At 48.6% G+C, this 137674-nt stretch overlaps 3 protein-coding genes, 1 long non-coding RNA gene and 1 other non-coding gene across 6 annotated transcripts; 1 reads left to right on the forward strand and 4 right to left on the reverse strand.

Moving 5' to 3' along the window:
* Positions 1-2888: 2888 nt before the first annotated feature.
* TCEA3 (transcription elongation factor A3) lies at positions 2889-38182 on the reverse strand. Of its 2 annotated transcripts, XM_090268774.1 has the most exons (11): positions 37962-38181; positions 33107-33169; positions 32259-32364; positions 31635-31779; positions 24320-24382; positions 15211-15377; positions 14974-15035; positions 12045-12194; positions 6926-7072; positions 5208-5279; positions 2889-2985 (listed from the first exon to the last, which is right to left on the reverse strand). In XM_090268774.1, the coding sequence occupies exons 1-11, from the start codon at positions 38028-38030 to the stop codon at positions 2977-2979; spliced, it is 1053 nt and encodes a 350-aa protein (XP_090124900.1). In that variant the 5' UTR covers positions 38031-38181; the 3' UTR covers positions 2889-2976. The 2 variants fall into 2 exon arrangements, with proteins under 2 accessions (XP_090124900.1, XP_090124901.1); XM_090268775.1 differs by lacking the exon at positions 33107-33169 and having other exon boundaries at positions 37962-38182.
* Positions 38183-40089: 1907 nt separating this feature from the next.
* On the forward strand, positions 40090-41060 carry LOC150014338 (uncharacterized). Its single transcript, XR_016509644.1, has 2 exons — positions 40090-40564; positions 40696-41060. It is a non-coding gene; the product is annotated as an uncharacterized LOC150014338 (long non-coding RNA).
* A 1053-nt stretch (positions 41061-42113) lies between these two features.
* Positions 42114-85166, reverse strand: ASAP3 (ArfGAP with SH3 domain, ankyrin repeat and PH domain 3). The gene is given in 25 exon segments (XM_090268776.1): positions 42114-43149; positions 44073-44120; positions 44122-44164; positions 44756-44981; positions 45804-45999; positions 46144-46251; positions 46343-46410; positions 46994-47109; positions 47228-47313; positions 48234-48411; positions 48645-48739; positions 48969-49380; positions 49489-49537; positions 50652-50739; positions 51068-51137; positions 52019-52128; positions 52298-52384; positions 52566-52641; positions 53080-53165; positions 53397-53508; positions 59301-59350; positions 60402-60476; positions 62906-63051; positions 63148-63220; positions 84985-85166. Coding segments are annotated over 25 exon segments (2802 nt in total). The 5' UTR covers positions 85114-85166; the 3' UTR covers positions 42114-43074.
* A 5865-nt stretch (positions 85167-91031) lies between these two features.
* Positions 91032-91138, reverse strand: LOC150014340 (U6 spliceosomal RNA). The gene has a single exon (XR_016510117.1). It is a non-coding gene; the product is annotated as a U6 spliceosomal RNA (small nuclear RNA).
* An 11776-nt stretch (positions 91139-102914) lies between these two features.
* E2F2 (E2F transcription factor 2) lies at positions 102915-120531 on the reverse strand. The gene is made up of 8 exons (XM_090268777.1): positions 119834-120531; positions 114321-114426; positions 112329-112548; positions 111358-111517; positions 109943-110056; positions 107759-107951; positions 105086-105091; positions 102915-103938 (listed from the first exon to the last, which is right to left on the reverse strand). Exons 1-8 carry the CDS (start codon positions 120083-120085, stop codon positions 103673-103675), a joined length of 1317 nt encoding a protein of 438 aa, XP_090124903.1. The 5' UTR covers positions 120086-120531; the 3' UTR covers positions 102915-103672.
* Between the last annotated feature and the right edge of the window lie 17143 nt (positions 120532-137674).

A 137674-nucleotide genomic window follows, 5' to 3' on the forward strand; every position in this document is an offset into this window, starting at 1 on the left:
GAGTCGGGTGCGTGCTATTACACCATTTTACAGATGATAAAAGGAGGCATGGAGAAGTTACATAAGGTGTCCAAGATACCCAGCAAGCAAATGCTTAGGAACTAAGAGATTATTATCAACAGACACTGTCATACGAAAAATTCATCACCATCATTATCATCATGGTAGAATGCGGTATCATCAGTAGAGTTGCAGGGCGCTGTGGGAGTTCTGAGGAACCATCTCTTGTGGCCAGAAGACGTCATAGTAGACATGCAGCATCTGTGAGATGAGCCTTGAAGAATGGGTAAGATTTGGACAGGGAAGGGGAGAGAGAACCAGAAGAGGAAGATCCACCAGGTTTTCAAGAACAGGGCAATAGCTCCACTAGGCTGGAGCAAATGGGCAGCAGAGGTGGAAAAAATGCCCCCAAAGGCAGAAGGCCGGTGGAGGGAGACTTTGAAAGCCAAACCAAGGAGTTTGAATTTTCTTTGGTAGCTGGTAGAGATGCACCAAAGGTGATTAGGGAAGTGATGCAGGGAAGAGGCAGGGAGGGTAGGGAGTGCTTTGAACTGGGGGACGAAATAGAAGGTCTTTGCATAAGTCCGGGAAGAAAGGCGGCCTGAAAGACCATGTTGATAGTAATGGCAATGGAGAGAAGGGTTGGACAAGTGAGAGACTATATAACTGGTAACTGATACAGTGAAGAGGGCAAGGGCAAGGGTCAAGCAAGTAACGAATTGGTAGCTGGCAAACAGAAAAAAGGCAGAAGAGGGGATTTAGGAAAGGGAAGATGTGAGTTCAGTTTCAGATTAATTGTATTGAGAGGGACGGGGTGGTGTTCTTGGGGGAGATATCCAGATAGGTACTTGGTGACTTAAATCTTCAGCTCAAGAAAACTAGGGGCTAGAGTCAGAGATTTGGTAGTCTGTGAGACTGCTAAGAAAGACTTCTCATTCCATGGAGTATTTCAGGTTCTGTAACCTTTTGACACATCTAAATTTGTCATAGGAGCTTGAATGTACTTTTATTTTCAAGGTCTTTTGGCCATACCATTTCTGGTGAGACCTTCTCTCTGCCATCCCAAGCATGATGCCTCTCTGTTTTCACCTCCCCTGACCTTGTCTTTTTCCTCCTGTAAGGCAGCAATCTCCCCTCCGCTAGGAAGCCTTCCTAGGTGGCAGAAGTTAACACTGACTCCCTCGCAGCTCATGCCCTCATCATCTTTGAGATCAGGCTACTTCAGGATGGTCGAACGTGCTAGATGTGGCTTCTCATCTTTGATATGAAGGTGAAGATGGGGTTAAATCATGTGTTCCAACCAACAGTGTATGCCAAGATGGTGGGACAAGAGGAGCACAGCATGGCCATCTGGACATTTAGATGGAATATTAGATAATGCAGAGAAAAGTCTGGATATCTAAACCCTTATTACTCAAGTGTGGACCAGCAGCATGGGTATCACCTGGGAGCTTGTTGGAAATGAGAAATCTCAGGCCCTACCCCAGACACACTAAATCAGACTTTGCATTTTAACACAAATCTCAGGGGATTCCCACCCATATTAAAGTTTAAGGAGTTCCTGGGTATCTAAGCAGCATCCCTCCACACTTCTGTGAATAATATCTGTACTTCAGGCATATATCACATCCTGTCTGGCATGGAAATCTGTGCCTGTGATTTCTTTTCCCGCCAGGCTGGGAATTCCTGGAAGGTATGCACTGAGCATTGTGCCTGGCCCTGGATCTCTCTGCATCGAGAACAATGACAGGAGGCAGAAGACCTGGGTTTCGGTCCTGGTTCTGCCATTTACAGCGTGTGTGTGTTGTATCTTCTGTGAGAGGATTTTCAAGTCTTCCGAAGGTCCCACCTCAAATCTGACTATTGAAAAACCTAAGATGGTGGCAGATTTCTGTACACAGTTTATTCACAGGCTTCATCTAGGAGGAGGTACTTGGCAGGTGGAAGGAGGAAGGTGATCACCAATTCAGAGTGGGTGATGCCCAGGGCATAGAAAGAACTTGAGCTGAAGTTCCTCCAAACAGCTGCCTTAAGGCTGTACCAAGGCAGATGGAGGAGACCCAGCAGCCTCTGCACAATCACCCGACAAGGTACTAGTATTGCTCCTGTTTCTACAGGTGAGGAAACAGCTCAGAGAAGGTAAGTGACTTGCCCAGGCTCCCAAGAGCTCACAGCCTCTTGCATGTCAGCCATTTTAGAAAACACTGCGCCCAGGAGGCTCGGGCTGGGGCTGCTGGAAGGCCAGGGACAGTTGGGGGCGGAGAACCAGGACAGGCCCACCAGACCTGCTCCCAAGGCTTTTCCAGAAGACTCCAGCTTTGCCTAAAGAGGCTTCCTATTAGCTTAAAAAGCAAGCTGATGTCATCATGGCAGATGCATGACAAGGACCCTTGCCCCACAGACTGAGGGGCCACAGAAATGAGGGGCACCACTGTACTCTTCAGGCAGAAAGACTCAGTTCAAGATGATCTGTTCCCTGACTCAAAGGCCCCCAAAGTCAACTATGAACAGAGAATAATGAAGTTTGGGAAAAGATGCGGAGAAGAGAAAAAAATCTTTCTTCACAGTACAGAAGTCATATCTGCCCGAGCCAAACTGTGCACCCAGTCTTCTGATTGTGTGACTCTGGGGTGGTGTAGGGTAACATTTGCGCCAATCTGTTATTTTTCAACTCAAAAAAGGTTGAGAGGTTTGGATATGAGGGGAGGGATACAAAGCAAAGGTCTGTCACCTACTGTCAAAGATCTGACACCTCTTAGGATGGTACCCCAGTTACGCTCCCTCTATTAACCAATCTGTATTAATAACTAATGGTTCATTTGCAAAAGGATTCTCCCTCTGATCCCTAGTACCCCATTCAGAGTGCAGCATTTTGTTTTCCATTTCCATTTTTATTTTTTCTCCAGTTATGATGGCTTAGTGCTTTCTCTTTGTTCTTCCTCAACTTGTTCACTGAAATCCTGGCTGGCAGGTCTGTCAGCAGAACTACAAAACCAAAAAGGCAACAAAATTTTAGACCTTTCCCTGTGTCACCCAAGGAGGCTAGGGGCAGAGGGAGGGGACATGAAAGAGAAGTAAGATCTGGAGTCCCACAGACCAGAGTCCAAATCTGAGCTCTGTCATTATTAGCTGTGTGACTCTGAACAAGTCACTCATCTGTAAAACGAGATAATAATGCTGGCCAATGCAAGAAGGATATCAGGTAATAAATGAATGGAAATTTGATGCCAGACATGTCGTAGGCTCTCAATTCATGGTCAAAATAACACCGTGATTATCACTAATCGCTGGATTAGAATTTAGGCCCTCCCATGGCGATGGGCACTGTCTGAAAATGTTGTCAGAAGCCATGTAGTTGCCACCTCAACTGTGCCCAGCCAGCCTCTCCAACGAACAGGGATAAGGGAGGAGGGGCTGGTTTTGCAGCAGGCAGAATGACCTTTCCCCAAAGCAACAATCACAGAGCTATCACTGACTGAGCACTCACTCCGGATTAGGCAGGATTCACATGTATGAACTCATTTCATCCTGACAATCCCCCTGGGATGTAGGCACTGTGTCACCCCCATTTTCATAGGTGAAGAAGCAACTCAGAGAAGTTAAGTGATTTGCCTAAGCTCCCAGAATGCCGGTAGGTAACAAACAGAACAATAAGAGTGATGCCTTCTATGTACCAGGAACATACGTGCCCAGGGCTTTTCCGGATGGCTGTGCAGGTTGTTCACTGCACAAGAGAGCCTGGCAGAAGGGGCTAAGTTGGGGCCGAAACTCAGCCCCTGCTCTGCTTGCCAAGCTCTATGCCCCGGTGCAAGGCTGTGTCTGCCTGGAGGCAGGGACACCTTTTCCTAATTTGACAAAGATACCACAGGAGCTTTCAAAGACCCTGGTGATGCCTCATGGACATTGCCTTTCCTAATCCCTACAACACCTCCATGAGCTAGATATAAAAACCGCCATTTCAGAGAGGAGGAAACCCAGGCCTAGAGTTCAGGTCACTTAGCCAAGTCACTTGGTAAATGATAAAACCAGGGTTTGAACCTGATGCCGAAGCCCATGCTCTGAACCACTAGGCCACTGTACTGGCCCTGCCCCTAAATGCTCAACAGATGAATGAGGGAAAAATACACGGGCGTCTGGCTTTTCCATTAAAAAGGTATGATGAGGCCCCAGGGATCTCAGGGCCCTCAGTAAAGTTATAGAAACTCAACGGATCAGGAATGTGGAGCATTGTCTTTCAGTGCTCCAAACTGTGACCTTAGGCTTGCTAAGCATTTTGGTAGCTAGGTTTCCTCATCCAAAAGTGAGAGTAGTATTATAAAGGAACACTTCTCGTAGCTGTTTGCAAAGTGCCTGCATATGCAGTCATCTTTACATCAACCACTGGAGGAAGGCATTATCATCAGCCTTTGGCTCAGGGAGGTGAGTAAGATGCTCAGGGTCACACAGGGCAGAGTGGAGACCTGAAACCAGGGCTTCCAGTCCCACGCTCAGTCTGGGGCTCCTTGCTAAGTACCTTAGGACTTCTGGAGTACCCACAGCCTGCCTGGTGGCCCAGACATCACACAGTACGCAAGCAAGTCAGGTGGTACTGGAAACTGACATTAATCACATGACCACATGGCAGGAAGGAGCACTCTGGAGGAGTTTTTGCTGGGCTCCTGTGTCTGAAAACAAAACCTCTTGCTTCACAGGAGCTGGGACAGCCAAGGGTCATTCATGTAAGCTTTTCCAGGGCTGCCTTGGGAAGGGAGGGTGATGGGGGAGCACTGAGGGGCTCAGCCTCTCTGACAGGGCTTGGCCTTCCTCATCCCTGGCTGTGGCCAGGTTCAAAGGAAATCACATCTGTTAAAATGCTTTGTAAAGAGGTGTGGTCCAAATGCAGACTGCTATTGTTTTTCCTCTGCGGGTCCGGGCGGGTGGGGTAGGGAGGGACCAATTCCATCTGTGCTCAAATGACAGATTTGTCCATCCTCTGACAAAGTGTGGGTTGCTGCTCCCATCCCAGCTGGGGGTCTTCCAAAATGAAACCAAGCACCAAGTACACCCTCTCCCTGCCCTCCCCCCCCCCCCCACAACCCGCCACGATCTCTAGCTCTGCAGACCCATTCTGCACAGGCTGGTAAGCCCCCTGTGCATGAGGCCCCTTATGGGGGGCAGCATCTGTGGCTGATGAGGTTGGAGGTGGGGAGAGGGAGAAAGATACAGACCTTCCAGCGATTGCCGCACTCATTGCATAAGACGAAGGTAGTCATGGGCTCATCAGCGCTGCGTGTCTGCACCTGAGCCAGAGAGAAGACCACTCATCAAGTCACTGTGCTGCCCTAGGACCTGCCATGGCCCCCACTGCCCACAGAAGTAGGTCCATATCCCAGAGTTGGCACTGTTATTCCCACCCCCCTCTGGCACCTCCCTGATCACTGAGAACTCTATAATGTGTATTTTCCTCTCCTCCTGCAGGTCCATTGGCTCACTTTCAGCAGCTCACTGGCCCAGCCTGACCTTTGTACTTTCACTCTTGCTCAGCCTTCTGAACTGATCTCTCTCATCTTGCCCCCAGACTCACCTCCTACCGGAAGTACTCCCTGACTCACCTCTGAACACACCCTATTGGGTGAGATGGAAGCACCCCTAGAGATCACCTAGTTCATTCCTTATTTTACAGGTGGAAGAACTGAGGCCCAGAGAGGAAAAGAGATCAGAGGATCATGGGAACTATTTAATGCTACGTTTTCTAGTTTCTCGTCCCCTTAACCAAACCGTTCAGGGGCAGGAACCGGGTTTCCCACAGCAAATCCCTGGCATTTCCAGATTTAATCATTGCTGTCCTGATGGCCAGGACACATGGCACGTTACTACTTTGCTGACACTCAGTTATGAATGATGTCAGCTGGGAGCCCATGGGGTGTGAGTCAGTCCCCCCCGCTAATGAGGGAGCATAGCCAGAATGACACAGCTGAGCACAGTCTTGCCCCTGGAGAGCAGCGGCACCTGAGGAAGTGCAGAGAAAACTTTGCCAACGGGCAGTTTACTTCTGGTGAGAGGGCAGGTGCCGGAAGCACCCCCCCCCCCACGTGGAAACATGCTTGGAGGAGAGCAGGAGCGTATACAAACATCACCAACTTCCTGGATCTGAATTCTCTGAGGGGTGAGCCCTGGGTGACAAGTGACAAGGCTGACTGTATTTCTGGTGTAGCCACAGATCACCGCTGGCAAGGTGCTCTAGATAAATCTTGCTCGCTGAGAAAATGGCGGAATGACTAGAGTTCCAGAATGACTAGGTGTCCATTAGAATCCAAGAACATCGGTGCCCCAATGTCATAATATGGGCCCCCCAGAAACAGGGGGTGGTTTTCTGGTTTTTAAACCAGAGAAGTGGCCTCCTTAGCTACGCAGTTCCCCATACAGGGGCAATGGTCTTCACTGTTAGGACTCGGGGCTAAATCCCTCAGGCTTTACATACCAAGGTGGCTGCAATGCAGGCAGAAAGGTCTAGATCTAGATTCATTACTGTCTCTGCCATTGACCATCATTGCCACCTTGGACAAAGCTGCAAAGCTTGTCCCCTGTCTGGGCCTCGGTTTCCCTGTGTAAAGTGGGGGAGCTGAGTTTTATATCGCCACATTCCCTTCCAACCGTCTGTGACTCTACAGTTCTGTGCCCTGTGAGTCTGGTTCCTCCTAGTCTTGCCTCAGGCTCAGCCAAAGCGCGCTGGCCAAGCCCCACAGCCACAAATCTGGGTGACTGTACAAGCAGAAGAACATTTTCTAGAAGCCACAGGACACATTGGTGCACCAAGACTTGCCCCTTTCTCTGCAGCCTGGAGTTTTAACCCTTTGCCCCTCTGGCTCTATTGAGCTCTCTCTGCTTCACCATCTCTACGCCCCTGTAGCTTCCTCCGCCAGGGCCCCTCCCCTCTCCACCTTACCTGGTTATAGGTACAATTCTTTTTCTTGCATTTCTTGCATTGGAAGAGGTCTGTGGTGGTGCCACCTGTTTTGGCCATCTGGTGCTCGCGGATAGCCTCCTGGGTCATGGCATTCCTCAACTCCCGCAGCTCGTCACTGGCCATTTCCTGGAGAGAACAAGTCTGCCCTCAGGGCCAGGGAGTCCCTGGGGCCCTGCCCCACACCTGGTGTCTAGAGAGCCTGAATGGAGTGGGGGTGGGGGTGGGGGGCGCAATGTGCTGGATTGAGTACAAGGAGCTGGCGGGAAGCCTGGACGCATGGCCCTGCCCCAACTGGGAAAAAGCTATATCCAGAGTCTCCATTCTGCCTTTGGGTGGAAGGGCAAACCTGGGGGGGCTCTAGCTGGGCCAAGTACAGAACAGGGTGCACAGGAGAGCAGAAGGCAAACAGCTTCTGCCCCTAGATCAAAATGCCCTTGTGTACATTTCCTCAGAGCTGGTGTTCACCCCGCCTGCCAGTGCCTTGAGCACCTGCCTGAACCCTCCTGTTTGAGCTGATTTGACCAGTGACCGTCTGATCTATGATGTTCTCCTTATCCTTCCGGTCTTATCCTTCCGGTCTGGACATGACCCAGGGCCTGTCTGAGCTGGGATCACTGCCAGCCCATTCTGCCTTGTGGGAACCGTGGTCTCACTATGACTTGCTGTTGCTGTCCCCACCCCCGCAGGACCTGAAGCACCTGGGTTCACACCCCTAACTGCTCACCTGTGAGTGCATCACAGAACGTCTTTAAGTTCCTACAGAACAGACTCTGCTGTCTCGTGCCAAACTCACTGCAGACACCCAGCGTCCACATTACCTGGGTCTCCTTCCTTTCTTTCTCCACCTCCCTTGCCATTTGACTCCTCTTACACCTCTGCCAGAGGACAGCAGAGAGGGGGACACTCAAACCAAAGAGAGCTCTAGTTAAGATTGGTTTGGGGGAAGGGGAACCATAGAGGCTAATGCTAAAACGAGCGAGGATTTGGTAGTGGCTGAACATTTCCACTGTTGCTTTCTACGCTGACTCTCTAAACTGTGGAGAAGAGTTGGCACAAAGGTCAAATGACTTTAGTGACTACTAGATCCAACGCTGATCACTGCATTGTAGCCCCTTGGGCTTCCTGACAAAAGGCAGATTCCTAGGAATCCAAAACTCGAAGGGCAGGCCCATGAATATGCATTTTTACTAGTGACCCCAACTTATTCTGGTGCACACAAATGTTTAAATCCTACTGCGTTGTCCTAGCTGGGTGGCTCAATTGGTTGGAGCATCGCCTAGTACACCAAAAGATTGCAGGTTCGATTCCTGGTCAGGGCACATAACTAAGTTGTAGGCTTGCTCTCTGATCAGGGCATACGGAAGGCAACCAATCCATGTCTCTCAGAGAGGCAGAAAGGATGTATGAGAAAAACATCAATTGGTTGTCTCTCACAGGCCCCCAACTGGGGACCTGGCCCGCAACCCCGGCATGTGCCCTGACAGGGAATCAAACTGGCGACCCTTTAGTTCACAAGCCGGTGCTCAATCCACAGAGCCACGGAGCCACAGAGCCACATCAGCCACATCAGCCACATCAATTGTTTCTCTCTTCCTCTCCCTCTCTCCCTATCCCTCTCTCTCTAAATTCAATAATAAAAAATATCCTCGGGTGAAAATTTTTTAAAAATAAATAAATCCTACTGTGTTACATTCAACAAACAGGTTCTAATCAATGACAGGATACATAGAAAAAGAAGTCAACCCAAAGCTATGTAAGTAAAAAGCAGCTGACTTTAATTTCGGGGAATTTTTCCAGAGCATAATCCATTTCTTCATTCAAAATCTATTGGGTGACAATTTATTGAATGTCTTTAACTGCATTGGTGTGCTGGGAAACTGGTTTTGACTGTAGGGGTGGTTGATTTGTAGCATTCACCAATTTCCATGGTGTAAATATTTCCATCCCGGCAGATTTTAAGCTACTAATGTGATATAACTGAATGCAGAGTTGGGAATAGCTACACACAATCACCTCTCCTAACTGGGAGGAGCTGGTTTCAGTACCTCACTGCCTCTAAGCCCTCAGGATTCAGATAAGAAGATTTGGTTCCTGTCCTCAGGTATGCTAATCTGGTGGAGCAGCCAAGCGTTTACACAAGATAGCAAGATAGCCTATGAAGTACTAAAACAAAGGCATGCGAACTGCCTAGGGACAGGGCGGGCTCATTAAAGAAGCTGATACCTTATGCAGTCTTGAAAGATGAGCAGAACTTGTGGGGGGATGGCATATTCTAGACATAGAAATAGTCCATGCAAAAGATTAGACAAAAATAACATGTTTGCAGAAGGGTATTTGGAGTGGCCTCAGGGCCGAGGAGATGGGGCTGGGATTCAGATAGGGAAGGCCGGTCTTGTGTGGCACCTAAGAAATACAAACAGAAAAAAAAAAATCTATCTGCTCTCCTACCAATCCGTTTGCCTACCTCTGCCCTGACGCGTTTAGAAGGAGGCAGCACCAAAGACACAGGGAGTAAGTACGGTAATATAGAAAATAAGGAAGAAAAATGAGGAAAATAAAGGTAGGAGATGACATTCCCCACGTTGTATATACACTGTTAGAGAAGGGCCCCAAAGGTGAATTTGATCAATATTTGTTGTACGCTCTTGACGTGCCAGGCCCTGGTCTCAGTGCTGGGTGAGCAGGGAGCAGACAGAGTCCCTCTCCTTGTGGGGCTGACAGTATGTTCACTCAACAGTGCCAGTGGGTATCTCAGCATCTACGCCAATCTTTGATAAGTCTGGGTAGAGAGGAAAAGAGAGAAAGGAGGAGGGGATCTCATGGACAAGGAAAGAGACAGAAAAGGGAGTTAGGGAGATACGGGACGCAGAGAGGACGTCCATCTGCACAGGCACCACTGTCCCAGGCTTTCCCTGACCAGAGCCGCGCATCCTCTAAGCCACAGCACAGCCAGCAGCCCAACCCCAAGCTGTTATTTTTCTTATTGGAGCAAAAATGGTCCTATATAGAAGCTTCCTGCCCGGAGCAAAAGATGACCCCAGGAAGGTCTCCTTGTCATCCCTGTTGCCTGGGTTGCTGATGGGGAGGGCGTGGTCTGCGGCAGCTGGCCCAGGCAGTCCCCTGTCCAGGGCCTCCTAGATTCCTGGCTGGCTCCCCTTGGCCTGGTCAGCCTCTTTTGGGGCCTGGGTTGATCACCCGATTCTCTTGCCCTGTTCTAGTGAACAGTTCTTGGGTGGGGCCCGACTTCAGCCATGTGTCTGGCTTGGCCAGTTGCTTTGCTGGGACTTCTGGGGCCTCTTTTTGTCCTAATCCAGACACTCAGCTCTGTCTGACCTCCAGCTTCTGGGAACTTCCTGGGTTTGGCTCAAACCTGTGCCAAACCTTGCTCCTGGTTCTCCTGGGCTTGGTTTCCCAACGTGGCTCTGGAATTGCCTGTAACAGTCTCCTGACAGCATTACCACAACACACACACAAAGAAGCAGAGGGACCTCAAAGCAACAGATTGAGGGACAGAGAGGAATAAACACAAGGCTGGGTTTCCATAAAAGTGACAGTTTCACTTTGCAGGGAAGGAGCACATGCTGTAAAGCCAAGTTGCAATTTGTAACTCTGGGCACATATTGCTATTTGCCTAAAAAGATCAGATATTTTAAATTAAGCAGAAAGATAACCCTGGTCCACTTGTGCTAAGTTTCCCTAAAGCCAAGGGTATTATCTTATTCTGGGTATTTGAGCAAGTCAGTGAACCCTCTCCTCAGAAAAACGTACATACACACTACATAACACACACACATGCACACACCACACTTCATATACCCTGCATACACTAACCACACACATTACACACACAGAGACTAAATAAACACACACACATCACATACTACACACATCATACACACCATACACATAGAGGCCCACTTGGGCCAACAGTTTCAGAGGATGTCACACATTTTCCCTCCTCCAGGACACTTCGGCTCACTAGTGCATAGTGGTGCCCCCTCCAGGTGCTTGTGGGAAATCCCTCAGTTAGCTTGGGCAGCAAAAAGCCGCTCCTACCTGAGGGCGTGCATGAAGTCTTCCCAAGATGTAGACTCTGAAATAAACAGCTCTGGGTTCACATCCTCATCTGTCACTTACAAGTTGTTTGGCCTCAGTTTTCTCATCCATAAAATGGGGATAATATTTCCTCTTTCATAGCATCGTGCTGAGGGTTACATGAAATGGTTGGTGAATGGGCCTATTATATACTAATTCTGAGGAGGATTTTTCATGTATTAACCTTCTGAACCCATTTATTGTTTATGAGATAGCCATTATTATTATTATTATTCTCATTTTACAGATAAGAAAACTGGAGGCACAGAAAGGGTAAGTGGCTTGTCTAAGATCACGCAGCTAAGTGGGAGAGGCAGAATTCAAACGCAGGCAGTCTGACACAGCCCCCCAGTTTGTAACTTCCTCGAACAGGCTTGTTGCCTTTTCCTTCCCTTACTGACCCTTTCATGGTGGATCAATCCTTCCTTCCTGTAACTTCCCATGACGGCTCTATCATGGCACTCACCACTTCTATTTTATACATACAGTATCTGTAAGTATGTCTGTCTCCCCACCTTGGACTGTGCTCCGTGGAGACAGGGACTCCTGTGAAGGCTTGGGCCCAGAGCTAGCTGGGCAATGGGATAGAGGACTGAACAAGGCAGAAGAGGGAGGCAGATAACAAAGCAGTGAAGAGTGGGTGCTCTGAGGCCCAACAGCTGGCCTCCTGGCTTAAATCCTTTCTAGCTGTGAGTATAGGCAAATCACTGAACTTCTCTGAGCCTTGGCTTCCTCATCTGTAAGACAGGGAGAGTAAACATTTCTATCTCAGTTGGTGTGAAGACAGAATTGGTCAGTGTGTCTAAAGTGCTAGCTCGGTGCCTAATATGCATTAGCCATCTTTGCTATCCTGATGGTCCAGAAGCCCTGAGAGATGGGGCATCAGAGGTGGTCTGACTGTAAGAGCCACCTGGCTATTCTTCATGGGGTCGCAAGCCCCTGCCTCTGAGGCTTGGACGAAGCTGGAAGGGCCTGGCCTCCCACCCCACCATACAGCCCTCACCTCTGCTGTCATCTTGGCAATGAGGCCAGTGGAGATGGCCCCACTGAGCACGTTCCGCCGCAGGCCTGGGTTCCTGGGGTCCTTGAGGTTGCTGATTCGGCTGCGCACGCGGTTCCGGTACTTCATGTCTGTGCTCTTGAGCTCCTGGTAGATATGTGACATGGTCAAGGGCCAGCCAGACACTCACGGAGGGGAACAGGAGGACAGGGAGCCTCTCCCTGAAGTGTGAGGAGACCCAGCTCCAGCTCTTCCTCTCCTTGCACTTGTACAGAGGTTGGGCACTTCTGTGACATTTGAGGGGCTCTCAGTTGGGCATATGGGGTCTGTCATGTTTCAGGGCCAGGAAACAGCCTCCATGGTGAGATCAGATCAGAGCAAATACTGTGGTGTCCAGGACTCCAGGAATGGGCACCCCGGGTTTGTCTGAGTCTCCTGTATGGCCTCAGGTGAGTCACATGTCCTCTTTGTGCCTCAGTTTCCTTATCTCTAAAATACAGGGCTGTTATGAGGATTCAGTGAGTTAAGCTGCATGACAACCTAGCATGGTGTCTGGGACATCGCAACAACTCAACAGTTAGGGGCTGTTAGGATGATAATGATGAAGATCACCTCTAGTTACGGGGCGGTTGTGAGTCAGTCGGCGGAGAAAAACAAGATTGGGAGCCACATGTTTAAGGTTCTAAGAAGTACGGCAATAAAAAAAAATCGCTGACCTTTGTTTAATCTCATGCTCCCAGTTCCCTAGTAATACCCTCTTTCTCTAGTAATACCTATTACCATCCCCCGGAATGTACTTGGGGAGTTGCTGGTCAGTTACATCTCTCATTAAGAGACGAGGAAGCTGAGGCTCAGGAAGGGTGCAGGCTTTTGCTCAAGATCACGGGGCAAATTCCCAGCAAGAGACAGGCTGGAAGCCAGACACCCTCCTAACGGTAAAGTTCTCTCCACTCACCCAGCAGGAAGTTGCCCCGGGCCAGGGACCACAGTTACCTCTCTATCCAGCTGTTGCATCCCAGACAGGCCTCCCAACCCCTCCTCTGGAGGAGCTCAGGGAACACAGAGCACTTTCTTGGTCTCCCAAGCCAAGGAGACACAGGAAGACGAAGCCTTTGCTGGAAAAAGCCATTACAGTATACGAGAAAGCCACAGCGGGCAATGGGGAAAAAATGGAAACAGCTGACGTGCTAGAAATGGTGGGAAGGAAGGTGGTATAATTTCTGTTTTTGTTGTTTTACTGTTGTTTGTACAATAAAAATGTACAAAGAAAGACTATGCCATAATGCATTTGAAAGAAAACATTTGCTTAAAAATCTGTGCTTAGGATTCCTGGAGGTGTGTGTCTGCTTGTGTAGGGGTAGAAGGGCTGGCAATCCTTCCCTCAGCTTCTCACTGAGATCAAGGGGAGGGTGGGGCAGAGCGCAGACCAGCGTGTCCCTGACCCCACGAAGGAGCACACGTGAGCCCCATGGCTGCCATGTTAGTCCAGGGTTGCGCTGAAGAGGACAGGGCTTTTTTGGAAGACAAACATTCAAGCCCTCAAACCCGACCTCCCACCAGCCAACAACAAAGATCTAAAGGGTTGACGCAGCTCCGATACCCTTTCCTTTGGAAGAAGGACACTCAGTGGAGGAAGAAAACAAAGAGGAAAGCCCGGGAATGGAACCATGTACCGATCATCCACCTTCGTTTCAAATTGGGCTTGAAGGTGGAAGGGACCTGTTTGGAGGGACAAGTTCCAGGGGAAACAGAAGAAGCTCGTGCTCAGTGTCCTGAATTAGTTAGAAACTATGAAAATGCATTTGGTGAGATGCTGGATAGCTCAGGACCTGCTGGTTCATAACTAAATGACAGCGGAGAGAAAATCCCAGAAGATGCATTGGAGGATATTAGCACAGGCCTCAGGCAGGAGACAGAAGCAGGCCAGTTTGCTGTCTGCAGATTGGCACCCCATCCCAGCCCCAGCTGAGCTCTAAAGGTAAAGCCTAGCAGGCCTCAGATGGGTCACTCACATCCAGACACCCTCTGTCCTGGGGATTCTGTCCCCCTCCCTCCACACCTCTTTGACATGCAAAGCATTGTCTCCAGTAAAAGAAATTCCAGCATTCACTCAGTGGGGCCCAGTGCTAAGGAATTTTTTACTTCAAGACAAATCTTTTGGTGCAATGGGCCCATGTCACGCAGGTGGTCACCTCCTCTGTCAACACAAGGCCCCTTTCAGAGAGTTGAAAGAACGGGGCGTATGAAAAGCCCAGGATGTGGAATCCAAAGATCAAGATGTTCAGTCCAGCTCTGAGACCAGTAGTTCCTGAGCCTCAGTTTCCTCATCTGTGAAATGGGAACAACAGCCCCGGCCACACAGAGATTGTTGTGAGAATTAACAGAGGTAGGCAGCATGTCAGTTGCCCATCACAGCACTTGGTACATGTTGGGGGATAAAAAATGGGAGCTGCCATCTATCTTCACAGGTTGGAAGAGGTAGGAAGGCTGAGCATGAGAAATGCTGTCCTCTCTGTCTACCTGACCGCCTGATGTCACAAACTAGGCAAGTTATGACACAGCCTTTCTGGCATAGCAGTTGAGCCTTCAAGTTCTAAAATCGCACTCTCTGGGTTCCAATCCCAGCTATGCCACTACTATTTGCTGGGTGAGCTTTGGCAAGTGCCTTAATCTTTATGAACCTCAGTAAAACAGGATTAGTGAGGAAACTTACCTCGTGAATTTTTCCCAACACTGAATGAGGTATACTGTTCATAAACAGCCTAGCATTAGGCCGGCAGGTGCAAGACTTAACAAACGTTAGCTAGAATTAAGAACTCTGGTTCAAGGGCAGAGGAGCCCCTTCCCGCCCCACTCATGGTCCTGGATCCTGTGCACTCGGGAGACCTGCTGCTGGACAATCTAGGCACCCACAGCCTTGGCAAAACTCAAGGATATGGTCTTCGATTTCTGATGCCATCTTGTCACAGTTGACTCCATAGTCTTTGTAATCATCTAAAAGAGATTCGGAAGCATGGGCGTCAGCCAGACATGACCATGGCAGTGAAGCCTGATTGTACCGGGGACTATAGGGGCCTGTACCACTTCCGTGGCACTGAGACAGACCACATCTCATCTACCCGTGGGAAGCCTTCCTCCCCGCCCCCATCTCTGGCCCAGGCCTTCTCACCATCTGCTTTCAAGGCTGCTGAGAGCATCTCCACACACTTGTCCCGGACAGAGTCCCCAGTGAGATAGCAAGGTGCCAGGAGGCAGATGGAGGGGGCGAAGGTGGGGCTCAAGGGGCTGCTGGGTGTCTTGGGGGAGGTCTCTGCTTTCGATTTGCTGCTGTTTGACCTGAGGATGACAATCCGTAATCAACATTCTCACATTAAGCAAATAAAGCATTTACTAAGCAATGACCTACTTTAATCCTCATAACAACCCTATGAGGTGGGCACTATTTTAGGTACTTGATGTGGATCATCTCATTTGATCCTCACAGCAACCCCATGAAGTTGATACTATCTTATCTCCATTTTAGAGTAGCATTTTAAAGGTACATTTTAAAGAATGTTACTCAGGTCACACATCTGGAAACCAGCAGGACCAGAATTAAAACGCAGGCAGGTGAACTCTGGTACCCACGCTCTTAACCCACCACTGAGCTCTACTGACTCCAGAACAGTGTGACAACACCAAAAACTATAGCCATCAGGCACTGTGCGAGCTGCGTGCGCGCGCTCTCCCTCCCCCGCCCTCCGCTCTCATTTCTTCACTCATTCAATAAATATTTATTAGGCACCCATTCTCAGGGACTGTGCTAAGAACCAGGGGTAAAGCAGACAAGTCTGAAAAGCTCCCTTGCTCAAGGAGCTTACAGTCCAGCGAATAGTGAATGTGCCACCCGTTACGAGGGCTGCCTTTTGCCATGTGCCAGGAACCGTGCCAGGCACTGTAGAAGCACTTTCCAATTTAACCCTCACAGCAGTCCTAGGAGGCATGTACTGTTATCATCCCCATTTGCAGGCGAGGAAGCAGACCTAGAGAGTTACCACACCGAGACTTGAACTCAGGCCTGCCTGATTCAAATCCTTACACTCTGAACTCCTATCATGCACAGTGGCCGAAGAATGATCCCATTTTGGTTTTGGCTTAAAAAAAAACAAACCCACAAATAAATATATACACATACATGGACACGCATATATGCACAGATGCTTGTAAAGATAATTGTCTTAGTCTGCCTGGGTTGCCATAACAGAACACTGGACTGGTTGGCTTCAACAACAGAGATATATTTCTCACAGTTCCAGAGACTGGGAAGCCCAAGACCAGGGGTTGGTCAGTTTGGTTTCGTGTGAGTGAGGGTTCTCCTTCCTGGCTGGTGCATGGCCACCTTCTCACCGCACCCCTCCACGCGGGGAGAGAGCGAGTGAGGTCTCACATGTCTCCTCCTATAAGGACACTACTCCTATTGGATCGCGTTTCACCAATGTGACCCCTTTTAACCTTAATTATCTCCATAAAGGCCCTAGCTCCAGATACAGTCACATTGGGAGCTGGGGCTTCAACATATGATTTGGGGAGGGAGAGGTCAATAACATTCAGACCGTAGCACCGTATTAATAGCAATGGTCTCTCTGAGGTGGGATTACAGATTGAACGTTCTTCTTTTGCTTATACATATTTCCTGTCTTCTACCAAAAAAAATGCATCTAATTTAGTAATGAGAAACACATTTTTTTTTAAATGAGCAGTGACTCTGCTGATGGCTCAGACAGGCTTCCTGTCTTCCTGTTGTCAAGCAGCTGCCAGCAAAAGATGGAAGAAACCCAGCTGTCCACTGATGGGTGAATGGGCGAACAAGATGTGGTCTATACATGCAGTAGATTGTTATTCAGCCATAAAAGGGAGTGAAATTCTGAAACATGCTACCACATGGATGAGCTTTGAAGACAGTATGCTAAGTGAAATAAGCAAGATACAAAAGGGCCAATATTGCATAATTCCACCTATATGAAGTACCTAGAATAGTCAAATTCATAGAGACACGAAGCAGGATGGTGGTTACCAGGGGCAGGGGAGGGCTTGGGGAGTTAAGGTTTAATGGGTACAGAGTTTCAGTCGGGGATGATGGAAAAGTTCTGGAGAGGCCTGGGCAATGTTGGGGGGCTCAGGGCAGCTGCAGCATGAGGGTGAGGGGCCTGGAGAGAAAGGATTTGGCCAAACTCTGGGACTTGTTAAGGATGGTAACAACAAAAGCCACCATGCACTGACTTTTGCTGTTTATTTCCCTCTGCAAGCCTGAGAGTCACAAGTGATCAGCCTCATTTTACAGATAAGAGGATGGAGTGATAGTCATATAACTCCCTCTGCTAGCTCTTCCCAGTCTTTTTTAAAAGATTTTATTTATTATTATTTTTTTTTTTTAGAGAGAGAGGGGAAGGGAGGGAGAAAGAGAGGGAGAGAAACATTGATGTGCAAGACACATTGATTGGTTGCTTCTTGCAAACCCTCAACTGGGGACCTGGCCCAGAACCCAGGGATGTGCCCTGACTGGGAATCGAACCAGTGACTTGTATGGTTCATGGCCCAGCACTCAATCCACTGAGCCACACCAGCCAGGGCTCTCTCTAGTCTTCTCTTTCAGTAACCCATCAGGATCTGCTAGCCAGCCCTCATGCCTCCTAGGAAGAACTGAGTCATCAGAGTTGAAGAAATTAGGGGCCCTTCCTCCCTCCATCCAGGGTCTTACCACACCAAACCCTTGTGGAAGGTCCCAAAGGGCCGCTGTGTTTCCTCCCTCCAAGGGGCGCCATTCACAATGTCACCTGGGTACCCCTTGGAGTTGTACAGCACACAGCCCTGGGGCTTTAAGTGTACTTCTACCCTTCAGGAAGATGACGCTGGGCTTCTGAGAAGTCAGACCCAAGGAGTTGTGTCTGACACGGAGGCTGACTGAGTAGCCCAGGCTTCCTTGTGTTAAAAATCTGGGGTTACGAGAGAATCCCATCCAACATCCCACTGAGTACTCTTCTATGTGAATTCTGCCAGGACCTTTTCATCCCCAACCCTCGCTGTTCAGCCTGACCTTGGATCCCCTCTGTCACCACAGATGTCTTTGGACCACAGGGTTGATGTGTTCTCTGAGCTTTGAAGTTCCTCCAAGGTGTCCCAGTGCTGCCACAGGAGTGGGGTGGGCTGGGGAGGGGAGACTCTGCTCTTATAAGGTTTATATTTTGAATTCCCCAAAATTTTGTCCAAAGGGATTTCTAGCTTCCATGTATTTTTTAAATGCTGTTTGAACCTTACTGTTCTAAGACCAAATTACCCTGGACTCTACTCAACCTTGCCTGACAACTGGGTGGCCTGGCAGCGGGGCACAGAGATGGGGGAGCTGCGATCCAGCCAGCTCTCTCCTGGAGTTGGATTTCAGCAGAAGAGGAAGGTGTAGGTGAGGGAAGGTTGGGAAGGGTACAAACTGGAGAGTCCAGGGGCTGCCTGCTGCCAAAGTGACTCTCCCTGCACCCAACTCTGGTCCCGACCACTGGGCTGTCCCCTGCACAGACACGAGAGCCCCGAAGCCGGTCTCCCTGCATCCTCTCCACCCCCCTCCCCTTACAATCTACTTGCCATACAACAGTTAGGCAGGGGTGAGAAAGGGCTTTCACAAACTCACACTTGATCCTATTACTCCCCTGCTGCAGACATTCCTAGCGGCTTCCACTTATTTTCGGCATAAAGTCAAACTCCTCACCACGGATAAAGTCAAATTCCTCCCCGTGGCTCCCCAGCTCCTCCATGTCTGGCCCCTGCCTACCTTCTGACCTGATCTCGTGCCATTTCACCTCACCATCCACTGAAGCCCTTCCTGCCCTCCTGCTTTCTGTTCCTTGATCACTCCTGTCCTCCCACCACAGTACCTTTGCACAGTTGGCACCTCCTCCCAGAAGGCTCTTCCTCCTCCAGGTTTTCCTATGACTGGTTCTTTCTCACAAGTCAGGCTCAAATATTACATCCTCAGGGAGGCCTTTCCTGAAGTCCCCAGCCACACAGACTGTCCTGTCCTGTAACTATCTAGTGCATGACCTAACTTATTGCATTCATAGCATTTATCCAAGTCTATAATTAACTTGTTTATGCGTTTATAAACATTGTCTGCTTCCATGTCCAGATTACAGGTTCCACAGTAGGGGGACCCCACTGTCTTCCAGCAGTGATTACAGTGCTCTAGGTAGGTACTTGATGAACCCTTGTTGATGAATGAACACAGAATGAGTTCAGGGGGCTGACCATAGAGAGATGATAGGTACATCCACGGGGGCTAGCTGGAGATGAGCCAGGCAGGGGACAGGTCCTCTTTGGAAGGCCAGTGACTTGAGAGAAGAGTCTCCCTCTGAGCCAGTGCCTGTCATTTCCTAAAACCTAAGCCCACTCGTCTCCTCCAACTGTGCTCGAGCTCCGGATTCTTCCTGGTGCCAACCCCTCACTGTTCTGTGTGTCCGTCTCCACCTCCTCAACGTCTAGGACTCAGCCGTGGGGAACCACCGGGGGAGCCTGAGGATGCTGCTTGGAAGAAGACACCATAGCAAACAACAATGATAACATTGTCATTTAGGAAATGCCTACAATGTGGTGGTGTATTTATTAAGAACCTAGGCTCCAAAGCCAAGTTCTCTGGTTCAAGGCCTGACACCACCACTTCGTAGCTATGTGACCTAGGGCGAATACCTTCACCTCTAGATGCCTCAGTTTTCTCACATGTAAAATGGGGATAACAACAGTACTCATCTTATACAGTTGTTAAGAGAATTAAAGCACCTACGAGAATTCTAGTAACCAAGTGTTAGGCAATTTACATAGGTTACCACATTAAGTATGAGTATCACTATTAATCATTATGTACTCACTGAACACTTGCATGGGTTGGGAATAGTGCCAAGCACTTCATTACCTCATTTGACCCTCACAATAACCTTGAAAGGGAGTCATAATTACCCCCATCTTACAGGTCAGTCGACTGAGACTCAGAGAGCTGAACTGACTTATCCAGGGTCATCCAACTAGCAAATGGCAGAGTCACTACAAATCTAGGGCACCTGTCTTCCAAATTCTTTTCAATACATCTCATTGTGTTTCTAAAAGGCAGTGTTTCCCAGAGTCCCCTTACCTGGGCGAGGCTAGGCTGCTTGTTGCATTTCCCCCCTCACCTTCCTGACTGGGCACTCCCAGTCCTTGTGTCTCCTCTTGGCTAGGAGCTGACTGGTAGGCTGGAATTCATTTCTAGGCGGCATTTCAGGCAGCCACGTTCATTTTGCTTTCAACGTAGAGAACTGGGAATTGAGTCAATGGCAGAGGGGGCATCACTGGTGGGAGTGGAGGTGGCAGGGTGGATTGATCACAGCTTCCTTCTGCTTTGACACCACTAAGGGCTTAGAAAATTCTCCTGCTCCAGGTCAGAGCAGAGGCGCAAGGAGGCCTGGCCTGCTACTCGTGTGCGCCACCTCGAGGGCACTTCAGTTACTGCACCGTCAAGCACCTGTACCGCTCAGGTGAAAACAAGTCAACCAATTCCCTCCCACAGCTGGGTCCTACAGCAGCTGATAAATGACAACCTTCTTCCCTGACACAGTGGTGCCCTTCGCGGTCTGTTCCCTGGTATCCCCAGCTACAGTTCCCAGAGTGCCATGCTCACTCATACTGCCATGCCTTTGCTTGCACTTGCCATTCCCTCTGCCTGGGATGTCCTCTTTCAGCTTGTCTGGCAGGAAAACTCCTATTCATTCATCTGTCAATTTTCAGCACAAATACTCTCTCTTTCATGAAGTCTCTTTTGACTTCTCAAGTCATAATGAAACACTCTTCTGATGTTCCCATTGTGTGTTATATCTCCAAAAAACAAGTATTTTGGTGTCTGCCTCTACACTAGCAATTAGCTGTATGAAGGTAGAGATCATGAGTTTGAATCTTTGCCTGGCCTTAGAGGTTGCCAACAGGAGGACTACAAATATGTGTTGTTCGCCCTACTGTGTCTTAGAAAAAGGTGAATATGCTGCCAATGTTTAAAACTGGGATTCTCATTTAAAAATCTAGAAGTCCAGTGTCCCTTGAAAAGCTGGAAGACAAGGCACACTAAGCCTGCATTTCCATAAAGTAACAACAAGCTGGGACTAGGTAGTGGGTGCCCCCTACAGACAGGCAGGTACTCTCCATTTTCCCATGGTCCCCACAAGTCACCCAGGATGCGCACATGCTCTCAACCCCTGGAGGAGGTTGTTTGCACAGAATGTGTACACAGGATGGATGGATGGATGGCTGGATGAAAAAGAGATGAGACAGAGAGGTAGAGAGTACAGGAAACAGCCTGGGTAGTGAATAAAGTGAATTTGCAAGACTTGCTTCTGTCCCTTTGGGTTGCCCATCCTTAATACTGAGCCAGCAGAAAATGGCACAACTGCCTGTCAAATGTATTCTGTTTGACCTTCAGAAAAAGAGTGCATTATGGGAGGGAGCCAGGAGACTTCAAGGCCACAGGCAAAGTGAGGAGAGAAGTCTGAAGGTATAAATCCTTCCACAAATGTTGAATGTTTGTATTACAGCATGAAACCCAGAACTGGATTAGTGGTAAGTGTTTCATTTTGGGATAGGACAATCCTTCATTACTCAGGGCTGCCCTTCACGTCTCAGGATGTGAGCATCTCTGACTCCTGCCTACTAAATGCTGGAGTGCTCCTCCCCAACTCCCACTACACACAGAATATTTGTGTCCCCCGAAATTCATATGTTGAAGCCCTAACCACCAATGTGATAGTATTTGGAGAGGAGGCCCTTGAGAGATGATTAGGTTAGATGAGGATGGGGCCCATGGATGGAATTATAGTCTTTGTAAGAAGAGAAAAGAGACCAGAGTACACTCCCCCAATCATGTGCAGACAGAGCAAGAAGCAAGAAGGAGGCCATCTGCAAACCAGGAAGAAAGCCTTCACCAGGAACTGAATCAGCTGGCACCTTGATCTTGGACTTCCCTGCCTCTATAACTGTGAGAAATAAAGGCCTGTTATTTAAGCCATGCAGTGCATGATAATTTGTTATAGCAGCACGAGCTGACTAAGATACCCCCAAGTCACAGTGATAACCAAAAATGCTTCCACAAATTTCTAAGTGACTCTCTGTTGAGATCCACTGGTTTTGGGCCAGGATGACATGGGGCCTCCTAACCCTCACTTAGGGCAGATGTTGCTAATGGACCCACAACTCTCTTCTTCAGAGGCAGGATGCAGCCCCAGACTCTCTCCAAGCAGTGCTCCGAGAGCCTCCACTATCAGCTGGAGCTGGCATGCAAGCTACCAGTTGGAATCAGGCAGCCCCTCAACATCTCAGGCTGGTTTAATCTTCATAAAGCCTTAAACAACCTAATTTTTGTGCCTCTTCTTTTTTTTCCGGGGGCGGTTTTACTGGTACAGTAAGCCTAACATAGCTGTGCCTCTGCCACTCATACTTGCCGAGAAGCCAACCTTACATCCCCGCCGTTTGTCCCAGCATCCAGCATGGCCCTTGGACACTTGTCATTTGCCTCGATCCACCTCCAAGCCAGTTTCTGGCCTGCCCTGCTCTCCCTCGGCTCTGCTTCTCCTGCTCTGACCTCTGACCTCCCTCCTGGATTACCATTCACACTCACTCCTTTACCCACCTTGTCTCCTCAGTGATCTCATCCAGCTTCAAATGCTAGCTACATGCTAATGACTCTGAAATTTATGTTTCCAGCCCAGACTTCCTTCCTGAATTCCAGCCTGGAATACCCCACCGGCTCATTCAACCTCTGCACCTGCATGACTAGTACACCCCTGAAATCCGACATATCCGAACTTGAACTCTGGGTCTCCTGCCACAGCCTGATTTACAGTCCTCCCCCTACCAATCAACGCAACCCCATCCTTGCAGACAGATGCCCATGTGAAAAGTCTTGGAGTCATCCTGACTCTTCTTTCTCTTGTGCCCCACATCCAATCTGTCAGGAAATCTAGTCAGTTCTGCTTTCAAGATATATCTGCAGCAGAGTCCGCCTCCTTTCCTCGCCTGCTGCCACCCTGAGCCACCGTCATATCTCGCCTGAATTACTGAAATGGTCTCCTGGTCTCTACTTCTGCCTTGACAATCCACTCTCGGCACAGCAGCCAGAGGGATCCTAATAAGTTTGAGCATATTATTTATAGGCTGAATACTCTCCAGTGGCTTGTTTCACTCCTTCCTCCAACTCTCCCCCCAACTTCTTCCCTTCAGCCCCACTAGTAACCTCACAGCTCCTGAGGTTTGGAATGACCCCAATGTCTGCATGGCTAATTCCCTCATTTTTTAAGTTTTTGCTCAAAGCTCACGTCCTCAGCGAGGACTCTGCTGACCACCCCGATGACCACTTTTCCTCCAGTTCCCCTCATCCTGCTCCGTTGTTTTCCACAGCACTTGTCACCTTCTAAACCGGTGTATAATTTACTTATAATATATATTACTGTCTCCCGATTAGAATATAGGCCTAATGGCTGCAGTGATTTTTGTTTCTTTCATTCGCTGCTGTATCCTTGGCACCTAGAACAGTTTCCAGCACATAGTAGGCCCTCAATAAATATTTGATGAATGAATGAATGACTTGATTAGGATATCTACTCTGGGGTAGGTATCTTAACCAGTTCAGGACCAAACCAGAGATCACACTCCAGATATAGGCTGTCAAGGACTCTGTCTTCACTGGGTTCAGCTTGACCTTGAGAACGTTTCCTGGACAGTGACAGGGAAACAGTGACTGATCAGGCACCCTAGTGAAGGAGCCATACCTCTGACTTGGGGCCCCCTTAGTCTTTTAAAAAAATATTTATTTATTAAAATGTTGTTTTCAATTATAGTTTACATTCAATATTATTTTGTATTAGTTTCAGGCGATAGCTTAGTGGTTAGATAATCGTGGACTTTACGAAGCGTTCCCCTGATATTTCCAGTACCCACCTGGCACCAACCATGTTTATTACAATATTATTGACTGTATTTCCTATGCTGTACTTTACATTCCTATGACTATTCTGTAACTATCCATCTGTACTTCCCAATCTCTTCACCTTTTTCCTCCAGGCCCCCGACCTCCCTCCCCTCCCCCTTGGTCTCACTGTGTGGAGTCTAGGTTTCGGAGGCACCACAACACATGAAGTTCCCTCCTTTCCCAGCCTCGGGCTTCCCACATTAAAGCAGAGAGAGGGCCACATGCTGAACAGAATCTCTGGGCTAGAGAAGTCTGTAGCGTCCCTTACCTTTCCATCGATGGTCTTTTTGGAGAGGAGGTGGCTGAAGACTTGGAATCCACAGAGTCTCTCCTGAAAGAAGAGAACTCAAAGATGAGACTCTCCTAGGCTGGCATCAGTACTGATCTAGAGAGGTCAGAGGTCAGGGAGAAAGCATGCTAGTGCCAGGCCTGCTGGGCCAAGGATGACAGAGCCTACCTGGACCACTGCTACCGGGAGCAGACGCTCCAGGCGGGGCTGGCGGGTCACCCTCACCTGCCCACCATCCAATGCAGCAATACAAGGGAAGGAAACCGAACATGTGCCAGATGGGTTGCATGCGTCATGTCTAAGTATGAAAAGCTAAATCTCAGCAGGCCCCTCTCCCCCTCGCTGGCAGGCAGGCCTTGGCTAGTTGGCGTCCATGGACGCTGGAATTCCTGGGACAGCTTATTCTCCCAAGGAGCTGGAGAAAAAGTCCAGCCTCCCCTACAGGCACCATAGGAGGAGGAGAGAAGCACCTGGGCCTTGGAGCTACAAGAACTGCCTTAAAATGACAAGTGAACAAGCAGGAAACAAAATTAGATACATATTGTGCTTCAAGTCTGGCAGGCTACAGGCACCATAGGAGGAGGAGAGAAGCACCTGGGCCTTGGAGCTACAAGAACTGCCTTAAAATGACAAGTGAACAAGCAGGGAACAAAATTAGATACATATTGTGCTTCAAATCTCGCAGGAAAATGCCTAGGAGGAAAAAGATGGAAAGACAATACACCCAAATGCTAACCATGTTTATATTAGGGTGATGGGATTAGAGGTGATGTTTTATCCCATTTTCCAAAAGGCACATAGCTACATGCTTTTGGATATAGAATGTGTGTTTGTCTTTTATTGATTTTATAAAATTAATCCATTTGTACATTGCAATCCCCACTCCCTGGCTCACTTACCTAGCTCTCCTGTTAGTTCCGGCACGGGTGTCATCTTCTAACAGGCTGTAATTTTATTGTCTGTGTTGTCTACCTGCCCCCCCACCACCACCACCACGACATAACTTCCACAAGAGCAGAGTGCAGTGGGTTTTGTCCACTGTGGTGGACACTGTCCTTGCTGAGCCCATATCCTCCGGGGCACTCATTCTCCCAGGGTACTGGGACACAAGGACTTTCTCCTGCAAGCCCCCGGGGGTGCAGTCTGCCAGCAGCAGCTCTCTGCTCCAGTGAGCACCAGCAGGCCAGTGGGCTGGAAGTACTGGGTGGATATGTACCCCACCTTCCTCGGCCCTCAGGTGGGTCAACCCCAGGTGTGTTCTCCACTATCACACAGAGGTCCTGAACAGGATTTAAGCCCTGGCCACCCAGGGCAGTAACCTGCTCATTAACACGCCCTCTGCCGGCTTCCTTCCCTTCCCGGTCTCCCTTCCTCACTCCTTGATCTGCACTTCCTGAAATCACTTCTCAAATAAACCCCTTGTACCGGAGCGCAAGTCTCAGGGTCTGCTCCTGGGAAGCGCAATCTAATATATTCACTGACTTATCCCAAGCAAATAGTTTAGTGCCTGGCAAAGAGTAGGCACTCTATAAACATCTGTTGCTTAATGCTGTTCAGTCAAACAGTACAGAAATATAAACACTAAAAAAAGGGGGAAATGAACCTCCCCAGAGGTAACAACTATTAAGTTTAATGTCTTTCCTTCCAGATCTTTTTCTACATGCATACAAACCTATATAACATTTATCATGACATGAGTTGTTTTCCCAGCACCGCCCTCAGGGCAGGTCATTTTCTCTGAGCATAGGGTTCCCTCACCTGTCAAATGAGAGGAAAAGGACCTATGTCTTAAGGCCATCTGGGAGGAAGACATTAGATCACTCATGTCCTCACAGCAGTTCCCAGCTAAGGAAGTCCTCATGCTCCATAATCCCAGGCATCTGGTTTCTTGTTTTCCAGATTGTGCAATGTTTCTGCAGGGATTTCCAGCTCCCACCTCATCCTCCAGATGGTCTGGGAGACAGTGGGCAGGACAGGTTTCGGGGCCAGCCCTAATTGCCCCGTGGACCAGACCCATCGGCTCCGGACCTTCACTCCGGCTTAAAGACTGGGCAGGCAGCAGTGAGGCAGAAGGGAAGTTTTGCCCTCCCTCACGTGCCCTCCAGTCCCACACGAGGCTCTGGAGTTCCTCTGCGGGGCTCCTCCCTGAGAGCACCAGGGGGATGGACAGGTGCAGACCAGAGCAGGAAGCTGGAAATCTTGCAGGCAGAGAAAGGACAGAGGACACGAGCCTTTGCCCCAGAGCCTCAACATTCTGGGGCCCTTCCTCATTGCTTTTTTTTTTTTTTTTTTCAGAACAAACTGGAAATATTCTACAGTTATTGTAAATGATCATTATGAAAACTATTCGGGAACATGAACAAAATGCCTAGGGTACAATAGGAAGAGAAGTTAACAAGAATATAATAGTTTGTATACTCCACCTACAGGAATGGAAAAATTACGCGTGAGTAGCTCAGGACCAAGAGAAAAGAGGAAAAAAAAAAAACTGTTTCATTTGTTGGAGGTGGCACACTGTGAACCAATATTTTTAATTCTTATTTTAAATTCCACTACTGTGGTTATAGTGTTTATATAGTAAATAATGATGATCAATTACTATTAAGAAAACTAAAAAAGAAGGAAGTTCACCAGTTTAGCCAAAATAAGACCCTTGCCAACGGGATTCACCCAGCAAGGTGGGGAGAAAACCACCCCACTCTCTGCTCAGATACAGTGACAGCTTTGAATCACAGAACCACGGCTGTGGAAAGTAAGCGAGCATTAACAATTCCACCTCTCAGTGAAATGTCCAGGATGTTGTTAAGTGTAAAATGCTGGTTCCCAAACCATATTTAGAGTGTGATTCCAATTTTATTAAGAAAATATAAATGTACGTATATATGTTCCTAAGAGATGAGGAAGATATGCATCAAAATGTTAACAGTAATATTATTCTTTTCTTATGTTTGCTTTTCTAAACTTTTTAGAAACTTTTTAAACTAAACACGGTTTACTGTTGAAATAAATGTGGAAAGTTTACAGAATAGTATATAGAGTATAATTCCATTTTATTAATACAATAAATACTTTATAGGCGGTGATGCATAGCTAAAAGTCTAGAAGGATATATATGTGATTATATATACTATATATGTATTTTATATACATTATTATATGTACATCATTATATATACATGTGTTTGTCTCTAGATAATGATTTTTAATTTTCCTATTTGCATATATACATATTTTAAAGATTTTATTTAGTTAGTTTTAGAGAGAAGGAAAGGGAGGGAAGGGAGAAAAAAAAGCATCAATATGCAAGAGAAACGTTGATCGGCTGTTTCTTACAGACCCCCCAGTCGGAGACCTGGGTGGCAACCCAGGTATGTGCCCTGACCGGGAATAGAACCAGTGACTTTCTGGTTCTCAGGCTGGTGCTCAATCCACTGAGCCACGCCAGCCACGGAAAATTTTCCTGTTTATATTTTTAAAACTTTCTACAATGAGTAAGTAACTACCTGTATGATAAAATAAATTTAATACAAAATAGTTAAATTAAAGCAATATAGTTATATATTACAAATAAAACATTTTGTTTTATTTTTTAAAGATTTTCTTTACTTGCTTTTTTTTGAGAGAGTGCGCAGGAGAAAGAAAGAGATGGAGAGAAACATCAATGTGACTGAGATATATCAATAGGTTGCCTCTCATGTGCCCCCAACTAGAACCTGGCCCACAACCCAGGCATGTGCCTGACAGGGAATCAAACTGGCGATATTTTGGTTCACAGGCCGGTGCTCAATCCACCAAGCCACACCAGCCAGGGCAAAATATTTCATTTTGAAGAAAGAACTGAGATAACAATGCCCATTTTTCAGGCTATAATATTAAGATAACAATGCCTATTTTTCAGGCTTAATCTCAGAGTCTCAGAGATTAAGGGTATGAGTAAGTGATCAAGTCAAGCCCAGAATTTGGCTTTCTGCTTTCCACCATATCTGTTGTCCTTATAAGCCTTTAAGAGAAACTCCTCTACTGATCATTTAGTGGGATTTGGGGATGGAGCAAAAGGAAACGCATGGGTTCAGGCTGCCATCTTTACCATGGCGTCTACACCCCTATTCAACAGCTTAGTTCGTATCCCATTTGGTTCCTCTCCCAATAGTCCAGCCTCCAGTCGTCTGACTTCATCTCACCAGATCCCTCCCTATTCTGGTCCTTCGTCTGCCACAGTGCTCAGAACCAAACTTGTGGTCCAGATGTGGCCAGACCTGCCAGAGCAAGAATGTGCACAGGGGGCCACACTGGCCCAGCTGGGCCCAGCAATATTCAGTGATGTTCACTCTGTGTTGGGCACCGTGGATCAGAGGATCCCTGCCAGCCAACCATCTAACCCCTTTGGGAAAACAAAATATACCATGTGAAAAGTTAAATGCCGATTAGGATTTCTCTGAGTGGGATACAACTTGCAAAATGATCAAGGAAAGGAAGAGAACATAGAAGTGATTATAGAACCACGTGACAAGTAGTGCCATTTTAAAAGGCAGGCTATAAAAGGAATGAAACCTATAGAAAACCAATCAAACAGAGAAAAGCAAGAAAAATTATATACCAAATAGTAAGAGTGGTTGTCTTTGGGTGGTGGGACTGTGAATGATTTTTCCCTATTTTTTAATATATTTTCATTATTTCTACAACAAATTTTTATCACTCTTACTTGCTTGTTTGTTTTTACGTGTTATTATTTGTTCTGATTTCAAAAGCAATACAGGATCATTGTGGGGAAAAAATCCAACAATACGAATACAAATTTTGTTGTATAATATAGACTATGAAGCTCTTAATTATAATCACATATATTTTCATTTTTAAAAAAGTCCCTTCGCCCTGGCTGGCATGGCTCAGTGAACTGAGTGCTGGCCTGCAAACTGAAAGGTCACCTGTTTGGTTCCCGGTCAGGGCACATGCCTGGGTTGCAGACCAGGTCCCCAGGTGCAGGCCTGCAAGATGCGGATGATCAATGTATCTCTCACACATGGATGTTTCTCTTCCTCTCTTTCTTCCTCCCTGCCTCTCACTCAAAAAATATAAATAAATAAATAAATAAATCTAAAAAATAGCTTTATTATTTTTCCTTATTTCAAAATTAATACACTATTTGTTGAAAAATAAATAGAAATTTACAAAAATAAGAAAAAATAAAATCCTCTCAATCCTTATCTATTAGAAATAATCACCATGCCCTGGCCGAGTAGCTCAGTTGATTAGAGCATTGTTCTGATGCATCAAGGTTGTGGGTTTGATCCCTGGTCAGGGCACATACAAGCGGCAAATGGTGAATGCATGGATGCATGGAACAACAAATGGATGTTTCTCAATGTCTCTTAAAAATCAATAAATTAAAATAAAGAGTTAACAAAAAAAGAAATAATCACTATTACCACCCTGGCGTACATTCTTCTCATCTCTTCTCCTGTGCATATACATAATCTTCACTTAATTTTTATAAAAATGGAATCATATATATACTATATAGTACACAGCTTCTCTTAATACTCAGTGAACATTTTCCCACATCATTAAATATTCTTCTGTCCTGCACTGCTTCTCCCTGGGGGCCCTATTGGCATTTTGAAATGATAAATGGTTCTTCAATGTGTGGGACTATTCTGTGCATTGCAGGAACCGTAGCATGTAGCATTCCCTCAACCTCACAGTTATTTTTACAACCAAAAATGGGAGGGCATATCTCCCTCCCAGTCAAGAATTGTACCTCTTACAGCATCATTTCCTACAGTGTTTTTCACAGAAGGCTTATAGTATAGGATTACAATAAACATTCATTTAAAGAGGGTTCAGCCCTGGCTGGTGTGGCTCACTGGACTGAGTGCTGGCCTGGAAACCCAAAGGTCACTGTGTTTGATTCCCAGTCGGGGCACATGCCTGGGTTGCGGGCCAGGTCCCCAGCTGGGGGCATGAAAGAGGCAACCAATCGATATTTCTCTCACATATAGATGTTTCTCTCTCTCTCTTTCTCCCTTCCCATCTCTCTAAAAATAAATAAATAAAATCTTTTTTAAAAAGAAAGAGGATTCAGAGGAAAAATATTTCAGAAGCACCAGCCAAAAAATGTTACACACAGAACATACATCTTTATGTTTAATCAGATGAATGTCTTAATATAATTTCTTTATAGTAGATATACTGGGTGAAAAGGTATGTATATTAAATATGTTGCTATATCACAGATGGCATTGTCTGGATTACCTAGTACTACCTAGTACCACCAGATACTACTCAGTGTTATCTAGTACCACCCCTTACCTATTAGATGAACAACAGAGAACCACCCACCCAAAGGGAATTTAGTAATATGTCCTGTCACAAATGGAATAGGTAGGACTTATTTAATCATCTATGAAGGCTTTTATCTATTAGGATGGATAAGGCTTCTGGGCCATATCTGAAACTTATGCAATTTTGTGGACCCTGATTGGAGCGAGCAAGGGGGAATGAGCATGGAGTTGAGACAAACAACCCTTCTTCAGAGGTTCTGGCAAAGATCAGAATCCCACTGCGTCACATAAGGGCTGTGTGATCCTGAGACCGTCCCTGCTCCCTAACTTTCAGCCTTCTCATCACTGAATGGAAATTTTGAATGAAGAGCCAGAAAACCACTTCCTTCTCTATGGGCAAGTAAGCTCCTAGCACCATTTCCCTGCAGCCCTGACAAAGGTGGAATGTCAGCTGCATTACTAGGTAACATTGTTTCTAGTACAAATGAGGCCTGATGGGTAAGTTATATCTAGACAGGAAGGGCTGTGAATGGACTAGAAATAACTAGTGAGAAACCACAGCTTTTAGGCTGCCCCAAGTGCCGTGGATCTTGGAATTGGTCAGTGCCCTTGCTGGGGTCCTGGAAGCTTTGTCTGTAGGACTGTCACAAGGTTTGGGGCATGAGCTTTCTAAAGCAGGGAGTTCTCACCCACTGTGGCCTCATTTCCCTGCACCTGGAGCCCTGGACGCTGTGTCGTCCCCTACGAGAACTCTTGCTGATGAGAAAAGCCTTGATTGTGCCAACACCACCATTTCCTGTCCCTGCATCCTTCTAGACGAAGCCAGAGCCAGGGACAGCCTGTTTGGGTCTTGCAAACCCCTCTGGCTGAGCTCCAGAGGGGACCCTGTAGGAGAATATAACCACCACCACCTCTCAGGTGATGAGCCTGCAGTGACATTACATATAAACAGATCTGCTGGCAGAGGATACAGCAAGCATCAGCCCCCTTCACTCCATCCCAGAAAAAATTACCTGGCTTTGGGCTCTTCCCCCTTTTTTTTCCTTGGTGGAGAAAGGCCTGCCTCTGGCTTCCAACTGGAACAGTCAAGTTCTTTTTCTTTCTTCTTGGCTTTTTCTTTTTCCTCTCCTTTTCCTCCTTTGGGGGGCCCAGGGGTGTCTGAAAACAGAAGGGTGGCAGTACTGCTTGCTCAGCTCTGTCTCAGTGGAACTCAGCACAGCTTGGGGGAGGAGCAAAGGACAAGGACAGGGACAGCTGCACACTTGCCCAACACACACACACATTTATTCACAGATGCATATACAATATGCATATATGTGTGCAATCCATGCTCACACATGGGGACAGGAAGGCACTTGCACACACCCCTATGCACATGTTCATACAAATATGTATCTACAGATGCACAAACACACAGGCAAACAGAAATTCACACACAGGCACACGTACACGAAAACTTACATATCTACAAATCTCGCACTTGAGTGGACAAACACTGACTCTCCCCACTAGAGACCATCTGTCATGTATTAAGTCCTCCAGCAAACATACACGGAGTGCCTGCTACGAGCCAGGCATAGTCCTGTCCTGGGTGCTGCGGAGAAAACATGGTCCAAGGCAACCCTGTCCCCTCTCACCCAGCAGCCGCTTCCATTTTTTGATGAGGACTTTGGCCAAGGACACCACCTCCTTGTCCGAGCAGTGCTTCCGGACACCGTTCACCGCGACTCCAATCCTGGTTGTCTGCAAAGCGAGAGTGTTAGGGACCGTTCTGGGAAGGAACACAAGGGCTGGCTGCTCTAATGGGCAAGGCCTGCCCTGGCTCAGCCACCCCCTTGCCCTAGTCTCAACTTCTCCAGAGCCCCAGGCCCGACCTGCAGCCGAGATAGTAACCTTGACCCTATAACGGCTGCCCTGGCCTGCCATCCTTACAGAGGGCCAGGGCCCCAGGCTCAGCCCCTGCACTGACGGGTAACTACGGCTTTGGTGGAAAGCTGAGTGGGTGGTGGTGGTGGTGTGCCTGGCTCCTGATGAGGACCCCCTCTGCATTCCCAGTCCCCTGGTGTGCTGGAGGCATATTTTTGAGCTCAAGTTTCAGCTTAAGACCCAGCTCTGGCTGCTAAAGCTTGGGTTTGTGCTAATTTTTTCAGGGCCAAGAGCATTTGGTAATGTTAGGGGGCTATAGGGGCAACACAGGGAGGATTGAAAAGTGGGTTTTTTTTCCCCCAGGTCATTGGCCTCTTGGATCCCACAAACCCAGGGCCTCGGGAATTGGGGTATTCAAGGAAAGCACATTAGTCTTCCTCCCAGACCCAGAGGGCCCCTGTGCTCGGAAGGTCCCTTGTCCCCATCTAAATGGCCTAGTCCCCACCCTCAGAGCACCTCAAGATCCCCCAGCCCTCTGCTCAGAAATTCCCCCCAGACCCCACCCTTGGAGGTCTCCCCCCACTAGCACTGTCCCCAGAGCTTTCCGCCCCCACCCCACCTGGAGTAGCTGGATGGACATCTGACAGCTGTTCAGCTTCTTCAGAAGGTCGAGGGCCCCTTCCTGTGGGAGGCCACAAGGTGAGGACTGAGGGCCGTGGGTTCTCCCCGGGTCCCTCTCTGATCATTGTATGGTCTTAAAAGGACAAAGGAGGGGAGAAAGTAGGGAGGAGACTCTTCCAGCTCCAAGATACAGGCAGACAAGTGGTTGAAGGACAGGTGAGGGACAAACAGGAGAGAGAAGGAAGAGATTCTGCCCCAGATCAGCTCTCTATGTCACCCTATTACCCGGGCTGGGTCCAAGCCCCTCTAGCCAGGCTTCAGCCCTCACCACTCACCCTGACCCCTAGCCATTGGTTCTGCTGTTCTTTCCAATGGGTATGCTCTCCCCTTCCTATCTCTTCCTCGAAAATTAATTACTTTGGCCCTGGCTGATGTGGCTTAGTGGATTGAGCACTGGCCTGCAAACCAGAAGGTCATCAGTTGGACTCCCTGTCAAGGCACATGCCTGGGTTGTAGGCCAGGTAGTGCGAGAGGCAGCCAACTGATGTTTCTCTCCCACATTGATGTTTCTCTCCCTCTCTTTCTCCCTCCCCTCCCCTCTCTCAAAAATAAATAATATAAATAAAATATTTTTAAAATTAATTACTTTGCAGCTTATTATTATTGCTTTTGTGTCTGTATCCTTCTCCTCTCCTCGCTTTCCAACTGTGAGCTTAAGCAGGGCCAGGAGTGTGGCTTTTTGTTTTTACAGCTTTGTTGAGGTATAACTGACATGCAATAAACTGGACATATCGCAGGTTACAATCTGATGAGTTTTGACAGATGTATACTCCCTGAGCCAATGGATCAAACAGAAAGCAGAGGGCAGGAGGGGAGGCTGGGAGGGAAAGAAAGGAAACTCAGATTTGAAAATCTGCTGGCTGCCTCTGACCCATTTCAGCTTTCTCCTTCCTCCCACCCATTTCCAGCCCCAGCCTCCTGTCTAGAGTTCAGTTCCCTGGGGAGCACCAACTGACCGTGAGCTGTGTGTCCCTGCCAGGCTTCCTGGACTGCGTCCTGAGGGCTGCCAGTCCTCGGCCTCCCTCAGAGCATGGGTCCTCAGTGTGTTTTCAGAGGTGTGACCTGTGGGCTTGTGTCTGTGTGTAAACTTGTGAGCATATAACTCTGCGTGTGACATTAATTAAAGGCTTACAATGCGTTGGACACTGTTTTAAGTATTTTACATGCATTATCTTTTTTAATTCTTACAATGACCTCTTATGAGGTAGGTATTCTTATTACCCTCATTTTTATAGATGATCCCATTTTCACAGCAGAGGAATCCAAGAAACAGGGAGGTTAAATAACTTGCCCAAAATTACAAGGAACAGAGCTGGGATTCAAACGCAGGCATTTCAGGTTTGAACCCCTATACAACTATGTAGGTCTGGACACAGATCTGTCCAGACTACTTATACAATTGTGGACTATCAGCACAGGTAAATGCAGTGGTATGCTGGGCAATGTTTAACAACCAGTTTTCAAGGGAAAAGAAAAACCTGATGTGTATTACTTGCCATTACTAGTGTAAATACTCCTTCCATGGCCAATTTTAAATTACCAACATGCTGTCACTGAACTGAAGGAGGTATCGAGGAGTAACACCCATTCTACAGTATTCCCAGCATATTGATGCAACAGAAGTAAATAACCTCTAGACTATAGATGATAGTAAAATAATTAGGAAATGATGATTTTAGAGTATTCATTACCTTTGTTTTTTCTAAAGAGCTTAATGCTTTATTTTATTTTATTGTTATTTTTTTAATCCTCATCTCAAGATATGTTTATCGATTTTAGAGAGAAAGGAAGGAAGGGAGGGAGGGGGAGAGAGAAAGAGAGAAACATCAATGTAAAAGAGAAACATCAGTCAGTTGCCTCCCATACACACCCTGATCAGGGATCAAATGCACAACCTAGGTATGTGCATGTGCGCTGACCGGGATCAAACCCATGACCTTTTGGTGCGTAGGATGACGCTCCAACTAAGCCACCTGCCAAAGCTACTATCTTTGTTTTTAATATAATTTATTTAACTGTAAACTTAAAATTTAATTTTTTAAATAATGGCTGCATTTAACAACAGACTTGAACAATTCCTGAAAGTTTAACCATGAATGTTACACAGGTTCCATCTCACCCCCTGGCATGTATGTCACGCTGTATAGCTGGGCCATACTGGAGAATAGCCCTGAGCCCTCTCCTGCTTGTAAGCTGGGCTCACAATGCCTTGTGCAAGTATTGCATTGTCAGGCGTGTCTCTGCATACACGTATGGGCTGTGCAGCCAGCAGTGTCTCTGGTCCAGGTGTGGAGCTGTGGGTACGCAGCTTGAATCGCAGTGTGCTTATTTGTCTTCATGGGATGTCTGTGCTGTAATAGCTGAATGTGTGAGTGGTAAGTGTGGCTGTTAAGTTTGTAGTTTTGCATGTCTGGCTATTGCTTATTGTCTGCATGTATGCGTGTACCCACGTGTATAGTTGTCTTTGTGTATCTTTCCGTAAATATAACAATGTGTCTGTCATGTCAGGGTCAGTAGCCATGTCTCATATGCAATTATGTTCATAGTTGCTTGTTTGGTTATTGGGTATGGTTGTGTGTGTGTGTGTGTGTGTGTGTGGCTATATTTGTTGTGTGTAATTGTGTGTATGTATAGCTGTGACTTGGTGCTTGCCTGTCTGAAGCTGTTTCAATGGGTGCACACTGACAGCATCTGACAAAAGCCCTAAGTTGCTGGGCCTTCAGTAATTGGCAGTAGACTCTGGGTATGAGTTGCAACGTGGAGGATCCGTCTTATTACAGGAAGTGTGTCCTCCTCTCCCTAACCACCCCCAACGGGGCCCATTTTCACTCCCAGAGCAAGCCCCACCTTTCCTGATCACATGCCCAGTGTTCTGTGCCCACTCAGATGCTGCAAAAAGCCCAGGCACAGACGTGGCTGTAGACCGGCTCTGAGCACAGAGACCCTGTGGCCAAATTTTCATCATTCCTGGAGAGAGCTCTGAATACTGCCACAGGAATGCACTCCAAGGAACCCCATTTCCTCTTCCCATTTTATTGAAAAGAAAATCCAGGCCCAGAGAGGGGAAGTAGAGTGGTGGGCCTATGGCCATAGAGGAGTGAAGGGAAGCCAGGGCCAGTCCCTTCCTTCTCAACCAGAGCTCTGCTCCCAACCCAGCTGCTTTTCTCAGGTCTCCTAAGCTTCCCCACCCCATCCCCCACCCTCCACCTCTCTCACTTCGAGGCCCAGAATCTTCTGGACTAAACCTGAGTCAGCAGGGAGCAGGGCTGGGATAACCTGTTTACTTTCTGCTGAATTTAGCCCAGAAGACCAGGGTTGGGCTCTGCTACCCCCAGTTGGAAGCCCCCCCACCCCCCCACCCCCCACCCCATGACTTGAGGCTCAGTTTCACTGATTTTGGAAGATCCTGAAAAGGGGCTCGTGGAGGCTGGCACGTAAGGGCGAGAAGCTGCCAGCACTCTGCAGGGTCCCGTCTCATCTGGCTGTGCAGAAGCAGGTCTTGTTCCCTAAACTCTTTGCTAGCACCATCCCCAGTCCTACTAAGGATTTCACATCTCTTCCACCCTCACCACCAATAGCAGAAACAAAAATCCAGTGAAACTCCTTCCCAGGAGGTAGGTAATCGCAGCTCCTTACAGAGGAAGAAACTAAGGCTCTGGCCTTTATATCAACATCAACTCATTACTGTTCATGTCTACTCTAGGGCTTCGGACGTTCCATGGCTCCAGCGACCCTTCTCTTTTCTCTGCTTTAAGTCCATCCCTTTCCCAAGTTCCTAGGGTCACAGAAGGCCCTGGACATGAAATTCCCGCTCCAGCACAGGGCTATGGATGTTGAAAGGAGGCGGGCCTGGGGACAGGGTGAGATGGGGGGACGTGCTCGCTGGGCTACCCTCCCTTTTCCCTGCCGGGGTGTGCCCAGATCCTCCCTGAACGAAGGCCAGCTTTGCTCTGGCCGGGCAATCCCCCGGCGCCAGCCTGAAGGCAAAGATCACGGGAAGGATCAAACATTAACTTCAAGTCGGCTTGCGCTCCGGGCTCCGGGAATCCTCCGGTAGGACCGCCAGCCCTGATCACCCTCAAACTCCTGGTCGGTGAGCAAAGCCCGTGTCTCCAGCCCTCCTCCTTTCTCCGACCCCCCCTCCCGGGGCCCCGAGGGCTGCGGCTGTCCCGCACCTGTTCGGCCCCCGCCGGAGCAGGCCCCACCCCGCGGCCAAGGAAAAGGAAAATTGCAAACAGAACCGCTCCTTGCTCCCGAAACTGGGGTGGCGGAATCCGCAGCATTTTGCTTTTCTCCCCCAGATCCACTCCCCGGTGCGGAGCAGACGAGGCTCAGCACCCCTCGTCAGCTCAAGTTTCTTTGACACTTCTGGGGCCACCAGGATTTTGTTCCCTCCACCCCGCCGTCGCCACCACTCCCCTGGCTTTGCACACGTCGTCTGTCCCAGGGCGCGGAAAGTCCTCTTCAAGAGCCGGATCTCTTCCCTCGCTTTCCCGGCACAAGCTACCCCGGGACCCCTGAACCCTACATGTCCATAGGGACGTGCACGAGCCTTGTCTTTGGGGCCCACACGATCCCCACCCGCGGTGCCCCAAGCCATGCACACGCCCACTCTGAGGTGCTCAGCGGTCCCCAAAAGGGCGCTGAGCCCTGCACCAGCCGCGCTTCCCTCGGGTCCTGAGTCCCGCACGCGCCTCCCCAGCGCCCGGCCAGCAAGCTCCCCCGGGACTCTCAGACACATCCTCCCCGCGCCTCCCAGGTCGGACGCTCTGGCCCGAACTCTCCAGCCTCACCGTGTTCTTCCTGGCTACCATCTTCTCCAGCTTTTTGGCGATTCTCAGCAGCTCCTCTTCCTGGCCCATGTTGGCCCACGACGCCCGGGGGGCCGAGGGGCTCTGGGGCAGCAGCCGGGGTGAGGGGGCGGGAGGCGCAGAGGCGGAGGGCGTGCAACCCGCACGGGACGCAAATACACACGACACACACGCCTGGCGGGGGCGGGGTCCCCCTCCCCGCCCGCCTGCCTCCGACGTGGGGGAGGGGTGGCGTGCACTAAATATAGATTTCAAGGACTTGCTGGGGCAAAGATTGCCCGCGCCGGCCGGTCGGGCCTCCCGAGCGGGACGAGGCTTGGAGAAAGTGTTCTTCTCCTCGGGCCCTTCTCGGTGGGGGGTGGGGGTGGGGGTGGGGGGAGCGTCAAGAGCTGAAGGGAGGTTTGGGGAAGAGGGCTCTCTGGCGAGTCAGGAGGCTGTCGTCCGGGACACAAAAGACTGTCGCCGTGAGAAGGGCGCCTGAGTGCACCCCGGGAGGTCCGGCGAAAGTTCAGGACTCCCGCGTATCCGCCCCGTTTCAACTCAAAGCGGGCGGCCATGCCTGTGCCAAAGTGGAGGCACCTTGGTGCACTCAGGTCACATTTTTGGGCATGATCACCAAATCAAACTGCCCGACCCTGTGCTCACTCACATCCCGTGCGCACGCGTATCCAGGCCCTCTGTTTCTGACTATTTTGTAACCATTAGATTTTGCATCTCTAACAAGGTCCTACAGAACTACGTCCGGTGTTGCCGGCCCAGGACTGCGTTGAGTAGTCGGGGCTTGGGAGATCAAGTGTGCCAGACAGAAATACCGACCCAAGTGCATGGGCGCCCTCTGTCCGTGGTCAGGACACTGCCTCCCAGTGGGATGGCGTCTGGAAGGGCCATCTTGGGGGGCGAGGAGACCGAGTTGCACCAACCCCGCTGTGCACACATCTGTGTTTCTGAGGCAGGACTTTCCAAGGGTCTCCAGAGGATCCAGGTCTCCTCCTAAATAAGAGTTTAATTGACAGAAAGTTATCTTTTGGAGGGGAGGTTGCTTAGGGACCTGGAGGGGAGGCATGAAAAGTCCGCAGTGTGTGGGGTGGAGAGTTGCAGTTTGGAGTGTTCAGTGAAATCTCCAGACTCTCCTGAGAGAAACTGAGAGAACCCCAGCCCAGCCCAGCCCAGGCACAGAGACAGTGTGGTGTGGCCTCACCTGGCTTCTGACTGCTGCTGTGTGTCCCGGGACCAAGGTAGGAAGGGGTGATGTTTTTCATTCATTCAAAAATCTGTTGAGCGTTCAAGCAACAAACAAGGTAGAACCAGTCCCAGCAAGCTTGAGACTGGGTCTGTGGGCAAGAGAAACCTTGCCCAGAATCCATTCTGTATTATCACAACTAGGGTGAGGGGTAGAGAGAAGAGGGAGTTACCCTAAGGACAAATTTGAGGGGTGTCATCTCCTCTGAAGAAACATTTAAACTTCGGGCAGAAGTGCAGAGTGGGAGCTGGAGGCAGGAGGGGGTGCTCACTTAAGAGAAGACATTCACTCAGTCAACATATATTTATTGAGCACCTGCTCTGTGCCAGACAGGTCTAGTCCTGGGCATCCAGAGAGGAACGAAGCAGTCCTCCTGGAGTTTCAGATGTGCAAAGCTCAGGGATGGGAGGGCGCTTAGCACGTCAGGGTTGGAGGAACTGAAAAACTGGTGTGGCTGCAGCGCAGAGGTGAGAGGGGTGGGGGAGAAACGAGGCAGAAAATCAGAGCTGGGTGGGGCCCGACCACGCCAAGCACTGTGGCTACTTCTAAGTGGTTAGGCAAACAGTTTTGTATTTGGGGAGGTCTCTTGACCAACCCCCAAGCGAGCCCCTCTAGACTGACAGTCAGACAGCTGTCTGCAGTTACTTAGGACTGCCTTTAAAAAATTGCTTTCGGCTCTTGGCTTGGAGGCCTAGGTGCAACTTTCTTCGGTCATCCCGAATCCAAGTTCATCTGACTCCAGTTGCCTCCACCGTGTGCTGGCAGGTAGGTTGGTGACACATCTGGCCTGGCCCCCAAGACTGGCCCTCTGGGTCTGTCTCCAAAAAATGTTGGTGATGATATCACCAAAGCCACTGGCGACTGACTGGCCATTTGGCCCAGAGAGGCCCAGATTGAGGTAGTGCCTTCAGCCTCTGACCTGATCGCCAAAGCCCTCAAAGAACCACCAAGAGACAGAAAGGAACAACAACAACAAAAAAAACCATTAAGCACAGTGGAAATATCACTTTTAGTGAGACTGTCAACATTGCCCAACAGATGTGTCACCAATCTTTAGCTAGAGAACTCCCCAGAACCATTAAGAGATCCTGGGGACTGCCCAGTCTGTGGACTAAAATATTGATGGCTGCCACCCTCATGACATCACAGATGACATCCGCAGCAGTGTAGTGGCATGCCCAGCTAGTTAAGAACACCAAAAGAAGTATTTCAATTAAAGATTGTTTGATAACAAATAAAACAAATTTCATTTTCCTCAAACTTCCATCCAGTTCCCATTATGAGTTGTAGGACAATCAAAGAAGCCAAACTCCTACACCATCAGGGCTCAAAGGACCCCAAGAAAGTGAGTCCAACCCCTTCACGGCACTGATGGGAAGAGTGAGGCCCAGAGAGGCCCAGGCTTGCATTGTTCAGCTGTTTCAGAAACTGTTGGTACCCACTGATATCCCCTCTGCCTACCTGTCCTCCCTGCAGGTCACACGCAGGCAATTCCTGGAGATGCTTCCGACATCTTTCCACAGCTCTCTGATGACTTCGAGGCAGACCGGAAGAGCTTGGGAATTGACACCCTCACTAAGGACCTTCCCAACCAACAAGAGACCTGTCCTAACCGGTGTGGTTCCGTTGGTAGTTGGGCAACGTCCCGAAAAGCAAAGAAAGGGTCACTGGTTCAATTCCTGGTTGGGGCACGTGCCTGGGTTGCAGGTTCAGTCCCGAGACAGTCGGGGCATGTAAGACAGGCAACCAATCAATGTTTCTCTCTCACATTGATGTTTCTCTCCCTTTCTCCCTCCCTTCCTCTCTCTCTAAAAATAAGTAAATAACCTCTTCAAAAAAGAGAGACCAGAGTTGGTGGTAAAGACACTGATTCTTTCACTCAATGGGACAACTTGAAGGCCTGTTCTAATACGTAACACCTCTCAAAGGTCTCCAGTAAGTAAGCCCTAGATATTCACGGTGACAGCTCCTCTTTACACACCCTTTATTGCTTCTTAAGCTTCTGTTTCACTTCCCAACTCCCTCGTTATGCTTCCTGGGAATCACTTCACAAATAAGCTACTTGACCCCAAATATCCGTCTCAGGGAAAATCAAATTGAGACAAGAACTGAGCGAAGCTAAACTACAGGTCTCCTCACTCCTGGACTGGTGCTCTTTCCTCCCCACCATTCATTGCTGTGGGGGGCTGATCTGTGTATTGTCACATGTTAGCAGCTTCCCTGATCTCTAGCCACTAGATGCCAGTAGCACCATCCCATCGGGAGCAATAACCAAGTGTCCCTTGGGGGAAAATTGCCCCAGGCTGTCTTCCTTATGGGGCCCAAAGACAGATTTCCAAGCCCTAAGATTCTCTCCCCTTCCCTACTGCTCTCCAGATCACATAAATAAAAACACTGGGATTTACTTTTTCAAAAAAAGAAAGAAAACTTTTATTAGAGTACAAGAAACAGTTCAGACACTGGGGGCTCAGACATCAACTCTGTTCATGGGGGATCACAGAGCAGTCAGGTCTCCGGGGTAGACAGCCCAGCCTCTGGGCCAGGCTGCTGCGTTCACCACTGGCCTCCCTCCTTGGCCTGGCCCACCAGCAGCCATAAAGCTGATGAGTTAGACACTGACCATGGCTTAGTGGGTCTGTTTTCTAATATGAGGCTGAAGGCCACGGTGGAACTTCTGGCACTGGGAAGCAGAACCATTGAGTTTCTGCCCTCCCATTTTGGTCACTGTCCTGTCACCTTTCATGACCCTTTCCTTCCCTGAGACTGGAAGGCTCCTGAGTTGACCAAGAGAAAGGGGAGCAAAGTGAGAACCCATCATCCAGGAATGCATCCTGCTAAGTCAAGGAGACTGAGCAGTCCTACTGTGCTTCTTTTTTTAAAAAAAGATTTTATTTATTTATTTTTAGAGAAGGGAAGAGAGGGAGGAAAAACATCAATGTGTGGTTGCCTCTTGCACACCCCCAATTGGGGACCCGGCCTGCAACCTAGGCATGTGCCCTGACTGGGAACTGAACTGGTGACCCTTTGGTTCGCAGGCCGGTGTCCAATCCACTGAGCCACACTGGCCAGGGCCCTATTCTGCTTCTTGACTGAGAAGATAGTAGAGGACCTTGGGAAGGCCGTGCTGACCCTCAAAAGGAGTGACACTCAGAATATCTAGTTAACAGGCAGTATGGCATGGCCATTGACCAGCCAGAATGAATATGGGCTGTAGACAACTGCAGTGTCATATAGCTGATTGTCAATGTGCCCCTGATCCCAAAACCATCTTCCCCACCCATTCCCAAGCTCAACCCCTGGGACCAGCTTCCCAGCGAGGGACCACATCTGCAGGACCCTTGTATTATTTATGTGGCATCTGCAGTGCCTCGCATAGGTCTGGACATGGAGCCAGAACTCAGTAAAGAAATACTAATGAAGGGACAAAGAGATGTCCCTATGCTGGCAGAATCCCTGATCTGGAGAATGATGAAGGCTGGCTGGTCCTATGCTTGTGAAGCCCCCAGAATGAAGGATGAAACAGAGTCCTGGTCTGATAGGGGACTGAGGGCCTGCAGCTGAAGCTAGCTCAGAAGCACTCCGATCCTGCCAAAGGGCTCCCTGTACCGGTGTGTGTGTGTGGTGGTGGTAATGAGATAGACAGGAAAGACCCATCATCAGCCCCAGCACAGTGTCCTTGGCAGGGGCATGGCCCATGGCAGGGAGGAAGGCCAGCCAGAGAGGCACAGGGACAGAGAGAGCAAGACCGAAAGAAATGAACACCTCAGCTCCCCAGTCTCGTGGGCTCAAGTCCTAGCTTTGATCGTCGGGGGTCCAGCAAGATGGTGGTTCAGGCATGCAAGGGCCAGCAAAGAGCTAGTCTTGCAAAAGCTGCACAGGACTTGTCGGGAGAACTCCAGTTCTTAAGCTCTCTCCTTTAGTGAAGCCAACCTGGTGGGGAAAGGATGAAATTTGACATTTTCTAAGCACTTATTATGTATCAGCTGTTTATCTCACTCAGTTTCACAACTGTCCCATGGTGATGAAATTACACCATCATATGGGAGTAGGTAAAAATATCCCCATTTTACAGATAATGAAACTGAGGCTCGAAGAAGTGCAGCCACTTGCTCAGTCTCCTTACTCCAAAGCTAGGGCTCTTATTATGATGCATGCTTCAACAACAGCCATGAGCTAACCGCTGGGTGACGGATACCTGGTGTGGACACAGGTTTGTGTTTGGTGCTTGACTTTGATGGACTGAGGATGACAGTTCCCCAGAGAGACCCAGCTCCTGCCCTCACCTCCTCACACTCCTAGCAGACAACCAACACCACCCCTGAGTAATTCCCAGGGGAACAGGGAACAGAGGCAGCTTCCTTCCCAACACTCCTGGCTCTGTCCTTTGCCATACCCAGGTTTCTCAACTAAACAGATGCACAGCCTCTATGCCTGGGGGCTGGCAGTCTCAGCAGATTGCAGGAGACTCCTGTACAAGGGGAGAGTTCAGGCAAACTGAGGGCTGGCACACAGCCCCCCTAATCCTACCTCAACTGCAGGGCAGGGATTCCTTCTCTGAGCAACCAGCCTGGCTGCCACAGCTCTGCTCAGCCTCTCCTGGGGAGTGCCAGAGCTCGGGCCTATCACCTCTGCCACCCCTCAAGGCCTGGGCTCTCCCCTGCCTCCCCCATCCTGGGCTGGAGTGGGGCAAGAGGAGCACTGGGGCAGGGAAAGGCCCAACTGTGCCACCTAGGCCCCCATGTATCCCGATCATAAGGAGAGGTCTCCCACCCTAATACACCCACTCTTGACCAACTGTCCCTCCCAGTACCCTGCCATCTCCCCTCAAACCACAGTCCTGAGCTCCTACCTACTGCCATGTTCCTTCTGGGTAGAGGTTGCCTGGCTGAGGGGCAGTCTTCCAGGTTCTGGCGCCCCCCGCCGATAGGAGCGAGTGCTCTCGGAGCTGAAAAGCAGGGAAAGGCCAATGTGACCCCCATGCCCACAGAGCTCCCCCTGTCCCCAGAGTAGAGAGAAAAGGCTCAGGTGTAGAACAAGGCTTGGGGACTTAGGACAGGTGGGTGGAGTCTACAAGGCCTCTGGCTGGGTCTATCACAGGCCCCAGAGGCCTGGAACTGACCTCTAGAGAGCTCCGGAAATTTCCCCACGCCTAGTCCCCAAACTACAAACTGAATGTGTTTGTAAAGAAGAGAGGACTGGATCTTGGGTTGAAGGTGGGGACAGAGTGAGGACCCCACTGACAGGCTCTAGAACAAGCCACACAGATGGGGGGACTAAGTGTTCTCTACTCCAGCTTCAGCATTCTGGGTCTTAGGTTCTTACTCAACATTCCAGGCCAGACTTGGAAGCAGGTGTATAAAGAAGAAAGCGATCCAATCACCCTCCACATAAGATTTAGTATTTCTGTATTAGTCATGGGCCTCAGAGCTGGCAGGTGTCCCAGTCTTCAGGCAGACAGTTTAGAGGTGAGGAACTAAATGGATGCTCAGAGAGGTCGAGGCATTTGCCCAGGTTGCACTGCTGGGCTCTCACCAACCTGAACCTGACAGGGGGATACATCTCCGCAGGGGTGGTTCCAGATGTCAGGCTGGGTCGGGAGGTGCCTGGGGGCTCCCAGAGGCCCTCTTCAGAGCTGGGCGGGGTTTGGCTGGCACCCCCAAGTTCCACAGGGCTTGTAAGGCTAGAGGAGGAAGATGTTGGGCTGCCCTGGCTCTCAGGGGCCCCAGGAGGCTCTGAGCTCAGGCTGGGGACTTCGGAATGATCTGGAATCAGAAATGATAAAGCCCGTTTTTATCCCTTGTTCTGCTCAATTTCAAAGTTGTCTTTGGCTTCTAGGGTCCCCCCGTTCCCCACTCCCCATCTACCTCTCAGCCCTCTCTGTCAGCTCTCCCCGCCATGCTGCAGCCTTACCCATCCGCACATTCATTCACAGCATCCAGGGCCACAGTGGGGCACTGTCCGCCTCTGCTTACACAGTCTCCTCAGTCGGGCTCCCCTGCTCATCCCTTAGGCTCAGCTCAGAGGCTGTCCCCACCACCAGGAAGCCTTCCTAAACCACTGTCCAGTCCCAACAGGACATGCTCTCTCCCTCCCCAGAACTCCCAGAACAAGCCAGTTCATTCATTCAACACCTAGTTCTTGAGCCCAGCCAGGCAGCCAGGCACCGTGCTAGGACTGGAGAAACAGTACTCAACAGAACGCTCCAAGTTCCTGTACCCTTGGGATTCACATTGCTTATGCCGGCCTCAGACTGCATTCTGGTTTTTGTCTCCCCCAGCTGACTGTGTCCCAAAGACGTCAAGACAGAATGGATGCTCCATGAATGTTTCTCTCTTTTTATTTAAGTGAAGCATTCACAGATTTGGAGTAAAACAGACCTGGGTTTGAATCCCACATAAGGGACTTATGTAAGTTACTTAACATCTCTGTTCCTGTACTTTTAAGGGGGAGACGAGAACCATGACCTGCCAGGTGATTGTGAAGATAATATGAACTAACATATGTACTCTGAGCTCAGTGCCCAAGCACACAGTAGGCCCTCAATGAATGGCATAATGAGCATTTTTCCGGGAAGCGAACCATACCTCCACTGGTGTGTCCTGCTCGGCCTGGGACTGTGGTCCGAGATGGGTTTTTAACAGGTAAGGGTGGGGGGCAATCCTCACTCTGGCTCTGAGGGGCAGCTGATTCCAGGCTGGTGACGGCCTCATAGGTCTTGTTGCTGATGTCCATCCTCCCGCTGGCCCAGAGGACCTGGGCCGGGGGCTTCAGAGGGCAACACTGCTGGGGCAGAAGTGTGGGAGGGAGGACTGCCTGGTTCCTCCAGTGCAGCCCCGCCCCGCGCCCGCCCCTCCCCACACCTGGTCCAGTCTGATTCTCTCCTTCTACTCTCTAGAAGCCTGAGAGGCAGGGACTGCGACCCACCTTCTCTTCCTCATCCTCCTCACTGTCAGAGCCAGGCTCTGTAGGAATTCCCCAGGAGTAGTCCACGTGCAGAGGGAAGACTAGGGTCCCAGCCTGGGCCTGTTCCAGCTGCCAAAAACAAAGCCTTGATAGTTCAGAGGGCCAGCGCTGGGAGGAGAGACGGAGAGGGTCAGGGTGCCCCTCCTTCCCTAGACCTCACCAGCTCCACACACTCCTTGTGCTGCTTCTTCCTGGCAATGTCCAGAGCTGTTTCTCCATCATCATTCACTGTGAAGGGTAAAGTCAGAAGTCATAGTCAGGGTCAAAGCCGCATGAAAGCTTAAAGGTTAAGATGCGCCTCTGGGATCAAACTGTCTTGTGTTTGAATCCTGGCTGTGCTACTTCCTGGCTGTGTGACCTTGGGCCTTAATTTTCTCATCTATAAAATGAGTATGATACTTGTAACTACCTGACCAGGTTGCTGTGAAAATTAAATAAGTGAATACGTGTAGAGCACTTGGCATATTACCAGGCGCATGTTAAATAGTACATGATAGCTATTATAATCATTATAATTCAGGTTCAGCTCATATTTGTTTCATTAGATACAATATTTTATTTGACCCTCTTAGCAGACCTATTAGGTCAGTGGTATTATTCCCATTTTACAGATGAGGAAGCTGAGATTCAAGAGCTGAATGGACAAACCCCACAGTCACACAGGTGGTCAGAGGCAAGCCAGGATTAGGACCCAAGTTGGACAGCGAAGTCCATGCTTGTGACCAGCACTCTGTGTCCGGGAAAAGGGCAGGGGGTCCCACATAAGGGCTGGTCAGGATGGAAGCCTTATGGAGGAGGCTTTGGGCCCCACCTGTGCCAACCGAGGCTCTTCCTTTCAGCAGCAGCTTGAGGCAGTTGGGTCGGTTGTAGAGAGCAGCGTAGTGCAGGGCGCTATTCCCATCAGCAGCTGTGGCATCCAGATGACCGCTGGGGAGGCATGGTCAGGGAGGAAGGAAGGGGAACAGAGAGGTGAGGGGGTCACCGTCGGGATGAAAGGAGGAAGAGGAGAGGAGGGAGGAAGAGTGTGAAGGCAGGGAGTTCTCACCCATTCTGAATGATGAAATCCACCAGGGGCAGGGAGGCCTGGGTGGCGACTCTGACAGCCAAGTGCAGGGCGAGCTCTCCTGGTGCCTGAACACACGTCCACACCTCTGAGTTCCCCGCAGTTCACTTGCCCCCAGCCCAATATTACCCTCTTGACCTCTTGCTGCCTTCTGACACCTCCAGATAGGGAGCTGCCAGAACCCTGGGGAGATGAGACTGAATGGATAGACCTCATGTTTGAGAGGAGAGTGAAAGACTGTTCTTTCCTTTCTTCCTTCAGTGGTTCTGGCTCCTCTTGCTCACAATAGGAGATGTTTCCCCAACTTGGTTCCTGGCCCTGCGCTCCTCTCTCTGCTCCTCTCACTGGCACCCAGGACCTCAGCTAACCTCATGCTTTCAGCTGCCATTCCCATCGGCTGTTCCAAGTCCTTACCTCCCCTTCATACCGCACCCTCACTGCCCACCGGACAGCCCCACAAAGACATCAGGCAGCTCAAAGACATGTCATCCCATTTTTGATGTCCAATCAGCAACTGCCGTTGATTTAATCTTTCAAATGTCTCTGACACCCCCACCCCCATTCACATGTTTGTTCCTGGAAAAGCCATACAATGGCCTTCCCTGCCCTAATCTGACCCACCTTTATCCACTTCTAAGGGTACTCAAGAAAAAATATGATACTATTTATTGCACACATATTATGCACCAGGCCCTTTACATACATGACTTCTCATTTCAACGCTGTGCGTGCTATCATAAACCTGTTTTACAGATGAGCAAAGATGCAGAGAAGCTAAGTAACTTGCTCTGGATCCCATGGCTAGGAAAGGACTAATTCAGTCTCAAGTCTGCTTGACTGAACTTGTGTTCTTTTCCATTTACGCCTCTGATAGGTAGGGTTTCAGCAGATATCAGAGGTGGGCAGAGGGGAGCAAAAGCTGGTCCCGGGGGACTGGGGAGTATGTGCGTGTGGGTGGGGTGTAAGTGGTTCTTGAAGGGGTTCTCACCTGCCCCTCAGGTCCTGGCAGCAGCTGTCCGAAGTCCTGCCCATTAGCAAAGGCCTCCAGGACAGACAGAAGGTCCTGGTTACAAATGGCCATCCAGAGTCTCTGAGGTTCGGGTGTGGACCGCCGGGCAAACCGGTGTTCCACATACTTAGCCACGATATAGTCCCGGCGGGCGCTCCTGCCAAAGACAACCACAGCATCTCAGAGCAAAAACAGTTTCCACCCCACTGAACCCTTGGACCATTCCACAGGAGATAATGGATCTCCTTTTCCCCAGAATCTGTCCTGGACTCTTAAGAGATCTGAGGTTCCCCTCTTCCCAGACTTCTGGTCCAAAATGCTTCTGGGACCTTGGGAGCTGGAGGGGCAGAATCCCTAGCCAGGACGCCCTCTGTCTGAGAACCCCCTTACATGTCACTGTCAGCTGAAGGTTTAGGGCCTCCATGTGAGGGCAGCTGGGCCTCCATGACCTCATTGAAGCGCGTGTTCCCAATGTTCAAGGCCAGCTGGAGTCACAGGAAAGTAAGACTGGGTGGTTAAAACAGCGCCCCGTGGAGGACGAGCCCCAAGATGCCCCCCACCTCCCCCACTGTCCCTTTTTATGGCAGGTCAGGATCCTGCCTCCCCTCAGCCACACCCCACTCAACCCCACAAACTGTGGCTGAGCCAGTCTGCCCAAGCTCGCCTCCTGACCAAAGCACGTCCGAATCCCCTCTGGCCCCACTCCAGCCTCACCAACAATTCGGAGGGGCACAGCAGGTCCAAGGTGAGGGACTGCATGCGCGAGAAGCGCACGCCCAGCTCACGGTGGACGCCAGAGCACTGGATGCAGGTGAGCACGCCCAGGTTGGTGCTGAGCCACGTGGGGTCTGCAAGGGAGGACAGCTCATTCCTGGAGGTGTGGGCCCCACCCCCCCACTTCCACCTCCCTCCTGGCTGAGGCCCCTCGCCCGGACCTGAAGCTCCGCAGTCGCAGCACTGGCCGTTCCCAGGCCTGCTCTTCACCTCCGCGATGAGGAGCTTGGTGAGGTCCTGGAGCTCCCCGTCCAGCCCAGCGCCGCCCCAGGGCCCCAGGCTGCTGCTGGGCTCCCCCAGGAAGGCACTGCTCAGAGCTTCGTCCTTGCTGTTCTGCAGCACTGACACCCACCTGCCAAGAGTGGATCGGGTGGTGTGGGGGAGATGCCTGTGGCCGTGGGGTCCTGCCCGTCAGGCAGCCCTGCTCCCATCCCGGGGCTGGTGGTAGGGAAGCACTCACGCCTCACACTCATGTTCGTCCTCCGCCTGGAAGTGGTATGTCCTGCTGTCTGCAGAGAGAGGAGGGGGATCTGGTTCACAGAAGTCCGGCTGCCCTCCCTGAGCCCAGGGAACCCTCCCCCATACCACTGGATCGGGGCGGAGCTTTAGCCCCTGTGGGCCCGGACTCTGCCAAGCTAGCAGCGCACCGGTAATGGCGGCAGCCAGCAGAGCGGGCGGTGTCTCAGAAGTCACCTACAAACACCAACAAAGTAGGATCCCAACAAGGCTCCCTGAGTGAAGCCGGGATTCCAGGGTTAGGGGAGGTCTTCTAGGGCACAGGACCCCACGCAGCTCAGAGGCAGTGTCTCCTCTGAACCTGCTGCCACCACCCCACCTGGCCCCATAGGCCCCTATCTGGTCTCCCTGCTCCTCATCTCTTCCCCTCCCCCAGCCTGGACCAGCTGCCAGATCGCTGGTGCCTGAGGGCGGCTCTAAGGGCGGCTCTCTCCGGCTCCACGACCCCCCTTGGCTCCCTACTGCCAGGAAGCAAGGTCCACACCTTTAGGGGCATTCCCAGGCCTCATCTCCTACTACTCCTGTGTGAACCCTACCCTCCGGCCAAACTGGACAGCCCTCCGTTGCTGTTTCTGTGCCCGTCCGCATGCCAGTCCTGTCTCCTGAAATGCCCTCCCTCAACTCTACCTCCTTTGTCCTTCAAGGCTAACGTCAAATGCTCTCTCCTCCCAGCAGCCTTTCCTGATTCCCCACAGCAGGGCAGGCCTCTGCTCTTCAACCTTTAACAGTGCTCTATCTATCTGCCCCCCTCTTCTGGATGCTCCCTGTCCTAGGTCTCCAGTCGCACCCCTGCCAGAGAGAGCTCCTAAGGAGGAGATCTAGGCCTTTCTCAGCCTACACCTGCCCCGGGAAGGCTGGGCACCAAAGGCTCCAAAGGATGAAAAGTGAACATTTTGAAGTAATAATAATTCCAAAAGCCAAATAACCCAAATCCATTCAAGAATGCTTTACGGAGAGCCCAGGGCCTAAGGAGTCCTCTGCCTGCAGCAGCAGCTGTTCGATAAACACGTGCGGAATTGGACACAGCCCTGATTCTGCCTCCCGGCTGCCGACAGGTGTCTTAGAGAAGCCTTGCGTGGCCATGGGGAAGGGGCAGGGACTACTCACGAGTCACCAGGTCAAAGCACTTTTTCTCCTCGGGGTTTGGCCTCACTTGGCACGTCAGCAGGGTCAGCTTCACTGGGGGCCGGTTTATCTGTGGGAAGTTGGAGGTGGAGGATGTACATGTTACCCTCTGGGCCTCTCAAACTCTCAAGGCCTCTGTTTCTCAATCTGTTGCATGGGTATAATCCAGTTCCAGTTTAATGTCTCCCCTCTCCCAGCACCTCCAGATTGTGGGATATGGGCCAAGATGAGGCTGGGAGCTTTGGGTCCCAGCTTTCCCTCCACAAGGGGTCTCCAGCAACCTGGATCCAGGTTTGGGGGTTGGTCTTAGAGGAGAGGGCTTGACACTTGTCTGCTCAAAACACCAGGAGGAGAAAGGGCCTCTGATGCTCTGAGACCCCTGCCCCCCCAGGCCTCACCATGCTGTGGGAGATGGTCAGGCAGCCGTATTTGACTCCACACTTCCTTTTCTGCCAGACTCTTCGAATTCTAGGGCCCAGAGGGATAGAGAGACAGTGACGCACGGCTTACACCGAATTCTCCTGTATCAGAAACGGGTCCTGGACCAGATCTCCAGCCCCACCAAAATGACCTCCACCTCTTCTGTCCCCTGACCCCTTGACCCCTCACTTTCTGGGGGTCCCTTCTGAAGGAGAAGACACAGCTCTACCCATAAGAAGCTCCCAGTCTGATGGGGGAACCAGCCTCACTCTCTGGGAATCCTCATTCTAAACGGGACCATGTGACCTTAACTCTCTGAGAACTTCTAGTCTGATGGAGGAGACACAGCTCCCAACCTTGGGGAGTTCTTTATCTGAGCGGAGGAACAGGCGCTTGACCACAACAGGTGAGTTATGGTTAAAGGCAAAGCAAGATAAATAGGGAGGCCCCCCCAAATACAATTAACAAATCCATGCTCCAAAGCTACTTAATACCTCTGTAAATATTACTTGGTTTAATAGTTATTCTTCTGTGATAAAAACTGATCAGGAAGTAGAGACATAAACACAACCCATCAGGGCCTTTGCATTTCACAGACTGACTTTTTCTACACCAGGGAGCAAGGCACAGGCACCACTTCCATTTCCAGGCACATTCAGTATATTATAGGGGTTAGGAGTGAGGGCACAGAGACTGTCTAGGGCATAATAAGTGCTCAGAAAGTGTTAACTGAGGCTGTTGTTCTTCGTCAAGTTCAGAACAACCAGTTACTTTTAGAAGTTCACATGCCCAGGGTTGTGATGATTTTGCATTTCCACAGTGGAGGGTCCTGGAACTCTCAGGGTCTATACAAATGATACGAATGGTCCTTTTGGTCAGCAACTCCAACCCTGACACTTACTGTCTGTGTGGCTCTGGCAGTTACTTACCCATCACTTTTCTTGTATAGAAAGCCCACCTTCTCAGTCCCAAATTGCTTGTTGCCTTGGTGCTGGTGGATGCTGTAGCCACCTCCTGAGTTCTTCCGGCTCATATTCTCCTGTTCCTCAGACATGCAAAGGTGACCCCAGGTTGGAAAGAGCCCCATTCTGCAGGGGTCTCCCACAAGGAGATTTAAGGGGACTCTGAGAAGTCTTCCTTCTCTCCCCAACCCCCACACGGTGTGCCTTGGGGGAAAGCATTCCTTTTTGGATGAATCAGGGCCTGACCTCTCTGTTCTCAAGCTGCAGCATCCCTCGCAGGGAGTCCCGGAGCTGGGTCAGCTTCTGTAGCTCCTCCTCCTGGGCTTGACGCAGCTATGGGACAAAGGACAGGACCCCGTCATCAGCCAGCAGATGTGCTAGGTGCAGAGCCCAGAACCAGAGCAGCAGGGCAGGAACCTCACTCTCTGGGCTGGGACCAGCTTTTCCACACCCACAGATTCTCCCGGAAGGACAGGGGGCTTGACCACGTGCCAAAGGGTGAGGCCCAACTTACTGCATGCACTGAGGCTGCCAGCTTCTCGATGAAGGGGGACAGGCTCTGAGCAGCCTTCCAGCCATCTTGGAAAAAGCTAAGAGATGCAACGCCAAACAAAGGACCAGAGAGAAATGAAAATGAGAGATAAAGCACGAAGTACAGGAGAAAATGCTCGAAGGACCACGGGGCAGTATAGTCTGATGGTCAAGAACAGGCACTCTGCAGTTAGGAATGTCTGGGTCCAGATCCCACTATGTGTGTGATCTTAGTAAATCTGAGCCTGTTTCCTCATCTGTAAAGTGGGGATAATAACAGTACCTGCTCACAGGGGTGTTGGGGGACTGAGTGAGATCAAGCGACACATGGAAAGTGCTCAATAAAGAGAGCTGTGAAAACATTACCAACAAGGTACAGACGTACTGAGTTTTTGAGGGTCTGCCAGACCCTGGGCATAAGCCCTGTCCTGTGCTGCCTGACGGGTTAAGGGGCGAGGAGCGTGGGGGTAGGGTTGGGGTTATGGGACGAAACCTACTTGTGCTGGGCATGGAAGAACTTGATGAGGCTCTGCAGGAAATCAGGACCTTGCTTCATCTGGCTCTCCCCGGCTTTGAGCAGATACTAGGGGGAGGGAAAGGCAAGACGTGCCATGTGAGCAGAAACTGAATCCTCGGGACAAGGGGCTGTGGTCTCCTTCCCAGGCTAATCCTCCCGGCCATGACTGAAGCTTGGCGACATCCCAAGGGCCATCTGACCAGGACCTGAGGTAAGCCTGTGACTGGGCCCCTAGAGGTTCAGGAGAGGCAGACAGGAAGGCACATCCCACCTCCCCTCCCCTGGAGCACCTGTTACCTCACACATGTGCAGCTGGAAGACGCGCCGCTCTCTCTGCGTGTCCTGGGCCACCTCCCCAGGGTTCCCGCCTGTCACCCTGGCCCGGTCCTTCTCCTTCTCCAGCCTGGCCCTAGGCCCCAAGGAAAGAGAGGCCTGAACATCTCTCGCGGGCCCCTTTCATGTCTCACCATCCCTACATCCTCCTCTCTGCCGCAGGCACACGAGAGTGAGGAGCCCTCCTGCGTGCCAGCTGTGTGGTAGGACTGGGGTACACAGTGAAACAGGCAGACGCAGGGAACCCACAGGCTCAAGGGGGAAAAAACACGAATCAAATCACAGCCTTGTGGAGAGCGGTGGGAGAGTAAAATAGGGCACTCAACCTTTTCCAGCTGCTCAGGAATTGATGTTTGAGCTGGGATCTGAAGTCTGAGAAGTTGTCTTGGAGGAATCTAGGGCTGGGTAGGAGGATCAGAGCATGTGGCGGCCGGAGGCAGGAGGGATCAGGAGCCCAGATGGAGTGGGAGGTGGTTCCAGGTGAGCTAAAGAGGGGCCAGATCATGCAGGGCCTAATTCAGAACCTGTCAGAGTTCTTGGTCTTTATCCCAAGAGCAATGGGAATGATTTAAGGGTTTTATGCAGGGAGGTGATGGGCTCAGATAAGGGCCAGGTGGGAGTTGGGGTGACCACTCTGTCTGACTTTACTGGAAGGGCTTTAGTGCCATGTGGGTTAGGAGATCACTAAGCACCTTCATTTTTCTGAGCTATGGAGCTTCCCATTTTAAAGCTTAGAAAACATTTGTTCTTTTCTTTGTAACTGAAAGTAGAAAATGCTTCCTATCCTTGTAATTGAAAATAACCTGGACCTTCTCCTTGCAGATCTCAAGGGCTGGCTGTTTTCTGTCTTTGGAGATGGGTGGAACTGTGTGTACATGGTTTCCTGGAAATCCCACACCCATCAGACCACCCACTCCCAGCCAGGAGAGTATTTCCATATTGGAGGCTGGGTGCAAGGGACCATGAGCCCTGTGTAAGGAGGCATCTCACTTAACAGTTCTGTTCCCAAGTGGGTGCCAGCTCTGAGCAGAGAAGACAGACATGGGATACATTACGAGCTGCATTACTTCTCCTCTTTGAGCCTCAGTCTTCTCATCTGGAAAATGAGGGCCCTTAACTATACCCAGATGAGATAAAGTATGCAAAAACCTTAGCACATAGAAGACACAATAGCTATTATCACCACAGGCCCCTCTAGGCATCAGTTTCTAACTGTAAGCAGGGGAAGCAATGGCCTAGAATGGTCCCTTCCGGCACTAAAGTTCCAGGCCTTACTGAGGTCAGACCTCTGGGACAGTGTTTACAGGCAGACTATACCTGGAGCAGTGTTCCATCCTTGGAGCTAAAGACGTTTTGACCATATAAGTCTTTGTTGTGGGGCCTGTCCTGTGAATGTAGGATGCTTAGCAACATCCATGACCTTTACACGCTAGATGCCAATCTCCTCAGTTGTGACAATAAAAATGTCTCCTGAGGGTGAGGGCAGGGGTACAGTATCACCCTTGGGTGAGAACTCCTGCTCTAGAGGGGGTTCTGCAGGCTTCAAAATTTTTATTTAAATTTTCTCATAAGTGATGATTTCTCATTCCAAGTGTGAGTTTGTGGCAGGATGGCGAAGTTAGGAGGCCTGAGGATCAGGGCAAAAGCTTCTTTTTGGATCTGAAGATGAGCAGGAGAGAGAGAGAGGCAATGGCTGGGTCTGCAGTGTATTAGCCACGATGAGCCTGGCAGCTTGCTCAGTAGGGTGAGAGACTGAGTGGGCAGAGCAGCTGAGAGGGGGCAGGGGACTCTCCCCAGCAGACATTGTTATTATTTCTTTCAATAATAAAAAATGAAAAATATGTTAGATGTCTAGTTATAGAAAGGGGTTAAATCGATTACGCTATGTCCCTATATAGGAATACTACGCAGCTCTCAAAAAGGATGAGGCTCTCTCTATACTGTGTCATGGAAAGATGGCTTCTCCTGAGCAAATGGACAGAAAGGAAGTCTCCAGATAATACAGTGGTTAGAAATGTGGATTCTGGATCTGAATGGCAGCTCCCTCACTTTCTAATCTTCAGTTTCTCCATTTCAAAAATGAGACTAATACTGCCTAGTTCTCAGATGATGTGATTACACGTGGAACATTTAGTACCACCCTGTCATACAGTAAGCCCTCAATAAATGGCAGGATTCTGACGATGCTAATGATACTGATGATTATAATAATAGCTATTGGGGATTCCTCTAGATCATTTTTTTAGTATACGGTACTTATTTATTATTCAATATTTTAAATACAGGGTCTAGTGGAAATTAAAGGACAGAACTAGTTAGCTCAGGATAAAGATAAGCTGTAAAGTATTATGCATGACTTCATGAATTACCATAGCTCTGTCCCTCAGCCTCAGCTCTGGTAATTTACAGAGATTTACCCTACAAAGTCTGACATAGTCACCTAAGATGACCTGAGACACCTCAAACTAATAGCTGGGGGGTGCTTTTTACTCTATCACACACACTCCCATAAACAGCGACTCTCATTCCTTTCTGGTCCTCAAAGGATCACCAACGTTTATAAATATTTCCCGTGTTAGGGAGGCTTTTATTTCCATGAGTGGAGTGGCAGCAGAAGGTGTGAAATGAAAGAGTGAGTGAAAAGTGCTGGGATGCTGGTTACTATGGAGACTGAGGTGGCTGGAGAAGAGGCTGACAGCAGCTGCACGCAGGACACGGGGAGCAGGAGCTCCGGGGCACGGTGGAGGTCAGGGAGTCGGGAGAGGGCAGAGGAAAGGAAGCAGATGGGTCATGCACCCACCAGCCTGAACCTGAACCACCTCTCCTGTGATGCCTGTTCTGACCACCCTTCCCTCCACCCAAACAAACTACCAGCCTTTTATGCCCCCTCTGTGCTGGTCCTATCATTAGGGCACTCCCACTCCGTGCTTCATTGCTTACTGAGTCACCTCTCTTCTGGCCCATAAACCAGGGGGATCCACGAAGGCAGGGACTGTGGTGGTTTTGTCCCCTCATGACTTACCTACAGATTGAGGATAATAACAGCACCTTTCCCTGCTAAGGTAACAGATATAAATGACTTATCACAGTATCTGGTACAAAGGAAGCTCTTAAGTATAAGTGTTAGCTGCTATTATTACTAATTATTATTTTTAAGCACTAAAGCATTAACCCTATTTTACAGATGAGGAGCCTGAGCTAAGTCACCTGTTCAAATCACACAGCTGTTAAGGGGTAGAGCAGGATTTGAACCCAGGTCTATCTGGTGCTAGCACCCTGGGGACAGCTCTGGTAACCCAACACTATGCTCAGATTTGTTCCACCCCTCCTTCCCTGCCTGGTACCCCCAGTTGGTGACAGTCACAGTGTCTTTTTTGATAGATCATGGTTGGGACTATTTTACAGATGAGGAAGCTGAGGCCCAGACAAGGGGAATGACTGCCTGCGATCCCAAGCTGCTGGGAGCACAGGTCTGGGCTCCTGCCTCTCGGTCCCCCTTCTGGCTCAGAAAGATGGCCAATAAATCGCTGTTGAACTGCAGCACCAGGCACTTTACATGCACTGCACTTATTTCATCTCCATGTCAACCCTGCATTTTGCAGATGAGGAAACAGACCCACACATGGAACAGCCTAGATAAACCTGGCTCCTGCACAGGGCCTGGGATGCCTTTCTCAGTAGCCGCAGGTGCAGAGGGAAACCCTCCTCCTATATGAAAAACCCAGGGATGAGACTCCTGGTGGTATCAGACACTTGCGGTCAGGGCCCTGGGCCCTTCCAGCTGCTACCCAGACTGGCTTGGTAAGAATATAGTGGAATTACTCATCAACTCATGACTCATCAATATCTAGCTGTCCCTGGAGCACTCATAAAAAGAAATGTACACAGACATCTGTGCCAGGACATGTAGCTCAACCTATGTAACATGCATGTCAGGAGCCAGGAGACCATGTAGCATGATAGGAAGAACACCAGACTAAGAAGATTTGGGTTCTATATCAGGCCCTATTGATAGGTCACTAAATAATCTTAGCCAAGCTCCTTTCCCCATCAATTACACAGAATCTTTTCTTTAAATGAAACCTTATAGGCAAGTTCAATGTATAAACTTGGTAAAAGGGGAGCTTTTGGGGGAAGGTCAGCAGGGTAGGATTCGTTCTTCCCATTTGGTAGATAATGCCTTTAAGGCTAAGGCCTTACTCAAGGTAACTAAGGAAGGCCCTGTGACCCATACCAAATTATAAAGAGAAAGATGGCGTTTTTGTCCACAACCCTCTCTAGGCCTCTAATGAGGGCAGAGGGCCACGCCATCACAGCCCCCAGGCCTGTCACCACAGGATCTACACCCGCAGCTGGCATGCAGATGGAGGTGCTGGTGGAGGAAGAAATCATGACCTTCATTCAGACTCAGGGAGGGCCGCATGGCTCTGGGAGCTGGAAGAACAATAAAGCTCCAGGATCTACTCCTTGAAATTCAACCAACAGAAATAATTATGGGTGATAGCAAAGTTTTAATTCCAAGGATGCTTCCCCAGTGATAGGGGCGGATAAAATACACTGTGGATTATGCAGGGGTTGATACACCTTGCATCATGTAAGTGATGTATAAGAATATGTAATGATGTAGAGAGATGGTCACAATGCAATTTTTCTCTTTTTAAGTTCTTGTATGTGCCCTGACTGGGGATTGAACCTACAACCTTGGCATATCTGTATGACATTCTAACCAACTGAGTTACCCTGCCAGGGCCATGATGCACTTTTAAGTATGAGAAAGATTACAAAACAGTATGACTATTATGATGTCAGTTTTGTAAAAATATTTCTTTATATATAGAAAAATAGCTAGAAAGATGTTAATACTTTAGCCTTGGAAATTAAGGATTTCTTCCTAGTTTTTGGTAATTCCTCCTTCCCCCACTCTTTTTCCGTGATAAAATTACTGTGCTACCCACACCATGTAAAAAAAATCCAAACAACAGAGAAGTACTAGGTACTCCCTATATGACCCTAATCCTCTTCTCAGGATAAAGTTTTTTCTTCTTTTACTTCATATTTTCTAAGTTATTCATAATAAAAATATATAGCTTTTGTAAAATGCAAGAGAAAAAATTTTACAAAGAAGAGCAAACAGTGCTCTGAAGTACGATGGGCCTGGCTGGGCTCTGGCAGAGGGTTGGGTTAGGACTTGTACAGATTACAGAAGACAGAGACCAAGGTGTCGCCACTCAGAGGGATTTGGTCACTAGGTGCCTGAGGCTCCTTCTGTCCCCAAGATATTATCAATGGTGCACACAAAAGGCCAGGTATGACATCAACTCCCTTTCCTGCACTATGTCCAACTAAATGTTTAAGTTACCTTCTGGTGTTGCAGAAAAAGGATCAGGGAACATGAACCCGAGCTCTGCCTCTACCTAGCAGTGTGGCCTTGGGAAAGCGACGTAACCTCTCTGAGCCTCCAATTCCTTCTCTGTTAAGTGGGACACTAAGATCTCCCTCACAGGGCTGGGGAATTGTGAGGGTTAGAGGACTAGCAAATAGAGGTGTTCAGTAAATGGTAGCTCCTGTGTCTGCCACATTTGGCCCCACCAAGCACATGGGTCTCTGCTCGCAGCATTCTGAGGTGTCTTCACAATAACTCCCCTTTGACGGTCTTGTGGTCCAGGCCCCAGACTCCTGGTTAGACCTGGTCATAAAGCACCTCCACCACCACAACCCCCGCCTCTGTAAACGCCCCCGGAGAGCAAGATGTCACGCGCTTTTGGGTGACATGTCCTGGCAGCATTTGGGTTCTTCCTGGATCCAGCCTCCTGCTGCAACATAAGCATAGTACCTCCTAGATGAACCACCCTGGCCGCAAGCACTTACATTTTGGCTTCATAGTCCTTCCACGCCTTCTCCAGCTGTTTTTTGGAATCCTGCGGTTTAAAAAGAACAATTTGCCCAAAGGGGCACTTGGGGTGTGTAATCAACAGTACACTTTGCTACCTTTAGGGGAAACCTGCACCTGATCACTTCCCATAGTTGCCAAGAATCAGTGGGTTTGGTGGGTCCAGGCCCAGCTTATGTGGCTCTGGAGGTTTGGGGGGTCTGCCCTGAATTCCCTTCCTCAAAAGATGGGAGGTTACCAGGAGGATGAGGATGAGGGGGATGAAGTTCAGAGCCCCCTCCTCCAACTTTATCCCACCAATCTCTCCTGTCTGGTCCTAGATCATCCTCTCGATAAGAAGGGTACAGGTAAAAGAACATAAGCACAGAGAAGCTAAGAAGTCTACCAAAGGCCACACAGCAAGCCAGTGTGACCTGGCTGATCCCTGGCCTAGTTTGCCTGGGCCTGGCTGCTCACACCCTCAGAATAGCCCTGACTTCCGGGTGCCCCATTCAGCCAGGTGAAAAAGCTGCCTGTCTGGTTTGGGTGGTTCCCAATCTGGTGTCTAGCATAGGGCAAAGAGGGAAGGCTCTGGCGGGGAGGACAGCTCCTCCCCTGGGTCTTCTGGGGCAGCCTTTCCAGGTAGATTATTGTCACCTTCTTTGAGCTCCTCTCTGCCTCAAGCCAGGAGCTGCCAGGGGCAGAGAGAGCAGCCAAGCACGGGAGTCAGGAGTCCGGATCCCACACGGCACCTCCTCAGGCTAACTGTGTAAACTCTGAGCAGGCTGCCAAACTCCCTGGGCCTTGATTTCCTCCACTGGGGACGACAGGACCTACAGAGCCCACTTTATAGGGTTGTAGCAGTTCCATGAACTCGTTCACACAGGGCCCGGGCAGACAGTCAGTCACTGCTCAGGCTGACCCCAGCGCCAGGTCCTCCTGTCCTTCCGAGGGTCAGTAATATGGGGTCAGTACTTCCACTGTGATGACAGCCTCCCTTGTCCACCCCTATGGTCTCCCATCCGCTCTTGTCTTGCTCCATCCCACCACCTCTGGGTATCCTCCACTCCACCCGCCACCATCCCCACACTGAAACTCACCTGTCGCCCGTCCCTTAGTTGCCCCTTCAACAGACTGTCCAGCGGGAAAGAAACAATGTTGTTCAAGTTCTGAACCTAGAAAAAGCAGATACCCCCACACCCCACCTTGGGTGACCATCAGTCCAGCCCCAAGGGGCTCAAGTACAGGGAAGCATCATGAGGCAAAGGACCTCACTGGGGGTCAAGGAAGCAGGGGAGAGAAAGGTGAGAAGCTGTGGGGGGAGAAGGGGATGGAGGTGTTAGCCTCCCTAAAAGCAGTTTCGCCTCCCCTGACTAAGCCAGCCTCAGTAGCTCCTGCCCCAGGCACATCCATGATCAGCCCCAACTCTGTTCTTTTGCCAGGAGCGCCCTCCTGTTCCTCCCTGACTCTCTGAAGTCCCCCTGTCGTGCCCACCTGTTGTTTCAGTCTGGCTAGTTCCTTGTCTCCCCTTTAATTTGGGAAATCCTTTCCCTGTGGTCACATGGGGTGAATACAGGAGTCAGAACTGACCAGAGAGTACCCCATCTTTGGGCCATAGTGGTTGGATAAGGAACAGGCACGTGACCCCAGCCAGTCAATCAGATCCTTTCTGGAGCTTTTTTGCCCAAGTCACGAAAGACTGTCTTTTTTCAGGTAAGGTATAAACCTGGGCCTGCTGGGCCATCTTGCCCACTGAGCAGAGAGAGACAAGAGAGAAACTAAGAGAAAGGAGCCTAAAGCCAGCTGCACTCCTGGACTTGCCATTGCAGGGGCAACAAATTCCCCTTTTAAAAATTAACCTAGTTTAGCCCTGGCTGGTGTGGCTCAGCCTGCAAACCAAAAGGTCGCCGGTTCAATTCCCAGTCAGGGCACACACCTAGGTTACAGGCCAGATCCCCAGCTGGAGGCGTGCGAGAGACAACCACACATTGATGATTCTCTCCCTCTCTTTCTCCCTCCCTTCCCCTCTCTCTAAATTGAATAAAATATTTTTTAAAAAATTTAACCTAGTTTGGGTTGAGTTTCTGTCATTTGGCAACCTCAAATGGTCTTTCTAATATTTCAGCCCACCTTTCAAGGTACAGCCCAGGTCTTCCCTCCTCCAGGAAGCCTTCCTGACCACTCCTGCCCATGGCCTATGCTGACCTCCCCACTTTCTGAGTTTGGGCCACTCTGCTGGTATTACTTGGTATCATTCCACATCTCAGTTCCTGTCTCTCCCATTAGACTGTGACTCTCTGAGGCACAGCCTGACTCTTTCCTATGTCGCCAGCCCCTGGTACAATGCCTGCCACAGAGTGGACCCTCAGCAAACACCAGCTTGAGTGCACAGGCAAAGAGAGGCAGACAAAGGAGGTCACTGATTAAGCTGAACTCAAACATGTAGAAGGCCTGCCTGTACGTGTGGGCCAGGGTGCCAGGCACTGCTACACAGAGAGACATAATGACAGATGGCAATATTAGCTAACACTGGGCACTCACTCTGGAGTGGGCGCTCAGCTTATGTGATCCTCATTACACTTCTGTGAGGCAGGTACCATTACTATCCCAATTTTACAGAGGAGAGACCTGGGGCTCAGGCAGATTAAGCGGCTCACCCAGGGTCACACACCTCGTGAGCAGCAGAGCAGGCATGCGAGGCCCCAGTCTAAGTCCGAGCAAACTGCTTCTTGGGGATGATGTGGCCCTGTCAGCCCTGGAGGGTACTGGTGGGACTTGAGCCACCAGAGCCAAGGGCCAGTCCAAGGAAGCCTGGAGGGAACGGGGCTTTCCTGGGAAGGGGCACAGCCAGGCGCTGGAACAAGACAACCTGGGTTCAGATCCAGCCATCTGACCTCGAACAAGTTGTTTAACCTCGTGGCCTAGTTTCTCAGCCTGTGAAGTGGGGACAGTAGTAAAACCAGCCCCGTTGACTGTGCTCCAGGACTTGGGTAGTTAACACGCAAGGTACTGAGACCAGGCCTGCACACAAGAAGAGCTTGCGTCTCAGGTGGCCTCTCTTGGGTGGCCTCGAGTCAGGGACTCAAGGACAGGGGAGGAGGTGGTCTCAGGAAGGAGCCTGAGGCCACTGAGCCTGTCCAGAGCTGAGGCTTGTTGAGACAAGGCAGGTTCTAGGCTTTGAGGATGAAGCAGCTGCGGGTGGGAAAGCAGAGGGCAATGGGGGTGGAGGAGAGGTGGTGGCATAAAAACAGGAACCCCAGAGTCTGCCCTCTCTTCTCCCCAACCTCCTCTGGGGAGCCCTCCCTTGGGTGAGGCTCTCCCCGACTGTTGAGACCCCCTCTGCTCCTGGGCAGTCACCACAGAAGACAAAGAAGAGGACAGACAGGGAGGAAGGAAGAGAGACAAACAGAGAAGACAGGGGTGAGAAGTCAGAGAGGAAGAACTAGAAAGGGTCCTCAGGTCATGGGTCAGAGGTCAAAGGAGACTAGAAGTCAATGACAACCTGGGAGAAGGGTGGAAACCCACCCTTTCTAGCCAGTTTCTTAAGCCCATTAGATTAACTGTGAGCCTGGGCTAGAGGCTAAGAAAGGATCAGGGGCCTCACCAGGTTCTTGAAGAGTGCGGCCATCTCGCGGGTGAACACGGCCAGGTTCAGGAAGCCGGTGGACAGCTCATGACTGTTTTGGGACAGGTGGCTATTGCCTAAGGATTCCACGGCCTCTCGGTACTGCTCCTCATTCTCCACATGGCCTGTGGAGGTTAGGGAAGGGAGCTCAGAGTTAGCTTCAGGCTGGGGCCAGGGAAGGGGCTGCCTGGGCAGGCTGGGCATCAAGCAGGCTCACTCACCAAGGCCAGAGCTGTGGATTGCCCGCACAGCCTTCTTTATTCGCTGCAGGATGGCCTGGTCTCCTTCTAGGATCTGGAAGCAAACGTGGACAGAAGTTCAGGGATGCGTGATCCCACCCTCCACATACTCAAATAGAGTTCCCTCCATAGGGTCCCCATGCACCCTCTGCCAACATAAACAGACCACACAGGAAACCACAGACCAATCGCCCCACTCGAGAAGGACCACAGACTTGTCCCAAAGTCCAATGCAGGCCGAGTAAACGCAGCAATTCTGAGGCCCAGGCATGGTGGGATATGCCAGACCTGGCTTGGGTCTCGGATCTGGCACTAACTAGTGTGTTAACGTAGACAAATCTGTTAACTTCTCTGAGCCTGGATACCATGTCTGCAAAATACTGTGGACTCAAGGAGTAGCTGAAGGAATTAATGACTTTATAAATATGTACAAAATGCTTAGCAAAAGACCAGGGAGAGAACATGGATATCTCTATATTCTCAAAAGACACAGATGGGGGAAATCTTGTTGCCCAAATCCCAGGCTCAATAAGCAGCCATGTGAGGATGAGGGGGCTCAGGGGGGATACCGTGGATGGGCAGTGAGATCAGAGAGGGTGGACGGCACATATGCAACACCCCACTGGAAAGAATTGGTCGGATAACCTCAGGCAGCCCCAAAGTCCAGAGGCTGCAGCACAAACCGCAGACTGGGGAAGGCCAGACGTGATGGCGAGAAGCAGGCCGCGCACATGCCCCACGTGGACTCACCCCATATGGAAACCACGTCTCTTCCAGTGGGATGTGGAAGCTGCACATCTCATGAAACCTTTATGAAATGCATAGTTCAGTTGGAATGTGAGGGCTGCAAAGGGCCCACAGAGCCACAGATGCGAAATGTGAAGCCAAGAGAGGGGAGGGCCGTGCCGAGAGTCAAATGGTGGGCAGGCAGCATAGCTGGGCTTCCAGGGCTGGCCTAGGACAGTGCTCCATCCACAGCCCCACCCTGACCCCAGCCCCACCTGTTCTGTCTAGTGACTAAAACGGAATCTGTTTCATCTCCAAAGAGTTGCTACACCATGACAAGAGTTAGCAAACACAGTGGAATGATATCTCCAAAGATTCTAAACAATCCTGACAGAAGAATATGCCTCGGACAAGTGGGAAGCCTTTGGAGGGAGGGCGGCTGGTTTAGAAGCCCAGTTCTACTGCCCAGATGCTGTGTGACCTTGCGCACGTTGCCTATTCTCTCTGAGCTTCCTGATCAGCTATCTGTAAAAGATGGAAAGTAATGCCTATCTCTCAGGGTTGTTATGAAGATTATTTTGTATGAGATGATGCACATAAAGGGTTTACATGGTGCTAAGCCTAGTGTGTCCTCACTGAGTAGTAGTACCTATGATCATTATCAGCAGCTGCTGATGATAGTAAAAAGGTCCATCAAATTCTGGGTACTTTTCCTATATAGATTAGAAACCTAATATTTTCCTCCTTGAGTATGAACTTGAGATACTTTCATGTTTGGAACCAGTGGAGACCCACCACAGGGCTGAAGAAAGAAAGTCAAGGACTTAGGGAGACTAAGGAGAAAAGGTCATAATTGAATCAGCTCAAGAACTAAGACACTTCTTACTGGAGAGACAAGGACAAGAGCACAGAACATGGACATCTCTACAGTTCCCAAAGACGTGTCACCCAAAGCCCTTGATCCCCACCTTGAAATCGAGAAGGGAAAGCTAAGAGGTGTTTAACTTCAGGAGCTGTGACTTCACTCCAAAAGATGGGACAAGGTAAAGACAGGAACAAGTTCCAAAGAGATTTAGAGTACTCCCCAGAAGGACTTTTCTCCTAGCATACAGAACGTGCTCAAAATTGTTTACCTAAATGAATGGTAGTTTATAAAGTCCTGGGACAGAGACCTGGGAAGTCTGCTCTGTCCTTTTGGGGAGTCTTCCCATCCCACGATACCCATTCTCTGAAAACTGCCTCCCTCCCCTCTGGAGGTAAACCCTTGCTGCCTTGTTTGTTCTAGCCAGAGTTGACAGAGTGAACACTTGCCCCAAGGTGGGCCAATCAGGTTCTACCTCCAAGGAATTTGGAATTGCACTCGGGGAAGCTAGCTAATTGATTGGAAGTGCTTCAGCTGGATGCCTTGCCCACCATGCACCAAGAGAAAAGAACAAAGCAGATATAGAGAAAGCAGCATGAGACCCATGCTGCCACAGAAAGGCAGAGAAAAGAGCTGCCCTGGTTTCTGGTAACTTTCCAGCTCTTGTTATATTGCGTTATTCTGTCACTTGTAGTGGAGCCTAGCTCTAGCTGGTACAGACAGGTAAGTCATCCTAATCACCCACAAACTATCCCCTGATGGCCTTGTCATACAGATATCAGGAAACGGCCTCCCAGAAAGATACTGTTCCTGTCCCTACTGCTCTTAACAATCAAGGTTCACACAGCTATTCACTCATTCATTCAATCACTCAACTAGTTATGCAGTGCCTGTTGTGCATTCATACCCTGTGTAAAAGTCAGTCTCAGCTCTCAGGACATCACCATCTAAGAAAGAGCCAAGTAAATAGATACTTACAAAGCAATTAAGGGCATGTGAGAGGTAACCAATCTGTTTCTCTTGTGCACTGATGTTTCTCTCCCTGTCTTTCTCCCTCCCTTACCCTCTCTAAAAATAAATAAAATCTTTAAAAATTTTTTTACATGTTTATTGATTTGAGAGAGAAAAACATCCACTGGCTGCCTCCCATATGTGCCCCGACTGGAAATTGAACCTGCAACCTAAATACATGCCCTGACCAGGAATTGAACCCTCAACTTTCTGTGTACAGGAAGACACTCCAAGCAACTGAGCCCCACCGGCCAGGGCTTGATTTGTGTTTTAACAAGCCCTCTGGGGGATTCTGATGCACACTAAACTTTGGGAATCACTGACCTAATCTACCCTTCTGAGATGCAGTAATTCATCATTGCTAAAAGTATGGGGCTGGTCGCAAACTACCTGGTTTTGGTTTATTTTTATTTTTATTTTTTTTATTTATTTTTACCTGGTTTTGAATATCAGCTCCATGAAGTACTGGCTCTATGACCTCTCTGTCCTCACTTTCCCCATTCATAAAATGAGGAGGATAATAGTTCCTAGTACATAGGGTTGTTGGGGAGATGGAATGACCTCACATAGGTAAAGTGCTTATAACACTATTATTTGAAAGCGAATAATGCTATCTATTTCAAAATTAAATTCAGTTTGGTTTAGGAATTTCTCCGCTTTCCTTGAGCTAATTAAAGACACCTCCCTCACTCCCCCAAAAGTGATCCTTCTCAGCAAGATGTGGGAACCACACGTGCAGAGGGACCACAGTGCAGAGGGCTACTGTGCAGCCACAGAATGCAAGATGCCACATGTCTTTAGGGCCGGCTCTGTGCCAGGAACGTTACTTGTCACTCACCCAGCCACATTTTGCATTTCAGAGATGGAGCTGTCAGGGGAGGGAACATGTCCAGGGATGTCCAGGCCACAGAATGCTGAACAATGGTAGAGTCATAATTTAAACTGAGGTCTGGCCAATCCAGGGCCAATGTTCTTTCCATACCCACAAAGCTGCCCCACAAAGGTTAGGGGGCACGGCTTCTTTGATCCTGGGATTAGATCTGCCTCTGACCCTGAACCCCAGCTCCACCACCTTTACCATATCCTCTCACCAACTTCTCAAACTTAGGGGAGGGACGAAGGAAGAAGAAAGGGGGAGACCCATCCAAAGAAAGCAAGGTTGACAACAGGGCTGGGCCCTAACTACAAGTACTGCAAGGGCCACCCTGCTGAAGGGAAAACAATTTGTTCAGTTTAGCCCTGGATAGGATTCCCAGGACCATGAGGTAGAAGTTAGGGAGAGAAAAACAGCGTTCAGTTCAACCAGAGGAAGTTCCTAAGGAAGAATAAAGGCTCCCCGGAGGAAGTGAGCTTCCCGTTGCTTGAAGTTTTTAGGAATTCAGATGCTAGACAATGATTCAGGCACTGGATTTGGGATTAGTATTGATGTTCACTTAGATTTCTCTCAAAGCTGAGTCAATGGATCCATGCAAGAGCCTGGGGAGGCACTGGACAAAGGCAGGTAAAACACAGAGCGGCAGGGACATGTCTGAACTTGGAAAACCGACTGGAGGCCTGCAGATAGCCTTGCCTGGCTGGTCCTAGACAAAGCCTGAATTCCAGCTGGTGGCACTGCCCCACCCCACCGAACCACACACACATGCGTGCGCCTACCCTGGCTCTCTGGTTTGTCTTCTCTGCAGCCGAAAGGACCACAGATGGCACTACTAGGTCCATGCCCAGCTGTCCTGCTTGGAAGCGCCTCTGCATGGGCCCCCTCCTGGGTCAGGATTCATCAATAGGACCCATTCTTCATTCCCGTGATCTCTCAGAGTCAGCTGTGGTTACCATGGGGATTCAGCCAAGGGGGCAGAGCCGCTAGAGCTAAGGCCCTGGGAGCTGTAGGTTAAATTCCACCATTAGACTTTCACTCCTTTGGACTATTATAAGGCATAGGCACCATGTTTGTGGCATCATTAATCAATCACACAGACAGAAAGTGGTGGAGATGGACTCAGGTCCCAAACTGTTAGACTATAACTCCCTTGTTCATTTCCAGTCTGTGGGCCCTATGTCTTGGAGATCTGTGGAGTTACCACCAGAGCCCTAAAAAACCACACTTACCATGAGCACTATAGATCAATTTTAAAAAGTCTCACAAATCTGCATGAACAAATATGTATGCAGTTGTTATGATCAATAAGACCCAGAAATCTTTAAAAGCATTCTTAAATACATGGTAGCTTTTTTGTCCTTTCCATTTCTTGATCAATCAATACTAAAAGTACAACTGTTGAGGAAAAGTCAATGAAACATTGACATTAAAAAGAGGTCCTCCCACCCTGGCTGGTGTGGCTCAGTGGATTGAGTGCCAGCCTGTGAATGGAAGGGTCGCCAGTTTGATCCCCAGTCAGGGCACATGCCTGGGTTGCGGGCTAGGTCCCCAGTTGGGGGTGCATGAGAGGCAACCACATATTGGTGTTTCTCTCCCTCTCTTTCTCCCTCCCTTCTCCTCTCTCTAAAAATAAAATAAATAAATTTTTTTTTTTAAAAAGGGGGGTTCCTCCCATGAGGTGGCAGAATCCCAGCTCCTTTGATCTTTGACTCTGATGCCCACAAAAGGATTAAGCTATATGCACATGTGAAAATTAAAATACAATATTTCAATGAGCAAACTAAAAGTTAAACTTAAAACATTTAATAAAATGATATATAAAATGCAAAAAAACAACCAAACCTGGGGTTTCTCATTTCTAGAACCAACTACCAATTTAAGGGAAGGGCAGGAGATGGAGACACTTGTTCAACTACACGGGGATGCAACAGCAATCACAAACTGGTGAAACCACAGGACAAACCACCTGGCTTCTTTAACAAGTGGGCTGCAAAAAACAAAAGCACAAATGATGGAGTGGGACTCTTATGAGACTTAAAACACACATCAACAAATGAATACGCATGGGCCTGACTTGAAAATAAACTTTAAAAGAAGTTAGGCCCTGGCTGGTGTGGCTCAGAGAACTGAGTACTGGCCTATGAACTGGAAGGTCGCAGGTTCGATTCCCAGTCAGGGCACACGCCTGGGTTGAGGGCCAGATCCCCAGTTGGGGGTGTGTGAGAGGCAACCGATCTATGTTTCTCTTGCACATATTTCTCTCCCTCTGTTTCTCCCTCTCTCTAAAAATAAATTTAAAAAATAAAATAAGTTAAGACAATTATGAGACAACTGGAAATCTGAAAACAGGATAATTGATTATTTAGGAATTACTGTTAATATTTTAGGGTACAATAATGAAACTGTAGTTATGTAAACTAAAAAGAAGTCTTCACTGTTTATAGAAACATATTGAAATATTTTAAGTGTTATGATGCTTGGAATTTGCTTCAAAATAAGATGAGAGTCAGGGAAGCAAGTGGGGATGTGGAGGGGGCAGGATGGGTTACAGGTAAATGGGGGGGGTTCATCATTCTGTTAGAATATTCTAAATTTTCCATTATCGGAGGGAAATGAGGGCTAGTAAATTAAAAGATCAGCAAAATATTAATCATTGAAGTTGCATGAATCTACTTTTGTGTATGTTTAAAAACTTCTACAATACTAAATTAATAGAAGAAGACAAGAGGCACTTATATTCAGAAAAGCTGGGAACCACTGCACTAAGTTACCTGAAACTAGTCCTTGACACCTTAGTATATTGATCTGGTCCTTTCCAAAGGACAGCTGTCTGGGCATGGCTTTCAACAGAGGGGTGGGATGGGAAAGAGTGGGTTTTGGAGAAGTCAGCTCCAGGGCTTGGGGCCCATGACCAGTGGAGGGTAAGGGCAAGGTAGGAGGGTCCTTGAGCAGGAGGCAGAACGGGTTAAGGCTGACCTGCTGGCTACAGGTGGCCACCAAGCTTCTGTGGCCTAGATATTTACAAAGAGGACATATAGTAAAAAGAGCACAGGATGTAGAGTGAGGAGATCCGGGTTCAATTCCAGACCAATTCCTTACTAGCTCTGAGACCCTGAGCAAGTTCCCTGCCTAAGGGAATTTGCACCTGCAAAATAGGAATGACAGTCGCTGCTGCTTCAGCCCCCTCCCACTGAGAATCAAATCACATGAAGACAGAGAACATGCAAGCATGAGCTGTCCTATTCATGTCATGCTCTGAGTTTGCTTTTTCTCATCCACCTGCCCAACCACCAGATCCAGAGAAAGGCAGGGAGTCGCACAGGGCCCTTCCTGGGTGGCCAGCAAGGAGGGGAAAGGGTGGGGCTGAGAAGTATTTGCTAGCATCCCACCTCCGGGCAATCCCAGCTCAGCTCCACTCCCTTAATAGCGTCTACTCCAGAATCTCAAATCTGCAAACCTGCTCCTCTCCACCCAGTGGGGCAGAGCGGGTGCGGCTGGGGTGAAATCTCTGACAGAGTCACTGGCACATGGTAGGAACTCATTCAAACACACTGAGAGCCTGGCTGTACTCGAGGCCCCACACAGGGGCTGGGAGAGCGAGATGACAGGCTCAGGAGCTGCCCTGAAGGTGCTCACCAGGAGACAAGGATATACTTGCTAAGGGCTGAGGAGTTCTTGGCAAACCTGGAGCAGGAGAGAAGCCTGAAACCTGTGTGGCGGGCCCAGACGAGGAGCACCCAGCCCACCCTGTGGTGAAGTGATGCTTCACCAGAACCTCGAAAAATGAGGAGACAGTGAGGAAGCAAAGTAGGATGGGGAAGATGACTCAGAGAGGAGAGGAGTCTCCGCTAAGTCCCTCGGTAGGGGTGCTGGGCACTTACCGGGACCGGAAGGGACAGGGTGAGCAGTGAGGCCCAGCAGGGCTCAGACTGACCCGCTGGAAACCATGCTCATAAAGAAAACTGTACAGAGGCTTCTATCATCACTGCCATGTGCCAGGCTTATTCTAAGTACATGATTGCATGCAATCCTGTCAACACCCTTGGGAGCCTTTACAGCTGAGGAAACTGAGGCCTAGGGAAGTCATGGCATTTGCCCAGGCTCACACAACTAGCAAGTAGTGGAACCTAGACTCAGACCCACGGTGTCACACTCCAGTGTCCATGCTTTTAGCCCAAACCTCTACATGTTATCCCACAAGTGACGGGGAGCTCCTGGAGGGTTCTGAACAGAAAAAGAGTGACGTGATAAATTGTGGTGGTAGAAAGACCAACACTGGGGCTCAGCTGCAGACTCTTGTCCAAGTGGGAGGAAGGGGCTGCACCTTGTCTACCAGGCATGACAGGGCGATGGGGAGTGCAGCCCAGTCCGGCCCAAAGCATATCACCCAACAGGAAGGACTCGATTCCAAGCTTGGAGGGTGAGTCCACTTACTAACAGGAATCCAACCTCCGCCCACTTCCTGAGCGCTGGCTTTGGGGCAGGCATCTTGTTTATTCCTCCTGACAACCCAGTGAGGTAGCTATTATCCTCACCTTTACAGATGAGGAACCTGAGGCTGGGGTAGGTTAGGCAGCTGGCTCAAGGACATGAAGGTGGCTCTAGGAAGTATAGAGCCCTCTGCCTCCAAAGCCCCCTCTCTCTGTCCCACTAGAGCAAACCATGAGATAAATCCCACCTCTCTCGGTATCTGTAAGGATTGCTGTGAAGATTAAATTAGGTCATTATTTTGTCTAATGGGCAATGCTGGGCATCTTGAGAGGCAATGCGGAAACATTGTGAGGGAAGGAGGAAGGTGAATTTTAGACCTGCCTCTGCCATTAGCCCCTCTGAGCAAGTTCCTCTCTCCTGTGCCTCAGTTTCTCCATCTGTACAATTTAGAACTGATGGGCATGAACTCTAAATACTCTTTGAGGTCAAGGCTGTGGGACTCTGAGTCCAGGGTAATTGTACCTGCAAGGCTGCTCTACCTCAGCCACCAGCAGGAGCAAAAGTCTCCAAATGGTTTTCATCTGGATCAGCCCCCAGCCCCAGCACCTGGGAGTACCAGCTGGGCCAGTCGCGGGGGGGGGGGGCGGGGGGGCGGGGGGTAGGTCCGAGGAGAACAGGGCTCTTCCCCGCTGCCCTTTGCATCACCCATGTGGAAGGACCCCCAGCCCTCTCTGCCTGCCCGCAGCCCCTGCAGTGGCTATACTGCAGGCCTGGGAGCCAGGACCTGGGGCCAGCCCCAGCCTCTGGTGTGACCTGGCTAAGTCTCCTTCCCTCCCTGGCCTGACTCCTTATCTGGAATGAAGGGGTTGGGTGGTGACGTAGAAGGCTCCTGCCAGCTCTGACACTTATTATTTCAGGATCCCTCAGCCTCTCACTTTTTCCTTCCTGCACTGCTGGAGCCCGTGAGTGGCTGTGTGCCCCTCGGTGGGGCCCCCACAGACTTCTCCCCAGCCCGGGAACCTGTCCAGCCTTGCCAGCTCAGCCTCAGCAGCTGCCCCCTGCAGGGCAGCGGGAAGCAGGGAGGAAGAGGGGTTGCAGGAAGGGAGCCCCACCCTCACCATATGCTGAGGCCTCTGCAAACCCCAAGTTTCCTGGCTGGGACTTTCCTCAGGGGACTGCTCAGCACTGATGAGCTAAGAGAGCAAGAACTCTGCAGGCTGCCGGAGATCCCAGTCCGACCCCAGCCTGGCCCCAAGCCCTGAATTCCACCCGGCCCTGGGGAGAGCCCAGCCTGTCCTCCTGGACAGAGCAGCAAAGAGTCCCATGCCTTCCCATCCTCTGGGCCACCTTACAGGCCTGGACGAATCCCTCCCTACCCCCGACTTGGACTTGATATCCATCACTAATCCCTTAAATCCCAGCCCTGTCCAACTTTTTGCAATTTCCTCAGTTTGCCAGAACTTTATTCATATTGCTCCCGCTGCCTGGAGAGGCCTCCCCCATTCTGCCTAGTAAACACTTCATCTTTCCTGACTCAGCTTAAGAGTCACCTCCATTTCTACCACAGAGAACTGACCCCTCCAGAACTCACCCCTCTTGCCTTTATGCCACCCTGTGCCCATTTTTATCAGGCCACTCATGGCCCTTATCTAGTGCTCATGTCTGACTTCTGAGAACTCCAAAAGGGCAGGGATTGGCTCATTTGCTTTTGCATCCACAGCATCCAGCATAAGGACCGGCACATGCAACAAGCAATGTTTGTGGAATAAATAAATGAATGAGTGGACATTCGCAAGGCCCTATGGAAACAGAAAAGACAGCAGGAGTTAAGTACTTCAGCTTTTACATCAAACTGTTACGAGGTCCAACTTGGGTTCCAATTCTTAGCCGCGTGACCTGGGGCAAGCAACTTAGTTTCTCCGAGCCTCCATTTCCCCACCTGTCAAATGAAATAATAACAGCACCGATCTTGTAAGACTGAACGTGAGCAAGCATTTAAGCACCTAGCCCAGTGCTGGGCATACAGTGAGGGTCGCGAGGTATCTCCGTATTCCCAGCCCTGAATCAACATCCCCAGGCCTCCCGGTGGAATCACCTGGAGCACTTTAAAAAGTAAGGGTGCCAGAGTCTCACTTCAGACTTTAAATCAAATCCATGGGGATGGGGAGGGGGAGCCAGGCATCACCAGTGTGGTGAGGAGAGGCACTCCCAAGTGCTTAGGGCTGCCCAAGTCCAAGTCCTGGCTCTGCCACTTACTGCTAAGAAAGTTGCCAGATTTAGCAAAAATAAATACAGCACACGCAGTTATATTTGCATTTCAGATGATCAATGAATAAGTTTTTAGTATAAGTATGCCCCAAATATTGCATGGGCATCCTGTATGTTATGCGGCAACCCTGTTTACTATGTTATTTTATCTCTCTGCGCCCCTGTTTCCTTAAGGAGATTATGTGAATCAATGTATGGGAAATTCTTACAACACTGCCTGGTGTTTGCCATCCCTGTTTTTATTGCATTTAAAGCAACCCAGATGACATGGAAGAACCGTGAAAACATCATGTTCCCTGAAAGAAGCCAGCTACAAAAGGCCGCATATGGCGGGATTCTATGGATATGACATGTCCAGAATAAGCAAATCCACAGAGACAGAAAGTTGCCAGGGGCTGGGGGAGTGTAAACGGGGAGTAACTGCTGTTGAACACAGTTTTTCTTTTGGGGGGGCGATGGGAATGTTCTGGAATTAGTGGTGATGATTGCACAACACTGTGGATAAAAGCCACTGAGCTGTAACTTTAAAATAGTTGAAATAGCGAATTTTACCCCTATTTTTGAAAATCTACCTAAAGGCAACCCAGGGGATTACAATGTCCAGCCAGGACTGAGAACTGGGTAGGCTTTCAAATATCTGATGAAGAAATGAATGGATGGCAGAGAGGCAGGGCAGAGCCGAGGGAAGAACCTGCCTTGTCCAGAACTCAGTTCAGTTCCTCATTGCTGGACATCTTCAAAACACACAAGATTTCTCCTTTTGCTCTGGTGCCAGGACTGCACAGATGATTTTAGTACTCACTTGTAGTAATTACCTCATCCCTGTTGCCAGTATCTCACCCTTTTCTCTATGTGGTTCCTGATCTCTTTAACTATCCTATGTACAGGTATACTTGTGTTTTTCGTAAAAGTGAATTTTTAAAAATTATTAAATATCTATTATGTGCCAGGCATATGCTGGGTGCTTTATACACAACCACCTCAAACAACCCCATAAGATTGTTATTATCACCCCTGATTTACTGATGGGGAAACTGAGAATCAGAAAGGTTGAGTCATTTGCCCGAGGTCACACAGCCAACAGGAATTGAAATCCAGGAGTATCTGATTTCAGTTACTGTACTGTCTCCATAGACTCAGCCACTAGCCCATATGCTGTGGGTTGTCAATCATTTTTTTCATAGACATGAGTCCTTCTCCTTCCCAGATAGGGGCCTTGTCATGTCATCTCCATGCTCTCAGAAGCGACCATCTCAATTTTGCACACAGGTGGTGTTCCATGAATAAGAGTTTAAAGGATTACTAACCTTAAGTGGGGATGCAATAGCTCACCACAATAGTTTTTACCCTGACTGCTCATCAGAGTCACTGGGGGAACTTCTGAACTGCTCACTAGTCCAGGCCTTATGCCCAAGAGATTTTGATTCAGTAGGTCTGGGTGGAGCCTGAAGTTCTTAAAAACATAGTCAAGGTCAAAACCCAGCTGAGTTAGAGAACCTTTAGCAACTGTTCCCAGCCTCCCATACCCTCTGCATTAAGGCCCATTCACAAAGTTCCCCAAACAGAGCTAGAACCCTGCCTTAGAGCCTTGGGAAGCTCACTGGGCCTCCGCAGGCCTCACTGCCTCATGCGCTCTGACATCAAAGGGAATGTCTAGCTCTGTCTAAGGACTCTACCAGCACACCTGGTTTTATTGTGCTTCACTTTACTGTGCTTCACAGATGTTTCATACTTTACAAATTAAAGGCAAGGCCCTCCACCAGCAAAAATATTATAATTCACTTTATTGCCATACTCACTTTATTGCAGTGGTCTGGAAGCAAACCCTGATAATCTCCTAGGTTTGCCTGTACTACCAAATACCTTTGAGGGAAAGCATTTTCCTTCTGCTCTGACCTAAAGTTCCCAAGCGTGCCTATATCACCTCAGTCGGCAGAAACAGCTAAACCCAAAGAGGGGAGGAGACTTTGGGAGACTAGGCTCAGGGCTGACAGCTCCAGGAAGATCCTCTGGCCTTGTGCAGAGCCAGCTGGGATGGGAAGAGGCTGGGCTCAGCAGAGCTGGATTCTAAGTCCATCCTGGAAAACTCTCTTTGCCCAGGTCTCTGCTCCCCTACATGGGGGAGAACATCTCATCTGCCCCCTCCTGAAACCAGGCTGATGTGGAGGGGGAAATAGCACTAAATCTGTTCTTAAGGTCATCAGTGACTTCTATGTTGTCAAAGCCAGGGGTCATGTCTGTCATTTTCTTATTTTATTTTTGGACATGCAGGCAGCATGTGACAGAGCTCCCTCATTGCAACATTCCTCTCCTGGCTTCTGAGGCTCTGTACTCTCTTGATTTCCCTCCTTCCTCACTGGCAGCTCCTTCTCAGTCTCCTTTTTTAACTCCTCTTCCCATCCTTCTCTCTCAACACTGGAACTCCCCAGAACTTTGTGCCTGAGCCTTTCTTCATTCCTCCCCCTGGGTGATCTCATCCATTCCCACAGCTTTATTCTTTTTTCTTTTTATTCCTACAGCTTTGAACACCAGCTAAAGCAATCTATGCATACCTGGTTCGGGACTGCCTGCATGAGCACCTCCTGGCATTCTTGTTAAAATGCAGATTCCCAGACATCTTCCTGCAGGCTGGCAAACCTGCTAATGACATTTGGCCTTTTTTTTTTTTTTTTTTGCCAGTCTGACAAATTACCTGCTGTACAAGTCTTTGGCAGAGTTTGCCTCCTATAAAAGCTGATAAGACCAAATCCTTGCTTTTTCAGTCTCCCTTACAGCTAGGGTACAGGTATTTGAACTAGGTTTGGCCAATCAGAGGCACACACTACAAACTTTGAATCAGGAGCAGAGAAAATAAAGATCCATTCTTATGCTAGCAGCAACAGCAGTGAAGGTACCCAGTCTCCAGGGCACGGTGGCAGTGAAAATTGTGACATTTAGTATGTGGTAGCAGTGTGCTCACCAAACTGGCTCAGTGGGATGATTTTGGCTGAGATCCTGCCTGATGCCTCATCCTAGTCTCTGGCTTCCCATAAATTCTGCAAACTGGTGAATGTTCCCTTTCAATGAACTCCTTTTCTATTTAAATCAGCTCAGGTTGGTCTCTGTTACTTGCAATGAGAAGCCCAAGTAAGAAGCTATGCTGTGGCACGGACCACCTGGCTGGCCGCAAGCTGATTAAGAGAATTCCAGCCAAGATGGAGGCATAAGTAAATATGCTTTGGCTCTGTGCACAACTACAGCAAAAATTACATCTAAACTACAAAACGAACATCACCCAGATTCATCAGAAAATTGAGCTGAATGGAAGTTGGCAACCAAGGATTTAAACAAGCCACATTCATCCAGACAAGTGTCTTTTCTACAAAAGGCCATGCTACTAAGATGGGGAGTCAAAGTAGCTCAATCTAATACACAGACACAAACACAGGGAGGCTGCCAAATTGAGGAGACAAAGAAATATGGCTCAAATGAAAAAAGAGAGCAAACGTCCAGAAAAAGAACTAAATGAAATGGAGATAAGCAATCTATCATATGTAGAGTTCAAAACACTGGCTTTCAGGATGCTCAAAGAAATCATTGAGTACTGCAACAGTATTAAAAAAAAAAGAAAAAGAAAAAACCCAGGCAGAAATGAAGGTTGCATTAAGTGAAATAAAGAAAAATCCATAGGGAACCAACAGTGCAGGGGATGAAGCTGAAATTCAAATCAACAATTTGGAATATAAGGAAGAAAAAAAGCATTCAATCAGAACAGCAAGAAGAAAAAAAAGAATTAAAAAAACTAGAATAGAATAAGGAGCTGCTGGGACATCTCCAAATGTACCAACATCCGAATCATAGAAAAACTTAATTGAAAAAATAATGAAAGAAAACTTCCCTAATTTGGCCAAGGAAATAGACATACAAGTCCAGGAAACAAAGAGAGTCCCAAACAAGCTAGACCCAAAGAGGACTACACCAAGACACAATATAATTAAAATGCCAAAGGTTAAAGATAAAGAGAGAATCTTAAAAGCAGCAAAGGAAAAGTAGAGAGTTGCCCAGAAAGGAGTTCCCACAAGACTGTCAACTGATTTCTTAAAAGAAACTTTGCAGGCTAGAAGTGACTGGCAAGAAGTACTCAAAGTGATGAAAAGCAAGGACCTATAACCTAGATTACTCTATCCAGCAAAGCTATCATTTAAAATTGAAGGGCAGATAAAGTGCTTCCCAGACAAGGTAAAGCTAAAGGAGTGCATCATCACCAAGCCCTTATTACATGAAATGTTAAAGGGAACTATATAAGGAAAAGATAAAACAATGAACACTAAAATGGCAACAAATGTACAACTATCAATAACTGAATCTAAAAAAACAAAATAAGCAAACAAGCAGAACAGGAACAGAATCATAGGTATGGAGATCATTTGGAGGGTTATCAGCTGGGAGGGGAAGGGGAGAAATGGGGGAAAAGGTGCAGGGATTAAGAAGTATAAATTGGTAGATACAAAATAGACAGGGGGATGTTAAGAGCAGTATAGGAAATGGAGTAGCCAAAGAACTTATATGAACGACCCGATGGGCATGAATGCTGGGGGGGAAGGAGGGTACCAGGCAGAGGAAGGCAAAGGGGGAAAAATTGAGACAACTGTAATAGCAAAATCAATAAAGTATATTTTAAAAAAAGAAGCCCCAGTAAGATACAGCTACTGATTTGGACTCTCTGGGAATGATGCCAGGTGACTCTCACACAGATGCAAGTTTGAAACCCAGTATCTCAACGCCAACAATTCTCAAATATGTATCTCCAACTCACTCCCTTGATTTCCAAACTCATATATTCAAACACCTTCTTGACATCTGCACTTGGATGTCTCAAAGGCCTAGAAGATGTACAATCAGAATTCTTGACTTTCCCCCAAACCTGTCTCTCTCCCAGATTCCCCCTTCCTAAGAAGGGAAAATGGCACTCCCCCATTAAGAATTTGGGAGCCATTCTTGACCACTTCCCACATGCACTTCATCAACACATCTTGATGTTACTTTACTAGTCATTCATCACTTAACCACGGGTACACGCTCTGAGAAATGTGTCATTAGATGATTTTGCCACCGTGCAAACTTCACAGAGTGCACCTCACAAACCTAGATGGTATAGCTTACTACATACCTAGGCTATATGGTCTAACCTCCTCCTCCTAGGCTACAGGCCTAGGCAGCATGTGACTGTACTGAATTCTGTAGGCAATTGTGAATGCACTGCGCTATGACATTACAATGGCTATGATGCCACTAGGGAATAGGAATTTTCAGCTACAGTATAATCTTATGGGACCACCATTATACACACAGTCCATCACTGACGGAAATGTTGTTATGCAGTGTGTGATTATATAGCTGACCCTTGAACAACATGGGGGTTAGGGGCACCAATCTCCACATTCCCGTGCAGTTGAAAATCCACATATGTATCTTGACTCCCCCAAAACTGAACTAATAATAGCCTACTATTGACTGGAAGCCTAACCGGTAACATAAAAGAGTCAATTCACACATATTTTATGTGTTATATGTATTACATACTATATTCTCATAATAAACTAAGCTACAGAAAACATTATTAAGAAAAATCATAGGGAAAAAAAAACCCATTTACAGTATTTATTGAAGAACACCCATGTCAAAGTGCACCCACACAGTTCAAACTTGTGTTGTCCAAGGGCCAACTGTACTTATAAAACACTTGTAGAATCTGCCCCCTTCTCTCCTCCAATCACGGCCCTTCCACACCACCATCGTCTCTTCCACGAACAACTGCAACAGCCTCCTTGGGCCCTCTCCTCCCCCTTCAATCTAGTCTCTACACAGCAGTCACTGTGCCTAAAATACACATTGGGTCGCATTGCTTGCCTACAAAATAAGTAAAATCCAAACTTGCTACCAGGGCCTCGAAGGTTGAATCTAGCTCCCGATTATGTTCACAAACTCACCTGGCGCCGTCCTTCCATTTATTTGCCTGTCGCTATGCGTCTGTCCCACTGGACTCCCTTCAGTGTCACAAATATTCTAGGCTCTTCACTGCCTCAGGGCCTTTGCCTAAGCTGGTACCTCCCTCTGCAGCACCCTCACAACATTATTCTCTATGAATGCTCCTTTTTAGTTTTCTTCTTTTATTTATTTTTTATTCAACCAATGTTTTCTGAGCACCTTCTGTGGTGCCATGGTAAACACTAGGAATACAACGGGGAGATATGTTCTATTCTCTTGGAAGTCAAATAACTAGAGAAAAAGCAGAGTTTTAATAAAGGAATTACACAAATAAATGTAAACTTTATGATGTGTGCTGCAAAGGAGAGGAATACAACGCTACTGGGAGAGCTGAGCTAGAGTAAAAGTAGAGCCAAGTTAGGAGGCCGTGCAGTGTTTCAGGGGAGGGACGATGGTGGCTCGGGCTAGGGCAGAGATACAGAGAGGTGGGTAGACTGCAGAGGTGGTTAGAACGTAAAAGTGACGGCCCTCCGGGGTGAAGAGTGCGTGTGGAGTGAGAGACTTCTGGCTCGTGTAACAGAATCGAGGGAGGTAGCCCTCAATGAGAAGGGAACACTGGAAGGGCCAGCCTGGGGAAAACAGTCAAGAAAGTGGTTTTGGACATGTTGAGACATCTCAGTGGGACAGCCAAATGAGAAGCTGAACATGAGGGTCTGGGCTGGAGGTTCAAATGTGTGAGTCATCTGAAGATGGAAGAGGACTCGGGTCATGGACGTGGGAGAGATTGCTTGGGGGAAGAGGCTAGCATGCAAAAAGATGTGGGCACAGGACCAAACCCCAAGGGAGGCCTTGACCAAGAGGATGAGCCTTCATGCCACTTATTATATGTGCAATTACTGACTTGTTTACTTGTTTACTACCTGTCTTCTCCAGATGACTGTAAACTCAATGGAGCATCTCTTTTAACGAGCTATGCATTACCCAGTGTCTAATACAGGGCTTGGCATGAAACAGTACACAGCCACTTATGCAGATTCTACAAATATTTTATAAGTAGAACAGGACTGGCCTGAGCCATTCCAACATGATTGGGTCCACTGGTCCCTACTGCCCAGCGGAAAGCCCACGTGCCTAACTGGTATTCAAGGCCCTCCAAGTAGTGCTGTAACCACTAAGCTCTCCAATCCACCTTTTTAATTCCCTTACCCCTGAGGTTTCCCAATGGGGTTCATCTACACTTGGATAACTAGGTGGCACAGAACAGGATGAGCACAGTGCCTCTCCCCAGATCCTAGATTGTGCCAGATGAAGCAGAATGGCCATGGACATGTGGAGGGATCTTTCTAGGCCCTGCCCCTCTTCTCTGAGACGTACGCCCCTCCTACCCATCCACAGTGTAGATCTCCGTGCCATGTTTTTCCTGCCCACATCTGTCCCTCCGTGACCTGCTGATGAAACCTGCGGTGAAGACCCAGCTTCTGAAACCAATCCAGAACTGGGTCAGGCCATTAACCTCTCTGCCAAGAACTTGGATATGGCACACAAGACTGGCTTGATTACCTTCAGAGGCTGGACCAGTGTGGTCACGTGAATGTGTGTGCCTGCCTTCCCCAGAAGATTGTGTATGCCCTTTGGGGTCCGTGTGATGACAAGTGATTAAAAGCTCTGTTGATATATGCAGAAAGAAATGGAGGCAAGAGACAGAATGATGAAGCAGCAGCTGCCTTTGTTTCTGACTGACTTCCCAGCTTCCACTGAGGCCCTGGGTAGTTTCCAGCCTCCAGCGAGGCCCTGGTGAGGTCTACTTTTACTGACTGCTCCTAAGGCCCAAGAGGCATCTCTAATTCCTTAAAACAAATTTCCCTTCAATGTAAACAAGCTTGAGAGAAAGGGTTGATGTTTCTTAAAAACAATCGCTAAGATTACATAATTTCTATTTTTCTTCTTGTAAAACAAATATAGACAAAGCAGAATGTGAAAGTCACAAGAATATTAAGAATTAAGAATAAAATCCTTTCTAAACAGAATTCAAAAAATTAAGTCACAAAGGAAAAGATAAACTTGACTCTAATAAAATTTAAAACTGTGACTTTTAAGACATGATACCAATTTAGGCAAATATCCCTCCTAACTACCACTCCCTCCTGGATAATATATTTTTCTCTGAGGACACACATTGGGGAACATGCGCATTCCCATAGCAAGTACCTCTGGGGAGAGTATACGGACAGTGAGACATGGCCAGAGGTGACTTTAGACTTTTCAGTTATGTTTTTAAATTTAATTAAAAATTATTGTCCTTTGTACAATTAAAACTTCATGAAATCTCAAATATATAAAAAACACAAGCCTCTGAAGATCTCCTATTTATGGTGGACTGCTTCGTTTGAGACCCACTCAGAGATATAAGTTGACTAACAGTTTGAGATGCATGAATTCTCAGCACTGGTCAAAAGGGCTTACTTGGTTCCTGAATATGCTTTCTTCCCACCATTCTCAAAATTCACTCACTTATTTTCTTCACTTAATAAAGTTCTTCCCTCCTTCAATACCCATCTGTAAGTGTCACTTCCTCCAGGAAGCTCTCCTTGGTTGTACCAGTTCTCACTGTTCTCTCCCTGCCCCTTTATTGGCCTCTTATGGTACTGACTGTACCTTTCTTTGGGCACTCAGGACAGATTCCTAGGGTCCCTACTTATATCCCTAAGATAGGCTACATCTCCCCATCCAGCAAGCAAAAAAGAGCAGCATCTTAATGTCCTTGGTGCCTAGCACAGAGATGGCATGGAGAAATGGATAGGCCTTATAGAGTCAGACAGACCCACTGTGATACAAGGCAACTGCCTTAACCTCTCTGGGCCCATTTTCATCTGTGTTATTGTGACTATCAGTGAGATGATGGATATAAAGGGGCCAGGACAGGAAAAAGTGGTTGACAGAATGATGATCTGTCTTAAGACTTCCTCACACTTCTATAGTGTTTTATGATTAAAAACAAAAACTTTTAACAATTCAGAGAGATAAGCAAGGAGGGATGATTAAACTGATTTTAAGGGTAAAATAACTGAGGTTCAGAGAAGTTATACAGGGAAGACAGGCAGCTGGACTTTAGAAGGAAAGAGAATAGAACCAGGAGTTAGAACATTTGGATAGAAATGCCAATTCTTCCCCTACATAGCTGTGGGAGCTTGGACAATTTCTTGTACTCTTGGGACATCTGTTTCCCGATCTCAAATAAGAGCCTTCTGCCCTGGCTGGTGTGGCTCAGTGAATTGAGTGCCAGTCTGCAAACCAAAAGGTCACAGGTTTGATTCCCTGTCAGGGCACAGGGCTGGATTGCAGGCCAAGTCCCTAGTTTGGGGCGTGAGGGAGGCAAATTGGGGGCATGTGAGATGCAACAGGTTGATGTTTCACACAGCGACATGTCTCTACTTCTCTCCCTTCTTTCCCTCTCTCTGAAAATAAATAAAATGTATTAAAAAGAAAAAAAGCCTTCCCAGGTGATCTGTTTCTTAAAGGATTCCTCAGCAGATCCCTATGACCTGCCCAGGGTCCTTCCCAGCAGGACTGCAGAAAAGGGCTGAAAGTCCCAGGACAGTGACTCCCAGGAAACCAGCTGGGACTGGAAGATTTGATTTAAAAATCAGTTGCATTTTGATTCAGGCAAATTCATGCCCCCTTCAAGCCTGGGGGTGGGTTAGTCATGCCCAGAAAAGGGGAGAGGGAATGCCAGCTTCAAACTACAAGTAAATATAAACACAAATGCAAAACCAAACAGAAAACTTCAGGCAAGTCCAATCCAAAGGTCAGATTCTAACTTTTCGGGCAGTGAACTGCTGAAGAGTGAAGCTGTGTTTGGGTGCCACAGGTTTCCTGCTGTAAAAAATGAAACTGATGTGCACCAAACCAAAGTCCCAAAGGCAAATGAGACCCGGTTTTATTGGGACAAAGCGGACCCTGACCTGACCCTGCTTCAGACTCCTGACCCATTCCAAGAGCTCCCCCCCATCCCTCCAAGCACACACAGCTGCTGACACACACCAAGCAAGGCAAGGCCAGATGCTCGGGCATAAAAGGGCATTTCTGTCCCTGAAGAAGGGTTCCTCGTACAGCCCCTTCTCATAACTCTGGCTCTGATTTAACATTTTAATGAACAACCCAGAGAGGAGGGTGGACTGTGACAACCCTAGGGGTACCAATGGCGCTGAACTCTTCTGGGTCATGAAATGACACAAACCTCAGGACCTCTCTCCTCAGGTTGAGGCTCTGTGGCAGCTTCCCTGTGAGCCTTCCAGTAAAACACAATCCATATTCATAGGTGGTGGGCTCCAAACTACTGGTTCTGCCCAAGGAAGGAAGTCAAAGGTCACTGGCTGTTTCCTATTTTAATTAAAAACTGTACCCCTACTATGTGCAAAGCACTAGGCTGGACTCTATGAGAGAAATGGACAAAAGAGACCCAGTCACTGTCTTTATAAAGAGGTCCATCAATTAACCTGATCATCATTCCATTTATCAAGATGCATGCCTTACTCGCATTGCCTCATGCCATACCACAGCCCTGAAGAGTAAATATTATTATCTCCATTTTACAGATGCCAAAAGTGGGACTCAAACAAATCAGGTCACATGCCCAAGCTCACACAGCTGGCAAAATGCAGAGTCAGAATTTGAACACAGTCTGCCTCCCCCAGAGTTGATGCTCTTTCCACAGTCCTCTATCACCCCACTACAAAGTGACAGACAGACTCTGAGATGGGGGTTCCGCCTGCCAGAGGAAAGAAGGAAAAGGAATTTCCCAAGACATCAATCCAGGGTATTATGAACCACTGAGCTTTGTATCAGCCACACAGTAGGTGCTCAATACTCTTATGGTAAAGGATGGAAGGTGAGAGCCACGGTTGAAGTCCAAAATGTCACCCAAATTCAGGGCATCCATTATTCTCCTTTGGCCCACAGCTGCAGGATGTCTGTCCTAGAATATTCCCTACAGGGGAAGCCTGGTAAAGTGCAGCAGGTCTGAGAAGAGGAATGAACTCTAAAGAGGAGAGGAATGAGGTGGGGCAGTCTGCAAGGGTGAAAGAAAAGGCCTGGGACTCCTGTTGCTGGGAAAGACAAAGAGGAGAGGGGAGGGGGAGGAGACTAGAAACTTGCCAACAGCCCAGCCAAGGTGAACCCCGGCTCCTGGCGCCTTCTCATTCGCATTCATTCCACAAACACCAGCCAAATCTCAGAGCCAGCAGGCAGGGGGAGGAGGGCCTCCCTGCAGCCAGGGAGAAGTAAGTTCATGACTGAGGCGGGAAGGCCTGCTTCCCAGAAGGGGAGTGATCTGGGGGCCAAACTTGTGGGGCTCTGAAGATGAAAACCCAAACAGTTGCAGTGAGCAGCTGAGCAAACACATGCGATGTGCAGGTCACCACGAGCATTGAGGGTATGTCCCCCGATCTGTGAAGTCTGGCATCGAGGTGGCCTCGAGGCCCCCCCCAAACAGTCCCTCCTGCCCTTCCCACGGCCCCCATGGTGAAGACGCAGATGTTTGAAATGCACTCGGTTCTCCGAGATCTAGGGAGGGAGAAGGTTTCTGGGGAGCGTTAGGGTCAATACAGTTCCGGTCACGTCTGTGAATGTCAAGGCGAGGCCCTGCCCGGACCCCAGACCCTTCCCGCCTCAGCCCCCTCACCTCCTCCCGCGCCAGTGCTGCCCCCCGGCACCGGGACATCTTGGCGGCGAAGATTGTGGCCCCGGCTGGGGAGCTGAGGTCCTCCGCGGTGACGGCCAGGAACTCGGCGACGCTGAGCTGCTCCGGCATGGTGAGCGCGGGGCGGGGGCTCCGGGGCTGCGGGGCTGCGGGAGCAGGGTGCGGGGCGCAGAGAGCGCTCGCTACACAGCACTAGGCTGGCCTCACAGCCCTCCACGGGTGCCGTCAAGATCTCCGCACGCCCCACCCCCTTCACGCCACTCCGCCCCCGACTGCCAGAGCCGCGTACCGCCGAGTCCCCTACTGTCTGGTCCCGGGAACCCCTGGCTTCCCCTCCCAGTCCTCTTCTTGGCCCCGCCCCCTTGCCTCCCAGCCCGTGAGAGCTCTGCCCACGGCTCACTGCCCCGCCCCTGGCCTCTATGGAAGCTCCACGGCCCCGCCCCCTGGCCTCGTGGATCCACAGAGCTGTGCCCAAAGTTCCCGCCCCATCCCGGGCCTCCTGCGGGGCTTTTCGGCCCCTCCCCTCGCCTCGAGGCCCCACCCCCAGCCTCTCTGGAAGCCCCTCCCGGTCCCGCACCACCGTCCTGTAGCTTTCAGGCTCCGTGCACTTTCCGCTCCTTGAACTCCCAAGTTTTCCTCCCTCCCATCTGCCTCCCTTCGTTCCCAGCCCCCATGACCTCATCCCACCACTCCCCTCAAGCCCTGTCCACATCCTTGCCTCGCTCCACCTGGAATCGCCCCACCTTTCCCGTGCTCCCCGTACCCAGCCGTCAGCCTCTGGTTCCCTGCGCCCGTTGGGGCCGCCCACTCACCCTTGGCTCCGCCCCCAGCTGCGTGCCAGCCTTCAGGGTTTGTGTAACTCGACGCCCCTGGTTAACAGTGATTTGGAAAAAATGACACCCCTTCTTGGAACCTGTTAACTTCTCTGCAAAATGGGAAGTCTGATGCCCATTCTTATTATGTTGCGAGGAAAAATTCTAACACATGCCTGTACCTGATAGGTGCTCCTCTAGATAGGAGAGGTGTACCTCTCCTTCTTACCTGGCCTTCTCACCCACGCCCTTCTTTCTTCCTGGGCTTAGTCTGGTGCCTTTCATCCCTCAACACTCCACTGTCCATACCAGGCTAAAGATGGTCGCTCCTAACCACGTACTAACTTCTTCCTCTTGGGAACCACCTATATTTTTGGGTGGATGACCAATGGGGTTCTGAACAGAACCCTGAGGCCCTCTTGAAAAGAGTCCTCCAGGCAAATTATCAAGAAAGCACCCAGGTGAAGAAAACTTGCTTTGGAGTCTGATCTAAGTTCCAATCCTGGTGCAGATGTTGACCAGCTATGTGCAGCTGAGGAACTTGCTTGCTTCTCTAAGACTGAATTTCTTCTTAAAATGGCCTAATGGCATTTTACCCTCTATGGTGATTGAGAGAATTATATAGTTTGCTTAAAAAAGAGAAAACTTGAAAAGATATACACTAAAATATCACTATCTGAGGACATTATTGAAACTAGAAAAGCCACGTTCATGCTGCCAGTCACTACCAGAAACAGTAAAGAGAGACAGGAATTGAATCTTTATGGGTGCTTTATTCAGATGGCTGGCAATCTGAGAGATTGTGGGTTATGTACCCTAACAGATCATCTTACATTACATTTTAAACTGACCCTTTTTATAAGGAGAATAAAAGTGTAGGTAAGGGGTTTAGAATTCAGGGAAAAAGTTAATCAGATAAAAGCTGCAGCATTCTTTCATCTGTGTCCTGGGAGGTGATCCTTTTTTTTTTTTTTTTTTCTTTTAAGTATATTTTATTGATTATGTTGTGACAGTTGTCCCAGTTTTTCCCCCTTTGTCTCCCTCTGCCCAGTACCCCTTTCCCTCCAGCAATCCCACCCCCCTTAGTTCATGTCCATGGGTCATACATATAAGTTCTTTGGCTTCACCGTTTCCTATACTATTCTTAACATCCCCCTGTCTATTTTTTTTCCTACCAATTATGCTTCTTATTCTCAGCAACATTTATCCCATTCTCCTCCTTCCTCCTTCCAGCTGATAACCCTCCAAATGATCTCCATATCTATGATTCTGTTCCTGTCCCAATTGTTTGCTTTTGTTTCAGTTTTTGCTTTTGTTTTTTAGATTCAGTTGTTGATAGTTCTGAGTTTGTTGTCACTTTAATAGTCATAGTTTTGATCTTCTTTTCTTAAATAAGTCCCTTTAACATTTCATGTAATAATGGCTTGGTGATGATGAATTTCTTCAGCTTTACCTTGTCTGGGAAGCACTTTATCTGCCCTTCCATTCCAAATGATAGCTTTGCTGGATAGGGTAATCTTGGTTGTAGGTCCTTGCTTTTCATCACATTGAATACTTCTTGCCAGCTCCTCCTAGCCTGCAAAGTTTCTTTTGAGAAATCAGCTGATAGTTTTATGGAAACTCCTTTGTAGGTAACTCTCTGCTTCTCTCTCTCTCTTTCTTTTTAAAATATGTTTTATTGATTATGCTGTTACAGTTGTCCCAATTTCTTTTCCCTTTGTTCCCCTCCACCGAGTGATACCCCTCCCTCCAGTTGTCACCCCTCCTTAATCCATGCCCGTTGGTTGTGCATATATAGTTCTTCTCAACATCTTTCTACTCCACTCCCTCCTACTATGCTTCTTAATTCCTGTACCATCTCCCTCCTCTTCCCCCCTTCCCCTTCCCTGCTGACCTCCCCCCAATATGTTCCCCATACCTATAATTCTTTTCCCACTCTTGTTGCCTACTTAGTTTGCCTTTGTTTCTGTTCCCTGGCTTCTATTGTTGGTTGTTGTGATACAGTTTTCATTTTAATGTTCATAGTTTTGATCTTCCTTCTCCTAAACAAGTCCCTTTAACATTTCATATAATAGTGGTTTGGATCTGATGAACTCCTTCAGTTTTACTTTGTCCTGGAAGCACTGTCTCTGTCCTTCTATCCTGAATGACAGCTTTGCTGGATAGAGTAATCGTGGTTGAAGGTTTTCGCTTTTCATTACTTTGAATGTTTCTTGCCAGTCCCTTCTTGCCTGCAGAGTTTCTTTTGAGAAATCAGCTGATAGTCTTATTGGGACCCCTTTGTACATAATTCTATTCTTCTGTCTTGCTGTTTTTAAGATTCTCTCTTATCCTTAATATTTGACATTTTGATTATAATGTGTCTTGGTGTGGTTCTCCCTGGTCCAGTTTTTTTGGAATTCTCTGTGCTTCCTGGACCTATAAGTCTATTTCCTTCCCCAAGTTAGGGAAGTCCTGCTTCATTATTTTTTCACATAGTTTTTCAATTTCTAGTTCTTCTTCTTCACTTTCTGGCAACCCTATGAGTCGGATGTGGGCCCGCTTATAGCTGTCTGATAAGTTTCTGATTCTCTCCTCATTTTCCTCACTTTTCATTTCCTCTTTCTGCACTGGTTGACTGTTTGTTCCTTCCCTATGTTCTGATTTGTTGATTTGATTCCTGGTTTTCTTCCCCCACTACTACTTTTGTATGTGTTTTTGTTCATTTCAGCAGGACTAGCCTTCATTCCTTCCTCGTCTTGTTTAAGATCTGCTGTTAGGTCTGTAAGCATTTTTATAACCAAAGCTCTGAATTGAGCCTCAGAAAGATTTCCTATCTGCTGCTTTGTTAGATTAGATATTTGCTGTCTTGTCAGCTGCGTCTCCAGGTTCTCTATTATGATCTGTGCCATCCTGACTTTGTGTTTACCTTTGCTTCCTGGGCGGGGCTCTCACACCTCCTACACTATAGGGGGCAGAGTCCTGTGCACTCATCACAAGTAGGTGACCCTTCTCACCACGCCGTCACGCCGTGGTGCTTTGTGTGGGGGTGGGAGTCCAAGATGGATTCCTGCTGTTCACTCTCCACTGAGAGACCGGGAGCCTCCTCCTCCATCCCCACTCCCTCCGGCCTCACAGTCCAAGGCAATGGAGGTCTGCCTTCCTAGGCTTTGGAATCGCAAGCTGACAGATCTGGTCTGCAGCCGGGGGTGCTCCCCAGGCGCTTCTTGCCTCCCCTTATATATGGGTGCCTGTGCTTACCGCTGTCCTGCTGCCGTCGCCGCAGCTGCTGCTGACGCCAGCACAGCTTGACTTCTCTGCCCTGGCTTCGCCCCTCCTACCCATCTGGATGAGCACCACTTCTTTATAACTTCATATGTTGGACTTCCATTTATTTTCTGGAACTTCTGGTTATTTCTGGTTTTGCAGTAGTTGTATTCCTTCTTAGCTGTGGAGGGAGACAGAGTGTGTCAGTCTAGGCCTCCATCTTGGTCGGAAGTCTCCTGTGTTTGTTTGCCTCTGTCTCTGCTTTTCTCTTGCTGCTTTTAAGATTCTCTCTTTATCTTTAACCTTTGGCATTTTAATTATGTGTCTTGGTGTGGTCCTCTTTGGGTCTAGCTTGTTTGGGATGCTCTGTGTTTCCTGGACTTGTATATTTCCTTGGCCAAATTAGGGAAGTTTTCTTTCATTAGTTTTTCAAATAATTTTTCAATTTCTTGTTCTTCCCCTTCTCCTCCTGGCATCCCCATGATTTGGATGTTGGTATGTTTAAAGTTGTCCCAGAGGTTCCTAAACCTCTCCTCGTTTTCTTCCATTCTTGTTTCTTCTTTCTGTTCTGGTTCAATGTTTATTTCTTCCCTACATTCCAAATTGTTGACTTGAATCCTGGCTTCCTCCCCTTCACTGTTGGCTCCCTGTTTATTTTTCTTTATTTCACTTTATGTGATCTTAATTTCTTCCTTCAATTTTTTTGCCATACTCTGAGTTCTATCAGCATTCTTATCACCAATGTTTTGAACTCTCCATCTGATAGGTTGGCTATCTTCATTTTATTTAGTTCTTTTTCTGGGGTTTTGTTCTGTTCTTCATTTAGGCCATATTTCTTTGCCTGCTCAACTTGTCAGCCTCCCTGTATTTGTTTCTGTGTATTAGGTAAAGCTGCTTTTACTCCCTGTCTTAGTAGTGTGGCCTATGTAGCAAAGGCACCTGTCAGTCATGTGGGACAGAGCCTTAGGTAATTGCCAGGGCAGGGCTACCTGCTTCACTGCTTTGTTGACTCTGTTTGTGGTGATGGGCTCAGAGAGGGGACAATGCAACTGCCTGGCTTCTGAAGGTTTACCTGGCACTTTCCCTGTTTCTAGTCACTTCACCCCCTTCCCATATGCGATTTGGTGCCCTTCCAGTTGCTGCATACCATGCAAGTCCTTTAAGTGGCAAAAACCCAAGCAGTTCCTTCTGCCACCCCAACCCCCACTGGTTTTTACAGCCAGAGGTAATAGAGGTTTATCTTCCAGGTGCCAGAACCCTGGGCTGTGTGGTCTGGCCTGGGGCTGGGATTGCTCGTTCCCAGGGTATCCTTCCTAATTTTTATCTACGACATGTGAATGTGGAACCATCTGTTCTACCCCTTGTCCAAGTCACATGGGTGGTGGGTTTTTCTGTGCCCTGGGCGGTGGACGTCTCACCCTGGAGTACAATGGCTCAGATACCATCTTAATACTTGCAGTCCTCCTGAAGCATAAAAGTGGAACTGTTTATGGTCTCATGGAGTTAAGGTGGGTTATACCTTCAGTTCCTGGAAAAAGCTTTTCACATGCATTGATTACTGAGCTTATTAGCTATTACCTACACTAAAATTTTCCAACTCTTGAATCTCCCATCATTATAATTTTTTTTTCTTTTGGTTAATTGTGTATCTTAACTTTTTTTGTAAGGAATATATACTGCTTGTGTAATAGAATTAAAAATTGAAAAAATATGTATAATCTGGAGGAGGAGAAGGGACAAATGTGCTGTGAATACAATTCTGCTTCACCCGTCAGTCACGTTTCAGTCCACTTCAGTCTGTTTTCAACCCCAGCTACCCATAATTACTTCAAGGTCAACTAGGACCTCCTTCTCTTAAAACACAGCAGGCACTTACTTCTCTTGCTTGACTTCTAGGAGCATCTGAAACTGTTAATCCCTGCCTTCTTCTTTATCTATTTTTATTTTTTATTTTATTTTATTTTATTTTTTTAAAATATGGAACGCTTCACGAATTTGCGTGTCATCCTTGCGCAGGGGCCATGCTAATCTTCTCTGTATCGTTCCAACTTCAGTATATGTGCTGCCGAAGCGAGCACCTTCTTTATCTATTTTTAGAGAGAGGGGAAGGGAGGGAGAAATAGAGAAGGTTGCCTCTTGTGCGCCCCCAAGCTGGCCCGCAACCCAGGCATGTGCCGTGACTGGGAATCGAACCAGTGACCCTTTGGTTCGCAGACTGGTGCCCAATCCACTGAGCCACACCAGCCAGGGCAACCCCTCCCCCCTTCTGGAAAAACACTTTCCATTGAATTCTGGGACACCATTTTCCTTGGTGGTCCTCCTTCTCTGACTGCTCCTTCTCTGGGATCTTTTTGAGATGTTCTTCCTCTGTACAGATCTTAAATGCTGGAATCATTGGGAGCCCCCTGCTGGGCACTTTGCTCTTCTCACTCTAGCCAGGATTTTTGGATACCATCCAATGCCACCAGCTTCCTTTACACTGTTAATGTTGATGTTTTCTGTGTTAGTTTACTATTGCTGCTATAACAGATTACCTCAAATTTGGTGGTTTAAAACAACACATTTATTCTCTTACAGTGCTGGAGGTCAGAAGTCTGAAATGCAGTTCACTGGACTGAAGTCATGGTATCAGTAGGATTAGGGTTAGGGCATCATCCCAGTATTCCAAGGTTGCAGGTTTTGATCCTTGGTCAGGGCACATACAAGAATCAATGAACAAATACATTAATAGGTGGAACAACAAATCAATTATTGTCTCTCTCCCTTCCTCTCTCCAGAGGCTCTAGGGTAGCATCCAGTTCCTTAACCTTTTCTAGCTTCTAGCACTGCATTCCTTGCACTCTTTGGCCTGTGGCCAACTTCCTCTATCTTCTAGGGCATCTTGCTTCTGCAAAGGTATCATATTGCCTTCTTTTCTGTGTTCAAACCTCCCTTGGCCTTGGTCTTATAAACACATTTGTGATTACATTTACGATCCACCTGGATAATCCAGGATAATCGCACCATCTCAAGATCCTTAAATTAATTACATCTGCAAAATTCCTTTTGCCATATAGCATTTATAACTCCCAGGGATTAGGACCTGGATATCTGTGGGGGCCATTATTGAGCCGACCGCACATTCCACGTCTCCATTTCCAACCCGGACCCTTCTCTGGCTTGAGCTCTATGTATCCAGCTCCTTATGGGATGGTTTCACATGACTGTCTCACAGACAGACACCTCAAACTCTACATGTCCCAAACTGAACTTAACATCTTGTACCCCGCCCCTGGCCCCAGCTGCTTCTCTGTCTGTGTTTTGGTGGCAGGCACCACCATATACCTCCTGGGAGTCATCCTCTCCTTCCACCAACCTCCACACAATCATCGTCTTGTCATTGCCTCCTAAATGTCTCACATATGTGACCACCTTCTCCATCTCCATGCCAACCCTAGTCCAGGCCATACCACTTACTCGCTGGTCTCCCTGCCCCTGGTCTTGCATATCTGATCTGTTGCCCTCTTGCTTAAAACTCAAGTGGTCCCCATTACTGTCTAGATGGAAAATTAACTTTTCTTCTTGGCTACCTGGTCCTGCATAATCTCAATGCTTCTCCCATTTACAGCCTTACCTCTCACTCTTCCCTCTCTGCCATGATCTGAGCCCTCTCACTGTTCTCCCCTCTGCATGTAATACTCCCCCACTCCTTCCAACTGGTCTAATTAGATGTCAGTTCCTCCAGAAAGCCTTCCCCAATGCCCTTCTAGGGATTGCTACAGGACCTAGTAACCCCTGCCACAGCACTTCTCTCTCTCTCTCTCTCTCTGTTTAAAATATTGTTTTTTATTTATTTTGAGAGATGGGGGGAAGGAGGGAAAAAGAGAGGGAGAGAAACATCAGTTAGAAACATCGATCTGTTGCCTCTCATATGTGCCTCAATCAGGGACGGAACGAACCCTCAACCCAGGCATGTGCCCTGACCAGAAATCAAACCAGTGACCTTTTGCCTTGCAGACCGATGCCCAACCAACTGAGCCACAGTGGTCAGGGTGCCACAGCACTTCCCAGTGTGGACTGTATTCATCTGTTTGCTGGTCTAGGTCTGGGGTCCACTTATTTACTGAGCACTTACTATGTACCAGCCACAATGTCAAGGGCTGTACAAGTAATAGCTCACTCAGTTGTGGATGGTATGGCTCAATGGATTGAGGACCAGCCTGTGAACCAAAAGGTCACTGGTTTGATTCCCAGTCAGGGCACATGCCTGCACTGTGGGTCAGGTTCCCAGTTGGGGGCATGTGAGAGGCAGCTGGTTGCTGTATCTCTCACACACTGATATTTCTCTCCCTCTCTTTCTCTCTCCCTTTCCCTCCCTCTACAAGTAAATAAGTAAAATCTTAAAACAACAACAACAAAAAACCCAAGCCATAGCTCTCTCAAGAGCTACAACAAGCCAATGAGGCAGGTAACATGGTTTTTCCCATCTTCGTGTTATAGGTGGGAAAACTAAAGCTTACAGATGTTAATGTGTATAAAGTCAGAATGAACAAGCAGAATAACCAAGATTCCAACCAAGATCTGCATGACTCCAAAGCCTTTGTTTTTATTTACTTACTTATTTTTTATTATTAATCATTGAACTAGCTACCTAACTAGAAAATATTGCCTCTTCTAAATTAAGTAGATAGAACTGTTCCATATAGTCTCTCCTATAATTAAAATATGTCACCCGCCAGAAGCAGAATGCTGTCATAATATCTTGCAGACTAACAAATTCCTTAATATTTCACAAAGCACTACTTCAATGTTGACTCCCATATCAGTTACTCAAACCAAGACACACATACTACTGATAGTGACCCCCTTCTGAGGCATAAGTTTTATCTCAAGACTTTTAGGGAAAAATGGAAAAACAAATGGCAAATAAATTACAGTATTATATGGAAATAAGATAAACCCAGATCTATGTCACAGTAGGTTACAAAATCTTTAGGAGTCTTCAGAGAAAACATGTATCTACAAGGAAATTTCCAGTTGCTTCAAGCTGTTTCCCTATGTAAACATTCACTTAATTTTTAAAATTGATTTTAAAGAAAGAGAGGAAGGGAAAGAGAGAGAGAGAGAATCATTAATTTGCTGTTCCATTTATTTATGCATTAATTGGTTGATTCTTGTATGTGCCCTGACCAGGGATCAAACCTGCAACCTTGTCATATTGGGATGATGCTCTAACCCACTGAGCAACCCAGTCAGGGCCTTTGAACAGTCGCTTTATTAGAGGTATTTCAAGGAAAGAGTTTGAGACCAAGTACTTATAAAATAGCTGTATTTTAGGTCCCTGGATCAGCCTGTACAAATCTGGCTTCCTGGAATTTAATTATTCATGTAACAAACATTTATCAAGCAGTTCCTGAGTGGAAAATGAGGAGTGGGGAGGCTGTGGATGGGCAAGATATGGAGCACTTATTTCCTAAGGACCTTGTACTCAAATAATCATAAGATGCAAATGGTAAATACCCTTAAAGAAGTCCTATGGGAATCAGGGGTGGAGAGGCGAAGAGAGCCCTTTTGATGCCTGGTTCAGGAAAGCTGGGAGGGCTTCAAAGAAGAAGAGGCATCTTAGCTGAGCCCTGAAGTATCTGAGGGAGCTGGGAACAGAATGAGGAAAGACAGGGGGGAAAAAAGACAATACAAAAAAGTCCATTCCCTTCAGCGTAGATACATGCTGTAACACCTCCCATAATAAGACGATTTGTCCTGACCTTACTTCTTCCTGCAGCTACTGCCCCATTTCCCTGCTCCCCTTTGCAGCAGGAGTCATTGAAAAGTTGCCACTATATTCCCAGTAGTCAGTTCCTCTCCTCCAATATTTTTCTTTTCAGTAAAATAACCCTTTGCTGTTATTTAAATATTATGTGAACAATTCCCTAAATTTCCAGGTTTGGAGTGATCTTTAAATAACCTACAGGTGTTGAATATCATGTCATGCCCAAGTCTATGTTTACATTGAGCATTTTCTTTATATGCTTCTCAACCACCCAGTACAATAATGATCAAGGGTATCATCACAATGGACAGCAGATCAACTGTGTTGTGAGTTCATGGTCATTTATCCACAAAATGGTTCCCCAGCACCTCCAAGGAGTTTGCCTCGTGCTGACTGCTTGCCTCAGGGGATGCACTTGCCTGGGGAAGAGGACACTCTGTGGCTGGGACACTGCCTTCAGTCTTTCCTGAGACCAGTTCCCTTAGAACACCAAACACACACACACACACACACACACACATACACACACACAAATAATGCTTCCTTTGCTGCTCCTGGAGCAAGCTGTCTTCTCACAATTTACATTAGCAGGACATAAGTTACACTCTTCATGGGTAAGGGGTTTGTCTTTCTTTCCCCAGCATCTAGCATTGTACACACAAAGGAAATGTCCAAGATCAGACTGGAACCCCCTTAATGCCAATCAGGAGGTTGAGCTACATGGTGGTTAAGACCATAAGCCTTGGAGTTTGGTTGGCCCAATTCCAGGACCTCTCCATCACGAGTGCTGGGACTAGGATGAGGCAGTAAAGTGATTCTCTTGCCTCACCCGACCGCTTCACCCTATTCACAGTCCTGTCCACTACTTCCAGCTGTGTGACCTTAGGAAACTAACTTCTCTGCTCTGAGCCTCAATGAGAACAATAATACTTATTCAATAAGGTTCTTGGGAGATTAAAAATAAATAAATCCTGGTCCTTAATGATCCTTAACAGTGTCAATCAAGGGTAGTTTTTCCCCCCAATTTCAGCATGTCAGAGTGGCCACCAGAGGGCAGTGGTCTCTCTGACGGGAAAAGAACCTGCCCGGTCTTTGAAGAAAACACACATGTGTGCGTGCACACGCTCATGCATGCCAGGAGGAGTGTATGGCCTTGATTGGGTCAACACAGCATTTGGCCAGCAGATACACTGGCATGCTATCCCGCTGGGTACTTTCCCACTCTCTACTGTACTCACTTGAGGATTGGCGCTAGTCTGAGACCAGTGAATTGGGATTGACTGGGACACTCTGTTCTATATACTGTAACCATGGAACCACCTGGCCTTTACCAGAGTGGCTCCTTCTGCCTGCTGCACAGCCTTCTCCCTCTCTTTCCTTTGGCAAATGTCTCCTTCAGGTCTATCCCCAGTGTGACCTCTCTGAGTTCATTCTTCCATAGATGGAGTCCATCCGGGCTCCCAAATCAAGCTCTTCTTTCCTTGGGTAGTAGCATTTATAACACACCATTAAATCACTTGTTTAGGTGCAGTTTAACTAAAGGTTAAGAGTAGGGACTGTTGGGGACTCAGAGCCTGGGCTCTGTCATTTACTTGTAAACAAGTGTACATTACCTAAACTCTCGGTCTCAGTTTCCTTGTTTGTAAAAACGGGGCCAATAACTATATCCAGCTCATAGGGTTTTCCTGAAAACTAAGGACTATGCATGCGCAGTCCTGATCCGTTGAATGAATGAAGAAGCGAATGCCTATCAAAAGCCACTGAGCTGTAAGCTCCTCAGGGGTAAGGACTGTTCTCTTTTTTTACACTGTACAATGCCTGAATCCCAGTGCGGGCACGCAGCTAGTTCAGGGTTCTGAAAGTAAGGTGCCCTTGACCAGCAGCCTCAGGAGCTTGTCAGAAATGCACATTTTCAGCCCCCACCCCTGACCTACTGAAACAGAAACTCTGGGGACGGGGCCCAGCAACTGGTGCTTTAACAAGCTCTTGTGGTGATTCTGCTGAGTGCTGAAGTTTGAGATCCATCAGCCTACAACGGGGGCTCTGAGGTATTTGTTTAATTTGTTTAAATGAATGTACAAACCTGTGAAATATGTGATCTGAATTAGAATAAGCTGTAACTGGCAGGAAGGCAGCAGGGGCTGGGGTTTCCCCAGCACCTAGCAGACACAGACACATTGTAGGTGCTTAAAAAATGTTTGTAAAACAAATGAGTGAAGACCCCGTCTGGATCTTTTGGTGGCTCTTAAAACTTTCCAAGCTTCAGTTTTATTACTTCTTCTCTCCCCCGGGATTAATGAAAGGATCAAGAGGCAAACAAAATATGAGTCTACATAATAAAACAGTAGGACTTCCGGCCAAGATGGAGGCCTAGACAGACACGCTGCATCTCCCTCCACAACTAAGAAGGAATACAACTACCTCAAAACTACGGACAACCAGAAGTTCCAGAAAACTGAGCTGCATGGAAGTCCAACAAACAAAGATATAAAGAAGAAATACTCATCCAGACAGGTAAAGAGGGGCAGAGCCGGGGTGGAGAGGACGCAGTGTGGTGGTGGCAGCAGCAGCAGCAGAGGCGGCAGCAGCAGGCCAGCAGAAAGCGCAGTCACACATTTTAAAAAGTGGGGAGAGACACCTGGGGAGCGTTCCCAGCCCCAGACCAGACTGCGCAGCTCATGGTCCCAGCACCGGGGAAAATCAAGCCTCATTGTTTCTTACTGTGCAAACCAGTGGGGGTTGGGGAGGAGGAAGAAACTGCCAGTCTCTCAACAGAATCTGCTTGTTTAAAGGGCCCCCACGGTCCTAGAACATCCACAGACCCACCCACTCTGGGTACTACAGCCAGGGCAACAGCCAGAGAGGCGCCAGTCCCATATGGAAGTGGGAGAAGTGCCTGGAAAAGGGGCGAGTGCTGAGCAAGCAGCATTGTTCCTCTCTGACCCCTCCCACACACACAGCGCCATGATGTGGTGAAACAGGTCGCCCTGTGCTGACGAATCCCTAAGGCTCCGCCCCTTACAACATAACAGGAGTGACACCCGTACCTAAGACACAGCTGCAAACAAACACAAGAGCCTGTCAAGATGAGGAGACAGAGAAATATGGCCCAAAAGTGGGAACAGATCAAGGTTTCAGTGGTAGAACTAAGTGACAAGGAGATAAAGATGCTCACAGGCTTGACAGATATGCTTGAGTGTGGCAAACGCATAAGGGAAAAAGTGAAGGCTATGCTAAGTGAAATGAAGGAAAATCCACACAAAACCAATGATGAAGAGAAGGAAACTGGGGTTCAAATCAATGATTTGGCACATAAGGAAGAAAAAAAGTCAACCGGTACAGAATGAAATAAGAATTGAAAAAAATGAGGAGAGGTTTAGGAACCTCTGGGACAACTTTAAATGTGCCAACATCTGAATCACAGGGGTGTTGAAAAAATATGAACAGAATCATAGGTATAGGGATCATTTGGAGGGTTATCAGCTGGGAGGTGGGAGGGGAAGAAATGGGGATATAGTGCAGGGACTAAGAAGCATAATCGGTTGGTACAAAATAGACGGGGGGAAGTTAAAAATAATATAGGGAAGGGTGAAGCCAAAGAACTTATATGCACGATGCATGGACATGAACTAAGGGGAGTGGGATTGCTGGAGGAAGGAGGGTACTGGGCAGAGGGGAGCAAAGGGGAAAAAATGGGACTACTGTAACAACATAATCAATAAAATATACTTCAAGAAATAAAATAGTATTGTCATCTGCTGAGTCCTGTGAGAAGCTCTTCTCTAGAACCACACCCCGCCCCCCGCCCCCCCAAAGAGGCCTGGTCTTCTATTCCTGTCATAATCGAGAACTTAAGGTACCTCAAGAGTTCTGCAGCAGACACACATCTACCAAGCGTTATCCATCCAGGGAAAGGGGAAGCCAACAAAGCACATTGATAGCCTTGATAATGAAGGAACAGTAGTTATGACCCCACCCTGACACAGAGTAGATGCTCAATAAATGTCTGACAAATAAATGACCCTTGTTCACGAGACCACGAGACCATAGTAGTTAATTGCATGGGTTTGGGGGCAGTCAGATCTGGGCTTGGATCTGGGCTCTTTTTTCCCTTTGTCTGGGATCACCAGGATGATGCTGATTTATAGGCGTGATAGTAGGTATCATAGTCTTGTCTCCAAGGCTTTACCATCAAGAATGAAATGTGCATTCAAGAATTTCTTTACTCCAAATGATGCCAGAGCCAGATGTATTTACAGGTATTTTATTTGCCTTACATATAAAATGACTTCTTGATGTCAAGTTTGACTCTTCTCATTAGTCAAGTCAGTCCCTTATGGTCTAATAGGACCTCCAGGCTGTGCCCCACCCTCCATCCCAAAGAGGGTGTCAACCTCTTTGACTTAGTGGGCTCCAAATTGGCAGCGTTGGGGCAGTAAGCAGTGCTCCATGATACCCACCTTTGCTGGACCACAGGACAGAATATATTGATCACTCCGCTTGAAAGGGTAAACTCCTGTCCCCGGTATGCCCTAACTCCAGGCTACTCCAATTTGTCCTTTAAGACGTAGTTTGGACATCACCTCCTCCAGGAAGCCTTCCCTAATGACTCCAACTCCTATAATGTATATGACTGCCACTATCACATCATTTTCAATTATATTTTTATGTCTGTGTCTTGTGAGCACCCTGGGGGGGGGGTGGTATTCTTATTAATTTCTGTTTCTCCAGTGCCTGGCATAAATAACCATGTCCATGTGCAAAGTATTAAAAGGTTATATGTTATACTGTCAAGGAAAACTACAAAAAAAACGCTTGAACTGGACCTTGAAAACTAGGCAGGAGCCTGTTCAGCTGAAATGGAGAGAAGGGCATGTCAAGTGGAGCACACAGCACAAGGGCTCAAAAGAGGGAAAATGTGCCCTGGCAGGTGTGGCTCAGTGGATTGAGCACTGGCCTACAAACCAAAGTCACCAGTTTGATTCTGCCCAGGCACAGGCCTGAGTTGCAGGCCAGGTCCCCATTTGGAGGTGTGCAAGAGGCAACCCACTGATGTTTCTCTCACATGTCAATGGTTCTCTCCCTCTTAAAAAGGAAAAGAGGGAAAACGTGTTGTTTTTAGGAACTAATATAGAAGTCCAATGTGGCTGAGTGGTGTGAAGGAGTGGCCATTGAGCCTGGAAAGATAGGGTAAACCAGTTGTAAGGATGTAAATGGACTTTCTTGTCAACCAAAGAGGGAAATTCATCCTAAGGGCAGAGAGGAGCCATCCATTAAGCAAGGGTGCAACATAATTAGAGCTGTTTTAGAAGGATCTCTCTAGGATAGCAGAGGACATGATTCTCACACTTCAGCTGCATTAGAATCAGCTGGAGGGCTTATCAAGGTGTGGTTCTGGGTCCAACCTGCTGAATTTGTTCAGGTTTTGATGAAGCCTGAGAATATGCATTTCTCACAAGTTCTCAGGTAATGCTGGTCTAGGACCACAGTTTGAAAATCACTGCTAGGGAGGATGGGATGCGGAAGAATTCGTAGCAGAGAGAATATTAAGGAAGCTATTGAAAATAGCCCAGGCGACAGGTGATGGAGACTGAGCAGGAAAGGTGCTCACATTTTAGATGTGGTTACTGCCAACTTTTCTGTCTTAATGGTGAGATTTCAGGCATGGTAAAAATAAATGTGGCAAAAGCATGGGGACTATTCAGTTGGTCAGGATAGGCCCCACGCCTGACCTGGCAGGACCAGACCCACACTGGTAATGACCTTCAGAAAGCAAACAGAGACAAGGTTCCCAACATTGCTGTTTAATGCTCAATTAACACACACAAAGAGGTTTACATGATGCTCATCAAAATAGGACCCAGAGCAAAACCTGGTCAGAGGTCAGGGACCCATACAGAGTCTCAGCACTGAGACCAGGTTCCCTTGGGTTTCTTTTCCCCCAAGCCACATGTGCCACATACAAGGCTTCTTCGTTCACTCACCCAGGCTGGCTGGGTTTCTGGTTACTGAGGGTCCTCATGGGAGAACAGGGTCCCAGGATAGGGTAGGGAGCTCAGAGCACAATGACAAGAACCAGAGGCTTACAAACAACCCCGAAAGCCTTTGACTTCAAGTGCACTAAGCCACACAATGCTTGGACATGGGGCATCCAAACTCTTTCACTAAAGACACTAAACACTGTGCAGAGCTGATGCTGAGGACACTTCGGGACAGAAAATAAAGTCCAAACCATCCTAGAGCCAGTTCCACGAGCTTCATCTCCCCTTCTTCCTGCAGCCGTGCTAGTCAGACCAGCATTGCCATAGAGAAGTGACACCACTCTGGTCTAGCAAACACTTTCAACAGGAAGGGACATGGTGGTACGTCTCTGGTTTTAGGAAATCTCTTAGAATCTGACTCTACTGGACAATTTAATACTACTGGGTTCCCTGGAGCCCTGAGTCTTTGATGTCCCTGGGGACACAGGTGAATTAGGGGCTGACAGAGGGGCTGCGCAATTTCCTGGCAGAAATAACGTACCTTAGGAAGAAACTGGCTTTTCTTCTGCCCTAGTTTTAACGTTTACCTGGTCCCTAAAGGAAATACACCTCAAAATGCATTCTTAAAGCACCTGAGTGAACCTGGGAGGTTTCAAGTGTCATTGGTAAGAAAGAGGTTTGAATTTGTCTCCTGTGCTGAGCCTGAGGCTTGGCCTGAGGGGTAGAGCCCCTGAGCCAGGCAGGGGACTGCACAGGAGGGAGGGGACGGGGGCAGCCCCTCTGTCCAATGCTATGGCTGGGCATTTGGAGAATGAGATTGAATTCTGTCCAGATTTCACCATTAAACTTAATCCCCGTGGATCCTGCAGGTCTCTCGTTCCTTTTTCTCTTAGTTCTAGGCGAAAGCTCTAGCTAGAGCCCAAGGCATGGAAGTCAAACATTCCTGTCCTCAGAGATGGGAGTGCCTGAACAGCAGCCCAGCAGAGAGCTCAGAACAGCCATGCCATCTCCAGCCCCACACGCCCCACACCAGACCCCAGGCCGCACCCCCTTCCCCCGCAAGGGCCAAGGTGGTCTTGGGCATGCAGGGCTGCAAAACAGCCTTCTGATGGGAGCCCTGTGAGGCTGTGGAGGAGAGGAGACCGAAGGCATTTCTGTAAATTATAGAAATCAGCCCTGTTTATAAAGCTGGGCATCTTTGACCTGCAAATGACAAGGCACAACTGCCCCCAGCTCGACATTACCTTGCGTTGGATCCCACCCCCAAAAGACACCCACCTCCCAAACTTCAGATGCATATAGGTCAGCCCAAGAGCAGTCCCACAAGACCAAATTCTTATTATAAATCAACTTAATGCTACAAACTTAAAAAAAAGTGCTGCCCAGCTGAGCCCCTGAGGAAACCCAGCTCCCTGAGGTTGGGTAGTGGGCTTCAGACCACCGCCCCTGGCTGCCTCCTTCCAGAAGGCACAGCCTTGGTTCAGCTCCAGGCACCCCACCCCAGGTTGGGTGGGGGAGGAGCCGACAGCCTCCCCCCCCCCATCCAACTGGGCTACAGGGACAATGCGGGATGGTTAAGCCTCTGGGGGAGGAGGATGGGAGGTGGGGCCAAAAACTTTCTCAGAACCCCAGGTCTGAAGAGGTAACCCAAGTCTATCTCCCTATTAGCTGCCTAGTCTGGTCTGTCAGGAAGACCCTTTCTGTCACCTCTGCATTCCTGTGACAAAAGGAGCCAACACGCCATCAAGTCCTGGTCACTTCTGTCCCTGGGGGTCTGTGTGAGAGCTGGGGGGAAGGGGAAGTCCTTAAAGAATCAATTACCCCCTTTAACAAACAAGGCAAAAAAAAAAAAACAATCTTTCCAAGGAAGGGGGATACCAGCAGCTCCAGAGGGGGCGTGTTCTGGCAATTTCCTGTCTTAATCTCACCCTTCTCTGTGGTGCAGCTGCCTCTGCCTCCCAGGGCCTCAGTGTGAAACAGCCCCCTCCCAGCGAGAGGCCAAAACAGAGCAGTGCCTGCGACAGCCAGACAGCCATTGAACCTGCTTCCACGTTGCTGTCTGGGCTTCCTCAGTAGCTCTTCTCTGCTTCTCCCTGGAGGGCCATTTTTTACATTCTAGGGGAGGGAGGCTCTGTAACTAGTCCCGTTTCCTCAGGAGCCTCAGTGCCACCTGAGCTAGGATGGCTCCCTGAAACCCCCTCTGGGATAGAGGAGACCAGGAAGCCGAGGCTGGGTGGGACCTCAGGGGGCCGCTTATGAGAATTAGGAACCTAAGTGCAATGAACGCTCCAGCAGACGGGACGGCCCCTCAGAGACCCAGCCCCCACCGCGGTGGGGGAACCAGGGAGTGGGCCTGGGTGCCGGAAGCCCAGGGCTGCCCTTGGACAGCAGACAAGTGTGGGGCCTGTCTGAGAACTCTCACTACTAGAACTACTAGAACAATGTCCCTGCTAAAACTCAGGGAAGACACACAAACAAAACTCAACCTGAAATAAATACAAAAGGCATTAAGTGCTTTTCAATAAACTGAGGGTCCTAATCACCCCTCAAAAGGCAGTGGCAGGGCATTTCCCCGGACCTAGTCACCTCGTCTGTGGCCCTTCACGTTAGAGGTCAGAAGACAAAAAGGGCCTTCCCAGGCCCAGCTTCACTAGGAAAGACAGTATCAACCCCTGATACAATCCTCACCCGCGTCCCCTCCACAAAACTCCCCCGGACAGCTTTGGCTGGGAGGGGGTGGGGGAGGGGCAGGAAGGAGAGGAGACCCCATACTCTAAGGGTACACCTTGTTGTTCAATGTCCCTGTGCAGGCAGAGGGCCTGTCAGTCTGTCTGTGAGGAGGTAGAGACAGTGGCGCGGCTGCTGGGGGCAGGCAGGGTCACTCAGTTAATCAGCAGGTCCCCGAAGTCATAGGAGTCAAAGAGGTCACTGATGCCCTCACCCCCGTCCAGGCCCCACAGGTAGTCGTCCTGGTCCAAGGGCGGAGAGAAGCTGATCAGAGGGGAGCTGTCTGTCAGGCCTGGGGACAGGAACTGGTCCTCAGTCTGCTGCAGAAGCGTGTGTGGCAGCTCCAGCAGGCTGTCAGTGGCCTCCAGAGGGACAAGGGATGATGGCGGCGGCAGGACCTGCTGGGAAGTCAGCGATGGCGCTGGAGACAGACAGACAAGGGTTATGATTGGCCCTGGCACCCAGAAGCCTCTGGTCAGACGTCGGAGCACAGGAAGAGCCAGCCGGCTCCCTGGATGACTGTGCACCCTCCTTTTCTCCCCCACCCGCCCCACACCGGGTGCCACAGGGCACCCTGCCTTTCCTGGCACCAGCTCTAGCAACTGCCTTCATTCTCCCACAACCTGCTCTCTCCTGTCACGGTGGGTGGGGTCTCCTGCTCTCAAACCACACCCTCTTTCACCATCAAGGCTTTCGTTCCCGAAATAATTTTCTCTTCTTCCTGCACCATCAATTTCTCTCACTCCATTAGCTCATTCCCATCCACACAGGGACGTATCTAACAGCTCCTATCTTTAACAAAGCATCCTTCCCTGACCTCGTGACTCTCCGATTACCAACCCATGTTTCAGAGTGCAATTTCTCAAGAGCTGCCTGTGCTCCCTCTCTTAATGAATGAACTACCACCCACTCAGCGAGCTAGGCCAAAAGGCCCAAGAATTGTGGAGTCCTGCCCATTTCCCCTGCATCTGATCCCACAGCCAGCTCATCTCCCCATCCAGGTGAATTCCCCAAGCTACCCACTTCTCTTCAGTTGCCCTGCTGCGGCCCCCTGTCCTAGCCCCTCCTCTCTCACCTACACCACTGCTTCAACTCTTGCCCCTTGCCGTGTGTGCTCTGATACAAAAAGAACTTAGAATAAAATGCAAGTACCAACCAGGGTTGAGAAGGCCCCGCATGAACTAGCCCCTGCCTACCTTCCTCCCTAAGCTCGCTCTTAGCTGCTCTAGCTGCACCGGCCATCAGCTACCCTTCATTCACCAAGTTCATTTTCACATAGAGGTAAGAAGGTGACTTCCTACAGAGATGTGGAGGAGGGCACAGAAATCCCCTGTCCAGTATATTCTGATGCCTAGAATCTCACCGTTTGAATCATTCCTTAAAGCCCAACCAACCATTGCTTTGAAAATGCAAGGATGCTGGTATGCCTGAGCCCGTGGGCAAGTGACTTAATGGCCATGAGCCTCTGTTTGCTCGCCTCTAAAACGGGGATGATTATGCAGCCCTCAGAGGGTTGCTGAGAGGACTGAAGGCTAAGTACAGGCAAAGAGTGGCTGGTGTGCAGAAACCGGGCACTGGGTCTGCACGCTGCCCTTGTAAGTAGTTACAATGCCTCCCATTTACCAAGGGCTTAACCAGCCCAGTTCTGTGCTCAAGGACAGGCATGTTTCACCTCCTTGGACACTCAAATGTCAATGCTGTTACCCCTATTTACAAAGGAGGAACCTGAGGCTCAAAAGAGTCAATTCAATGTATTCAAATGAAAAAAAAAAAAAAACAGAACAAATGTTTATTGTGTTGCAGAGGCCTGTAGGTATTATAGTAAGAGGCCTGGCTTGAGAGTGGGGTGGACACGGGCTCAGATCCCAGCACCACCCCACTGGCTGCAGGACCCGGTGCCTCCGTTTTACCACAAGAAAAAATAAGGATCCCCTCAGTGAGTTGTTGGGAGCAGCAGCTGGGATAACACACGTGAAAGCCTCTGCTACAGGCCAGACCTTGCTCTCTTGCTCTCAAGCGTTTATCACACCTTGAAGAGAACGGCTCTTTGTAACACCTGTGCCTCCACCGCATTCGGAACAGCTCGCACTCACTTCTGTATCTCCCAAACCACACATAGTAGGTGCTCAGTTCATAAGCTTTTAAAAAAAGTACATTCACACTGTATCATCTCCATAACCCATGCAATGATCATGAGGGAGTTTTAAGTGTCCCCATTTTAGAGATGTGGGAACAGGCTCAGAGGGGCTGATGCGACTCACCCACCGTCACCAAGTCACAGCAGGTGAGGTGCAGGTGAGTCTCCCAATTTCAACTTCTGTGCCGTCAGCCACATTTAGGTTTACCGCATAATGTCAGAGCCTGGAAGGATGGTCTCAGAGGACAACTGAAGTGAAAGTGGTTCTAACTTTCGAGAGCTGTGTACTTGTTGACAGTGGAGTGAGAAGGCGGATGAAACAGGAGGGCAAACAGGGCGGGGCACAGGTCTGGAGTGGGAGATAGGCACTAGGAGGTGCCCAGAGGGACAGATGGCTGGTGCAGGGAGAAGCCCTGTTCCCCAGGCCAGGCCAGGACATAGGAGAGATCATTAGAGAAGAGTTGGGAGTCTAGACCTTTGCCCAAGCTCCACCACCAACTTGCTGTGTGACCTTAGGGAAGTCACTTGCCCTCTCTGGGCTTATTTTATTCATATGTAAAATGAAGGGCTGAGTTCGATCAGGGGTCAGCAAGCTTCTACAAAAGGCCAATAGTATTTTAGGATTTGCAGGACACTTATGGTCTCTGTCAGTCACTTTCTTTTCTTTTTTCCCCTGCAATTCTAACAATATGAAAACCACTCTTAGCTCATGAACCATATAAAAACAGGCCACATGTGGCCTGCAGGCAATCGTTTGTCAATCTCTGAGTTCAATAAAGAAACAGAATCCAACCTGTCTTCTGTAGACCCTCCCAAACGTGCCTCTTCCATCAGACCAGTTCTAGCTGCATTTGTATCAACACTAGGGTTCTACTTAAGGAAATTCTGCTGCTAAAAACACAGAAAGTGGAACACTGGCCTGCATAGCCTCAAGAAGCCTGCCCGTGTGACCTGAAGTGTGGCCCAGGAAAGGGCAAAAAACATTCTGGTGGAGGGGACTTTGCAGGTTCCCACTTCTCCACCTTCCGGGCTCCCAGCCTCCCTGGGAAGCCCTCGGGGACCTCTAGCACCTCTTTACTCCCTGGCAGCTGCCTCATACTACATCCTGCCAGGTGTAGCCAGCATTTAGCTGGACCGTCCACCTCCCAGCCAGGGCCTGGTTTGTTCTGTGCCTTGTGGAAACAGCACTGGGCTAGGAACGTGGAGACCAAGGTTCAGGACACAGCTCTGTTTTTGCCCAGCTGGGAGGCCCTGGGCAGGTCACATCACCTCTCTGCCTCAGTTTTTTAACTCTAAACTGGGAATAATAAAACCTACCTCAAGAATTGCTGTGAGGAGTAATGTGAAAACGAGTGTATCTGGGAGAGTCATGATTCAAAAACCATAGTTATTATCATCCAAGAAAGTGTTGAGCCTTTTTCAAAAGAAACCTACAGTTTACCGAGCACCAGAAGCTTTGCTATTAGTAAATACCACAGAAGAACGAGTACTAGTGGTAGTGGCAATAATAATGACAATAATAGCTAACATTTATTGCTAGGCACAGTTCTAAGGGCTTTATGTATATTAACTCATTTAATTCTCACATCATAGAAGTAGATACTATTAATTACTAGGCCCAACTTACAGATGAAGAAATCGAGGTTAACCCTCTGAATGCCATGTGTAATTCTAAATTTGGATCAACATGAGAAAAAAATTATATTAATATATAACTTGAGGTACAAAAAAAGAGAACAAAACATAAAACACGAATTATTCTATTGTTATTTACATTTATAGCCATCGAAAAAAGTCGCTAGGAGCAACGCTGGCACTTCTGGGAAAATTTGTCAGCGTCACTCACAGCAACGTTGGCACTCAAAGGGTTAAATAACGTGTCCAAAGTCACACAGCCCTGGAAGAGCTGGGATTCAAATCCAGGCTCCCTGCTGCCCCAAAGCAGGATCAGCCTGCCAGCAAGACAGCAGTGCACACACGCGGGGGAGGGCCACGTCCCCTGCTGCTGGGGAGAAGGCCGATACCCGACAAATGTTGAGGTGAAAGAGGACACTGAGGCTGGTTGCTCTCCCCACCTCCCATCCCCATGGACAGAGGACCCTACCTGGGGATGCCATGGGTTCCAGAATGCCAGGGTTAGTGCTGCTGCTGGGCTGGGCAGGGTCAGGGCTGGGGCTGAGGGTGGACGTGGAGGGGACGGGCTCCTTGGCAGGGCTATCTGGTTCCTGCATCTCCTCCGGGCACAGATAGACTTCAATGGGCCCCTGCGTGCTCTTCAGGTATATCTGCAGGTTCTCCTGGAGGAGGAAGAGAAGCCAGGTCACCGCTCTGGGCAGCTGGACACTTACTCAGGGGTCGGTGTACGTGGATGGACACACGTGGCTCCCACCACTCATGAGAGCAAGCTCCACTCCTGAGCTGGGCCCTGAGGCCTGCTCCGTCTGGCCTGTGGTAACACCTGCTGCTTCTGCCCATCTGGCCCCTAGGCCCCCTCCTTTTAGGGAGAATGCCTGGATTTTCCTTTGGGAAATCACTCCTCCCCCACTCTCAAGCTCCAATGGGTGAGCGTGGAATGAAGGATGAGAAAGTCCGAGTGACGGTGACTGGTGCAGGATGGCACGTGACTCGGGTCAGTCCAACCAGCATCAGGCCCAGGCCCTGGCAGCGGAAGCTCCCTTCCCATTGGGGTTGCCAAGCTGGTATCCAGAAAGCTATCTCTGCCACAAAGGGAGAGCCCCGCTGGGAACGGAGTCAGCACAGGGAACGGCACAGTGAGAGATGCAGAGCATGAAGTGGACTTAAAGTCCTAAGGTGAGCCCCTGCGGCCAGCCATGCCTGCAACCTCCACATCCACCCCCTGGCCCTGTCGCTCAGTTCCCCACTATCCCCTCACTGAAGCCCACTGGCCTTGTCTTTGTTACTTGCAACCATGAGCCCTGATACATGGCTTTCCCATCCCTGCCTCTTGTCTACCACAGATCAGCAGCTTCAGCCATGACTGACTACACACGTGCCACTCCAGCACGCACTCAGCTCTCCAGGCCGGGGCTCATGCAGCACCCTCCTCCCCTGCTTCACCTGGCAAAACTCCTGTGCCAAAATACTATGCTAGGTTTGCACAGTGACAGGTGATTACTAAACTCAGTGTGGCAATCACATCGTAAGGTGTGAAACTGTCGAGCCATTATATTGTACGCCTGAAATGAGTACAATATTGTATACTAACTAGATGTAAATAAATAAATGACTTAACTTTTAAAAATCCTTTTCATTCTTTAGGACCCAGTTTAACTATGGGTGCTTCCTCCAACTCTCCCTTCTCCTGGCCCTCAAAGCTCATCTTCAGTCTACAAATCACTGCTTGCTTGCGTCTTTTCCCCTTTAGGTTCTGAGCTCCTCCAAGGTGGCGAAGGCAGGGCCTTATTTATCTTAGTGTTCTTTCATTAAACAGAGTATTTTTTGAACCCTTATCAGGCTGCGGGTTGGTGGTACCACAGGAGAGGAACGTACTTTTGTGGAGTTTACACTCTAACGGACGAAGCAGAACATAGGCATGGAAGCACCATGATGCTCTGGCGAATGGAGTTTAGGTATGGCAGGAAAGCACAGGTGGTTATGAAGGCTCGGGGTGCTCAGGTGGGAAAGCACAGGAGGTTATGAAGGCTGGGGGTGATCAGGTGGGAAAGCACAGGAGGTTATGAAGGCTGGGGGTGATCAGCGAAGGCTTCCGTTTGGAAGTGATGTTCGAGTTGAGACCTGTAGCATCAATGGCAGTAAACCAGGCAGAGAGAGGGAAGAGTATTTCAGCTCGAGGGAACAGCATGTGCAAAGGTCCTGTGCTGTGGACAAGCTTACTGTGGTAGGGGAACTGCAGGCTGCCAGTGGCTGAAGCGAAGAGGGGCAGCGTATGAGAGGAGGTTGGTGAGGTCAGAGCACAGAGGGCCTCGCAGAGAGTGTTAAGAACTTCGGTCTTTAATCTGGAACAGCATGGTTCGCATGAAAGGATTACGGTACTAACACAGCTGTGGGGTGGGGGGGTCACACATGTGCATGTGTGCAGGAACGCAGGGGCTGGTGGGGTGCAGAGAGAGACCAGAAACAGAGGTTTTTCTCGGGCCAGAATCTGTTGTCCTTCCCAGCTTCTGTGATGTCTGCCCCAGCTCAGATCTTGGTGTGGGCACTAACAAGGACTGGGGAAGCTTGGGGCTGGGCAGTGCCAGGGACAGAACCTGCAGAGCTGCCCGGGACCCTCCTAACCCTGCTTTCCACCAAATGCTTCCCCTCTCACCTCGCTCTTGTCAGGCACTTCCAGTCTTGTCTGCGGAGGGGCCTTGACAGCGATCACTGTCTGTTCCTTGAAGGCATCAATAGCACGGATGTCCTGGTAAGTCACATAGGCCAGTGTAGGGGGCAGGAGAGTCAAGGAAGTCAAAAATCCACACCCTCAGCCCACTGGGCAGAGATCCAACACACCTCTCCTAAGCCTTAGAAAATTTTTTCTCACTCCTTATATAGCTTAGAAATAACCCCCAACTGTAACCTGTTCTTTTAATATCATCAGCTACTTTGGATCCCTTTAGAAAGCAAATGAGGGTTTAAATCATTGTGTATTTAATGCTTCCTTTTATCAGCTTTTTACACAAAGGCTTCATCTCTCAAACTAGAGAAGGCAGGAAGACATGTCTTATTTCTTTAAATTTCTCAGAATGCCTAGCACCCTTCCAAAAATATAAGGTCATATACAAAAACCAACTGGATGGTGAAACTATTTGGGAAAAACATATACAAAGCCTTAACAAAGCCCATGCTGTGACCTCATCATTTCAATCCTAATTATCTTAGAGAAATAAGTAAAAAAATAGGAAAATGTTCTATATACAAAGGCATCCATAGTTGTGTTGCTTCATGAAAGCAGAAATCTAGAATAGACCTGAATGTAGATTTAGGTCTTATCAACAAACCAGAGTGCAGACTGAATAGGACATTCTCAAACCATTTTATTTTATTTTATTTTTTTCTTTCAAACCATTTTAAATATAAGGTTAAACCATATGAAATTTTATAGATGAAAAATGGTTCGATATCAACAATTTCATATGGATCAACCAAATAGGAAGGAAGGATTTGTAACCAAATAAAAACTGTCTATGGTAATATACAAGTGGAGAAAATCAGGATATAAAATGTCATGTACAGCCCTGGCCGGTGTGGCTCAGTGGATTGAGCGCTGGCCTGCAAACCCAGGGGTCACCAGTTCCATTCCTGGTCAGGGCACATGCCTGGGTTGTGGGTCAGGTGCCCAGTTGGGGCACACAGCCAATTGATGTTTCTTTCCCTCTCTTCCTCCCTCGCTACTCCTCTCTCTGAAAATAAATAAAACCATAAAAATTTATTTTTCTTTTTAAATGTTAGGTACAGCAGTCACTACAGTTAAAACATAAGCTGTGTATGGTTAAAGAACAATGGCGATGTGGTGGGGGCAGCTATTTCTTTCTCTTCTCCGTTTTGTGGATTTAAAGAAATGTACTTGTCTTACTATTACTATGAGAAAGTACCGTCCATGGAGTCAAGAGGAAAAGCCACCCAGAACGGAAAAGAACAGGTGTGCCAGACCCTCAGGAAGGTACTGCACCAACTCTGGATACACGTGAACACGCGACAGGCCCCAACTCCCCGACACCCCTCTCCCAGCCAAAGAGGATATTTCTTGTTGGCCTTGTCCTCGGTCAGACGCTTGAAGTCCTGAGAGCAGCTCTGGATGAGCTGGTCCAAGGCCTGCTCTGTATTCATCAGCTCCTTCAGCTCCTGCCCCAGCTGCTGCTGCTTCCTGGGCCCAGTGGGGTCTTCAAATATTCCCCTGCCTCTGGGAACAGAGCAGCACCCCCAGCGTCAGCCTCAGTCCATACCCAGGGACCCCAACCCGAGGGCCGCTGTGCTCAGCTGCACAGATGGGGTGCAGGCCCAGGATGAGACCATTCACATGGTGCTCCTGGGTTGTGCACCTCAGCAGTGCTCTCTAGCTCCCAGGGAGCTGCCGGGGATTGAAGCTTGAGGTTTGGGGGTTGGGCTAGAGAAAAGAAACAAATCAAGGCATGACCCCACTTGCAGGAGGTTTTCAGCTCTGCCCATCCTATGCCAAAGCCTCCCCCAAATGGCAGGGAGCTAGAATGACCTCAGCCCTGACCCCACTGCCTGGGTTCTCTTTGGATTCACGCCAGGACCTGCAGCTCTGCTCTTTAAGGCCCTGTAGAAGTGAGGAGAGGAGGCTGGTGTACTCCTATCTCTGAGCCGGACGGAGTCTAGGTTATTATCACTCAGCAACCAGGGGAGTTTCCTAAACTAGAAGAGGGAAATCGTGGGATCCCTGACTAAAGAGGATGCAATCCTCTTAGGCCTTTAGACGTCCCAGAAAGCATTCTCCGCCCTGCCCCTGCCAGGCTGTCCTAACGCTGCTCCAGCACACACACCTCTTCCACTCCATTCTTAGACACACTGGCTCCACCACCAGCATGTACACCTATTGGATGTCGCTCTTGGTCCACTCCGAGCACTTGTGCCCGCTGGGTGTCGCTCTCAGCCCCACCTCTGACTTTCACACCCACTGGAGACTGCTCCTGGTTCTGCCCCCAGCGCACGCACCCATAGGTGCCATCAGCCCCAGCCCAGGCACTTACACCCACTGGATGTTGTTCTTAGCCTTCTTGCGAATGAGCTGGATGCCCTCCAGCACGTTGGTGATGTCATAGATGCGCCGCTTCTGCACGTCCAGCACCTCAGCAGCCCAGTTCAGGTCCAGGACCCCATCCTTGGACTCACTCAGGAGGTAAATGAACTTCTTGGTGAGCAGCCCCAGTGACGTGTCATAGCGAGTCTTCTCCCCAGGGGACTTGGGTGCTGAGGAGGAAAGGGGGCCCAATCACTGCTCAGCGAGGGCCAGCCTGGGGAGCCTCCTCCATGGACCTGCACCCACTCAGTAACACCCTTCCTGTGTGCACCCACTTCCAGTTACAGGGCACTGTGAGGCAGGGGTCAGTCGCTGCCATTGTCCCAACAGGGAGCCTCATTCCTAGAGAGGGAAAGTGACTCGCTTAGGGTCTCACAGTCAAGCACAGTGTCCGGGCTGGAAACCAAGTGTCCTAAGTCCTGGTTCAGAGCACCTTTCCACCGGAGCTTAGGGCAGCCATATCACCACCACCACCACAACCAACAAATGCTTACTGTGTGTAGGTCACTGTTCTAAGCACTTTCCATGTACAACAAATTTAATACTTCCAACCCCTATAAGTTTGGTGCATAACCATCCCCAGTTTATAGATGAGAATACTGTGGCACAGACAGGTTAAGTAACATGCTCACCTTACTCAGCTAGAAAGTGGCAAAGCTGGGATTTAAATCCAGGCAGTGAGACTCTAAGTCTTCCTTCTTAACCATTATCCTGTCCAGCCAGTTATGTCAGAAATTCGGAATTAGGATAGGGAGGGAATGACAAGCTTGGATTTGACAACATTCTTTCAGACTTGCCTTTTCTTTCTATGCACTCCAATGGGGAAGGTTCATGAAAAAGGTCCCTTTGTTAATGAAGCTGATGTCACAAGACCACATCTCAGCTGCAGCATCTTTTGCAATTGAGTGACTTGCAAGTCATACAGCAAGTTAGTGTCCAAACTCGTTCAGGAAACTGAGTTTTAGCGAGTCTCAGATTCCTCTAGAAGGGGACCTTTGGATCCCTTAACATACAGATGACAAGTATGTGGCACACAGGCTGCTTTTTCTACCTTTACACCCATGGCAGACATTACTAATGGATCCATGCACTTAGTATCCTTCAATCAAGAGCTCTGAGTAGCTTCTACCAACCAACTGGAAAGGAAACTTTCCTGCTACTCCTGATCTAGCTGTACCTCATTTTACAGATGCGACAGCTATGGTTGACAGAAGAAGACTAGCCAGTCAGGCCAGGGCACAGCCGCATCCAGACCCCCAAATTCCTGACCCTCATGCTTCCCACCCTGTCACACACCCTCTTTATGAGGTCTCTGGCCCCCAAAATAAGCGTTCCCTCCTAACACAGGTGCTGAAACTCCCACTCTAACCAGAGTGACTGCAAATATCGAGGTGGGAAATCTCTCTTTAGGAAGTCACTACCTTGGCAACCTCTGGATCTGAAAAAACTCTGAGGTAGCACGGGTTGGATGAATCCCAGCTTCACTCCCCTTAGAACGACTTATTTAGCTCTGCATGTGGGAGAAGGAACCTGCTCCTCTGTGAGCTGGATTCTCTCTTCTAGAAAAGGTCAGATTGAATTAAAGAAACTTTAAAAATAGTAAGCTCACAAATAAATCGTTGGTCGTCCTGCTCAGAACCCAAGAGCAGAGGCGTGAGAGAAGCAGCACAGACTTCGGGGCAGTCCTGACGCCCCTTACCAGCAGTGTGACCTTGGGCAAGACACTCAAGGTGAGTCTCAAGTAGCTTCATCGGTAAAAGGGGGTAATCCCACCCGCCTGGCAGGATCCAGTGAGAGAACACACAGGCAACTTCCATACACCAGGAAGTGTGCCACAAATATTACTCCTGATGATTTGGGCAGGGCTGCTGCCCTCTGCCCCTGCCCACCCCAGCCCCAGTCTCCTGAGGCTGCCCCCAGACGCCCCATCAGCACAACTTACTTTTAGGGCTGGGCAGGCCATCCACTCTAGTGTACTTTCTCTTGGGAGTCTGGAATCCCAGGACCGCAGGCTTGCCAATCCCCTCCAGGTCCAGTTTCCTTTTGGCCTTGGAGAGAGAAGGAGGAAAGGCAGAGTTTGAGAATCATTTCTCCGTCAGTCTTTCCCCAACCTGGGGCCAAAGCACTGAGGCACCAGCAGCCACTTGCTGCCTCAGTTTACCACCAGTCCTGGGGAAACATCACTGTACTTGGTAAGGAAATATCAATGACCTGACAAGTGACCTTTCAGGGGAAGGAAGTCCTATTTTCTGAGAGGCACACAACACCCCCATCCTCTGAGGCCCAGGCACTTGAGACTGTACCAAAGCAAATCTGGCCAAGAGCTCAGAGTTCCTTAAGAACAGGCCACAAAGTCACTTCTACATCTGCCCCCCCCCCACCCGGCACAGAGGATGATGCAGGAAGGAGTGGGTGGAGCCTAAGCCACATCAGACTGGGGAGAGCCCCCCCTCACAGAAGCAGCTGGCCCAGCCAGACTGGGTGCCCATCACAGCCACACAGCTGGCCCTTATCAGGGTGGGGCTGGGCATCCGCCCAGGCCCAGGGGACTTCCTGGATTGGTGCCACAACCCAGGGAGGTGCCCACATAGGGAAGCAGTGCAAACATCCCCTCCCCACCCCCTACCCCCCGTGTTTGGGCTCCAGCTCCAGGGCTCCAGGGCCTCAATAGACCCCATTTGCCATTCTTTCTTTGTGGAGAGCAGCAGACAATGAATCCTTCCCCTATGTCTTAAGGACAAGCAGCTGAGGTCCCCCTGCTCCCCCTCCCTGTTCCCGCCAAGCTTGGGAAACACCTGCTGGGGAAATCAAACCACAGACCCATCTGCTCCTCTACACCCCATTGCCACCCAGCCCCAGTTAGGCCCAGAAGCTGCACTGGCCCGGAAGGGGCCTCTCTCCTGGTTAGGGTTGGGCAGGGGCAGGGCTAGGGCACTGGGGCACTGGAGTCAGAGACCTGGGCTTGCACCTCCACTCCTTCACAGGCACACACGACTTGGGGAAATGCCCCACATCTGGGAGTCTGTTTTCGCCTCTGTAAAATGGGGCAGAAAATGCCTCAGTCAAGGGGCTGTTGTAAGAATTCAAGAAGATAATCTGTGGCTCAGGAAATGCTGTTCCTTCTCTAAAATCCAATCTCGGCCTCTTCCTTGGCACATATGTCTGGGGGTCCCTGAGCCTATTTCCCTCCTCTCCCCCAGGTACCTCTACCCTGGTCAGGACAGACAGTCCTATTTAACCTTCGGTAGTGAGGTCATGCACGGCAGGGCTGAGACTTCTAACCGCTACTGAGCACAGCTGGGCTGACAGGTGTGGGAGGTGATGACAGTTCTTCTTGCTCTAAGCTCCCCTCTCTGCTGTCCCCCCGCCCCCAACACACCTCCTCCAGGGAGTCTTCCTGGGTTGATTTGAGAAGCACTGTTCCTTGGTGTGAGGAGCCTGAATGTGATATTTCTCTCCTCCATACCTACCCAGATCTGGACATGATCCAAATGCCTCCCTATTCATTCCTGTTGAAGTCTTTCTGGAATATGCCTTTTCTAACCTCCCAGCTGGTGACATCCTAGATGCTAGGGAAGGGGATCTGCTCTGGCCCCATCTTGTCTCTAGAGAAAGGCCCAATCATTTGCTGAAACCTTCCACATGCCCTGGTCCAAACCCCAACATTCATCACCTCACTGAATCTTCCCAACACCACTAATGCCTACCTTACAGCTAAAGTAACTGAGACTTGGTGAACTCGAAGGCCTTTATCAATCCTGATCAAGGTTATTCATCCCAGAATCCTTCCTTCATTCCTCCAAAGGAACACCAAGGGCAGGGAGAAGGGAAGTAAGGCTGAGTTCCATGTGAGGCAGAGGTGGCGCAACCCAGAATCTCCCCAACCCCAACTACCTTCCCTACCCGACAGGAGCCAGATCCTGCTGAGTTCACAGAACATACCAGGAAGAACCTCACTACTTGAGCAAAGGGAGAAATAGGGGAGGACCTTGAACAGAGTACCCGTGCTGAGCCTGTCTCGTGCTCATCAGTCCTGCAACATCAGTATCGGCAATCTCTCTTGGCAAAGAAGTAAGAGACTCAGAGAGGCTAAGCCATGTGCCCAAGGTCACACAGACAAAAGACAGAGGCAGAGTTTGAACCCAGGCCTGATTCCAAAGCCACACACATTCCCTCAAAATCTGCTGGAATTTGGGCCAAGGCCTAGTTATACCCACCTGCCTCCATCACTTTACACACACACACACACACACACACACACACACACACACACACACCAGCCCCCTCCCTTCTCACTCTCTCATTCTTATCCTGCACTCTGAGTCCTTAAGCAGCAAAGTGTCCCCCACCCAGAGACAACACTCTGACGCCTTTGTGCACTGCCCAGAGGAAGGTCAGCTCAACAAGCCTGAGCCTGCACAAGAGAAGTGGCAAAGGACAAGCCCAGGAGGAGGAGGACCAAGGAGAGGCTGAGCACAAGCCTTGGAGTCAGACCCGGCTGGGTTCCCATCTGGCCCTCCTACCCCACTTCTTAGCTGGGTGAGCTGAGCAAGTCAGCTGACCTCTAGGGCCCCCCCTGTAAAGTGGGGGTAAGCTGGCCAGGATTCAGTGAGACAGGGCAGCAAAGTGCTTTGCTCACTCAGGGGAGCTGCTGTCACTAAAGCCAGAGGTACCAGAAGCGGGGGAAGTTCAAAGGAGAGCTGAAAAGACAGGAATGTGCCAAGAGCACAAGTCTGGGGCCACACCCAGAGGCCAGTTTGGCTCTAACCTGGACTCTCTTAGACACCCCTTTTTGCTGGTTCTTAAAGGCCTGGTTAAAATCCCAGCCAGTCCCAAGGGAGAAGGGCAGAGGTCCTTTCTCATTTCTCAGGCAGCCCCAGAAATGAGAGGACCAGACACAACCCCCTTTCAGGGACCAAGGTGAGGAGACTGGGGCTCATCAGAGGGGAAGTGACTTGCCCAAGGTCTCCCAGGGAGCTAGGCCTCTCCTAAGCCCCAAGTCCTAAGTTAGACAGGGAAGGTAGGAACAAGTGTAAGGCCTTACTTGAAAGCCTCACTTCCAGGCCCCAGCTTGGGATTTGCTGCCTTGCCTCTGAGCCTGCATTTCCTCATCCCACCTGCCTTGTGGGGTTGTTCGTCACAATGTTCATTTTCTTTCATGGTTCTCAGAGGAAATTTGGAAAATATAGCGAAATTAAAAGGAAAAGACAACAATGCAGAATCCTACCCTCTTCCCAGGTTCCTGCAGGTATGAAAGACAGGGAGGGATGCAGTGTGCCTGGCCAGAGTAGGGACAGACAATCGTCCCAGCCTTCTCCAGACAGTGGTGAAGAAAGTGCACTGGACAGGGAGCACTGAGACCTGGGCTCTGGCCTTCATTCTGCCTTTGAACTTGGGCATCCCTGGGCAGTGCCTGAGGTCTCTTTAAACAGCAGCTCACTGACAAATCCTACTCGCCCTGCACTTTGCAGCCTGGCCACAAAGCAAGCAGCCACACCCAGGGTTGGGTTTGGAGCTGCTCCAGGTCACACCCTGGTAAAATGAGTAAGCAGGGGGCCAAGGCCAGCCCATGGGGCCAGGGGCACCAGGCACTGAGGACTGACAGGAAAGAGGGAGCTATGGGCCTGGTAGGCCTCTAGGGTGGTCTGATGCAGGGAGACTCTTTCACCTCTCAGCTTGCAACTTGGAAAAGTGACTTCACGTCTCTGCTCAGTTTCCTCAACTGGAAGATGCCTCATCCCAGGCATCTTGACCAAGATAACGAATGTGAAGAGTGCCAAGCAGTACCTGGCACATAACAGGCATTCAGTAAAAGAGAGCCATTCTTGCTGTGATTACTGAGCCCCTCTTGGAGGGAGGTACAAACAGATGCGCTCAGGCTCCTCTGGGAGGGAAGCAGTTCAAAACCACAGCTGTTACTGAAACTCCGCCTGGGCGCCTGAAAGCAGCTGGCCAGAGGAGACAGGGCCAGCCACCAAACCCCTTCCCGGGGAGCGCCCAGCTCCGAAGTCAGGCAGTACTGGGGAAAGTCAAGGCTGCAGAGAAGAGACTGATGACCACCTGCCTGTGGGTCATACATCTCCCTGTATGGCCTTGCACAGGTCATATTCCCTCTTGGAGCCTCAGTTACCGCTCCTAACGCCATCTACTTCACAGGATTCAAAACTGTTTTAGGCTATAAAATGCCAAACACAAGACAGATACCCAGTCCCAGTTATCCTTGGCTGCTTGACTGATAACATGGGAATAGCTCTCCTGCCTCCTGCCTCCTAGTTAGAAATAACATGCAGGAAGGGGCTCTGTGTAAGTTAAAGCCTTGAATATGGACAAAGCAGGATTCCAGTAGCAGAGAGTGAAGGCTCTGCCTGCACCCAGAAATGTCTGGGGGTCTGTGTCTGTTGACTGACACAGGTCTGACCAGATGCCTCTAGGGGAATGGTCATATCCCAATACCTGTACTTATCCATCACTCACAACTAAGCAAACCTGTAACACCCGCTCCCTGGTGCCTGCTTCCCAAACCCAGCACCTAGAGCTGGAAGTGACCTCAGAGGAGTTAGCTCTACAGCTGCTCCATGCACACACACATTTTTAAGAAAATGAAACTGAAGCCCAGACTGGGGCTAAGACTTGTCCAAGGACCCAGTGAATTAGTGGCAGTTAAGACCAGAAACCAGGCTCTCCAACCACCACCCCCCATACCCCCAGGGCTTTTCCCACTCCACCCTCACCCTATGGTTGTTTAGATTCTCATGGGCTCCAGCCAGGAATTCCACTCCCACAAAACACACCCTTGTGCCCAGGGCCACTACACTTGGGCCCTCCCTGGCAACAGGCTTGGGGGTTTAAGGAGGGAACAGTCAATCTGAACAGGAACCCCGGGGAGCTGCCCCTAACTTGCACCTGCCACTGGCTGTCTGGGAGGGAAGACTGGGACTGGGGGAGGACCCTGGACACATAATTAGGAAGGAGTTGGCTGGATGGAAAATTTGGAGTCTGTCCAAGCCATACTGGACTGAGAGAGACCACCACCCCCCGCCCCCATTTTAAAGTCCCTACAGTATCTGCAGACCTAGCTCTGTGCTGGCAAAATAGCAGGTGCCTAGTACTTGTTTCTGAGCCAAACAATGAATGAAGAATGAATGAATGACAACACAGTTGGCTCCCTGGACTTCCCCAAGGTCACATGGTGCACTAGGGTTGGTGGGTTGGAGTTCCACAATCCCAATCCAGTGTTCATTCCACTCCACTCCACTATTTCATTCCTAATTTGAAAATGAAGAGCTCTTCTCACTGGGGGCATTGGATTGTTCTGGAAGCTGACAGCTCCTTCTCCCACCCCAAACTCGACCTGCTTCACTCAAATCGGGTCTCAAGCGTCTCTCCCTCCTTTACCACACCCGGAAATCACAGGGGGAAGCGGTTCGGGGGTGTGGAAGGGGTCCCCAAAATTACCGGCAGCCGGCCAGCCGGCACGCAGCGCACAGCTTGGCCCTCCGGTCCGTGGGGGGTGGCGTCGAGGCAGGTGCCGGGCACCGCTGCCGGAGGCACAATCTGCGGGTACAGCGTGGTGTAGTAGGTGGTGGTGGCCGGACAGAGCTGGGGGCTGCCGAGCCCGGGCGGCCACAGTTCGGTGGGGCTCATCGCGGGCAGCCCCTTCAGGGTCGGCCCAGCGGTCGGAGCCACGGCCCGGGGCCCTCGCAACATGGCGAGAGCAGAGCCCCCTCCCCTGGCACACCCGCGGGCACCAGCGGGCTCCAGAGCCAGCTGCGGCTCACACGGCCCGCAGCATGGTGCGGAGGCCGGAGGAAGCCGCCAATGGACGCCTGCGGGGCAAGGCCGGACCCTCCCCTCCTGGCCCGCGGCCGAGCGGAGCAGTGCTTGGAGATCGCCCCGCAGCTGCGACTGCTGCACAACCAGGGGCTGCCCCGCCCCAAGGGCGGCCAGGACCCGGGACGGCCCCAAGCCCCTGAAGGCCTTGGTGCCTAGGGGTCTCTAGCGTACCCACTGGCTTCACCGAGACGCGATGCGACCGGCCCGGGTAGGAGAACCGATTGCACTGACTCTCGCCTCGCTCTGTAGTCCCTGAGCCTTTCTCTTTTTTTTTTTTTCTTTTTTTTTTTTTTTAGCGCCAAACTGCGAGCCGCGAAATTCGGATCTCCCGCGGAAAATGCCGCGCTTCCGTTGGTTGCTGCAACAAGCATAGGCTCCACCCCCCGGAAAGGACCCATCCCCCTAGGTGGTGATTGCAACAAGAGTTTTGCTGCTTAAAGGGACAGCCACACCTGTCGCTCGCGAAACTGGGAGGGTGGTTCTGGTACAATGCAGAAGTGCCTGAGCAGTGCAGAGCGCTCTGGGAAATGGGCCCGAATTCCCTGGAGGTGGGTCGGAAACAGAGTTCTGACCTGAACCCAGACCCAGCAGTACATTACTCAGGCCGCGGACCTTTTGTTAGTTGGCATGGTTGCTTAGCTAGCATATATGCATTTCCATCCTTTTCTCGATAAAATGAAGGCGAGGAATCTGTTCACTTTCTTGGCGGGGGAGGGGTGGGGTGGAGAGACGGAGCCTAACATTTATACCTTTTATTGGGCGGTTGCTAATATCTATTGAGCACCTACAGTATGCCAAGCACCCTGCTAGAGGATTACATGTATCGGTTTGTAGAATTTAATCCAACAGTCCTGGGAAGAGTAATAAGGATCTTCCTGGTGAAGAAGGAGAGTCTAAGAGGCTGGGTAATTTGCCTTAGGTCACATGGAGAGATCTGCTGATTTGAGAACTGGCAATTCCATCTGGGACAGGTCAGCTCCTGAGCCCTTGTTTGTTCCAGTAACAGGTTCCTCCTAAATTCTTCCAAGTTGAGCCCCGCCCCTTGCAGGTATGGGTGGGGGGTTGGGAGGGGCGGTGTCCAGGGTGCAGAGCTCTGTCTTCACAGTTGTATTCCCAGAGCCCAACACTCAGTAAATATTGGAACATCTCCAGGTTTCTCCTAAACAATCCTTTAGTCACAAGAGCCTCCCAACTTCATTCAAATTCTTCATTGTTGATAATCAATTTACATTATTCTTCTCTCCAGTTAAGAGATGCTGAGGATCAGAGCAGTGACCTTGGCTAGTGAAAGGCAATGCTGCTAGAAGCTGCTGCTAAATTCTAGGTCTGCTGATTCCTTCCTGGTGCTGCATGACTTTTTGCATATCCGAGCCTAGCATTTATAGCCATCAAGAGTCAGTCCCCAGCTTAATATCTATTTAGTCCTCATCCTCAGATAGTGACGCTGAGGTGGCAATAATTTATGGTGATTAAGAGCCCAGACTTTGTAGTAGACTGTCTTGGGTTTCAACCCAGGCCCTCTCAGTTGACTAGTTGTGTGACCCCAGGCAAGCCTTGTAAACTAGGTTTTCTCATCCCTAGTAACACCCACCTTGTAGCATTCTGGGAAAATTTCATGAAATTATGCATGTAAAACTCAGCATAGAACCTCAATAAAAGGCGGCTGTGGTTACATCTCTGTCGTCTCCTGTTACAGACCCCTACATGCCAATCTGCATATTTCACTGGTCCTTCAATTCCTCCAGGAAGCTTTCTTTGTCTGCCCCACCTTTACCAGAGTGTCTCTTGCACTTTCAACCCCTTCATGTGTCCCATTTCAAAAAACAAGGCTTTGTTTTTAGGCCTTGTTTATTAGTTAGGTTCTAAGCTCCCTCAAAGGTGGGAACTCTAGCCACATGCCCCTCAGCATGTAGGGCCTGACTCTGCATGCAGAATGTGGGTAATAAATATTGACTACATGATTTGCTCATCTTCCCAGCAAAGAGCTGCAAGAAGGCCCCGATTCAAGTCCCACTCTGCACTTTGTGGCTGAGTGACCCTGGACGAACTGCTGCTTCACCTTTCAACCATCAGAAATGGGTAATGCTCTCAATTGGCCTATTTCACAGGACTTCAGAGACACTATTAAAATAGTGGTGGTAAAAAAATGTTTAAAGATAGGAAGAAAAAATATATACTGGTGGTGGTGATGATGATCCTTAATATTTATGAGAACCTGCTGCGTGTTGGGCTCCAAACTCCTGAGCAACTCCTCTAATCCTCACAACACCCTCTGAGACAGGTACTTTTTATCCCCATTTTACAGATGTGGGAGCCTGGAAGGAATTGCAGCAGAGCAGGTTTGGAGACAAAGCAGAGCCTCAGGGCCAGGAAGGGAAATGGGGGTGGAAGGGTGGGGCTGAGAGGAAAGAAGGGAGCCAGCTAGGGGGCTGAGAGCCAGCTTTGCGGTTGAGTTTCAGGCAGCTGAGGTTGGCTTTTGAGTTTCACTGCCTGGGAACTAATTCCTGCAAAAGGTGTGGGGCACAGATCTGCAGTCTGTCTCCCTGAACTTGAATTCATGCCCCATCCACCCCTAGCACTGTATTCTTGGTCAGGCCACTGGACCTCTCTGAGCCTCAACTCCCTTATCTTTGCAAAGCGAATGGCAGAAGTGACTTTTCCATTTACTGTGAGGATCCATAAGGTATTGGATATAAAATACTCAGAGGGGTGCATGCATAGGGGGTGCTTAATGTGTTTTAGCTAAAGTTTGTATGAGAGGAAACAGACGAGGTCCTCACATGGAATCAAACTAAAATGTTGCAACTTTCCATTCATGCTTGTGGACAGAAAATAAAGGGGGGGAGGGCTCTATGGAAAGTAACCTCACAGGGTGTTCTGATCATAAATTCCTAACTGGGCAGGTCATGGGGGTAGTCATGCCCCAGGCTTGTAGCTTCTTAGCAACCTCTGTCCATTGTTTTTGAGCATTTAGGTAAACATACCTTTAAAATACCAGAAGTAACACCCCTGGAAGATGATATTAACCCTCAAGAGAGCACATCATCTTGTTAACTATCCTGTAATCCAGCCCCCATATTGCTTTCTCCCACCTCCATGTATGTTCAAGTGCACAAAAGAAGTTGCAAAATTGTTATTCTCCAGAACATTTGAGATCTTGCTCCCCGGTGTGTGTTGTCAATTTGACTCAAACTCATAAAAGTTCTCTACAGGTTTGGACATTTCTTAATGTCAACATGCCCCACACTTTCCCACTTCCCAGGCTTTGCTTACAGAGCTTTGTATGCACAAAGCCCCTCCTCCTTTCCATCCCTATGTGCTCAAACCTGATTCACCCTTCAAGGCCCAACTCAAACAGTGGAGTGGCAAGAACAAATCGGCTGAAATCAGACATCCAGTGAGACTTCCAACTCACTTGGGAGCAGGACGCAGGCTGTTTTCATCATTGGGCTCTCCTCCCTGAGGGTGCCAGGCACATAGGAGGGCTGCAGTCAGTGAGGACAGTGGTAAGAACTCATATCTCCCAAGCACTTTCTCAGTGTAAAGCACCCAGACAGACACTTCACATGCATTATTATGTTGAAACCTCCCAACTACCCTTTAACATAGGTACAATTTGGACAGATGAGGAAACTGAGGCTCAAAAATATAAAAGGACTTGACAGAAGGCTGATTAAAGATGAAACCAGGATCAGAACTCAGATCTGTCTCCCAAGGCACTGAGGCATTTCGAACAAGGAACTTAGCCCCAGGACCCATGTAAAGAAGGGTGTGTTCTGCCAATGAACCAGGGGTTCCGGTGCTGCAGACATTGTTGGGCATGGAAAGTGTGCCCCACAGCTAGGTAAGTTAGGGATGCATAGTCCCATTTTCCAGATGAAGAAGCAAGGCATGGGGACATTAAGTGACTTACCTGACATTGCACAGCTGGTAAATGAGGAAGCCCCTGTTCCTGCCAGGCCTAAAGCCCTGGAAAAGCCCCCAAAGCAAACTTCCTCATCCCTGGTGTATCTTCTGAAAAACGTCTCAGGTATCCTCTGCTCAAAGTCCTATATATACAAATACAAAATGCTGGATATTTGCTTCCTGCAGGCACAGATCTCCTATTCTGGGGTTTCCCGGTGTATTACCTGTTCACGTGAATCCAAAACCAGAGAGAAGCCATGTTGGAGCTGTGGGAAGGAGGGAAGAAATATCTGCTCCATCTTTTTTGTACGACTCTGTATAGGTTTTTCTACCTATTCCAAAATAAGTGTGTATTACTTTGTAATTGGAGAGAAAGAGTTATATTTTAAAACAAACAAATCAAAAAACAAGTTGCTGCTTCAGGGAAGTTCTGCTAGTGATAATAGTACTTTTACTGGAAACTTGTTGGAATGTGAGGTGTATGAGTTCTCTGGACTGATACATAGTAAACACTACATGAATGTTTGGTAAATAAATAAAATTCTGGGCTTGACACTCCTTAAGCTGTGTGCTTTGAAGCATATCATTGCACTACTCTGGGCCTCAATTTCTTCACCTGAGAAATGGGGATTGTTGTGGCTGCCTCACAGGGCTATTGTGGTGGCTGAAGTCAATCTGGAATAGTATGTGAATGTACTTTGTGTGTGTGTGTGTGTGTGTGTGTGTGTGTGTTCAGCATAATATTACCAAAACTCACTGAAAAGGTAAAGGATCTGAATGGACTTGTGCTTACAGAAACCAAGTAAGCACATAAAAAGATGTTTAACATCGTTAGTCATTAGGAAAATGAAAATCAAAACCACAACGAGATTCACAACCACTGTGATGGTTATAACCAAAAAGACTGACAATAACAAGTGTTGGCCAAGATGTGGAGAGGTCGAAACCTTCATATATTGGGAATGTAAATTGATGCAGCTGCTTTGGAAAATGGTTTGGCAGCTCCCATAAAGTTACACACAGTGTTACCATATAATGACCCCGGCATTCCACTCTTAGAAGAATATATACCCAAGAAGACTGACAACAAATATTCACACGAAAATGTGTACATGAATATTCAGCAACAGTTTTCATAATAACCAAAAAGTAGAAACAACCCAAATGTCCATCATCTGATGAATGGGTAAAACAAACGTGGTGTCTCCACACAAAAGGAAATTATTCAGCCATGAAAAGGAATGAAGCATTGACACATGCTACAATATGGATGAACCTTGAAAACATCATGCTGAGTGAATGAAATGAGACACAAAAGGCCATATATTGTATTATTTCATTTTATGTGAAATGTCCAGAATAGGTTAATCTCTAGAGACGTAAAGGAGATTAGCGTTGCCAGGGTGGATCAGTTACATCTTACAGAGAAGGAAACTGAGGTCAGAGAAGCAGAGTACCACTGTGTCTGCCTATCTATGTAACTTTGGGACGTGGTTTCACCCCTCCGGGGTGTAGTTTACTCAACTGTAAAAATGCAGATAATGATGCACAGGTGAGAGGGTGTTTGTACATCCTTCCCATAGGGTATTTCCTTTTCCCTTCTCTCTGGCTTTCAGGTGGGAAGCTGATGCGGTTTAAGGGTAGAGGCTGCCATCTAGAGGTGAACTCCAGCGCCTGCCAAAAGCCTGCGAGGCTGTGTAGTCAAGCTAACTCCCTACAGACTTGGGGAGGAGGAAAAGAAGATGAAAGGTGTAACCCCGCTGGGAAGGCCAGGGCTACCAGAGTGGCCAGATTCTTTCCAGATGTTTCCAGACCTGGAGATGTTTTTCACAGATGTTGGTCCTGTGGTGGCGTAAGGGGGGAAATCAGATTCAAGTGCCAATAGTGGCGCACAGAGGAGCTTGGGGGAAGCCACTATAATTCCTGTTGTTATCAAGGTATTCCTTCTTTTTTCTGCTGCAACTCTTTAAAATGCACACCTGACCTTGTTACTCTCTAACTTAAGGTCTGGCAAGTAGTTCCCCATTGAGGCCTGGCCACCCCACCCCAGCCCTTCTGATCCGAAACCTCCTTTACAGAGCGGCCTTAGGCTCTGATCATACACACTTTTTCGGGCTCCTCTTCAGACCTTCCCACTCTCCCTGTTTGGCCATGCTGTTCCCTCTGCTTGGGGCGCCTCTCTCTAGCTCTTTCACCAGGAAAAAAAGGCCTGTTCTCAGGCACAAGTCATTGAGAATTCTGTGCACCCCATATGCACACATGATCTCAGACAACATCAATAAAAATGGGCATATTTTAACTCCTCAGACTAACAGAATTGAAACCTGGGACAGCAAAATCAAGAATCCAAATCAATTACATTGAAAAATAAGACTTAGAATTCTTTTCAAATAAGCAAGACATTCAGTCTCTGGAGTCAGGTGGCATTGGCAGCTTATACCACCCATTGCTTTGAAGCTGACTCTGACCTTGTGCCCCACCTTTGTTAGCAATCTCAGTCTGTCATCCTTTCACACTGTAATGACAGTTTTTCTGTTTTATCTTCGACAGATTTAAGATGCTTCTTTTCTTCTTTATCTTCATACCCTAATATCCAGCCCAGTGCTCATTGCAGAGCAGAAGCTCATCAATTGATTATTGAAGTGAACTCAGTGAAAGGGTTTTGGAATAGTCTCTTCCCAGGAAAATCTCTGACCACACTGTCAGAGTCTCTTTGTGACTCTGCATGGGGAAAAATGGGGGGTCCAAATTCTCAGGTGCCTCCTTCTCCTGGCCTGTGGAGAAGCATAGCTCCTCACTTTTTGGAGATTTTTTAAAGATTTTATTCATTTATTTTCAGAGAGAAGGGAAGGGAGGGAGAAAGAGAGGGGGAGAAACATCAATGTGCAAGAGAAACATCAGTTTGTTGCCTCTTGCACGCTCCCGATGGGAACCTGGCCCTCAACCCAGGCATGTGCCCTGACAGGGAATTGAACTGGTGACTTCTTGGTTCCCAGGCTAGGGTTCAATCCACTGAGCCACACCAGCCAGGGTATGCTTCTCACTTCTAACTTCATCCATTCTCCTGCCCCCGTGGTCATTCCTGCCCCCAAAGGTAGATCCAAAAGGAACAATGCTAATGGTAGCAAAGAAGGACAGTCACACCCTAAATCCACTTCAATTACCACCACAGCCCTATGAGGAAGCCATGATTAGCCCCATCTTACAGCTGAGACAACTAAGGCCAGGAGTAGGTCAATGATACGCTTTGAAGGCACACAGCTTGAGTGTCAGGGCCTGGAATTTTATTTATTTACTATGTGCCAGTTCCCATTCTGAAGGCTTATAAATCTTAACTCATATACTACTCATAACGTTTCTCTGAGGTGTGTATTCACTGGGGAACACAATTTACATTGAGTTAGATCTGACACTTGTTTTTTATTAACTTTTGGCATCTGAATCCAAAAATGATGCCAGTTTTTCTCTACCATATCAACTTTTTAAGGTGCAGGACACCCTCCCTTTGTCCCCAAAATCATACAAAATGTACATACAAAGGAAAATAAAGAAAAAAGTTACCTGAATATACTGTTTACTTAGAGTTATTTTATTCATATAAAGGCTATATATATATATATTGTCGGAGGCAAACAAACACAGGAGACTTCTGGCCAAGATGGAGGCCTAGACTGACACGCTCCATTTCCCTCCACAACTAAAAAGGAATACAACTACCGCAAAACCAGAAATAACCAGAAGTTCCAGAATATAAATGGAAGTCCAATATATGAAGTTATAAAGAAGTGGTGCTTGTCCGGATAGTAGGAGGGGTGAAGCCAGAGAGGAGAGGTCAAGCTGTGCTGTTTGTGGCAGCAGCAGTGATGGCAGTGGGACAGCAGTAAGCACAGACACCCGTATTTAAGGGGAGATGAGAAGCGCCTGAGGAGCACCCTTGGCTGCAGACCAGACCTGTCAGCTTGCAACTCCAAAGCCTGGCAAGGCAGACCTCCACTACCTTGGGCTGTGAGGCCTGGAGCGGGTGGGGATGGAGGAGGAGGCTCCCGGTCTCTCAGCGGAGAGTGAACGGCAGGAATCCATCTTGGACCCCCACCCCCACAGAAAACGCCACAGTGTGGTGAGACGGGTTGCCTGGTTGTGAAAGTGCCCGGGGCTCCGCCCCCTATAGCATAGGAGGTGTGACAGCCCTGCCCAAGAAGCAAAGGTAAACACAAAACAGTCAGGATGGCACAGATCATGATAGAGATCCCGGTGACGCAGCTGACCAGACAGCAAATATCTGATCTAACAGATCAGCAGATAGGAAATCTTTCTGAGGCTCAGTTCAGAGCTTTGGTTATAAAAATGCTTACAGACCTAACAGCAGATCTTAAGACAGGGAAGGAATGAAGACTAGTCTTGCTGAAATGAACAAAAATACATACGAAACTAGTGGTGAGGGCAAGAAAACCAGGGATCAAATCAACAAATCGGAACATAGAGAAGGAACAGTCAACTGGTGCAGAAAGAGGAAACAAGAAGTGAGGAAAATGAGGAGAGGCTCAGAAACTTATCAGACAGTTATAAGCGGGCCAACATCTGAATCACAGGGTTGCCAGAAGGTGAAGAAGAACTAGAAATTGAAAAACTATGTGAAAAAATAATGAAGCAGGACTTCCCTAACTTAGGGAAGGAAATAGACTTACAGGTCCAGGAAGCACAGAGAATTCCAAAAAAAACTGGACCCAGGGAGACCCCACCAAAACACATTATAATCAAAATGTCAAAAACTAAGGATAAGAGAGAATCTTAAAAGCAGCAAGAGAGAAGACTATCAGCTGATTTCTCAAAAGAAACTCTGCAGGCAAGAAGGGACTGGCAAGAAACATTCAAAGTAATGAAAAGCAAAACCTACAACCACGATTACTCTGTCCAGTGAAGCTGTCATTCAGAATAGAAGAGCAGAGAAAGTGCTTCCAGGACAAAGTAAAACTGAAGGAGTTCATCAGATCCAAACCACTGTTATATGAAATGTTAAAGGGACTTGTTTAGGAGGAAGAGGTTCAAAACAATGAACATTAAAATGAAAACTATATCACAACAATCAACAACAGAAGCTAGGGAATCGAAAAAAAGTAGGCAAGGAGAGTGGGAAAAGAATTATAGGTATGAGGGACATGGGGGGAGGTCAGCAGGGAGGGGTAAGGGGGAAAGGGAGGGAGATGGTACAGGAATTAAGAAGCTTAGTAGGAGGGAGTGGAGTAGACAGGAAGATGTTGAGAAGAACTATATGCACAACCAATGGGCATGGACTAAGGAGGGGGGGAACTGGAGGGAGGGATGTCACTGGGTGGAGGGGAACAAAGGGAAAAGAAATTGGGACAACTGTAACAGCATAATCAATAAAGCATATTTTTTAAAAATGTGGTACATTTACACAATGGAATACTATGCAGCAGAAAGGAAGAAGGATGTCTTACCATTTGCAACAACATGGATGGAACAAAAGAAAATTATGCTTAGCGGAATAAGTGAGGTAACGAAAGACAAATACTATATGATATCACCTAATACAGGAAATTAATGAAAAACACAAACAAACGAGCAAATTAATGAACAACACAAACAAATGAGCAAAATTAAACCAGAGGCATATAAACAAGGAGCTGACTAACAGTGACTGGGGGGATGGGGAAAGGGGAGTAGAGGGGTAAGAAGGGGAAGGGTCTAGTCAAGGAACTAGTATAAATAACCCATGGACACGGACAATGGGGTGGGGATTGACTGTGGGAGAAGGGGGGGTAGGGGGGAACAATGGGGAAAAATGTGGGACAACTGTAATAGAAAAACAATAAAAAAAATTTTTTTTAAGTCTATATATTGTTACTGTAAGTCAAATTGCGTACAAGTAGTAAAGTTTTGCTACCAAACATACATATTAAGGTATTTTATGTTTCCAAATGACAGGCTAGGAAATGCCAAAATGAAATACTTGAAATAGTCTCCTTCAGTTGGCAAAGCTTTAACAAATTGCTTCATGAGACCCGGTTTTATGTGCAGAGGTGGGAATATAATGTTCTTTTTGTCAACAAGTGGCTCATGTAGAATGTTTGGACCACCAGGTTTTAGGTCAGATCTTGGAGGCCAATTCAACTCCACCCAATGCCTCTTACGAGCTCTGCTGTCCCACATACATAGAAAACAGGGATACTTGTTGTATCCACGTGGCTGACCAAGAAGGAAACAGATCATTTAAGGTCAACACAGATAATCCAGTTGTGCTTGTGATATTGCAACAGATCGATGACTCTCTTTATGTCTTCATATTCTTCACGAAAACAAACTGAATGGCCAGTTGGAACTGCACCAAATAAACTGCCATTGTGGAGGAGGACACACTCCAAGCTCCGCTTTGAGCTATCAATGAACAGTTGCCATTCAGTTCCGTTCTAGATTGGAACTCCCAATTCCTCCATTAAACCACGTATGTTATGGCAATACACAAAGCCACCGTCACTTCGAAAGTACTGCAGAAATGCACTTTCTCTCAAGTGAAAGTAGGATACCTTCGCTTCTTTTTCAAGCAAGTTTTTCTTGTGCAGTCTTGGTGCTGGGAGTTCTGAAGCCTTTTTGCCAAATCTCACGCCAAATCATTCAACTCATGCTGATCAAATCCCTTATGAACTGAGTCATCTTCAATTTCAAAATCTTCATCGTTGCTGTCACTTAGTTCTTCACCATACTCCTGTTTTTCGAAAGAGAGTAAGTAGTTCAGTGAAAACTGGCACGGGGATTTCAGCTGAATGAGGCACTGGGCGTATAGCTGATGATAGACTAGGATACTCTATTTTACATTTATTTTTCTTGTTATATCCTGACGTTTTCACTATACAAAAGTAACAGTCACTTAAATGATCTCTGGGCTCTCACCAAACCATAGGTACCAAATGGCAATTTATCATGTGTTCCCTTCGTACACATCCATAAACTCTCGACACACTGCTTGCACACCTTGTGAGGGACCCACAAGGCCTTAACATGTATGCTATTTACTAGCACTAGTGCTCTGTGCAGAGAAGGAAAACTCTGACTCCAAAAAAAACCTCCGCTGCCTTGCGGCATACCTCTTCAGGGGAAAGGCTAAGGGAGTAAACCCCGACAGAAAATCCGGAGCCGGAGTCCCTAAGGCGGTTTGACGTTGTAGTCAACACCGGCAACTCCTGCGGCGCACCTGAAGCCAAGCTGTATTGACTCCGTCTTTCCCTTGGATCCTTCAGCTGCGAAGAGAGGGGGGGTCTGCTGCATGGGCAACAGCAGACCCTCCATATCACCCTGCCCAGGCTCTGTAGCTTCAGCTTCACTGGAGAGGACACTCCAGCGTCATCGCAAGATGTCGATTCAACACGGGAGGAGACAGATACCGTGTCACTCCCGAGTCGGACTGCACAGCCATTCTCAGCGGTGCAGATAGACTCTTAAGAAGCTACACCATCGTCTCTTGAGACGGACGGCTGCCGACCGACCGAGGGACCCAAGACTTACCTTGATCACCAAGTCTTACTTTAAAATATGCAAAGCCTATTTGCCTGACAAATGCGCTATTTGTTCTTTGACTGGGAATGGTGAAACTGCCACAGATATAACAAAATGAATCAGGATTGTTTAGACACTAACAATGAGAAATAGCAGAGGCAGACATGATCTGAAGGAAAGGTGATAAGTACATATGTAAATAAAAAATAAATTCTGCTAACTCCTTGTATACAGACAAGAACTTGGACTACACTTTGGAATACGATTCACTGTATAGAGTGGCACACAACCTCTCACCACACTGTCTCATGTGTAACTGAATAGCCTAGAAAAGTATGAACCTGTTGCTGGTCTCCAAGGTCATCTCGCACCCCTCCCCACTCGAGGGAGGTTTGCCCTCAGCCAATAGGAGAGCACTAGTGCTTCCCTTGATCCAGGCTCGACCCAGGCTCAATCCAGCCTAGAGGGGTCGCATTAAGATAAGCTGTACAGAAAAAACTTGAGGTGATAGAAGAAAACTAACTGCAGTTTTGAAATTAGCATGCCTACTTAAGTCTAAAACGGGTTAAAAATCGAACGCAACAGGAATTATGTTAAAAATTGTTCCCCTGTGTTATTATCACTCCCACTTCACAGATGAAGAAACAGACTCAGAGAGTTTAGGTAATTTGCCCAAGGTCACAGGGCTGGTGACAGTGGAGCAGGTTTTGAGCCAGAGTAGTCTGGGTTCATCTTGTCCACCCTTTGGTCTGTATCCTTCCTTCTGGATGTCCGCTGAAAGCCTTGACCTCAGCATGTCTAAGTAGGATAACACCCGCCTCACAGGGTGGCTGTGATGATTAGATCTAATATGGGACATCTGGGACACAGTACATACCTAGGAAGGACACAATTGCATCAACTGGCCACCAGAGGGCAGTCACGGGCTGAAGACCTAAGCCCTTTCCAGGGACCTGGTTAACAGTTCAACGTTACGGATTCTGCTGAGCCCTTTTTTGCTTTGCCATGTGCCCAACCCTGGGACCAAAAACGTATCTCACCAATGCAGAACCTCTCAGAATGACCTTCTTGCAAAAGAAATAAGGTTTAGGCCTTAAATGCATTCAAGGGCTCCTTTGCCAACATTTCTGGGTCTGGGGCAGGGGCGGGGTACAGGGTGGGAGGATGTATGTATGCTGTGGGGAGCCCAGCTGTGTCCTATTTGGGCGGTGGTAGTGGTAGGGGGTGGCAATTATCAGCCATGCCCCTTCTGCTTGAGGCTGGGTTCCTGGAGCCACAGCTGCAGGGTGGAGGGTGGCAGGGAGGGCTTTGGAATTGTCTCCTTAGGGGTTTCCATGGTTACAGATTGATGCAGGCAGCCCACTAGGCTGGGTCTTTTATCTCTATTGTCTCCTGGAGAGACAATGGGCTCTGGGGATGGGGGGGGGGGTATCACTCCATGCAGATCACTGAGGCAGCAGGGGCCTGTGTGCCCTGATCTGTGAATCTCCTGACCCTGGCTGCTGGCGCTGAGAGAGTCAAGCATGGAGGTCAGCCTTGGGGGTCACTTCTTGTGCTAGAGTACAACGTTACTGCTGCAGAGATTCCAAGAGGCCTGACTTTCTGAAGTTCCAAAACAGTGAAGCTGCAGAGGCCTCGTGGTATTAAATAAAAAAGGCATATGTTGGAGTCAGCCCTGATCAAATCACGATTCTGTCCCTTACTGCTGTCTGACGAGGGCAGGTTGAGTCAGTTTCCTCTCTTGAAAGTGGGGACAGCACCTGCTTTACAAAATTACTGTGAGGAAGCGCCAAGCACAAAGCTTGGTGTCAAGAGGATGCTCAGAGGGTAGCTGGGCTCAGAGAGGATTATGGCATGTTTGGGGTCACAGGACTGGCTCTGCCACTCACTCTCTGGCCTTAAGAAAGCCCTCTTCTCTCTGGGCCTTGCTCTATCTGTGACATGAGGACTTTGAAAGGTTTATAAGAGGTGAAATGAGTTGATGTTAACAAAATGCTTGGAAAAATATAAGTCAAACCCCTAACACACAACCCTGTCTTCCGGGACTTAACTCTACTTGGAATACACAACACATGATTGATTACAGGGGGCAGGCGTGTGGCATTTGGGTGAGTTGAATCTTTGGAGTTATGGCAGATAAGAAAGATTTTCTGAAGGAGGGAGGACTTGGAGGGTCTCAGAATTGGGGGATTACTCCAGAAAGATCTGCCACCCTGTGCCGAAAAGAAACAAAGGGGGAAGGGACTCAGCTCTCTGCTGCCCAGTTTAATCATCTTGCCTTGTCACCACCATCTTCTCCAAGAGAAGGGTGTGTATAGGTGGGGACGAGTAAGGGAAAATTATTGTCATTTATGTGACCCATTTATATGAAGCAAGTTGATCATTAGCCCCATTTTATAGACAAGGAAATGAAAGATTGATATTATTGTCATTCCACTGGATTGGCCAAACAACTTATAAGACCCAAGAATAAAATTAATTTGTGTGTGGTATGGAAGATAAAACTTGCCCCAGGAGAAAGTAGAACAATCTCTTCACCTTTAAGTAATCAGCAGAGGGAACCAAACACTTCTAAATGTCCATCACTCATCTTTCCATTAAATGCTCTTAGCCCAGAGCCCCACACATAGTAAGAGTTCAAGAAATGAAAGTTCTTATCACAATCACCACTATTATTAAATTTATTACTACACATTCATTACCGAGGATACAAAGGTAAATAAAACTCCTTCCTGTCTTTGAGGAATTCAGCCTACTGAGAGGGAAGGGGAGGAGCTTTGCAAAAAAATAGTCTCTTATACTTGTTCAGCTTTACAATTTACAAAGCCCCTTTATCCACACCACCTCACTGAATTCTCAAAATAACCTCATGCAGAAGGCATTTTCCCTATGTTAGAGATAAGGAAACTGAGGCTCAGTCGGCTCCAATGACTTGCCCAGACATTGCAAAATATGAATAAAACCTGAAATAAAATAATTTTAGGAGGAAAAAAAACACTTTATTGGATTAACAGATGTGTTACAAAGTGATAAAGTATATTGATTATGCAAGACACAGAGACCTTAGCCCTGTTTTACTAAAACATATAGAAAAGATAGGTTTTACAGAATTAAAAAACCAGCCATGCCCTGGCTAGTGTGGCTCAGTGGATTGAGCATCAGTCTGCGAACCAAAGGGTCGCCGGTTTGATTCCCAGTTGGGGCACATGCCTGGGTTGCAGGCCACGTCCCGAGTTGAGGGCGAAGAAACAACTAATCAGTTTCTCTCTCACATAGATGTTTCTCTCCCCCTCTTTCTCCCTCCTTTCCCCTCTCTCTACAGATAAATAAATAAAATCTTTAAGAAAATAATAATAAACCAGCCAGGCTTTTAAGAGCTCTCATTAGCAATGATTATGTGCTTGGCACCTTTTATGTGTTTCTCTAATTCTCACAAAAAGCCTCAAAGTTAGACATGGTCAGCCACCTTTCACAGATGAGAAGCCAAGGCTCAGAGTGGTGAAGCTGTGTGCCCATGGTTGCACAGCAAGGAAGGGACAGAGCCAGGACTGGGACCCAGGCTCTGATGCTCAGGTTAAGAGCTGGAGCCAGGACTTCCTCCCAGGTCAGTTTTGCCAAGGATGACGCTCCTGTTGAGAGGTGCGCGCCCTTTTCTTGCCACACTCCACAGAGCATGATGAGCAGCAGGGCGAGAGCAGGCAGTTCTGCAAGGTAAGAGGGCTTGTTTCAGCCCATTTGGGAAGCAGCACAATGTAGCATAACCTTCTCAAAATGCATGTGTTGACATGCGCATGTGTACACACATGCACATGAGTGACTGTGTGAGAAGTTGGCGGGGTGCCAGGTCTCACAAAGGTATGTGATAAAAATCTATCTATCTTCCTGAAATGTCAATTTTACTTTAAAAAAAAATGAGACATTATGATTTTATATTAAAACACAAATGGCTATAGAATGTATCAGAACACAAACTTCACGAAGTATGTTAAGAGAATGAATGACAGCTGGCATTTGGGGGTTCCTATTATGTGCCAAGCACTAGTCTAAGAGTTTTATATGTTAATTAATTTAGTCCTCACAACAACTGTGGCAGAGACTTTTGTTACCCCCATTTTATAGAGGCAGACACTGAAGACAAAAGAAATTAAGTAACTTATCCAAACTTACACAGCTAGTAAGTAAAGGAGTTTGGGCACACATAGGCATTTTAATAGCCAAATATTAGAACATCTGTTATCCATTGTTTGTTCTACTGAAAGCCTATAAACAGATCTGAGTTTGAGAATGATGATGAAGAAGCAGTTGGTTCCCACTGGACTTCCTCTTGATAAAATTATAAGGGCCGCCAATTGCTATCAGCTTACCTGTGCCAGGTTCTCTACCTCTGTTGTCTTACTTAATTCCTACAACAACCCTATAAAAGTGACTATTTGGAGACTTTACAGATGAAAAACTGAGGCTCAGAGAGGTGCTGTCACTTAGCTAGTCACACAGCTCTGAAGTGGTAGACAGGATTGGAACACAGGTCTCTAATCACAAGGCTGCTGCTCATGCCCATGATTACATCACCTCTGGTTTCCAGGTCCTCTGGCCTCTGGGTCACCCCCCTCCACCCTATCCCCCAATCCTTGTTCTCTTCTAGATAGGGGTGCTTTTGTGGGTCTGAGGTTCTGTCCTTCTACCATCTGATGACACATTTACCATGAAATGATCACACACCCCCAAAATGAGAAAGTAGCAGCTGGGCCCTGATGGGGAGCATGAAGATCTGGCTTTTAACACCAAGGTCCGTGAGGGAATCTCTCCACAGGACATTGCGTGAGTCACTTCCTCGCTCTGGTACTCAGTTTCTCCATCTGTGAAATAGGAGTAGTAACACTCACTAGCCGTGACTTACTGAGTGCCTGCTACATGCTGGCAGGCTTCTAAGTGCTTTTTACATCAGTTCCTCACTAAATCCTCACCACGACTCTGTGGACATATTCCAGGTAGTATTACAGGAGGAGACTGAGACTCAGAGAGGTGAAGTGCTTGCCCACGGTGGCAGAGCCTGGGAGCGGAGGCACTGGGTTGGAGCCTCACTCATAGTCCCTGTGCTATTCCTCAAGGCACCAGGCTGTCCTGGGTGTGTGTGAAAGGGCTCTGATGAGCACAGATGCTAGACAAGCAGTGCTGAGGTGCTGTGACTGGATTATGCCAACAACACTAAGGAAGGAATTATGTTAGGAATCTGACAGTGATGCCCAGCCAGCTCCATGGCTGGGGGTCACATAGGACCTACCAAGTGCCAGGTGCTTTACATATGTCATCTAAATTAATCACTGCAGAATCATGTGCAGCTCTGAGACGACAAATGACTTACCTGTGGTGGCATAGCTGATACAGAACAAAGCAATGACTTCAATTAGCATCTCACAGAAAGTACACCAGGAGGGCTCTGGTGGCTAAGAGAGGCCCATTCTGCATGATCTACTGGTTCGTACAAAGTTTTAAAAGAGCTGCAGATGGCAACAGAACTGGATGTGCAGGCAGCGTTGGAGACCCGACACTCCAGGGGTGAAATGGAGGCAGCCCCCCACCGCCCTGCCCCTGTTACCAAATAGATACTTTCCTGCCACTCTCTTTGTATATGGAGACAAATCTGCAGTGAAAAATGCAATTGACAGGATGCAGGACCAACATTTAGGCCCGTGGGGGCCCATGTGGATGAAAACTTCCTCATATGGAAGCTGTGATTAACCCTTCATACATCTGGACCCACAGCAAAGACCTGCCAGGGGCCCCTGGTGTGAGTCAGGGTACGTGTGGGAGAGGGGCGTGTGGTTGTCTCTCCTGATGGTCCCCAAGTCCTCATCTCCTCCTGCATAACTTACAGATCCCATATCCTGGTGTGTCTTGACCCTCTCCCCCACTCTCTTTTTGAATCTAGAAATGGTGTAGGCTGAAAACAAAACCAGATTTAGGAAGAACCTGGGTCAGTGAGCGGGCAGGTTATTCTGGGGCGTCTGCCATGCCTTGGGTACCCTCATTGCCATACAACACACA

The sequence above is a fragment of the Furipterus horrens genome, unplaced genomic scaffold, assembly GCF_987537825.1.
Source record: "Furipterus horrens unplaced genomic scaffold, mFurHor1.1.pri manual_scaffold_3, whole genome shotgun sequence".
Taxonomy (NCBI): domain Eukaryota; kingdom Metazoa; phylum Chordata; class Mammalia; order Chiroptera; family Furipteridae; genus Furipterus; species Furipterus horrens.

What these genes read in the sequence shown, in the direction of transcription:
- TCEA3 (XM_090268774.1), bottom strand. Translation starts at nt 38,030, where the DNA reads ATGGGCCAGGAAGAGGAGCTGCTGAGAATCGCCAAAAAGCTGGAGAAG. An exon ending in AAAAGACCATCGATGGAAAG is followed by an intron (nt 15,378 to 24,319) that starts GTAAGGGACGCT and finishes TGTCATCCTCAG; the next exon opens with GTCAAACAGCAGCAAATCGA. An exon ending in CAGAAATCGAAGACCATATC is followed by an intron (nt 12,195 to 14,973) that starts CTTGAGTTTTGC and finishes ATGTCACATATC; the next exon opens with TACCAGGAGCTCAAGAGCAC.
- E2F2 (XM_090268777.1), bottom strand. Translation starts at nt 120,085, where the DNA reads ATGTTGCGAGGGCCCCGGGCCGTGGCTCCGACCGCTGGGCCGACCCTG. An exon ending in AAGAACAACATCCAGTGGGT is followed by an intron (nt 111,518 to 112,328) that starts GTAAGTGCCTGG and finishes CTCTGTTCCCAG; the next exon opens with AGGCAGGGGAATATTTGAAG. An exon ending in AAGTGCCTGACAAGAGCGAG is followed by an intron (nt 107,952 to 109,942) that starts GTGAGAGGGGAA and finishes TTCCTCCTCCAG; the next exon opens with GAGAACCTGCAGATATACCT.